Source organism: Odocoileus virginianus, chromosome 20, assembly GCF_023699985.2.
Source record: "Odocoileus virginianus isolate 20LAN1187 ecotype Illinois chromosome 20, Ovbor_1.2, whole genome shotgun sequence".
In the NCBI taxonomy this organism is placed as follows: Eukaryota; Metazoa; Chordata; class Mammalia; order Artiodactyla; family Cervidae; genus Odocoileus; species Odocoileus virginianus.
The window spans coordinates 1,444,249-1,566,144 of record NC_069693.1 but is presented as its reverse complement, the minus strand read 5'-3'; the positions used below and the strand labels follow the sequence as shown (position 1 = coordinate 1,566,144).

General features: G+C 41.8%; 4 protein-coding genes and 2 pseudogenes across 10 annotated transcripts; 2 read left to right on the top strand and 4 right to left on the bottom strand.

Annotated features, from left to right (window-relative positions):
- Positions 1 to 635: 635 nt before the first annotated feature.
- On the bottom strand, positions 636 to 22,422 carry LOC139029632 (zinc finger protein 211-like). The gene is made up of 3 exons (XM_020894476.2): positions 22,096 to 22,422; positions 20,884 to 21,010; positions 636 to 4,520 (listed from the first exon to the last, which is right to left on the bottom strand). The coding sequence occupies exons 1-3, from the start codon at positions 22,141 to 22,143 to the stop codon at positions 2,779 to 2,781; spliced, it is 1,917 nt and encodes a 638-aa protein (XP_020750135.2). The 5' UTR covers positions 22,144 to 22,422; the 3' UTR covers positions 636 to 2,778.
- A 3,238-nt stretch (positions 22,423 to 25,660) lies between these two features.
- LOC110137822 (zinc finger protein 211-like) lies at positions 25,661 to 78,710 on the bottom strand. Of its 5 annotated transcripts, none has more exons than XM_070450264.1 (5): positions 77,179 to 77,268; positions 67,261 to 68,489; positions 66,381 to 66,958; positions 66,028 to 66,154; positions 25,661 to 29,880 (listed from the first exon to the last, which is right to left on the bottom strand). In XM_070450264.1, exons 4-5 carry the CDS (start codon positions 66,125 to 66,127, stop codon positions 28,055 to 28,057), a joined length of 1,926 nt encoding a protein of 641 aa, XP_070306365.1. In that variant the 5' UTR covers positions 66,128 to 66,154; positions 66,381 to 66,958; positions 67,261 to 68,489; positions 77,179 to 77,268; the 3' UTR covers positions 25,661 to 28,054. The 5 variants fall into 5 exon arrangements, with proteins under 5 accessions (XP_070306365.1, XP_070306362.1, XP_070306364.1 ...); XM_070450261.1 differs by lacking the exon at positions 66,381 to 66,958 and having other exon boundaries at positions 67,261 to 67,379; positions 68,338 to 68,489; XM_070450262.1 differs by lacking the exons at positions 25,661 to 29,880; positions 66,381 to 66,958 and adding an exon at positions 37,779 to 41,276 and having other exon boundaries at positions 67,261 to 67,379; positions 68,338 to 68,489.
- Positions 49,025 to 53,175, bottom strand: LOC110137815 (zinc finger protein 420-like; annotated as a pseudogene).
- An 11,904-nt stretch (positions 78,711 to 90,614) lies between the features above and the next one.
- Positions 90,615 to 103,156, top strand: LOC110137825 (zinc finger protein 211-like). The gene is made up of 3 exons (XM_020894481.2): positions 90,615 to 90,864; positions 93,341 to 93,467; positions 101,444 to 103,156. Exons 1-3 carry the CDS (start codon positions 90,832 to 90,834, stop codon positions 103,063 to 103,065), a joined length of 1,782 nt encoding a protein of 593 aa, XP_020750140.2. The 5' UTR covers positions 90,615 to 90,831; the 3' UTR covers positions 103,066 to 103,156.
- Positions 103,157 to 109,607: 6,451 nt separating this feature from the next.
- LOC110137826 (zinc finger protein 211-like) lies at positions 109,608 to 117,481 on the bottom strand. Of its 3 annotated transcripts, XM_070450260.1 has the most exons (4): positions 117,236 to 117,481; positions 116,432 to 116,846; positions 115,220 to 115,346; positions 109,608 to 113,242 (listed from the first exon to the last, which is right to left on the bottom strand). In XM_070450260.1, the coding sequence occupies exons 2-4, from the start codon at positions 116,459 to 116,461 to the stop codon at positions 111,852 to 111,854; spliced, it is 1,548 nt and encodes a 515-aa protein (XP_070306361.1). In that variant the 5' UTR covers positions 116,462 to 116,846; positions 117,236 to 117,481; the 3' UTR covers positions 109,608 to 111,851. The 3 variants fall into 3 exon arrangements, with proteins under 3 accessions (XP_070306361.1, XP_020750142.2, XP_020750141.2); XM_020894483.2 differs by having other exon boundaries at positions 116,432 to 117,481; XM_020894482.2 differs by lacking the exon at positions 116,432 to 116,846.
- Positions 117,482 to 121,615: 4,134 nt separating this feature from the next.
- Positions 121,616 to 121,713, top strand: LOC139030135 (U6 spliceosomal RNA; annotated as a pseudogene).
- The last annotated feature ends 183 nt before the right edge of the window (positions 121,714 to 121,896 follow it).

Genomic DNA, 121,896 nt, shown 5'->3' with positions numbered 1-121,896 from the left:
TGACCCACCTCAACTACTGATCCACCTCAACTACTGATCCAGCAGTGCTCTGCTGACCCACCTCAACTACTGATCCACCTCAACTACTGACCCACCTCAACTACTGATCCACCTCAACTACTGACCCACCTCAACTACTGATCCACCTCAACTACTGAGCCACCTCACCTACTGATCCACCTCAACTACTGATCCACCTCAACTACTGACCCAGCAGTGCTCTGCTGACCCACCTCAACTACTGATCCACCTCAACTACTGATCCACCTCAACTACTGATCCACCTCAACTACTGACCCAGCAGTGCTCTGCTGATCCACCTCAACTACTGATCCACCTCAACTACTGATCCACCTCAACTACTGACCCAGCAGTGCTCTGCTGATCCACCTCAACTACTGATCCAGCAGTGCTCTGCTGATCCACCTCAACTACTGACCCAGCAGTGCTCTACTGATTCACCTCAACCTCTGATCCAGCCAGAGGGATGCACCGACTGAGCCTATTTGCAGCGACTCCTGAAGCCCAGGTGCCTAGAGCCTTGCTCCACAAGAGAAGCCTCCAAAAGGAGAAGCACCAGCACTGCAGCTAGAGTCTGCTCTCTGTGCCACAACTGAAAGAAGCCCGTGAGCAGCAAAAAAAGACCAACTACAGCCAAAAAATTTTTTAATGAAAGATGTATTCTGAGAAGTTATTTAATGACATATCTAGAATTATACATTACACAAATACAAAAAATGTTGTACACTTTAAATACATGCAATTTATTGTAAGTCAACTCCACATCCATGACGCCATTCTTAAATCAAATATACAAAACTTTTCTTTTTATAATCATTCTGCTATGGTTTATGAACTACATTCTTTCTCTTTTTTTTTTTTTCTACATTCTTAAAATTATTTGTGGCTACTATACCTGTAATGGTACATAAAAAAGACATTGGTGGGCTATTGACAATATTTCCCAGCTCCAGTGACATTATGCTGGCAACTTGATTTTGGCTATGGTGGGAATATTTACACCACAGAAATTGGCAGGCACTACAAACCAGAGACTAATCTACTATGTAACTGAAAGTCTGAACTTAAGACTGAGGTAGCATATGTTAATAATTCAGATTTATCCTAAACATGTATAATGTATATGGCCATTGCACTATGCAAAGTATAAAATTGAGAAAAATTGAGAACATATTCTTTCAGTATTCCAGATTACAATTACATTTAGAAAAGAAGTCACTGACTTTGGTCACCATTGGTGAATGGGTGGAATCTCACAGATGCCTTTGATGTTTGGCTGATCTCCTACTTGTCAAGAAAAAAAACACCCAAATCTAACAAAATAAAGGAAGACAAAATATACAAATAGAAATTCATCCAAACAAGATACACAAGTTAAAAAAAAATAGACACATGAAAAAGAAACAAAACTCCAATCAAGAATCCTGAGAGAAATGCAATTAAAATGATTTCACAGTGGGTTTTACAGTCTTCATTGGAAGTGTCTGCATGCATTCAGTCTTAGCTTTTAAGCTAGGTTGCTCAAGTGTAGGTCCCAAAGAGAGGTGGTTAAGTTCTTGTTAATTAAAATCATTAGCTGGTGACTTACATTTTTCAGGGAGTGGTGGTAGAAAGCAGTGAGGCAAGGGGTGAAGGGGTTAGGAAGAAGAGCCTTGTGCACCAGGCCATGTGAGGGCCACAATTAGCCTCTCAGAGTCCCTCACAACTCCCAGAACAGTTAAGTGGGTCAACTGCATAACAGGGCAACACGGACACCTGATGTGAGTGTATGAAAAGATGAACAGGATATCTGAAACCAATCACTGCATATAGTGGTGAAGCCAGGGCCAAGTCTGCGGTGACACCAACAACCCAGTCTGGAGTGCCTGCCTTAGTGCTGCTCTCCCAGTGAAGAACTTCCTGAACAGGAGTGTTTATAGGAAGGAGATGTGCACTAGGGGGCCCTGGTGGAAATAAAAATGTCAGGTGTGGGTAGTTCATGTGAGTAGTTCACAGCATATGGAGGCCCTGCTCTGAGAGCCAGAAGAGATGCCAGTTCACATGTGCAGTGTAGAGGAATTGCTCTCATGAAAGGTCTGGCAGTAGTGAGCTCTTGTGGAAGTTTCTCTGCCTCTCTAAGCTGGACACCCCTTCTTTCACAAGTGGCAAATAATAATAATAGAATCCCAGCATTAGTTTTGTTGGGTAGATAAATGTCATTCACATGAAAGGCATCAATGTTGGATGCCAGAGAAAAAGATACTCCTGTCCATCAGTATGGGGCTGAGGAATGAGCAGGACTCGGGGCAGGAGGATTAAGGAGGGAAGAAATATCAGGATAATCAAGGTGTTCTTTAGTCCCCAAACCTGAGGGTAGAGCGGGGCAGGGGGTAAGGAGTGAAGTGACCAGACTCTTCAAACCCTGAACCAGGCAACCTGACACTGAATCCCAGATCCCTGTTCATTGCTGGGAGATCACAAGCAAATGACACATTCTTTGTCTCAGTTTCCACAAAAGAGAGGATCCATTTGATGCACGGTAACTACATTATTTTTTCCCACCATTACCATTTCAAACAACTCCAACATCACTGCTGTCCACATTTGCTATATTCATAAGGCCCTTTCTCCCATGTGAACTCTGATATTTTCTCAAGTGGCACCTTTGGATAAGACTTATCACAATCTTAGCTCTCATAAAGTTTTTCTGCAATGTGAATTTTCCTTTGGATATGGAGAAGCTGTATTTTAGTAAATGATTCCCCAAATTCACTGTACTCAAAGAGGTCTTTCTCCAGTGTGAACTCTCTGATGACGACGAAGGCTTGACTTATCAATAAAAGATTTCCCACATTCACTGCACTCATAAGGTCTTTCTCCACTGTGAACTCTCCAATGATAATGAAGGCTGGAAATACCAGAAAATAATTTCCCACACTGACAGCACTCATAAGGCCTTTCTCCACTGTGAACTCTCTCATGATGACGAAGGCTGGAGCTACCAGTAAAAGATTTCCCACATTCACTGCATTCATAAGGCCTTTCTCCACTGTGAACTCTCTCATGATACCGGAGCCCAGTCCTAGCAGCAAAAGATCTCCCACATTCACTGCACTTGTAAGGCCTTTCTCCAGTGTGAACTCTCCGATGATAACGAAGGCTGGAGCTACCAGTAAAAGATTTCCAACATTTATTGCACTCATAAGGTCTTTCTCCAGTGTGAACTCTCCGATGATGTCGAAGACTGGAGCTACTAGTAAAAGATTTCTCACATTTATTGCACTCATAAGGCTTTTCTCCAGTGTGAACATTCTTATGGTCACTGAGTTGCTCATTTCGACTAAAGAATTTCCCACATTCGCTGCACTCAAAAGGTCTTTCTCCACTGTGTACTCTCTGATGATTACAAAGCATAGATCTAGTAGTAAAACATTTCCCACATTCATTGCACTCATAAGGCTTTTCTCCTGTGTGAAGTCTCAGATGATAAGAGAGGGATGACCTATTAGTAAGAGATTTCCCACATTCACTGCACTCATAAGGCCTTTCTCCAGTGTGAACTCTTTGATGTGCAAGGCAACTGGATTTATGGGCAAAAAATTTTCCACATTGGCTGCATTGATAAGGTTTTTCTCCAGTGTGAACTCTCTGATGTTCAATTAAGTTGAACTTTTGGGTGAAAGATTTATTACACTGTTTACATTCATAAGAGTTTTCACCACTGTGGATTTTCCTATGGGCAGTGAGGTTCTTCCTTCGGCTAAAGGATTTCCCACATTCACTGCAATCATAAAGCCTTGCTACACAGCGGACTCTCTGATGGGCAAGGAAACGGAATCTGTGGCTAAAAAATTTTCCACATTGGCTGCATTCATAAGGCCTCTCCTCAGTGTGAACTTTCTGGTGTTGAATAAGGTTAATTTTTTGAGTGCTGGCTTTCCTATGTTTGCTGAACTCACAAAACCCTTCACTAGCGAGGACTCCCTCATCCTCAACAAGTATGTCTGTGCGGCTGGAGGCTATCTTGCCTTCTTTCCAGCTCTGATGACTTTTCCCACTGTGAAAAACAGCTTCACACTCCTTACTGTTGCTTTGTTTCTCCCTGGTGCTAGTGTCCTGTTGCTGAAGTTCCGTGTTGGCCACAAAGTTGTTTGCTATCTCCATGTTGGGAGAGAGATTTTCTCTTGCATGTATCATGCAGCTCTTCAAAAATGTGGGGCTCCCCATACCAAACTGGAAGGATTTCTGTCCAATGTGCTGTATCTGGTACTGTTGAATGTTTGTAGTGAAAAAGAATCGTTTCCCGCATGCCCCACATGTGTATGCTTTCTGTCCACTATTATTAATATTTCTTTGCTCTTCAGTCAAATGTGAAATGTCTCTCAAAACTGGGGTACATATCTTACAGGGCTGGACATTCTCAGGAGATGAACCTGCCCTGGGAGTGCTAATCTGTGACACTCCTGCAGATTCGCTCTGTTCAGAAGGTGTCTCTCCATCCTGGGTTCCACACCAAAAACCTGAAAACACAGAAGTGATGGTGAAGTTCTTGTTGACTTTATTGGAGGGAATGACACACAATTGTACATGACATGTGAAAGCAGCAGTCCATAAAATTGTGTTCAGGATATGAAGCTGGAGTCAAATTGAGGAAGCAGCTCCTCTCACCATGTCCAGGACACAAAGACTGGATGTGACCCAAGGTGAAAGGGATGTCTACAAATCACTCCTCTATCAATAGCTTTTACCAGGACCACATCTGCTGGTGACCTGTGACTGTTCAGAAGTATACTATACACCCAGGCTCCAGGAAATCTGACTACAACAGGCAGCTGGTGTTTAAAAGATTAGTTGCCAGGGAGCAACTAAGCCCATCTACTACTACTACCAAGCCTGAGCTCTAGAGCCTGTGAGCCCCAACTACTGAGCCAATGTGCATGGAGCCTATGCTTTGCAACAAAATAATCCATAGCAATGAAAAGCACACACACCACAAGGAACAGTAGCTCCCACTCACTGCAACTAAGGAAACCCCATGCAAAGCAATGAAGATCCAGTGTACCCAAGAAATAAAAAATAAAAATGAAAACAAAATTATTTAAAAAAATAAGGTGTTCAGGGACTTCCCTGGCGACCCACTGGCTGAGATTCTACACTCCCAACATAGTGAGCCTGGGTTCGATCCCTGCTTGGGGAACTAGATACGACATGCTGCAAACTAAAGATCCTGCAAGCTTCAGTGAAGACTGAAGATTCCAAGTCCTGCAACTATGAACCAGCGCAGCCAAATATGCAAACTACCCAGGAAGCCATAGTGTTATATGGAATTAGACATCCATTAGTTGTAAATGCATAGTAAAAACTCTTACCTTCTTGCTCTAGCCCCAGCTAGTGATTGTTTTTCTAACTTCTAAACATTGACAGTACGTCAAAGAGGCTGGGAGTGGCGCGCTCTTCTGCTGGTTTCCATGAGAACCAATGAGTCAACCTCACATCAGTCCCCCCTAAAGCAGGTAACCTCCCTCTCATCCCCAGTAAAAAAAAAGAAAAGAAAAAAAAAAAGACTGCTGCCACATCCTGCCTGCTGTCTGTGGACCATGGTAGATGTATTTCTTCAGGACCTTGCTTTGGGTAAGATACCCTGTCCATTAAACCACTGTTGTCTCTGGGCTCTTTGGTCTGTAAGGTTTTTCAATCTGTGTGTGCACTCAGTTGCTTCAGTCGTGTCTGACTCTTTGCAACCCTATGGACTGTAGCCCGCCAGGCTCCTCTGCTCATGGAATTTTCCAGGAAAGAATACCGGAGTGAGTTGCCACTCCCTTCTCCAGGACATCTTCCTAACCCAGGGATCAAACCCGGGTCTCCTACATTGGTAGGCATATTCTTTACAGTCTGAGCCACCAGGGAAGCCCTATTCTTCAATATACACTGCAACTTCAAATGAATGAAATATGAAAATGGTGACTGTTAATAAAGGTGTACCTCAGTATACAAACTTGTGAAAAAGAATGTGAAAAGGCTCAGGAACAAAAACAAAGTTTGGGGCATTCCTGATGGCCCACTGGTTAAGAATCCACCTTGCAATACATGGAACACCCATTTGATCCCTGGTCTGAGAAGATGCTACATGCCCACACTCTAGAGACTGCAACCCACAAGTACTGAAACCCTCGAGCCCTACAGCCTGTGCTTGGCAACAAGAGAGCCACCATGAGAAGCCCTCACACTGCAATGAAGGGTAGACCCTGCTCCTCTCCTAGAGATAGCCCACGTGCAACAACAATGACCAACCAAAAAAATTAATAAATAAATCTTAAAAAGACAAACACAAAGCTTGCACCATGGTATATTTTTTCTTGTTTTTTAATTTTTATTGGAGTATAGTTGATTCATAAGTTAAACATATATCCACTCTTTTTATATTTTCATATAGGTTACTACAGAATACTGAATAAAGTTCCCTGTGTTATATAGTGAGTTATTAACTATCTATTTTACATTTAATACTGTGTATATGTTAATCCCAATCTCCCAATTTCTCCCCTGCTTCCCACCCTGTTTCTCCTTTGTAAATAAGCTCATCTGTACCAAGGCCTCACATAATTGGTATCATATACTTGTCTTTCTCTGACTTACTTCACTCAATATGACAACACATAATGCTGCCAATGGCATTATTTCATTATTTTTAATGCCTGAGTAATATTCCATTATATGTATACCACATGTTCTTTATCCACTCTTCTGTCGATGGGCATTTAGGTTGCTTCCACGTCCTGGCTATCGTAAATAGCTCTGCAATGAACAAAAGGGAATGGGGTGCAAGTATCTTTTCGAATTATGGTTTTCTCTGTAATGCATGCTGAGGAGTGGGGTTAGTGGATCACAGGGTAGCTGTAAACACAGTTCTGTAAGGAACCCCCATGCTGTTCCTCATAATGGTTACATCAATTTACACTCCCACCAACAGAGCAGGAGGCTTCCTGCAGCATGGTATGGTTTACTCTTTCTGCACACGGCTGCACCCCTCAACTAGACATATATATTCAGATACAAGGTGGTTTTTGTTTCATAAAAGTAAAATCATATTTGGTATACAGATGTGTGTGTGTGTGTGTATAAGACATCTATGTATCTTCATTTATCGAGCTGCCTTCTTCCTTTAGGGCCTGCTTTATTGTCCCTTGCCTATATGCACCACACAGTCTGGCTCTGGGCCACCACTGGCACCTCGGTCCCTGCAGGGTCCCTCCACCAGGGCAGAGAAACTGCCTGCAGGTCCCCAGGGAACTCTCGGTGCAAGTCAGGAGGCCCCTTTCTGTCCTCCTGCAAGCTGTCTCTGCCTCTGGACAGAGATCAAGTACCTAAAGGTGAGGAGAGGTGGGAGAGGGGCATGGTTCAAGACCATGGTGTCCCCAGGAATCCAGGAAGATGAAATCAGGGCCACCTGATTGGGTGGCTTCCTGTCCTGGGGGACCTTCCAGAGGATGTGTTGGCTACAATGCAGAGGGCACAGCCCTGAAGCTGGCTCCCCACACTGGGACTCTGGAGGCAGGGGAATCCCAGGGAGAACTGAGCCCCTCGAAAGTGGGCAAAGCTCCTTTTCTTTCTTGCTCTTCTTGGTGCAGCCTCTGGACCCGATTGGAGGGGGGGTACTCAATGCTGTGACCTGGGAGTGCACACCTGGGCAGGAGCCAGGGCCACAGTGGTGAAAAGGCAGGGCTCAGCTTAGGGCAAACATTCTGAATTTTGTGTCTAGGATCCAGTCACTACTCCACAGCCTGAGTGAGGGAGGGGGATACTGCCTATGGGATGAGAGAGGGGTCTCAGTCTAGGGGTCATTCCTAAATAGCCCTCCTGGGGAACCACCAATGCCAGGTATCTCCGGGAGTCTGCAGCGGCACCATTCCCCACTCTGTACCCCACCTGGTTCGCCTCAACTTTCTCATCGTCCCCTCTGAGGGGGAAGGGGGCCAGGGAGGAAAAGTCCTCATCAAGCTCCACGTGGAAGAGGGGAGCAGGAAGAGTTTCAGTGGACTAACCTTCATGGGATTCCCCCTACATCCCTGGGCTCTGGTCTACCTGAAAAGCCCAAACAAGAATCAAGTGATCCCGAACCCCTGTCCAGGTCTTCTCCCATTCAGGGGTGTCTGGAAAAGAAACCCCAAGAAGTGGGGAAAAACAAGGAGGTAAAGAGCTGTTGGAGACCAACAGTCAGCAGTTACAGAAAAGCAGATGAAAATCACTTGGGGGGACTTCCCTGGTGGTCCAGTGGTTAAGACCCCACACTTCCACTGCAGAGGGCATAGGTTCAATCCCTGGTGAGGGGACTAAGATCCCACTTTAAGGCCAAAATATAGAGGGGAAAGAAAGAAAATCACTTGTAAGAGAGTAGAGGGGGTCACAACCCCTTACAATGTAACTGGTGGGATCACTGCCACTTCCCTGGAAGAATCAACTCACAGGGAGACAGTCTGTGCTGCCTGGATAGGTGTGTGTATTGTGGGGGGTCTTTCCTAACCCTTTTTCTTGTTGACCTTGTTGAATTCAGGACACAGTACCTCAAAAATTGGCCCCTTGGCATACTGGATAACTCAAGCTCGAAGAGGTGAAAAAAACCCATTGAATTAGGGAAGTTCACTCTGACTTCCCCCCATTCCTACCTCCCATCACCCCCACATCTTGCTTCCCTAAAAGTAGATAAATTTCCCAGGTGAAAGTTCCTTCTCTGTACCAGCGGGCACATTCTAACCACTAGAGACAGAGAATTCACAGTGGAGAAAACTGTATTAACATACCTTGTTACTTTTTCACCAATTTACTACCTATAGCCAAAACCCCTAGTTTTTGTCATTTTTAAAAGTTAATTTTTTTGGTCTAAATGTATAAAACAAACCTTGCCACTCTTGTCAGTTCTTCAGGTTTTCATTCTCATGTGAAGGCGCTGATGTGTGTGTAAAAATTCAGTAACATTTATATGCTTTTCTCCTGTTTAATTTTAGTTTAATTTTTAGTTTTAGTTTAATTTTCAGACCTAACCATGTTCTGACCCATTTTTTTGTGTGTGTAAAACACATTCATACCATTTAACTCAAGCAAAAGGGAAGCTTTTTCCTTTTTTCCTCTTCAGAAAAAGAGGAAACTGGATTGGAGAGAACTTACCCAGTTTCTACTACAATCCCTCAGTTTGATCACCAGACACTCATTTATTATTTTACCTATATATTCAGCACTTTCTGCCCTTTTTACTGGGACACCTGTAAACCACCTCCACTCATTAGGTCTCAAGTTAAATGGTAGCCCCTCTGTTCTTAATCTATGCTGAGACAAGAAGTATGTAAACAAAATGATGTTATTTCTCACCATTCCTTCCTATATATAGCTACAGAATGGGACACAATGAAACAATGCCTACAGTAGAAAAGAAAATCACAAACTATAATTTCTATATACAGCAAACATGTCAACAAACTTGTCATTCAAGAATGGATGCAACAAAATGATTGGAAGTGAGAAAATTAATTCAAAATTAACACATATAAAGGAAAGCTGAGGTTCTATTTAAAGACAGTGGAAAAGGGACTATAATTCCAGTTCAAGAATCACTGGTGATAGAAAGGAATGATGATTTGAGAAATACATCTGAATCTTGACACACATGTCATTAACTGTGTAAGGTGTGAACAATATTTGCCTAGAGATTTAGAATGAAAGAATTCTTATGCATAGCTGGAAGAACATATATTCCTATGGAACAAATGAATTAATACTTGATACTCCTTGTAATGTCTAGAAGTATTTATAATTGTGCTGTAATGTGTTAAAATTTTTAGTTTAATAAACTAAATTTGAAATAATAAAATTTAAAATCATTTTAATGAGAAGATAAAAAACAAGGGGTAGGAAAAAAATCCACAAAAATAACAAGATGTATTTAAACCCAAATATATCAACTATTACAGTAACTGGTTTGAAATAAACATTCAAAGTAGTGGGTAAATACTTTTTGATAGCTGTAAACGTCCTTGGAAAAGGATTTGATTTTCATCAAGTGATGTTCAAGAGCATGTTTTGAATTTTTATTCAAATAACAACTAATGTTGCACAGGCGACTCAAACACCTACAGCTACAGATGCTACAAATACACATGACCGCCTGACAAGTCTTCCTGTAAAGTCTCATCTAATCTTGGCAGGCTGAAGGAAAACAAGGCCATGAAAAATTCAACTACCCAAATACCCATCATGGGGTCAGGAGCAGGCCTGCCTATTCTGTGTCTCAAAATTTAAATATAAGAAACTGAGATAAGACAGAGGTAGGATCCAACAGTTATTTCATTTATATATACATTTGAAAACAGTCATTACAAAAGTAGAATATGCTCTTGTATCATAATGTTGAGAATGAATTAAAACTGGCAGGAGGAAACCATTTTCAGAGGTATACACAAGTATCACAAAGTTAAAATGTACATTTTAAAATAGGTGCAGTTTATTGTAAGTCAACTCCACATTCATTAAATGATTTTTAAAACAAATATGCAAAACCTATCTCTTTAAAAAATCATCCTGGGGCTTCCCTGGTGGTCAAGTGGTTAAGAATCTGCCTGCCAATGCAGGAGACACAAGTTCAATTCCTAGTCCAGTAAGATCCCACATGCCATGGGGAAACTAAGCCCATGCACAAAAACTGCTGAGCCAGCCCTCTAGAGCACATGGGCCACAACTACTGAAACCCATGTGTTCTAGGCCCTGCAAGCTGCAACTACCAAAGGCCACACTCTCTAGAGACAGTGCTCCACAACAGAAGCCACTGCAATGAGAAGCCTGCACACAGCAACAAGGGTAGCTCCCACTGAATGCAACTAGAGAAAGCCTGTGGGCAAGAAAGATACAGCACAGACAAAAATAAATTTTTAAAAAATCATTCTACTATGGCTTTATTAGCTACATTCTTAAGTGGCTGTATCTGTATGATAGAAAAAAACACACACAATGGTGGGCTACTGGCAATGCTTCCCAACTCCATGTTCAGTGACATTATGTTCTCAGTGTGACTATTTGCTATGATGAGAGTATATACACCAGGAAAATTGGCAAACACTACAAATCATGGCTTAATTTACTATATGATTCAATGTCTGGACTTAAGATTGAGGTAGCATATGTTAACAAGGCAGATTTATTTAAGCCCTTTATAATGTATGGGGCCATTACATTATGCATAGTAAAAAAAAAAAGTGAGGAAAACAAAAAAACACTCTTTTAGTACTCTAAATTACAATTCCATGCAGAAGTCATTCACATTATTGGTGAATGAATGAAATATCACAAATGTCTTTGTTTCCCCAATCCCATATTTGTCAAGGAAAGAGAAAATGGCCAAATCATACGAAATAAAATACGCAAAAGAACAGAAATTTAACCAAACAAGAGATACAGGTACAAAATAGACACATGGAGAGAAAAAAAAAAAAAAAAGCTCAACATTAATAATTCTGAAGGAAATGCGATTTAAATTATAATTCTAAATGAGGTTTTACAGTCTTCATTAAAGGGTTTGGCCTGCATTCAGTCTTAGTTTTTAAGATAGGTAGGTCAAGTGTGGGTTCCAAGATGAGGGAGGGCAAGTTCTTGCTAATTAACAATCACCATTTTAGTGAGTTACATTTTTCTGGAGGGGTGGGAAGAGCAGTGAGATGATGGGTAAAGGGGTTAGGAAGAGGAGCCTTGGGGATCAGGCCTTGTGAGGCCCACAGAAGACATTCTTAGTCATTCAGTGTCCCTCACACTGTCCAGAAAGGTAAGCGGGTAAACCGCGTGATGGGGAAACAAGGACAATGATCCTTTCCAGGCTGGCTGGTTTCACGCTGCTGTCCCTGAGAAGAATTTATCTCAGGAGGACGTTTGCAGGAAGGAGATGTACACTGGGAGAGGAAGAGCTCAGAGCCCTGCCAGGTGTGGACAGTCCCTGCTGCTAGGGACAGAAGAGAAGCCAGTGGACATGTGCAGTGTAGAAGAATCACACGTATGAATGGCCTGGCAGTAGTGAGCTATTATGGAAGTCCCTCCACCTCTCCAAGTTAGACACCTCAAATGGCAATAATGTTGAATGCCACAGAATAGAAACTACTGTTCATCAGAAAGGGACTGGGGTATGAGCAGAGATATTCTGGTGGGGATGGAGCAGGGCAGAAGTATGAGGATGGATAATTTTGAGTTCTTTCAGTCCTCAAAATTGACGGGGTGGGTGGAAGAGGACTGAGGTGAACAGATGGCTCATGTCCTGAACAAGGTAGCCTGGCACTGAATCCATATCCATGTCCATTGCCGGGAGATCACAAATAGATGACATATAATCTCTATGCTCAGTTTCCTCCCTACAAAGGGGCCATTTGCTGCACAGTGACTGCACAAGTACTTCCCACCCTGTTACCACCTCAAACTCCGCCAACGTCAGTACCATATATATTTGATATACTCACGAGGCCCCTTACAGTATGAAACTTTTAGATGTTTAAACAAGTGGAATTTGTCGGTGAAAGATCTATTACATTCCTTCACTCAAAGGCTTTTCTTCAGTGAGGATTTTCACGTGGATATGCAGAAGCTGTCTCCGGCTAAAGGATTACCCAGATTTACTTCACTCAAAAGTCCTTTCAACAGTGTGACCTCTCTGATGATGACGAAGGCTTGATCTAGCAGGAAAAGATTTCCCACATTTACTACAGTCATATGGTTTTTCTCCACTGTGAACATTCATATGGGCACTGAGTTGTTCGTTTCGGCTGAAGAACTTCCCACATTCACTGCACTCGAAAGGTCTTTCTCCACTGTGTACTCTCTGATGGTTACAAAGGATCCACTTACTAGTAAAAGACTTCCCACATTCGGTGCACTCAAAAGGCCTTTCTCCAGTGTGAACTTTCAGATGAGAATAGAGGGCAGACCTAGTAAGAAAAGATTTCCCACATTCACTGCATTTATAAGGCCTTTCCCCACTATGAACTCTCTGATGTACAGACAAACTAGATTTGCTGACAAGAAACTTTCCACATTGGTTGCACTGATAAGGCTTTTCTCCAGTGTGAACTCTCTGATGTTCAATTAAGTTGCCTTTTCGGGTAAAAGATTTATCACATTTCTTGCACTCAAAAGGCTTTTCTCCAGTGTGGATTTTTCTATGGGCAAGGAGATATTTCCTTCGGCTAAAGGATTTCCCATACTCACTACAATCATAAAACTTCCTCCACAGTTAAATCTCTGATGTGCAAGGAAACCGGACTTGTGGGTAAAACATTTTCCACAATGGCTGCATTCAAAAGACCTTTCTCCAGTGCGAACTTTCTGGTGCTGAGTAACACTATTTCTTTGGGTGCCAGCATTCCTAACTTTGTTAGACTCACAAGACCCTTCAGTAGTAAGAATTCTCTCATTCTGAACAAGTATGTCTGTGTGGCTGGAGGCCATCTTGCCTTCTCCCCAGTTCTGATGGCTTCTGTCACTGTGAAAAATAGCTTCACACTCCTTACTGTTGTTCAGTTTCTTCCTGGTATTAGTGGCCTGTGGCTGAACTACCATGTTGGCCTTGAAGTCATTCCCAATCTCCATGTTGGTAGAGAGATTCCCTGTTGCATGGATTGTGCAGCTTTTCAAAAATGAGGATCTCACCATATCACACTGAAAGGGTTTCTCTCTAATGTATTGCTTCTGGTGCTGTTGAATGTTTGCAGTAAAATAGAATTCTTTCCCACATGCCCTACATGAGTATGCTTTCTGTGTCCTATTTGTTCCTTCCTCTGCAGCCAAATGCAAAATGTCTCTCAAGACTGGGACACATATCTTACAGGGCTGGGCCTTTTCAGGGGACAAAATGGCCCTTGGAGTCCTAATCTGTGAGACTCCTTCTGCAGATTCACTCTGTTCAGAAGGTGTCTCTTCATCCTGGGCTCCACGCCAAGAACCTGAAAACAAACAAGTGATGGTGAAGTTTTGGTTAACTTTCTTGAAGGGAATGACACCACCACAATTGTACATCTGCCACATGAAAGAAGTAGTCCATACAATCATGTTCAGGACATGAAGTTGAAGTCAAATTGAGAACGCAGCTCTTCTCATCAAGCACAGGACCTAAGGACTGGATTTGACCCAAGGTGAAAGGCGTGCTTTACAATTCACTCCTCTGTTAATGGCTTTTACCAAGACCATATCTGCCGGTGGCTGGGGACATTGTGCAGAAGTATACTGAACATGAGTGCCCCAGAATATCTGGCTGCAACAAGTGGCTGGTGTTCAAGAAATAGTAAAGCATGCATGCAAGTTTAAGGACATAAAAAATTCTGTCAATAAGTACCACAAGGAAAACAAGTGTGAAGCCCACATGAGATAAGTGGTTTATAGAGGAGAGAAGCAATGAAACCCAGGCTACAGTCAGACTAAAAATTGGGAAGTAGCAGAAATGACAAGCTTGCAGAATGTCAGGAATAGAAAAAGACGAGAGAAGTCATTTGTAGCCACTTGCTATAGCACTACAACGCTAGTCAAAGGATGGAAGTCATATCTTCCTGGTATGACTTGAATACAGACCTGATATCAAGCCCTTCCCCCCTTGCCATTCATCTTGGTCAGAGAATCTCCAAGCTCTTTTGCTGAGACCAGAGTCATGTCCAACTTGTGAAGCCCAAAGGACTCCCATTCCCAGTTGAATAACAACATGGGTTACAAATGATATAAGTCCTAACTGATACAAGTCCTAACTGCAATCTAGTTAACTACAACCACTATGCTGTACATTATATCCTCAGGACCTATTCACCTTAAAACTAGAAGCCTGTAACTTCCAACACCCTTCAGACATTTCACCTACCCTACTTCCCTCACTCTGGCAATCACTAATCCTTTGTCTATATCAGAGTTTGGTGGCGGTGTTATTTTAAAGATTCATTGTATATGTATAATCACATATAACAAATAAACACAGAACAACATGGATTACAAAAGATTGGGTACATGGCTCTCGTACATGGCTGTTTTTCAATAAATTTACACGGCATTACATGATCTGTAGTTAGATGAATCTACAAGTGTGAAAATTTCAGAATCAGTGGTTTCAGAATCCACAGATATGAGTATTAGCACATATGCTGGGACCAAAGATCTGAGGAAACAGGAAGAACTGTATCTGTCTTTCTCTGACTTATTTCACTCAGCATAATGCCCTCAAGGTCCTCCCATGCGGTTGCAAATGGCAATACTGCCTTCGTTTCCATCTCTTGGATAGGGTAAAATAATGCCACAATAAACATGGGGTACAGGTATCTTTTTGATAGGATGATTTCACTCCCTCTGGATAAATACGCAGAGTTGGAATTGCTGGATCATACTGTAGTTTCTTATTTAATATTGTAGGAATTCTCCATGCTCTGTTCTACAGTGCCTGCAACAATGTACATTCACCCCAAGTGTGCACAAGATGTCCCCTTACTTCACATCTTCCTCAGCATTATTTCTTTTCTTTTCCTAATAGACAATATAACAGGTGTGAGGTATCTCAATGCCATTTTAGTTTTGCATTTTCCTGGCCATTAGTGGCATTGAGCTTTTTTTACATACAAGGTTCCCATTTGCATGTCTTATTTGGAAAAATGTCTTCTCAGCTCTAACAGATACTAGCTTATTTGAACTGGTCCATAGCAGTGAAAGCCCAGAGTCCTATCCACTAGGCAACCACAGAACCTCAGTAAGGATATTTTTAAATTATGAGGTAGGAATTCCCTGGTGTTTCAGGGGCTAGGACCCCACACTCTCACTGCCAGGGACCCAGGTTCAACGCCTGGTCAGGGAACTAAGATCCCGCAAGACTGACAGAGCAGGGTGCGGGGGGTGGGGGCGGGATATACATATAAACTACCCACAAAGCCATACAGCATTATATGGGAGGAGTCTTAAATTCTTTCTAAACACATAATGCAAATTTTAGCATAACTAAATTTTAAAAAAGAAGCAAATAGGGCTGATAAGCTAATAAAGGTGACAAAATAAAATCATACAAAATGCTCAATTAACACCACGGAAAGAAAGAGTGGTAGACTAACAAATGAACAAAGAACAAGGGCAGGGCTTCCCCGGTGGCTCAGGGATAAAGCTTCAGCCTGCCAATGCAGAAGACTTGGGTTCAATCCTTGGTCTGGGAAGTTGCCACATGGGGTGAGGCAACTAAGCCTGTGAGTCACAACTAGGGAGCCTGTGCTCTAGAGCCCAGGAGCTGCAACTACTGAAGCCCAAATGTTCTAAAGCCTGCGCTCCTCAACAAGAGATGCCACCACAGTGAGAAGCCCAAGCACCTCAACTAGAGAGTAACTCCACTTGCCGCAACTAAAGAGAAGTATACACATCAATAAAGACCCAGCAAAATAAACAAATAGCCAACCAGATTTCACTGAAGCAAGGCTATCATGAGTAAAGAAAATGACACAGTGACAAAGGGGTCAACTTCCCCAAATCATCAATTGACAGGATATATGGACTTCTATAGACTACTAGTCTACTCCATCAAACAGCAGAATAGTCTTAATCTGACATGAAACAGTCACAAGACAGAGCACGTCATGGGCCAGAAAACACAGCCTAGCAAATTTCAAACAACAGAATTCATACAATGTCTATTCTCAGAGCATGGTGAAATTATACTAGAAACTATAACAAAAAGATAGCTGGAAAATCACACAATACTGAGAAATTAATCCAAATAAAACATGGGTCAAAGAAGAAATATCAAGATTAATTTTTAAGTATTTTAAAATAAACACAACACTTCTTGAAATATGTGTATGCAGTGAAGGCAGTGTTTTAGGGCAATATATAGCATTGAATGCATGTATTAGAAAAGAAGAAAGGTCTAACAGCAATCATCTTAGGAAACTAGAAAAGGAGAAAATTAAATCCAAAGGAAGAAGAAAAGAAATAACTTAAAAAATCAACAAAGAAAAACCAACAAAGTCAAAGCTGGTTCCTTAAAATGGACATTAAAGGATAATAATGAAATAAATGGGAATCTCCACGATCATAAATGTGATAACTTAAATGAAATGGACAGTTTCTTGAAAAATACAGTCTACCAAAACCAACAGAAGTATATACGCTCTAAATAGGTATACATCTGTTAAAGTAGCTGAATCAATAAGGAATAACCTTCCAAAACAGAATGCAACTGGCCCAGATTGGTTAACTGGTGAAATATGACAAACACTTCAGGAAGATACACAATTCTCTACAATGACTTTCAGAAGACAGAACAAAAGGACTGATTCTAACTAATTCTGTGAGGCTAACATTAACACTAAACCAAAGACACGAAGAATAAAGTATAGGTTTCAGGGGAAAAAAAAAGAATCAAGTATATATACACCAATATCTCTCATGAACACAGATGCAAAAATACAAAGTTATCACTGAATTGACTCAAAAACTACATAAAAAGAATTACACATCATGACCAAGTGGGATTAAGGAATGGTATGTAAGACATATTTCACACATTATTATGATAACTACAGCACATTAATAACATAAAGACAGATATATACTCCAGTGAAACAGAACAGAGACTTGAGGTTCTATATATCAACTCTCATGACGTGTGATCCAATAATTACTGACAAGACCAATACCATTCAATGAGGAGAGCCTTTTCAACAAATAGGTTGTTAGGTACTTCTCTGGTGGCTCAGGCAGTATAGCATCTGCCTACAATGCAGGAGACCCGGGTTCAATCCCTGGGTAGGGAAGATCTCCTGGAGAAGGAAATGGCAACCCACTCCAGCATTCTAGCCTGGAAAATCCGATGGACGGAGAAGCCTGGTAGGCTATATAGTCCATGGGGTCGCAAAGAGTCGGATACAACTGAGCAACTTCACTTTCACTTTCTTTTCAACAAATAAGAGTTGTTAAAACTGGATACCCACATGTACAAGAATGAAGTTAGTGTCTGGTAGCTCAGTTGGTAAAGAATCTGCCCATAATGTAGGAGACCCTGGTTCGACTCCTGGGTCAGGAGGATCCCCTGGAGAAGGGATAGACTACCCACTCCAGTATTCTTGGGCTTCCCTGGTGGCTCAGTCAGTAAGACCTGGGTTGGGAAGATCCCCTAGAGAAGGGAACAGCTGGCTACACACTCCAGTCTGGTCTGGAGAATTCCATGGACAGAGGAGCCTGGCAGGTGACAGTTCTTGGGGTTGCTAAAATTACAAAATTTTGAGGTGGGGGAAAAAAAGGGAAAACTTTTCAAAATGTTGGATTCAGCCATGATTCCTTGCCTATGACAATAAAGGCAAAATCAACAGAAGAAAAAACAGTCAAACTGGGCTTCAAAGCAATGAACAATTTCCATTTTATATGTTAACTTGTATCATGTGCCTGTGTGCCAAGTTGCTTCAGTCATGTCTGACTCTGTGTGACCCCATGGACTGTAGCCAGCCAGGCTCCTCTGTCCATGAAATTCTCCAGGAAAGAACACTAGACACTCAGTCGTGTCCGACTCTTTGTGACCCCATGGACTGGAGCCCACCAGGCTCCTTTGTTCATGGGATTCTCCAGGCAAGAATACTGGAGTGGGTTGCCATTTCCTTCTCCATTTTACCACTGAGCCACCAGGAAAGCCCAACTTATATTACATAATGTGGCAACTGTACCTCAAGAAAGCTGGAGCAAAAACAAAAAAACTGAAAAATTTGTACATTAACAGACACTATAAACATCGCAGAAAAAATCGGGAGAAAACATTTCAAAAACATGTATACCAAAAAGAATACATGTTGTAGAACACATGTTGTAGAATAATAGTCTACAACAACCAAAAAAAACCTGATTAAGAAATGGAAAAAGGAGTTGAATCAATATTTTTCTAAAGATAAACAAATGGCCAGTAAACACACTGTTAGGGGAAAAAAAATCAAAAAGTTACACAAAAGAGCAAATGCCAGTGCAGATATAGAGAAATCAGAACTTTGAAAAAGTTTTGCATAAACGTCTCAAGGTCTGTTTCAGTACTGACCACGTCAGTGACAACAGTCTGTTATACAGTCAGCAACAAAAACATGTCAGGTACAGGAATGGAGCAAAACATGCACACCATGCATTTAAACAGATACCCGGACAAAGAGAGGGCAAACAAGGAGACAGACAGACCTACAGACATAGTTGGACAGCATAAACTACTAACCCTGACAGTCTCCCAAGGAAACAGAAATAAAGGCAAAAATAAACAAATGGGACCTAATCAAACTTACAAGCATTTATTTGCACAACAAAGGAAACTGAAAACAAAATGAAGAGAACATACTAACTGGAAGAAAATGATGCAATTGATAAGGGCTTAATTTCCAAAATATATAAACAGCAATATAACTCAATAACAAGAAAACAACCAATGCACTAGGAAAAAGGGCAGAAGACCTAAACAGAATTTTGTCAAAAGAATACACACAGATGGCCAATACACACATGAAATGATGCTCGATCATTGCTAATTATCAGTGAAATGCAAATCAAAACTACAATTAGGTACTACCGGAAAACTGTCAGAATGGCCAAAATTAAAAAGTCTACAATTAACAAATGTTGATGATGGTGTGGAGAAAAGGGAAGTCTCTTACACTGTTTGTAGGAATGTAAATTAATGCAGCTATTATGGAAAAATGTATGGAGGTTCCTCAAAAAACAAACTAGTTGTCATATGACCCAGCAATTCCACTTCTGGTAATATACCCAGAAAAACTGTAATTTGAAAAGATACATTCACCCAAATGTCCACAGCAGCCCTATTCACATTAGCCAAGACATAGAAACAACCTAAATATCCTAAGACATGGAAATAACCTAAGGTAAGACATGGAAATAACCTAAGATAAATGGATAAAAATGTGGTACATGTACACAATGAAATATTACTGAGCCATAAAAAATGAATTAAATAATGCCATTTGCAGCATCATGCATGGATCTAGGCATTATCATTCTAAAAGTGAAATGGGCAAAAAGTAAAAACAAAAATACCATATGGTATCATTTATATGTGGAATCTAAAATATGACATAAATGAACACATCTAGGAAACAGACCTACAGACATAGAGAACAGACTTGTGATTTCCAAGTGGGAGGCAGGTGGGTGAGGGAAGTATTAGGAGTTTGAGATTAGCAAATGCAAACTAGTACGTACAGGATGGATAAAGCACAAGGTCCTACTCTATAACACAGGAAACTATAGTCAATATCTTGTGATATACCATAAGGAAAAAGAAAAAGAATATATACATATGTATGTATAACTGAGTCACTTTCCTGTACAGGAGAAATTAACACAAAATTAAAGATTGCATTGAACACAACATTTCAATAAACTTAAAAACAACAAAAGACTACTGACCTTGAATCCTTAGCAGCAACTTTGGAGCTACCAGTGTTGGGATGTACTCTGGCCTTGCCATAATAATCTCAACACATAACCAAACAATTTAGCAAAAAAGTAATGGGGACTCCCCTGGTGGTCCAGTAGTTCAGAATCCATCTTGCAATGCAGGGGACATGGGTTGAATTCTTAGTCTGGGAACTAGCTCCCACAGTGAAGGGAAAGTAAGCCAGAGAGCTCTGGAGTCTGTACACGCCACAATTAGAGAGAAGACGGCACGCCTCAAGGAAAGAACCCCCTTGCAACAATGAAGATACGACCTGCTGCAACTAAGACCCGAGGAAGAAGAAGCCAAATAAAGAAATAAATTAAAAACAGAGTTCACTGTCCAGCTGTCACAAGGACAGACCTGTCCCTGGGAAAAAGGAGAAAGGCAGAGCCTAGCTCAGAGGAGGGAGGTGAGTGTGCAGGCCTTACCCAGCATGCATACAAGTGCAAAGTTCTCCAGCATGACATCAAGGTACAGGTGTATCTGAACCTCATCAAGAAGACACCATTCCTCCCAGGAGAAGTACACGGCCACATCCTCAAAGGTCACACTACCCTGGTATAACAGGGACAAATAAAACCATCAACAGTCTCATTCTTGAAAAGCCACCATCCATCTTCCCACACATCTCCCCCACTGCCCAGTCAGATGCAGCCTCCAAAGACCTGGGTGCAAGAACCTTCCTCCTTTGATCTGAACCTTCAGAAAACAGAGGCAGTCCTTTGAAGCTGACATCCTGCTCTTGCCTGTTGTTCACCAACGCCAGAAAACAATGAGACCTGCACTGACCTAAACCACCTCAGACTCACCTCAAAGCCCTTCCGATTGAAGGAGAAACTTCCACACCGCCTCCAGAGAACCCAGTCTGCTCTCATGACCCCGAGAATATGGTTCTCCAAAGTCCCCAAACCGAAGAGTGGCAGAATAATAGCAGGTGAAGAGCCCCTTAAATGCACTTCAAATGCAGAGAATGTGGGGTTTGGGGCGGGCGGGGGGTGGTTTAGAATAAGTGAGGGGCTGGGAAAAGCTCCATTTACCAAAAGTGCTTCTGCAGGCTAGCAATCTGCGAAACTGGCCCGCCAAGGAGGAAAGTGACCCTGGAGGTGTTTCAGCGGTTCAGGTGTTCCCTGGCCCTCTGGCCGTACCAGAGCCAGGTGACTGGCTAACTTCTCCTCTGTGACACTGTCCCCAGTGATACCCCTTTTCACAGCTGTGCCCAAGGAAAACCCACGACTTCGCTCCGCGTCAAAGTCCTTATCTCCCCCTACACTCTGCTCTTCCAGTCAACGGGTTTCGGAGAATGTTTAAAAGCCTGACCCAGACCCTGTCCTTCCGGTGCTCAAAACTCTCCACCACGGCCAGGGCCCTAAGAAAAAAGGTACCAACCCTCATCTACCAATCCAGGTGCCGCCTGGGCTCGAACCTTGTCCCCCACAGAAACAGGATGGACTCCAGGTTCCCCAATGTTCCCGCTTCAGCTGCATCTCCAAGTCTCATTCACACCTCATAACACTGGTCATCAGAAACAGGGACACCACTCCTGAAGGTCTCACTGCCCTGGACCAGCAGCCTCTCACTCGGGGAGTTCATATTCGGATGGGGAATCTGCCAGGGAAGGAGCCGGAGCACGCGGCCTTTACCTCAGCTGGTTCCCTCAGCGTAGCAGAAGATACACTCCAAGGACTCATTTGGATTCTGCCGGGTTACTCCGGAAGCCGGCGGTGTGCCAGACCCTAAGACGCGCTACTGTCCAGTGAGCACAGAGCCTCCTCTTCCTCCTTGGCCCTTCACCTCGCTCCCAACACCGGACACCAGGACTTCTGACCGGTCACAGACTCTCCAGCAATCAAAATGTCCGCCGGGAATACACCAGAAGTCCCACTGGCGGATGTTCGGTCTCCAGGGAACGCCCCGCTTCTGCACGTTCACTGGACGACCGTAGCCTTAGCGCAAAGTCTTCTGGGTAATGTAGTGCCAAGGTCTCAAGCAAGGGACCCCCCCCCCCCGCCCCCCACACACCCCAACACACACAGGAAGACTGGGAAGAAAAGCGAAACCGCTGGGGGAGGATCGCCGAAATCCTACCTGTTGCGGGGGAGGTGTTTCATCCTTTTTAGGTGGGCGGAGGATCCACTGAGGGAGGAAGGGCTTAAGAGAATTTGTCCTGAATACTTCTGATCACTGAAGTGTTTCCACAGGGTCTCGGGTTACTTCCCCAGTGGCTCAGTGGTTTAAAAATGCAGAAGCTGTAGGAGACTCAGGTTCGATCCCTGGGTCCGGAAGACACCCTAGAGAAGGGAATGGCTCCCCACTCCAGTATTCTTGTCTGGAGAATCCCGTGGACAGAGGAGACCTGGAGGGCTACAGTCCACAGTGTCACAAAGAATTGGACAGGACTGAAGCGACTTAGCATACATACATAAAACTCCTTAAAGCCAACTCAAGCCGACATCCAGCGGAAACTGGAAGCAAATAAACTATCCTATTTCTGTTGAAAGCCATGCAGCCTTAAGTGTTATTTTAGGGAACTCCCTGGTGGTTCAGTGATTAGCACTTGGTATGTTCCCAGCCATGGGTCTGGGTTCAACCGCTCGTCCAAACGAAGATCCACTAAGCGCCTTTGTGCAGCCAGGGGAAAAGTCATTTTGTTAGCTTTGGTCAGGGAACCAAAGATGTCAGGCAGGACCCCTTAGGGAGCAAGTGGGGGAACCTGTTGCTCATTTTTTCTCCCTGATGTGAAGAAAAAAAGAAACACTGATGTATAATCAGGCCACCCAAACAGATCTCTGAATATCCCTTGGCCCAGTCAGTCTTATTCAACTAGTCCCTACTCACATGAAGGACCTTCCCACTCAATGCTAAGCCCTAATCAGTAATGACTACCCTCTTGATATGGCCCCAGTTTGTGATAGTTCTAATCTTTAGATCATAACTTGACATTGACAGTGTAACAAGGAGGCTGCGAAATGCATATTCTTTTGCTGGTTTCTCTAATTAACTCATGAACCAATTGTGTCACAATTCTCTCTAAATTCGGTAATCTACTCTGGAGTAACACAGACTGCTACCACATCCTGCTTGCTGTGTCTGGACCACCAGGCTGTCTCTCCTGGACCTTGCTTTGGCTGAGTTAAGATCCCCAAACCATTCAACCATTGACGTCTCTGGCCCCTTTCTTTGGTCTTTGGGATGCGCAATTATTCATATATTATCTTGCCCCTAAGACTAGACCACCTGGTCTCTCAGAGCTGATCAGCCTTGCCAGCCTCCTCACCCCCGCTGTGGTGTGGCACCACTGGACAGGGAGGAGGCGGGGCCAGGGTGGTCTCTGCAGGCATGCTGGGGTTGGGACTGCCCCAGATGCAGCAACATGCTGGGTCATGGAATTTGTGGAGCCAGAGCACTTCTCTATGGCTGGGGTGTCTAGTGAGCCTGCTCATCGGATACCAGCAGCTGCTGAAGCACTCATTCTGCATGGCCTCCCAGCCAGGAGGAAACATGCTCACTCCTACTAAACAGAGTCCAGGCTCCTCCAACCTATCCCACCGTGTCTCCAACCAGTCAAGGAGGCTTGCCTCCACCACTGGACCACCAGGGGAGTCCGTGAGGGTGTTTAGATGGAGAAGGAGACAGAAAGGTCACAGAGAGGAATGGGGTTGGAGGAGTGTGAGGTGGGAAGGTAGTAGGAGGCAAATGTCAGTCGTGCACAAAAGGGACCACTTCCAGTGTGGAACAGGCACAGCAAGTGACTGTCTGCTACTTGTGATCCCCCAGCAACAGAAGAGAATCTGGGAATCCATCTCAGGTTACTCGGTTTGGGCCATAGAGAATCTAATCACTGCACTCCTTGTCCTATCCAATTCACTCGGGAACTCAAAGAACATCTTGGGCATCCTTACACCCTGTCTCCCTCCCCCAAAGAGCCCTAGTCATACCACAACCCCACGCTGATGGACACCGCTTTCTTTTCACTGAGAACAAATACTGATGGCTGTCATGTGAATGACCCCATTTATCTACCTGAACTGCCCTGTGCTCAGAATTTATTGTTCTTCCAACTTGTGGAGGGAGGGGTTTGCCCCTCAGGTTCAGGAGTTTCCACAAGGGCACCCAGATGCCAGCCTCTAATGAGGGCGTCCTCTACACTGCACAGGTGCGCTGCTTCTCTTCTGCACTTCTCTGCATGGACTCCACGAGCTGTGGCACAGCCACACCGCTGTCTACATCTCCACCAGGGACTCCAGCTCCACTGCACCCAGTTTGCATTTCGTTGCAGACACCTTCCCTTTTCTGAAGTTGTTCAAAGGGACAGCAGCAACAAACATGCTAGCCCCACAAGGTCTTCAGTGTCCCCGGAGATTTGACACTGGCCACAGCCATATGCCGTAATTTGTTCTCAAGGTCCTGCCCATCTTCCTCAAGAACCTAATTCAAGATGTGCCTGTGTTCACTCTCCTGGTGACTAACCCAAGTGTCATGAGTGAGCCTGAAGGACTAGGAGTCACCACTGTGGCTCTCTCCCTTTCTCCAAAGCTCTTCTTTCTAACGCCCTCACCCATCACCCCATTGCCCCTCCTACCCAGTAGAAAAACATAACTCACCAAATGATTATTAATAACCAGCAGGAAGTGCCAACATCTTCTGGGGACCCATCCTTGACAAACTTTAGTCCAAATGCTAAGGGCTGAAGAATGACACTTCCCATAATGCCTGTAAAACCCAACCCCAAGTCCTTGTGAAACAAAGCTGCTCACAGCTGTGAATCTTCACCTGTAACACACTTGTGACCCAGTCCCTCAACTAAACAACATCAGTGCATCATCAAAATTGCAGTGATGTGGGAGAGTTTGTTCTTTCCAAGCCTGTCTGCACTCACCTTATCACACAGGATCCACAAGAACTGTGTGAGTGTGTGTGGCCCACACACCACAATGTGTGGGGCATCTGTATCACATGCATGGCCCCAAATCTCCCTGGAGTGTTTGTGAATTCCATACCTACATCTGCTGTGCAGGGTCAGCACGTCCCACTGTACTTCCCCAACAAGGTCTCACTTCTGTCACACATCCTTTGTGCTATGGCACATGAGTTAGTAGATCCAGGCTGCATCAAGGTGTGTAAGCATTCAAACTCAGTCACACTGTATCCCAGATTGTGCTGATATACACTGATATTTAGAATTCTTTCTTCTGTTAGTTACTGAAGTTATGAAAAGGCTTCTTTTATTTTAGAAATGCATTCTAACAAGTTATGAATTGAAAGACACGATACCTGGATTATAAAACTTAAAAACGACTAAGTAAATCATCATACACAAACACAAAAAAATGTGTATTAACAGGATAAATGATATAAGATACAGGAAGGGCCCAACACAGTCATTCCATTTGTACATATATATGAAAATAGTCATTACTAAACTGGAATATACTCTTGCACCAGTGATTACAATGTTGAAGATAAACTTTAAATGGCAGAAGGAAACTGGTTTGAAGGATGTACACAAGTATGTCTAAATGTACATTCTAAATATGTAAAACTTAAATCAAATATACATTCAGTAAACTATTTAAAAAACAATTTAGCAAAAACTATCCATAATCATTTTACTATGGTTTACTAGCTACATTCCTAAAATATTTTGTGGCTACTGGGACTGTAAGGGGGAAAAAACCATACAATGGTGGGCTACTGGCAGTGCTTCCCAACTCCATTTCAGTGATATTATGTTCACAATTTGACATTGGTAATTGTGTGAACATTTACACCAGGGAAATTAGCAAACACTGTGAAACAGGGCTTGATTTAATTACAGTGTAATTAAATGTCTGCACTTAAGAATAGGTTAACATATGTTAATAAAGCAGACTTATCAAAAACATATATGATGTATGTAGCAATTACATTACAAATAGTATAAACATTGAGAACACAAACTTCCAATATTCTGAACTAGAATTCCATGCAGGAAAAAAATCACTCATATTATTGGTGAAATTTAACAGATATCTTTGTTGTTTCTTTCCTTTCCTTCTTGTCAAATAAGATAAAATGGCCAAATCTCAGAAGACAAAGATGCGCAAATATGTGAATAGAAAGTTTACCGAACAGAACACACAGGTGAAAAACAGACATATGGAAAACAAAAATTGATCATCAAGAACCCAGAGTAGGGAATTTGCCAGCAGTCTAGTGGTGAGGATTCCACACATCCACATCACGGGGTACATTTTAGATTTCTGGACAGGGGGATTCCACAGGCACGTGGCACAGTCAAGAAAAAAATTCTTGGGAAAAATGCAATTAAATCATAATGATTTTTTTATACAGAGCTTTTAGTCTTCATGTGAAGTCAACCCTGATTTCACTGTTAGCTTTTAAGCTAGGTTGTTCAAGTGTGCACCCAGGGAGGGAGGGCAAGTTCCTACATATAATCATGAGTTACATTTCTCTGGAGGGGCGGGAGAAGAGAGGTGATGGTTAAAGGGGTAAAGGAAAACAGCCTTGGAGACCATGCCATATGAGGGCCACACTGGACATTCTCAGGCCTTCAATGTACCTCACACTGCCCAAAACAGTGAGCAGGTCAACCATAAAACAGGGCAACAGGGACATCTTGAGGTGGGTATATAAAGAAGATGGACAGGACCCTGGAAACCAATCACTGCATATAGCGGTGAAGTCAGTGTCAAACCTGGGGAAATAACGAGGCAGTCCAGAGGCCCTGGCTTACTGCTGCTGTCTTGGAGAACTTCCAAAGCGGGATGGTGTTAGTAGGGTATGTGCAAGGGTAGAAATGAAGCTGGGGCCCCTGATGTCAATGCACGCTTCAGGTGTGCCTAACTCACGGTCAGAACATAGATGGATGGAGTGCCTGCTCTGAGGGGAAGAAGAGAAGCCAGTGGACATGTGCAGTATAACCACTCTCATGAAAGATGTGGCGGTAGTGAGCTCCTATGGAAGTCCCCCCGCCTCTCAGAGCTGGACAGCCCTTCCTTATCAGAAGACAATGATAAAAACTGAATCACAGCATTGGTTCAGATGGGTAGATAAATGGAGTCATCCACAGAAAAGTAATCAATGCTGATTCCAGAGAAAATATAATCCTGTGCAATCAGCATGAGGCTGGGGTATAAGCAGGGCTCATGGGGTGGTGCACTGTGTGTGTGTGTGGCAGGGTGGCAGAAGGGTTAAGGATGGACAAGATGTTCTTCAAGTTCCCAAACCTGGGGTGAACGGTGAGCAGACTCACTGAAAACTATACCAGGCAACCTGGAATGAAATCCCAGATCCCTGTCCGTCCTAAGGAGATCACAAACAGGTGATTCAGTGTCTCTGTGCCTCACTTTCCTCTCTAAAAAGGGTCCATTTGCTCCAGAGGTTCTGCCCACTGTTACCACCTCAAACTTCTTCAGCATCACTGCCAGAAATATTTGCAATATTCATAAAACCATTTCTCCAGTGTGATCTCGCTGATATTTAATCATGCAGCACCTTCGGGTGAAAGATTTAACATATTCCTGGCACTCACAAAGCTTTTCTCTAGTATGAACTTTCCAATGGATGAAGCACTGTTTTTGCTAAACAGTTTTCCCACATTCACTGCACTCGTAGGCCTTTTCCAGTGTGAACTCTGTGATGATCATAGAGATGTGTTTGAGTAGTAAAAGATCGGCCACATTCAGTGCACTTATAAGGTCTTTCTCCAGTGTGAACTCTATGATGACGAAGAAGGCTCGAGCTATTAGAAAAATACTTTCCACATTCACTGCACTTATAAGGCCTTTCTCCAGTGTGAACTCTTTGATGATCACGAAGCGTCCACCGAGCAGTAAAATTTTTCCCACATTCACTGCATTCATAAGGTTTTTCTCCATTGTGAACTCTCTGATGATACCGGAGGCTACTCGAACCAACAAAAGATTTTCCACATTCACTGCACTCATATGGGTTTTCTCCATTGTGTACTCTCTGATGACAAAGAAGGCTTGAAGTACTAGTAAAACATTTCCCACATTCACTGCACTTAAAAGGCCTTTCTCCAATGTGAACTTTCCAATGAGTACAAAGTTTTGATCTACTTGTAAAAGATTTCCCACATTTATTGCACTCATAAGGCTTTTCTCCAGTGTGAACATTCATATGGGCACTAAGATGTACCTTTTGGCTAAAAAACTTGCCACATGCACTGCACTTAAAAGGTCTTTCTCCACTGTGAATTCTCTGATGATTAGAAAGGGTTGACTGAGTTGTGAATGATTTTGCACATTCACTGCACTCATAAGGCCTTTCTCCAGTGTGAACTCTCTGATGATAACGAAGGCCGGACCTACTGGTAAAAGATTTCCAACATTTATTGCAGTCATAAGACCTTTCTTCAGTGTGAACTCTCCGATGATGACGAAGACTGGAGCTACTAGTGAAAGATTTCTCACATTTATTGCACGCAAAAGGCTTTTCTCCAGAGTGCATGTTCTTATGGTCTCTGAGATGCTCATTCCGGCTAAACAATTTCCCACATTCACTGCACTCACAAGGCTTTTCTCCAGTGTGAACTCTCTGATGATGACAAAGGCTTGACCGAGCGGGAAAAGACTTCCCACATTCACTGCACTTATAAGGCTTTTCTCCAGTATGAAGTCTCAGGTGATAAGAGAGGGTCGACCTATTAGCAAGAGATTTCCCACATTCAGGGCACTCATAAGGCCTTTCTCCAGTGTGAACTCTCTGATGTGCAAGGCAACTGGATTTATAGGCAAAAAATTTTTCACACTGGCTGCATTTGTAAGCCTTTTCTCTAGTGTGAACTTGCACATGCTGAATAAGATTACTTCTTTGGGTGCCAGCTTTCTCACATTTGTTTACCTCACAAAATGCCTCACTAATGAGGACTCTCTCATCCTCTACAAGTATGTCTGTGTGGCTGGAAACTATCTTACCTGCTCCCAAACTGTGATGACTTTCTCCACTGTGAAAAACAACCTCACACTCCTTACTGTTGTTCAGTTTCTTTCCAGTATTAGTGGCCTGTGGCTGAACTCCCATGATGGCCATGAAGTCATTCCCAATCTCCAAGTAGGTAGAGAAATTTCCTGCTGGGTGAACTGTGCAGGTCTTCAAGAATGAGGGTCTCTCAGTATTACATAGGAAAGGATTCTCTCTAACGTGCTGCTTCTGGTGCTGTTGAATGTTTGCAGTAAAATAGAACTCTTTCCCACAGGCCGCACATGTGTATACTTTCTGCTCCCTGTTTGTTCCTTGCTCTTCAGCCAAGTGCAAAATGTCTCTCAAGACTGGGATGCACATCTTACAAGGTTGGGCCTTCTCAGGCGACAAACATGCCCTGGGAGTGCGAAACTGTGACACTCTTGCAGATGTGCTCTGTTCAGATGGTGTCTCTTCATCCTGGACTCCACGCCAAGAACCTGAAAACAAACAAGTGATGGTGAAGATCCGGTTGACTTTATTGGAGTGAATGACACCATCACAATTGTACGTTTGGCACATAAAAGAAGCAGTCCATGGAATCATGTTCAGGATATGAAGCTGGAGTCACACTGAGGAAGCAGCTGCTCTCACCAAGCACAGGACACGTGACTGGATGTGACCCAAGGTGAAAGGCATGCTGTATAATTCACTCCTCTGTCAATGGCTTTTACCAGGACCACATCCTCTGGTGACCTGTGCAGAAGTATACCGTATATCCTGTATATCTGAAAATCTGGGTGGAACAGGTAGCTGGCGTTCAAGAAATAGTAAAGCAAACACACATGCTGCAAATGGCAAAATGGCCTTCTTTTTTAGGGCTGAATAATATTCCATATATTCCACCTGTTTGTTATCTATTCATCCATCAATGAACACTCAGCTTGTTTCTATCACTTGGATAGTGTTAAAAATGCAACAATAAACATGGGGTACAGATACCTTTTTGATATGATGATTTCACTCCCTCTGGATAAATACACAGAGTTGGGATTGCTAGATCATACTGTAGTTCCTTATTTAATGTAAGGATTCTCCAAGACCTACTCCATGGTGGTGGCGACAATGTACATGCCTCCCAAGAGTGCACAAGGGGCTCCTTCTCTCCACATCTTACCCAGCAGCATTTCTTGTCTTTTTCATAACAGACATTAGAACAGGTGTGACATGGTATCTCACTGTCACTTTGATTGGCATTTTCTGACCATTTGTGATACTGAACTTTTTCTTTTTAACATACAAGGTTCCCATTTGCATGACTCATTCAGAAAAATATCTTTTCAGATCTAACAGATAATACCTTGTTCAAACTGGTCCATGGCAATGAAAGCCTGGGGTTCTATTCAACTAAGCAACCACGGAACTTCAGTTACGATTTTTTTAATTATGTAGGAATTCCCTGGTGGGCCAGCAGTTATGATACCACACTTTCACTACCAGGGGTCCAGGTTTGATCCCTGGTCAGGAACTAAGACATTACAAGATGGAAATATATATATATATATATATGTATATATCTCAAACTATCTATAATGTTATATAGAAGTGGTCTTAAATGAGTTCTGAAAACATAATACAAACTTTAGCACAACTAAATAAAAAATGAAGAGAAGCAAATGGTGGTTAAGTTAACAAAGGAGAGAAAACAAAATCATACAAAATGCTCTATAAATACCCAAAAAGGAAGAATGGTAGACTAACACAGGAACAAAGAACAAGGATAATTTTATACAATGATAACAAATACATTAGATATTTATCAAACTATATCAATATACTAAACATCGATAGTCTCAATGTACAAATTAAGAGAAAGATCATCAGGGTGGATCCAGAAACAGGATTCAGTGATATGCTGTCTCTGAGAAACACACTATAGGACTTCCCTGGTGCTCCAGTGTTTCACTGTTTGAAGTGCGACACAGGGGACACTGGTTCAATCCATGGTCAGGAACCCACATGCCACAGCAACGAAGCCTGCAGGCCAAAATTAATGACTCTGCACACTCCAGAGCCTGTGCACCACAATGAAGACCCAGCACGGGCTAAAAACATATCTAAATAAATAAAATTCTAAAACAACAAAACCCACTTTAAATAAAAACATGCATGTAACATTAAAGTAAAAGGATATAGAGAGATTAACAGAATTCAAAATAAAAATGTTAGTAACTATATTAGCATCTAACCAGAGGCTTCCCAGGTTGCTCAGTGGTAAAGAATCAGCCTGCCAATGCAGGACAAACAGGTTCAATCCTTGGTCCAGTAAGATCGCACATGCGGCAGGGCAACTAAGTCCACATGCCACAACTACTGAGACTGTGCTCTAGAGCCCAGGAGCCGCAACTACTGAAGACCAAATGCTTGAGAGCCTGTGCTCAAAAAAAAAAAGCCACCAAACCGGAAGTTTGTGTACCGTAACTGGCAAGTAGCCCCTAGTTGCTGCAACTAGAGAAAAGCCTGAACAGCAATAAAGACCCAGCATAGTCAACTGGGTATCTGGACACCTACAGACAAGTCTACTCCATCTAACAGCAGAGTAGTCTTAAGCTGACATGGAAAATTTATAAAACAGAGCACATCCTGGGCCAGAAAAAAACACCTTAACAAATTTGAAACAACAGAAATCAGACAATGTCTGTTCTCAGAGCATGGTGGAATCACACTAGAACCAGTAACAGCAAGATAGCTGAAAAATTGCAGAATATTGAGAAATCAAACAACCCAAATAAAACATGGAGCAAACAAGAAATCGCAAGGTAAATTTTTAAGTATCTTGAAATAAACACTTCTCAAAATATGTGCATGCAGTGAAAGCAATGGTTATACAGCAATTTATAGTACTGAATGCATATATTAGAAAAAATTAAGATCTAAAAGCAATCACCTTAGAAAACTAGAAAAAAGAGAAAATTAAATCCAAAGGAGGAAGAAAAGATATCATTTAAGAAATCAACAAAGAAAAATAATGAAGACAAAGTAAGCTGGTTCCTTAAAATGACCAATAAAATAAAAAATATTCTCATCAGGGTAATCACAAAAACAAGACAGAAAAAAACAAAGAAACAAGACAGGACACAAATTACTAATATCAAAAATAAAAGAGGACTTCCCCAGTATTTCAATGGTAAAGTCTTTGTAACTTTCACTGCAGGGGACAGTTTGATCTCTGGTTTGGAAAGAAAGATCTCACATGCCTGGAGGTACAGCCAAAAGAAAACAAAGAGAGACAAAGAGAGAAAGAATTAAAGAAAGAGGAAAAACCACTACACGGAATGGACATTAAATGGTATAGTGAAATATACAGGCATCTCCAAGACCATAAATGTTATAACCTAAATGAAATGGATCAGTTTTTTGAAAGATACAGTCTACCAAAACCCACACAACAATACACAATCTAAATACGTATACATCTGTTAAAGTAACTGAATCAATAAGGAGTAATCTTCCAAAACAGAATGCAACTTGCCTAGACTGGTTAACTGGTGAAATATGACAAACATTTCAGGAAGATATACAATTGTCTACAATTCCATTCAGAAGACAGAAACAGAAGGACTGCTTCCTAACTAATTCTGTGAGGCCAACGTTACTCTAATACCAAACCAAAAAGATGCAAAAAAATATATACACCAATATCTCTCATGAACATAAAGGCAAAATCACAAAGCATCAGTAAACTGATTCAAAAACTACATAAACAGAATTACATATCATGACCATGTGGGATTCATGAAAGGCACCTAAGGTTTATTTCACACCATATTAAAAGTTACAGGAATCAAAACAGCATGCTAATAGCATAAAGACAGATATCTACTCCAGTGAAATGGACTTCAGATTATAAAGACTGACCCTCATAATATATGATCCAATAATTACTGACAAGAAGACCATTACTATTCAATAGAGTCTTCAACAAATAGTGTTGTAAAAACTGGATAGCCACATGTACAAGAATGAAGTTAGAGTCCTACCTAATACCATATACAAAAAAGCATTCAAAATATATCAAAGGCCAAAATGTAAGAGCTGAAGTTACACAATTCCTAGGGGAAAAAACAGGGAAAACTTTAAAAATGTTAGATTCAGCCATGAATTCTGACAAATGATCTCACCAAGAGCAGGACAGAACTGGAGGTGGCTGAAGGTGAAAGGCGGCTTCTACAGTTCACGCCTCTGTCAATGGTTTTTTTTTACCAGGAACACACTTCCTGGACCTGTGAAAAGGTAAGGAAGTATACTTCCAGAACTCAGAAACTCTGACTGCAATTTTTGTGTGTGTGGGACGAGAACTTTTAAGATCTACTACTTTGGCAATTTCTTTTTTCTTTATTTATGGCTTTTCCTGGTTGTTGTTGCTGGTCTCAGGCTTTCTCTAGTTTTGGCAGCAGGGGCTACTCTCTAGTTGCAATGCACGGGCTTCTTACTGCAGTGTCTTCTCTTGTTGCACAGCACAGACTCTAAGGCAGGAATGCTTCAGCAGTTCCAACAGGCAGACTCCGAAGTTGCAGCACATGAACTTAGGTGCTCCACAGCATATAGGATCTGCTTGCACCAGGGATCGAACCCTGTTCCTGCATTGGCAGGCAGATTCATAACCAGACCACCAGGAATGCTCTCAGGAAATTTCTAACTATAAAACAGAGTCTTGTTAACTAAAGTCACTAGGCTGTGCACATCCTCAGGATTTACCTTATAAACTAGAAGTGTGTAACTTCTGACATCCTTCACTCATTTCATCTACCCTCCTTACCCTGATCTGGCAATCACTAATCCTTTGTATATGATTGGTGGTGGTGGTGTTGATTTAAAGATTCAACATGTAGCGTAATCATTCAGTACAGGTAAACCTGGAACACGGGTTCTAAAATGCTTGGGTCCACTTATACATTTATACTTTTCAATAAAAAACCACAGAATCAAATGTACATACATATGCATATATGTGTATCTGTGTATTATATAGAAATATATATATATTTTCAAACTACCCATGAAACCATATAGCATAAGGAAGCACTCTTAAATCATTTCTAAATACATAATGCAAATTTTAGCACAATTAAATAAAAAATGGAAGCAAATAAAGCTGATAAGCTAACAAAGGAGAGAAAATAAAATCATACAACCACTTGATTAACACCACAAAAAATAGAATGGTACACTAACAAAGGAACAGAGAACGAGGACAGGGTTTTTTCCCTGGTGGCTCAGTGGTAAAGAATCTGCCGGTCAATGAAGGAGACATGGGTTCAATCCTTGATCCCAGAAGATCCCACATGAAACAGAGCAACTAAGTCAGTGCCCCACAACTACTGAGCCTGTGCTTTAAAGCCCCAAAGCAGCAACTACTGAAGTCAGTGCACTGTAGAACCCAAGCTTCACAACAGGGGAAGCCATGCCAATGAGAAGCCAGCACAACTAGAGAGTAGTCTGTTCTCTCTGCAAGCAGAGAAAGTCCAGGCAGCAACCAAGACCCAGCACAGCCAAAAAATGAAAATGAAAAAAAAATTAAAAGAAAGAAAATGAACAAGGGCAATTTTAGAAAATAGTAACAAATATGTTAGATATTAATCCAAGTATACATCAATATACTAAACATGGATATTCTCAGTACATCAATTAAAAGAGAGATTTCAGGATGGATCCAGAAGCAGAACTTAACCATATGTTGTCTTCAAGAAACCCACCTTGGGACTTGCCTGGTGGCCCACTGGTTAAGAATCTGTCTTACAATACAGGGGACATTGGTTCAATCCATGATCACGGAACTAACCCCACATGCTGTGGAGCAACTTAGTCATGTATGGTTTTTCCAGTAGTCATGGATGGATGTGAGAGTTGGACCATAAAGAAGGCTGAGTATCAAAGAACTGATGCTTTTGAGCTGTGGTGTTGGAGAAGACTCTTGAGAGTCCCTTGGACTGCACAGAGATTCAACCATTCAATCCTAAATATTCATTAGAAGGACTGATGTTGAAGCTCCAATACTTTGGCCACCTGATGCGAAGAACTGACTAATTAGAAAAGATCCTGATGCTGAGAAAGATTGAAGGAAGGAGGAAAAGGGGACAAGAGGATGAGATGGTTGGCTGGCATCACTGACTCTATGGATGTGACTCTGAGCAAGCTCCGGGAGATGATGAAGGACAGAGAAGCCTGGAGTGCTGCATTCCATGGGGTTACAAAGAGTTGGACATGACTGAGCGACTGAACAACAATGGAAAAAGGAAAACCGCTGAAGTAGGAGAGCTGAAAAACTACCTGTTGTGACAGAGGTGCTCAATCCTTAGGCAGGCAGAGGATCCAGGGCAGGAGGAAGGCTTAAGAACATTTGTCTTTAATGACACCGATTACTGAAGTGTTTGCAAATGGTCTCAGACACCTAAAAGTCAACCCAAGTTGACATCCAGTGCAAACTGGAAGCAAATAAATATTATCCTAATGCTTCTGAAAGGCATGCAGCCTGAAGTGTTAAAGCTATTTTGGGGAATTCCCTGGTGGTTCAGTAATTAGGACTTGGTGTTTCCTGCCATGGGTCTGGGTTCAAGCACTGGTCCAAAAAATAACATTCAGTAAGTGCCTTTGCACAGCCAGGGGAATAAGTCATTTTGTAACCTTTGGCCAGGGACACTAAAAATGTCAGACAGGGCCCCTCAAAGAGCCAGCAAGGGAACCTGTTATTCGTTTTTCTTTCTGGTCTGGGGTGGGGGGGGGGGCGGGAGGGGAGTCAGCCAGGACCCTGACTGTGAATATAGAAGAGATACTGAACAGGCCTGAGCGCGTGGACAAGGTGGAAAGCACTACTTTTGGTCTCCCCCAGAAAGGGCTTTCTTGCCCGTGGTTTTTTATTGCGCCCAACTTGCTGAAGAATACCGATGTATAATCAGGCCATTCAAATAAGCTGTTCTTTAGCTCTCTGAACAACCCCTGGCCCAACCAGTCTTAATCAACTATATCTACACACAGGACTGGCCTTCCCTCTTAATCCTAAGACCTTCTTGTTCTGCGCCAGCTGTTCTTCCTAACCACTTCACTCATCACTCCACTGCTCCTCCTACCCAGCAGAAAAATGTAAATCACCAAATGATTATTAATTATCAAGATAACCAGAAGGAAAGTGCCAATATCTTCTGGGGACCCATCCGTGACAAACTTTAGACCAAATGCTAAGGGCTGAAGAATGACACCTCCCATAACGTCTGTAAAACCCAATCCCAAGTCCTTGTGAAACAAAGCTGCTCACAGCTGTGAATCTTCACCTGTAACACACTTGTGACCCAGTCCCTCAACTAAACAACATCAGTGCATCATCAAACTTGTGGTGATGTCAAAACTTGTTCTTTCCAAGCCTGTCTGCACTCACCTTATCACACAGGATCCACAAGAACTGTGTGAGTGTGTGTGGCCCACACACCACAATGTGTGGGGCATCTGTATCACATGCCTGGCCCCAAATCTCCCTGGAGTGTTTATGAATTCTGTACCCACACCTGCTGTGCGGGGTCAGCATGTCCCACTGTATTTCTTCAACAAGGTCTCACTTCTGTCATACCTCCTTCATTCTACGCTACACGAGTTTGTGCATCGAGGCTGCATCAAAGGGTGTGAGCATTCAAACTCTGTCACACTGTGTCCCAGTCTGTGCTGATACACACTGATATTTAGAATCCTTTCTTGTGTTAGTTACTGGAGTTATGAAAAAGCTTCATTTCAGAAATGCATTCCAAGAAGTTACGCATTGAAAAACATGATACCTGAGATTATAAAACTTAAGAACGACTAGGTAAATCATGATACACAAACACAGAAAGTGATCATGTGTATAAATATGATAAATGGTGTAAGATATAAGAGTCCATCAGTCATTCCATTTATATATATATATTTGAAAACAGTTATTACTAAAGTAGACTATACTCTTGCATCAGTAATGGTAATGTTGAAGGTAAATTTAAAATGGTAAGAGGAAACTGGTTTGAAGGATGTACACAAGTATGTCCAATGTAGATCTTAAATATGTAAAATTTAAATGAACTTTACATCCAGTAAATGATTTTTAAAACAATTTAGCAAAATCTATCAATAATCATTCTAGTATTATTTACTAGCTACATTCCTACAATATTTTCCAGATACTGGACCTGTAAGGGGGAAAAAGCATACATGGTGGGCTACTGGCAATTCTCAACTCTATTCCAGTGATATTATATTCACAATTTGACACTGGCAAGGATGGGAATATTAACACCAAAGAAACGGGCAAACACTACAAAACAGGGCTTGATTTACTGTGCAATTAAGTGTCTGTCCTTAAGACTAAGGTAACAAATGTGAATAAAGCAGATTTATTGAAAACATGTATAATGCATGTGGCCATTACATTACCCATAGTATAAACTTTTAGAACATAAACTTTCAGTATTATGAATTACGATTCCATGCAGAAAAAGTCACTCACATTACTGGTGAATGAGTGACATCTAACAGATGTCTTTGATCTTTCTTTGCTTTCCTTCTTGTCAAAAAAAAGAGAAAATATAAATATCAGAAAACAAAAGTAGGCCAAAATATGAATAGAAATTTTCCCAAATAGAACACACAGGTGAAAAACAGACACATGAAAAACAAAAATTAACACTAAGAATCCAGTGAAAGGGAACTCCCCAGCAGTCTAGTGGCTAGGATTTCACATGTCCATATCATGGGGCACATTTTAGATTCCTGGGCAGGAGAACTAAGATCCCAGAGCCACATGGCACAGTGAAGGGGGGGAAAAATCCTGAGAAAAAAGGCAATTAAAATCATAATGATTTTTTTATACAGAGGTTTTAGTCTTCATGGGAGAGGTCAGTCTGCATTCAGGGCTAGTTTTTAAGTTAGGCTGATCATGGAGGGAGGGCAAGTTCATACTAATAAACAACCATTATTCTTCTGAGCTACATTTTTCTGGAGGGGTGGGAGGATAAGTGAGAAGATGGGTAAAGTGGTAAACAAAGACTAATCTTGGAGACCACGCCATGTGAGGGACACACTGGACATTCTCAGGCCTTCAGTGTCTTTCCCACTGCCCAGAAGAATGAGTGGTCAACCATATAACAGGACAACAAGGACATCTTGAGGTGGCTATATAAAGAAGGTAGACAGGACCTTGGAAACCAATCACTGCTTATGGTGGTGGAGCCAGTTCCAAACCTAGGGCAATACCAATGAGCCAGTCTAGAGTCCCTGGCTTAAGGCTGCTGTCCCTGAGAACCTTCCAAGTGGGAGGTTGTTAGTGAAAGATGTGCATAGGTGGAAATGAAGCTGGGGTCCCTGGGGTTAATCCAGGTTTCAGGTCTGTGTCGATTACGGTCAGGACGCAGGAAATGGAGTTCCTGCTCTAAGGGGCAGAAGAGAAGCACTTGCTGTGTAGAGCAACCACTCTCATGAAAGGTGTGGCAGGAGTGAGCTCCCGTGTAAGTCCTTCTAAATCTCTGAACTGGACACCCCTTCTTTCACAAATGGCAATAATAGTAATTGAACCAAAGCACTGGTTTAGTTGGGGAGATAATGTGGTCATTCACATGAAAGGCATCAATGCTGGATGGCAGAGAAAAGATAATCCTGTCCAATCAGCATGAAGCTGTGTTTAAGCTGGGCTCCTAGGGTAGGGGTCCAACAACAAGGTGTTCTTTCAGTCTTCAAACGTGGTGTGTTACAGGGAGGAGGAGAGGAGAGCAGGAGAGAAGTGACCAGACTCCCTAAACCCTAAGCCTGGCAACCTGGCATTGAATCCCAGATGCCTATTCATTCCAAGGAGATCACAAACAGATGATACAGTCTCTGTGCCTCAGTTCACTCTGCAGAAAGAGTCCATTTGCTGCACAGGTTCTTCACGCTCTGTTACCACCTCAAACTTCTTCAACATCACTGTCAGCAATATTTGCAATATTCATAAAGCCCTTACTCTAGTGTGAACACTGTTGTTTAATCAAGTGGCACAAACAGGTGAAAGATTTAATACATTCCTTGCACTCAATTTTATCCAATGTGGATTTTCCAAAGGAGGAGGAGGAACTGTCTTTTCTTAAAGGTTTTCCCGACATTCACTGCACTCATAGGCCTTTTCCAATGTGAACTCTGTGATGATCATAGAGGTATGTTTGAGTAGTAAAAGATCGCCCACATTGACTGCACTCATAAGGCCTTTCTTCCGTGTGAACTCTCTGATGACGAAGAAGGCTCGACCTACTAGTAAAATACTTTCCACATTCACTGCACTTGTAAGGCCTTTCTCCAGTGTGAACTCTTTGATGATCACGAAGGGTCGACCTAGCAGTAAAATTTTTCCCACATTCACTGCACTCATATGGTCTCTCTCCATTGTGAACTCTCTGATGATACCGGAGGCCACTTGAAGCAACAAAAGATTTTCCACATTCACTGCACTCGTAGGGCCTTTCTCCAGTGTGAACCCGCTGATGACGAAGAAAGCTTGAGCTACTAGTAAAACATTTCCCACATTCACTGCACTTAAAAGGCCTTTCTCCAATGTGAACTCTCCAATGATTACAAAGGTTTGACCTACTTGTAAAAGATTTCCCACATTTATTGCACTCATAAGGCTTTTCTCCAGTGTGAACATTCATATGGGCACTGAGATGTTCCTTTCGGCTAAAGAATTTTTCACATTCACTACACTTAAAAGGTCTTTCTCCACTGTGAACTCTGTGATGATTAGAAAGAGTTGACAAAGTAGTAAAAGATTTCCCACATTCATTGCACTCATAAGGCCGTTCTCCTGTGTGAACTCTCAGATGATAATAGAAACTAGAGATAGTAGTAAGAGCTTTCCCACATTTGTTGCACTCATAAGGGTTTTCTCCAGTGTGAATTCTCTCATGTGCAAGGAAAATGGATTTGCGGGCGAAAAATTTTCCACACTGTTTGCACTGATAAGGTTTTTCTCTAGTGTGAACTCTCTGATGTTCAATTAAGTTCCCCTTTCGTCTGAAGGATTTATTACACTCCTTGCACTCATAAGGCTTTTCTCCAGTGTGGATTCTCCTATGGGAAATGAGGTATTTCCTTCGGCTAAAGGACTTCCCACATTCACTGCAGTCATAAAGCGCTCCTCCACAATTAAAGCTCTGATGTGAAAGGAACTGGGATTTGTGGCTAAAAGATTCTTCACATTGGCTGCATTTGTAAGACTTTTCTCCAGTGTGAACTTGCACATGCTGAATAAGATTATTTCTTTGGGTGCCAGCTTTCTCACATTTGTTTACCTCACAAAATGCCTCACTAATGAGGACTCTCTCATCCTCTACAAGTATGTCTGTGTGGCTGGAAACTATCTTACCTGCTCCCAAACTGTGATGACTTTCTCCACTGTGAAAAACAACCTCACACTCCTTACTGTTGTTCAGTTTCTTTCCAGTATTAGTGGCCTGTGGCTGAACTCCCATGATGGCCATGAAGTCATTCCCAATCTCCAAGTAGGTAGAGAAATTTCCTGCTGGGTGAACTGTGCAGGTCTTCAAGAATGAGGGTCTCTCAGTATTACATAGGAAAGGATTCTCTCTAACGTGCTGCTTCTGGTGCTGTTGAATGTTAGCAGTAAAATAGAATTCTTTCCCACAGGCCGCACATGTGTATACTTTCTGCTCCCCATTTGTTCCTTGCTCTTCAGCCAAGTGCAAAATGTCTCTCAAGACTGGGATACATATCGCACAGGGGTGGGTCTTCTCAGGAGACAAACCTGCCCTAGGAGTGCAAAACTGTAACACCCCTGCAGGTTTGATTTCTTCAGATGGTGTCTCTTTATCCTGGACTCCACGCCAAGAACCTGAAAACAAACAAGTGATGGTGAAGTTCCGGTTGACTTTATTGGAGGGAATGATATCATGACAATTGTATATTTGCCACATGAAAGAAGCAGTGGGGACAAATGGGGAGCAGAAAGCATACACAGGTCCATGGAATCGTGTTCAGGATATGAAGTTGGGGTCAAACTGAGGAAGCAGGTGCTCTCTCTCCATGTCCAGGACACAAGGATTGGATGTGACCCAAGGCGAAAGGCATGTTCTACAAATCACTCCTCTCTCAATGGATTTACCAGGACTACATCCTCTGTTGACCTGTGACACTGTGGAGAAGTATATTGTACATCCATGCCACTGAAAATCTAGCTGCAACATGTAGCTGGAGTTCAACAAACAGTAAAGCACACATGCACGTTTGAGGACATAAACAATTTTGCCACCAAGTAACACGGAAAACAATGTGAAGACCACATGAGGTTTACAGAGGTGGTGGGAGATGAATCCCAGGCTGGAGTCAGACTAAGAATGTAAAGCAGTAGAAATGACAAGTTGGCAGAATAGAGAAAGACAAGAGAAGTCATTTGTAGCCACTGGCAATGGCACCACACTTGTCAAAGGATAGAAGTCATACGTTCCTGGTATGACGAACAAAGACCTGATAACAAGCCCCTCCCCACTTGACACTCATCTTGGCCAGAGAATCTCCAAGCATTTTTGCAGAGACCAGAGTCATGTCATCCCACAAGGCCCAAGGACTCTCCATTCCCAGTTACCTGAGTCAAAATGATGCAAGTCCTAACAGAGTTAGGACAAAAGAACAGTAAGAGTGGCTCAGAGGAACTCAGCACACAATACATGACATCAAATACTACAAAGAAAACATTTAAATAATCTTTAAGTACTATAAAAAGTGTCCTGAAACTAACACAACATTGTAAACCAACCAAACTATAATATAAAATAAGAAGTTAAAATGAATAAATGAATAAGTAATCTCTATTGGAGCCAGAGGAAAGGATGTACTGTGGATGGAGTATAAACTTTTTAAGACTTCATCTCCCCACATAAACATAACTGCTTTGGCAGAATCTGATTGATATAACTCTTTTGCAACTATTGAGCCTACTGAAGTTCTACAGTGTAGACCTACAAAGTCTACAGAGTTTGAAGAAACAAAGCTTCAAAACTACAATCAAATACTACAGATATACTGGAATGAAATTGGTAATTTTAAAACAATTATGATTAATAAGCTAATTAATGTCTACTAATGGATAGGGCAGACAGCACTGAAACTAGAAGAGAGATTGGAATTTTAACAAAGGATCAAAATGAAATGCAAAGGGGGTTCCTTTCCACCACATCTTTACCAACATTATTTCTTGTGTTTTTCATAACAGAAGTTATAATGTGTGATGCAGTATCGTCATTTTGACTTGCATTTTCCCTACCATTTGTAATAGTGAGCATTTTTTTATGTACAAGGTTCCCATTAGCATGTCTCCTTTGGAAAAATATCTTTTCATATCTAACAGATAACAGCTGGTGTGAACTGGTCCACAGCAGTGAAAAAACACCTATCCACTAGGCAACCATGGAACCTCACCTCAGTTAGGATATTTTTTAATTACGTAGGGATTCCCTGGTGGCCCAGTGGTTACAGTCCCACATTTTTCACTGCCAGAAGCCCAGGTTCGATCCCTGGCAAGGGAACTAAGATCCCCCAAGACACAAATATATATTTATTCAAACTACCCATGAAGTCATATAGGATTATATGGAAATGGTCTCAAATCAGTTGTTAATACATAACACAAATTTAGAACCACTAAATAAAAAAATGGAGAGAAGCAAATATAGTTGGTAAGCTAACAAAGGAGAGAAAATAAAATCATACAAAATGCTCAATTAATACCAAAAAAGAAGGCGTGGTAGACTAACACAGGAATGCAAAACAAGGGCAATTTTAGAAAATGGTAACAAACACGATAGGTATTGATCAAACTGGATCAATGTACTAAACATCGATAGTCTCAGTGTACCAATTAAGAGAGAGATTATCAGGGTGGATTCAGAAACAGGACTCAACCATATGTTGTCTAACCCCTTAGGGGGTTAGGACTCCCCTGGTGGTCCAGTGATAAAGAATCAGCACTGCAATTCAGGGGCCACTGGTTCAATCCATGGTCAGGAACCTAAAATCCCACATGCCACTGAGCAACTAAGCCCACATTCTGCAACTACTGACCCTGCACACTCCAGAGCCTGTGCGCCACAAAGAAGACCAAACACAGCCAAAACAAATCTTTAAGTAAATGAAATTTAAAACAACAAAATGTACTTTAAATAAAACCTGAATACACATTAAAGTAAAATGATAGATAGTAATAGAATTCAAGAAAATAAAGTGTTATTAACTATATTAATATCTAACCAGAGGCTTCCCTGGTGGCTCAGTGGTAAAGAATCCATCTGCCAACGCAGGAGACACAGGTTCAATCCCAGGTCTGGGAAGATCCCACGTGCGACAGTGCAACTAAGTCTGTGTGCCACAACTACACAGCCTCTGTTCTAGAGCTTAGGAGCCACAACCACTGAAGCCTGAGTGCTTGAGAGCCTGTACTCTGAACAAGAAAAGCCACCACAATGAGAAGTCTGTGCATCACAACTAGAGAGTACCCCTTCCTGCTGCAACTAGAGGAAAGCCTGCACAGCAATGAAGACCCAGCACAGCCAACTGGATATATGGACTTCTACAGACTACTAGTCTACTCCATCTAACAGCAGAATAATCTTAAACTGACATGGAAAATTTATAAGACAGAGAACACCATGGGCCAAAAAAACACACCTTAACAAATCTGAAACAACAGAAATCAGACAATGTCTGTTCTCAGAGTATGGTGGAATTACACTAGAACCAGTTACAGAAAGATAGCTGGCAAATAGCACAGCAATAAGAAACTAAACAACTCAAAGAAAACATGGGTTAAAGAAGAAATCTCAAGGTAAATTTTTAAGTATCTTGAAATAAACACAACACTTCTCAAAATAATGTGCATGTGGTGAAAGCAGTGGTTACAGGGCAATTTATAGCACTGAATGCATATATTAGAAAGAATTAAGATCTAAAAGCAATCACCTTAGGAAACTAGAAAAAGAGAAAATAAAATCCAAAGGAAGAAGAAATATTTTTTAAAAATCAAGATAAAAATCAACAAAGCCAAAGTTGGTTCCTTAAAACGATCAACAAAATTAAAAATATTCTAGTCCAGTTAATCACAAAAATGAGACAGGGCATAAATTATTAGTATCAAAAATAAAAGAGGACTTCCTCAATGTTCCAGTATCTGTACTTCCACTGCAGGGGACGGTTTGATCCCTGGTTTGGAAATGAAGATTTCACATGCCTTGAAGCATAGCCAAAAAAAAAGAAGAAAGAATTAAAGAAAGAGGAAAAACCACTGCAGAGACAATGCACATTAAACACATAATGAAATATATGGGCATTTCCAAGACCATAAATGTGATAATCTAAATGAAATGGATTAATTTTTTGAAATATACAGTCTATCACAACCCACACAACAATGCACAATCTAAATATGTATATATCTGTTAAAGTAACTGAATCAATAAGGAATAACCTTCCAAAACAGAATGTAATTGGCCCAGATTGGTTAACTGGTGAAATATGATAAACATTTCAAGAAGATATGCAATTCTCTACAACTCCTTTCAGAAGACAGAAACAGAGGGACTGCTTCCTATCTAATTCTGTGAGGCCACCATTACTCTAATACCAAACCAAAAATGTAAAGAAAAAGAATATACTAATATCTCTGATGAACATAAATGCAAAAGCACAAAGCATCAGTAAATTGATTCAAAAACTATATAAACATAATTATACATCATGACCAAGTGGGATTCATGAAAGGCATCTAAGGTTTATTTCACACCATATTACAAAATTATAGTAATCAAAACAGCATGCTAATAGCATAAAGACATATATCCACTCCAGTGAAATAGAATGGAGACTTCAGATTGTAAGTATCAACCCTCATATATATGATCCAATAATTACTGACAAGAAGACCATTACCATTCAATAAAGAGAGGCTTTTTACCAAATAATGCTGGAAAAACTGGATGTACAAGAATGAAGTTCAGAGTCTTATACCATATACAAAAAGGCATTCTAAATACATCAAAGGCAAAAATATAAGAGCTAAAATTACAAAATTCTTAGGGGAAAAAAAAGGGAAAACTTTCAAAATGTTGGATTCAGCCATAAATTCTTGCCTATGACAATAAAGACAAAATCAACAAAAGAAAAAATAGACAAACTGGACTTAAAAAAACAGAACAATTACCACTTTATACCTTAAATTACATCATATCATATCATGTGTCAACTCAACCTCAAGAAAAGTTGGAGGAAAAAAAGAAAAAACTGAAAAACTTCTGTACATCAATAAGACATTATAGAACTACAGAAAAAATAGGAAGAAAAAAATTTCAAAGCCAAGACATGGAAATAACCTAAACATCTACTAACAGATGAATGCATAAAGACAATAGGGTGCATGTATACCAAAGAACATTATTGAGTCATAAAAAAATAATTACATAATGTCATTTGCTGCAACATGCAAGGACTTAAGACATCATCATCCTAAGTGAAGCAAGTCAAAAATAGAAAGAAAAACACCATTCATCATTTATATATGGAATCTAAAATATCACATAAATGAATACATCTAAGAAACAGACTCACAGACACAGAGAACAGACTTAGGATTTCCAAGTGGGAGGCAGCTAAGTGAGGGAAGGATTGGGAGTGAAAACTAGTATATACAGGATGAATAAAGTACAAGGTCCTAGTCTACAGCACAGAGAACTATATTATGTATCTTGTGATTTACCATAAGGGAAAAGAAAAGGAAAAAGGATATATATATACATGTAACTGAGTCACTTTACAGCAGATATGAATGTGACAGGCACAAACATGAGACACAAAGACTTACAACCAGTTTCACAATCTCTACAGCAATCAAAACGCCTGCCAAGAAGAGATCAGAAGTCTACTGCCGGATGCTTGGCCTCCAAGGAATGTCTGGATTCTGTATTTTCATTGGTTGAATGCCATCATAACGCATGGTCTTCTGGGAAATGGAGTGTCAAGGCCTCAAGAAATGGCACCCCACACTACAGACCAACAAAAAAACCTAAACCACTGAGGGGAGGAGCACTGATAAACTCCCTGTGTTGGGGAAGGGCTTCATCCTTCTTAGGTGGGTGGAAGATTCTGGACCAGAGGAAGGGCTTAAGACCATTTGTCTTTAATGCTACTGACCACTGAAGTGTCTGCACATGGCCTCAATCCTTAAAGCCAACCCAAGCTGATATCCACTGCTGGTAACTGGAAGCAAATAAACATTATCCTATTGATCTTGAAATTAACCCTGAATATTCATTGGAAGGACTGATGCTGAAGCTGAAGCTCCAATACTTTGGCCACCTGATGCGAAAAGTCAACTCACTGGAAAAGATTCCTGATGCTGGGAAAGATTGAAAGCAGGAGAAGGGGATGACAAAGGATGAGATGGTTGGATGGCATCACCAACTCGATGGACATGAGTCTGAGCAAGCTCCGGGAGCTGGTGATGGACAGGAAGGCCTGGCATGCTGCAGTCCATGGGGTCAAAAACTCCTGACACCACTTAAGAGACTGAACAATTGCTCTTGAAATGCATACAGCCTGAAGTGTTAGCGATTTGGTGGGAATTCCCTGGTGGTTCAGTGATTAGGATTTACTATGTTCGCTGCTGCCAGGCAGGTGGGTTCAATCGGTATTCCAGGAAGTAAGATGCAGCAAGCCCCTTGTCCCAGTCAAAAAAAAAAAAGAAGAAAAAAAAAGTTTGAATTTATTTTGCAAGCTTTGCTCAAGGACAATAAAAATGTCAGAAAGGGCCCCTCTGAGACCAAGGAAGGGAACCTGTTACACGTTTTTGCTCTCTGCAGCTGCAGCTCAAGTCTCAATAAAGCCTTGCCTTAAAAAAAAAAAAAAAAGACAGCATGCTGACTGGGAATCTAGGCATGCCTAATTCAGGTGGACAAGAGGGAAAGCACTGCTTTTGTACATCCAGAAAAGGCTCTCTTGTCTGCAGAATCTGTGCCCAACTCACTGAGAAACACCAATGTATAAACCGGGCACATAGAATGGCTCTTCTCTTGCTCTCTGAACATCGCCTGCCCAACCAGTCGGATTCAACTATACCCTACTCACATGGCTGATTTTTCATCTTTATCATAAGGCCTAATCAGTCAATGACTACCTTCTTGCCCTGGCCTCAGCTAGTGACTGTTCTAATCTTTTGATCATAATTTCTTCACATTTACTGAAGTCTTGTCACTGTACCCCATGTCCACCCTATCCAGCTGGAGACTCAAAAGATCACCATGTACATGTCCTGACACCCTGTCTCCCTCCCCACAACAGCCCTAGTCATACCATAGCCCCATGCTAATGGACACACCTTTCTTTTCAGTGGGAACAAACATTCATCATTTTAATGTGAATGATCCCATTTACCTATGCAAACTTCCCTGGGCTCAGAATCTATAATTACTCTTCGAATTTGTGGAGGGAGGGGTCTGCATCTCAGCTGAATAGCTTCCACAAGGACACACAGCTGCCAGGCCTTTGACGAGTGCTTACACTACACGAAACAGATGCACTGGCTTCTCTTCTGCACTTCCCAACATGCACACCATCAACTGTCACACAACCATGAACTACCTACTCTAGTGTCTACAACTTCACTGGGCCTCCAGCTCCACCTTCCCCAGTTCACATCTCCTTGCAAACGCATTCCCTTTTGTGACGTGGTGCAGTGACAGCGGCACCAAACCACAAGCCACACATGGTCACCCCAGAGGGGACACTGGCCTCCACCACATGCCATATGCAGTGATTTGTTCCCAAGGTTCTGCCCATCTTTTTCATGAACCCACTTCAGGATACACTCTGCCCAAACTACCCCAGTCACTATCCTGAGCACCGTGAGGGACCCTAAGGACTAGGAATCTCCAGAGTGGACCTCTCCCTGTCTCCAAGGCTCTTCCTCCTAATCCCCTCACCCATCACCCCACTGCTCCTCCTACCCACCAGAAAAATATAAATCGTCAAATGATTGCTACTTAGCAAGATAATCAGCAAGAATCTGCCCACATCTTCTGGGGACTGAACCTTGACAAACTTTAGTTCAAATGCTAAGGGCTCAAGGAATGACGACACCTCCCATAAAGCTTCAAGAACCCAACCCGAAGTCCTCTGCTGAACAAAGCTGCTCACAGATGTGAATCTCCAGCTTGTAACACAATTGTGACTCAGTCCCTGATCTGAACACAATCAGTGTATCAAACTTGAAGTAACGTGGGCGATTGTCTTTCTAATCCCGTCTGCACTTACCTGATCATACAGGATCTATGAGAACTGTGTGACTGTGTCTGGACCACACATCACAATTTTGGGCATCCATATCACATGCCTGGCCCCCCAAAAAGTCACTGTTTGTGAATTCTGTGCTGGGTCAGCACGTCCCGCTGTATTTCCCCAACAAGGTCTCACTTCTGTCACACACCTTTGTGCTATGGTACATGAGTTAGCAGATCCAGGCTGCATCGAAGGGTGTGAGCATTCACCCTTTTGTAACACTGCCCCCAGGTTGTGCAGATAAACACTGATATTTAGAATACATTCTTGTGTAATAAACTGCTGGCATTACGAAAAGGTTTATTTTTGAAGAGCATTCTAAGCAGTTATGTACTGAAAGATGTGAAACCTGTGATTACAAAACTTAAGTAAATCATGATTACAACAAACAAAAAATGTGTATAATTATGACAAATGATATACAGGAAGGGTCCAACACAAGACATTTCATTTATATATATATTTGAAAATAGTTATTACTAAAGTAGACTAGGCCCTTGTATCACTAATTATAATGTTGAAGATGAATTTAAAATGGCAGAAGGAAACTGATTTTAAGGAGGTACACAAAAATGTTTAAATGTACATACACAAAGTCAATTATACAACCAGTAAACGATTTTTCAAACACATTAGAAAAATCTATTCATAATCACTGTGCTATGGTTTACTAGGTACATTCCTAAAACATTTTGCAGCTACTGGGCTTGTAAGGGGGAAAAAGAATTCAATGGTGGGTTATAAGCAATGCTTCCCAACTCCATTTCAGCGACATTATGTTCGCAATTTGACACTGGTAATGGTGTGAATATTTTCACCAGGGAAATTGGCAAACACTACAAAACAGGGATTGATTTACTGTGTAATTACATCTGAAGGTAACATATATTAATAAAGCAGACTTATCAAAAACATGTATAATGTATGTGGCCATTACATTATGCATTGTATAAAAATTGAGAACACAAACTTTCAGCATTCCGAATTACAATTCCATGCAGGAAAAAAAGTCACTCACATTCATGAATGAGTGAAATCTAACACGTCTTTGTTATTTCCTTGCTTTCCTAATGTCAAAATAAGAGAAAATAGCCTAATCTCACAAAACAGAAGTTGGCAAAAGTACAAATAGAAATCTAACAAAACAAGAGACACAGGTAAAAAACACATGAAAAACAAAAATTTAACATCAAGAATCCTGAGAAAGAGAATCACCAGTGTTCCAGTGGCTAGGATTCCCCATGTCCACATCACAGGACATGGTTTAGATCGCTGCTTGGGGGAACTAAGATCCCACAAGCCACATGGCACAGTTAAGTAAATAATGTGAGAAAAATGTAATTAAAATCATAATGATTTTTTAATACAGAGGTTTTGGTCTTCATGGGAGGGGCCACCTTGCATTCCTGTTAGTTTTAAAGCTAGGTTGATCAAGTGTGGGTCTCAGAAAGTGAGGACAAATTCATACTAATAATCATTATTTTACTAAGCAACATTTTTCTGGAAGGGTAGGAGGAAAAGTGAGGAGATGAGTAAAGGGGTAAAGGAAGAAGAGCTTTAGAGACTACACCATGTGAGGGCCACACTGGACATTCGCAGGCCTTCAGTGTCCCTCACACGGCCCAAAGCTGTGAGCAGGTCAACCACATAACAGGGGAACAGGGACATCTTGAGGTGGGTATGTAAAGAAGATGAACAAGACTTGGGAAACCAATCACTGCAGAGTGGTGAGGCCAGTGTCAAATCTGGAGAAATGCCAATGAGTCAGTCCAGAGCCCCTAGCTTGGCGCTGTTGTTCTATAAAGAACTTCCCAAGTGGGAGGGTGTTAGTGGGAGATGTGCACACAGGGAAATGAGGCTGGATCCCCTTGTGGTGATGGAGCGGTCAGTGTGCACAGCTCACGGTCAGGATACAGGAACTGGAGCCCCTGCTCTGAGGGGCAAAAGGAAAGCCAGTGGACACGTGCAGTGTAACCACTCTCATGAAAGGTCTGGCAGCAGTGAGCTCCTCTGGAAGTCCCTCTAACTCTCTGAGTTGGACAGCCCTTCTTTCTAAAATGGCAATGATAGGGATGGGATCACAGCAGTGGTTTGGCTGGGTAGATGAATGGAGTCATCCACAGCAAAGTCATCAATGTTGGTTCTCAGAGAAAAGACAATCCTGACCATCAGCATGGGTTGGGATGTAAGCACGGCTCATGGGGTGCGGGCAGAGGGAGCAGCAGTGTCAGGATGGACAAGGTGTTCTTTCAGTCCTCAAACCTGGTGGGCGTAGAGCAGGGGATTCTCCAAATGCCTGAACCAGGCAATGTGGCATTCAATCTCAGATCCTTAGCCCTTCAACAGGGATCATAAAACAGATGACACAGCATCTCTGTGCCTCAGTTTCTGCTCTAGAAAGGGTCCATTTGCTTCATAGGTTCTGCCCACTCTGTCACCACCTCAAACTTCTTTGACATCATTGCCAGCCATACTTGCAATATTTATAAAGCCCTTTCTTCAGTGTGACCGTGCTGATGTTTAATCAAGCAGCAACTTCAGGTGAAAGATTTACCATATTCCTTGCACTCATAAGGCTTTTCTCCAGGGTGGATTTTCCAATGTGTGTGGAGGAGCTGTCTTTGCTTAAAGGCTTTCCCACATTCACTGCACGCAAAAGGCCTTTCTCCAGTATGAAGTCTGTGATGATCATAGAGACTGGTTTGACTAGTAAGACTGGCCACATCCACTGCAGTTATAAGGCCTTTCTTAAGTGTGAACTTGGTGATGATGAAGAAGGCTCGAGCAACTAATAAAATGCTTCCCACATTCACTGCACTCATAAGGCCTTTCTCCAGTGTGAACTCTTTGATGATCACGAAGGTTCCACCCAGCAGTAAAAGATTTCCCACATTCACTGCACTCATAAGGTTTTTCTCCACTGTGAACTCTCTGATGATACCGGAGGCCACTCATAGCAACAAAAGATTTCCCACATTCACTGCACTCATAAGGCCTTTCTCTGCTGTGAACTCTCTGATGACGAAGAAGGCTCGAACTACTAGTAAAACATTTTCCACATTCACTGCACTTATAAGACCTTTCTCCAGTGTGAACTCTCTGATGATCATGAAGGCTCAATCTAGCAATAAAAGATTTCCCACATTCACTGCATTCATAAGGCCTTTCTCCACTGTGAACTCTCCGATGACGAAGAAGGCTCGAGCTACTAGTAAAACATTTTCCACATTCACTGCAATTAAAAGGCCTTTCTCCAGTGTCAACTCTCTGGGGACACTGGTGGTTCAGCCTAGCAGTTAACGATTTCTCACATTTATTACACTCATAAGCCTGTTCTCTAGCATGAAACTTCTTATGGGCATTGAGATGTGCCTTTTGGCGAAAGAATTCCCCACATTCACTGCATTCAAAATCCCTTACTTCATTGTGAACTCTCCAGTGATTACAAAGGTTTGACCTACTTGTAAAAGATTTCCCACATTTATTGCACTCATAAGGCTTTTCTCCAGTGTGAACATTCATATGTGCACTTAGTTGTTCATTTCAGCAAAAGAATTTCCCACAGGAACTGCACTCAAAAGGTCTTTCTCCACTGTGGATTCTCTGATGATTAGAAAGGATGGACCAAGTAGTGAATGACTTTCCACATTCACTGCACTCATAAGGCCTTTCTCCAGTGTGAACTCTCAGATAATAGAGACCAGAGCTAGTAGTAAGAGCTTTCCCACACTTGCTGCACTCGTAAGGGTTTTCTCCAGTGTGAAGTCTTTCATGTGCAAGGAAATTAGATTTGCGGGCAAAAAATTTTCCACATTGGTTGCACTGATATGGCTTTTCTCCAGTGTGAATTCTCTGATGTTCCATTAAGTTCCACTTTTGAATGAAGGATTTATTACACTCCTTGCACTCATAAGGCTTTTCTCCAGTGTGGATTCTTCTATGGGCAATGAGGTATTTCCTTTGGCTAAAGGATTTTCCACATTCACAGCAGTCATAAAGCATCCCTCCACAGTTAAATACCTGATATGCAAGGAAATGGGATTTGTGGCTAAATAATTTTCCACAATGGGTGCATTCATAACATCTTTCTCTAGCATGACCTTTTTGATGCTGAATGAGGCTATTTCTTTGGGTGCTGGCTTTCTCACATGTATTGAACTTACAAAACCCTTCACTAGTGAGGACTCGCCCATCCTGAACAAGTATGTCTGTGTGGCTGGAGACTATCTTGCCTTCTCCCCAGCTCTGATGACTTTTTCCACTGTGAAAAACAGCTTCACATTCCTTACTATTGTTAAGTTTCTTCCTAGTGAGCTTCCATATTTGCCATGAAGTCATTCCCAAGTTCCATGAAGGTAGAGAGATTCCCTGATGCAAGAACTGTGCAATTCTTCAAAAATGAGGGTCTCTCCATGATACATTGTAAGGGATTCTCTCCAATGTGCTGCTTCTGGTGCTGCTGAATATTTGCAGTGAAATAGAACTGTTTCCCACATGACTCACATGTGTATGCTTTCTGCCCGCTATTTGTTCCTTGCTCTTCAGGCAAATACAAAATGTCTCTCAAAACTGGGATGCACATCTTACAAAGCTGGACCTTCTCAGGAGACAAACCTGCCCTGGGAGTCCTAATCTGTGACACTCCTTCTACAGATTCGCTCTGTTCAGAAGGTGTCTCCTCATCCTGAACTCCACGCCAAGTACCTGAAAACAAAGAAGTTGACAGTGAAGTTCACGTTGACTTTACTGGAGGAAGGGAAAGCCATCATAATCCTATATCTGACACATGAAAGAATTACTCCACTGGACTGTGTTCAGGAAATGGAGTTGGGATAAAACTGAGAAGCAGATGCTCTCACCAAGTGCAGGATTGAAGGACTGGATGTGGCCCAAGGAGAAAGGCGTCTTCTACAATTCACTCCTCTGTCAATGGCTTTTACCAGGAACACATCTCCTCAACCTGTGACACTGTAAGGAAGTAAATCTCCAAGCCTCAGAAAATCTGTGTGATTTTTTTTCTTGTGATGACCACTTTTAAGATCTACTCTTTTAGAATTTTCTTTTTTCTTTTTATTCATTTACTCATTTATGACTTCGCTTGGTGGTTGTTGCTGGTCTCAGGCTTTCTCTAGCTTCGGCAAGCGGGGGCTAGTCTCCAGTTGTGTTGGATGGGCTTCTTATTGCAACAGCGTCTTCTGTGGCAGAGCACAAGCTCTAAGGCAGGAATGCTTCAGCAGTCGCAACAGGCAGACTCAGTAACTGCTGCACTCGGGCTTCGCTGCCCCACAGCATGTGTGCAGCAATGCTGTACCCGGGATCAAACCCCTGGCTCCTGCATTACCAGGTGGATTCTCAACCAGGAGACCACCAGGGACGCCCTCCCTGGGAAATTTCTAAATATTCAACACAGTCATGTTAACTAGAGTCACTATGCTGTGCCTTACATCCCCAGGGCTTACTCACCTTATAATTAGAAGTGTGTAACTTCTGACATCCTTCATTCATTTCATCTGCCCACCTTGCTCTGGTCTGGCAGTCACTAATCCTTTGTATTTGTTTGGTGTTGGTGTTATTGTTTTAAAGATTCAACATGTAAGCATAACCATCCAGTACAGGTAAATGTGGAACAACCTGAGTTCTGAATGCTTGGGTCCACTTTTACAGGAACACTTTTCAATAAATATACATAGAATCACATGCTCTGTGTAGCTGAATGAATCCACAAATGGGAAAACTTCAAAAATCAGAGGACTGACTATGGGCCTCTAGACTTCAGTATATTTAGAGGATCCTGGATCCAATCCTCAGTGGACACAGTGGGACAACTGGATTTGTCTTTCCCTGATTTACTTCACTTAGCATAATGCTCTCCAGGTCAATTTATGCAACTGCAAATGGCAATACAGCCATCTTTTTTATGATTATATAATACTTAATAATATTCCATATATATTTTATTTCTGTTATCCACTCATCCATCAATGGACACTTAGGTTGCTTCCATCTGTTGAATATTATAAATAAGCTACAACAGACATAAGGCACAGATACCATTTTGAAATGATGATTTTACTCCCTCTGCATAAATACACAAAGGTGGAATTGATGGACCATATATAAGTTCCTTTTTTAATTCTGTAAGCAGTCTCCATAATCTTTACTATAGTGGCTGCAATAATATATACTCCTACCCACAGACAGTAAAGAATCTGCCCGCGATGCAGGAGACACAGGTTTAACTCCAGGGTTGGGAAGATCCTCTGGAGAAGGGAAAGGCTACCCACTCCAGCATTCGGGCCTGGAGAATTCCATGGGCAGAGGAGCCATGAGGGCTACAGTCCATGGTGTTGCAAAGAGTCAGACCTGACTGAGCGACTAACAATTTTGCTTTCACCAACAGTGCACAAGGGGTCTGTTTTCTCTACAAGTTTACCAACATTTATATTTTTGTCCTTTTTATAACAGACATTGTAACGTGTATGAGGTGGTATCTCATTGTGTTTCTGATGTGCATTTTCCCAACCATTCATGATACTGAGCATCTTTTCATGTAACTACTTCCCATACATATATGTATTCTAAAGAACAAGAGCAACTGTGTACCCCATTATGCATTTTTAAAACACCCATATATGTATGTTTATATAACATTAAAACAAATGAGAACAATTATAAAATGGAGCAGAGAAAGAAATTAGGAATTTTTTTAAAGTATTCAAACTACCAAGGAAGCCATACAGCGTCATATCAAAGTGGACTACAATCAGATGTAAATACATAGTGCAAACTCCAGTGCAATTACATTAAAGAAAAATGAAAGGAAAAAAGTATACGTGATATGCTAACAAAGAAGAGAAAAGGCAATCATACAAAATTCTCAATTAACAAATGAAAGAGTGGACAACAAACATAGGAAAAAGAATAAAGGCAAAGGTAAAAAATGGTAACAAATTCATTAGATATTTATTCAACTATATGACTATATTAAACATCGATAGTCTCAATACACCAATGAAAAAAGACATTATCAGAGTGAATTCAGAAAGAGGAGTCAAGTACATATTTCCTCCAAAAAACCCACTTTAAATATGAACATGCAGGAATTCCCTAGCAGTCTAGTGCTTAGGACTCAGCACTATCACTGCTTCAGCTGTGGTTCAATCCCCAGTCAGGGAACTAAGACAATGAAAGCTGCGGCATGTCCAAAAAACAAACAAAAGCACCCACCAATACATGATCTTATCAAGATATGCACAAAAAAAAAAACCAGAAGGATCTGGCCAAATCCAATACCCATTCATGATAAAAATCTCCCTCTCCTAGCTATCTAAAAATAGAAAAATTCTTTAACTTGACAATCAAAATAAAACCCTACTGGTATCATCATACTTCCTAGACAAAAACTAGAAACTTTACCACTAAGATGAAGAATGCAAGGATGTTCCCTTTTACAACTCCCTTTCAACTTTGTAAGTCATAACTAACGCAATGAGAAAAGAAAGTTATATAAAAGTTATACTGATAGGGAGTGAAAGAATAAAACTGCCTTCATTCTCAGATGGCATAACCAGCTATATAACAACAAAATATACATCAAAAAAAAAAAAAAAATCCTGGAATTCAGAAGCAATTACAGCAAGGTTTCAGGATACAAGAATACTCTACAAAAGTCAATTATTACTTTCCTAGACATCAACAATAAACAAGTGAAGTTTGAAATTAAAAACACAATGTGCTACATTACTTCAGTCATGTCTGACTCTTCGTTACCCTATGGACCATAAACTACCAAGCTGGTCTGTCCATGGGATTCTCCAGGCAAAAATATTGGAGTGGGTTGCTATTTCCTTCTCCAGGGGATTGTCCCAGAATCCCTAACATCTCCTGCACTGGCAGGCAGGTTCTTTACCGCTAGCACCACCTGAGAAGTCCCCCCAAAACACAATACCACGTATATTAACACCCCCTGAAAGAATGGAGAGAGAAAGGAAGAAATAGTTATATATCTACCAAGACATGTACAAGATCTACATGAGGGAAATGATAAAAACTCTGATGAAGAAATCAAAGAACTAAATAAATGAAAAGATATTTCACATTCCTAAAGTGTCAAAGATATTTCACATTCCACTTTTGTCAAGATGTCAGTTATGCCCACCTTCACCTATGAATTCAATGTAATCCAAATCAGATCCCCAGGAAGTTATTAAGAGGATATAAATAAACTGATTTAGGTCATACCTGAATGGTCTAGTGGTTTGCCCTATTTTCTGCAATTTAAGTCTGAATTTGGCAATAAGGAGTTCATGATCTGAGCCACAGTCAGCTCCCAGTCTTGTCTTTGCTGACTGTACAGAGCTTCTCCATCTCTGGCTGCAGAGAATAGAATCAATCTGATTTCAGTTTTGACCATCTGGTGATGCCCATGCGTAGAGTTTTCTCTTGTGTTGTTGCGACAGGGTGTTTGCTATGACTAGTGCATTCTCTTGGCAAAACCATGTTAGCCTTTGCCCTGCTTCATTTTGTACTCCAAAGCCAAATTTGCCTGTTACTGCAGGTATCTCTTGACTTCCTACTTTTGCATTCCAGTCCCCTATAATGAACAGGACATCTTTTTTGGGTGTCAGTTCTAGAAGATCTTGTAGGTCTTCATAGAACCGTTCAACTTCAGTTTCTTCAGCATTACTAATTGGGGCATAGACTTGGATGACTGTGATATTGAATGGTTTTCCTTGGAAACGAACCACTAGACCATTCAGGTATGACCTAAATCAAATCCCTTACGATTATATAGTGGAAGTGACAAACAGATTCAAGGGATTAGATCTGATAGACAGAATGCCTGAAGAACTATGGACAGAGGTTTGTGACATTGTACAGGAGGCAGTGATCAAGACCATCCCCAAGAAAAAGAAATGCACAAAGGCAAAATGGTTGTCTGAAGAGGCCTTGCAAATAGCTGAAAAAAAGAAGAGAAGCTAAAGGCAAAGGAGAAAAGGAAAGACAAAACTATTTGAATGCAGAGTTCCAAAGAATAGCAAGGAGAGATAAGAAAGCCTTCCTAAGTGATCAATGCAAGGAAACAGAGGAAAACAACCGAATGGGAAAGACTTTAGAGATCTCTTCAAGAAAATCAGATACACCAAGGGAACATTTCATGCAAAGATGGGCGCAATAAAGGACAGAAATGGTATGAACCTAAAAGAAGCAGAAGATATTACGAAGAGGTGGCAAGAATACACAGAAGAACTGTACAAAAAAGATGTTCATGACCCAGATTAACCATGATGGTGTGATCACTCACCTAGAGCCAGACATCCTCGTATGTGAAGTCAAGTGGGCCTTAGGAAGCATCACTATGAACAAAGCTAGTAGAGGTGACAGAATTCTAGCTGAGCTATTTCAAATCCTGAAAGATGATGCTGTGAAAGCACTGCACTCAATATGCCAGCAAATTTGGAAAACTCAGCAGTGGCCACAGGACTGGAAAAGGTCAGTTTTCATTCCAATCCCAAAGAAAGGCAATGCCAAAGAACGTTCAAACTACCACACAAATGCACTCATCTCAACTCTAGCAAGTAATGTTCAAAATTCTCCAAGCCAGGCTTCAACAGTACGTAAACCATGAACTTTCAGATATTCAAGTTAGATTTAGAAAAGGGAGAAGAACCAGAGATCAAATTGCCAACATCCTTGGATCATCGAAGAAGCAAGAGAGTTCCAGAAAAACATCTATTTCTGCTTTAGTGACTACACCAAAGCCTCTGACTGTGTGGATCACAACAAACTGTGCAAAATTCTTCAAGAGATGGGAATACCAGACCACCTGACCTGCCTCCTGAGAAATCTGTATGCAGGTCAAGAAGCAACAGTCAAAACTGCACATGGAACAACAAACTGGTTCCAAATAGGGCAAGGAGTACATCAAGGCTGTATATTGTCACCCTGCTAATTTAAGTTATATGTAGACTATGTCATGCAAAATGCCAGGCTGGATGAAGCACAAGCTGGAATCAAGACTGTCAGGAGAAATATCAATAACCTCAGATATGCAGATGACACCACCCTTATGGCAGAAAGTGAAGAACTAGAGAGCTTCTTGATGAAAGTGAAAGAGGAGCAAGAAAACGTTGGCTTAAAGCTCAATATTCAGAAAACTAAGATCATGGCATCTGGTCCCAACACTTCACGGCAAACAGATGGGGAAAACAGTGGAAACAGTGACAGACTTTATTTTTCTGGGCTCCATAATCACTGCAGATGGTGACTGCAGCCATGAAATTAAAAGATACTTGCTCCTTGGAAGAAAAGCTATGACCAACCTAGACAGCATTTAAAAAGCAGAGACATTACTTTGCCAACAAAAGTCCGTCTAGTCAAAGCTATGGTTTTTCCAGTAGTCACATATGGATGTGAGAGTTGGACTATAAAGAAAGCTGAGCACCAAAGAATTGATGCTTTTGAACTGTGGTGTTGGAGAAGACTCTTGAGAGTCCCTTAGACTGCAAAAAGATCTAACCTGTCCATCCTAAAGGAAATCAGTCCTGAATATTCATTAGAAGGACTGATGCTGAAGCTGAAACTCCAATACTTTGGCCACCTGATGGGAAGAACTGACTCACTGGAAAAGACCCTGATGCTGGGCAAGGTTGGGGGCAGGAGAGGGGATGACAGAGGAAGAGATGGTTGGATGGTGTCACCGACTCGATTTACATGAATTTGAGCAAGCTCACTAGACACCTCATTAAAGGCAAAGATATACAGACAACAAGTTAGTGTGTACATAGATGAAAGAAACTGCAAATTAAATGCAAAAGGCTATGCCAAAACATTAATATATCTATAAAACAGCCAAAATCCAAACACTGACAACAGCAAATGCTGGTAAAGGTGTGGAGCAACAGGAATTTTACTCAATGCCAACTGGAATGCTTAGTGGTAGAGACCACTTTGTATATCCACACAAACACCTTGACACAGAAACTTACAGTAGCTTTATCCATAACTTTCAAAGTTTGGAAGTAGTCAAGAAGTCCTTCCTTCACTACTGAAGGAAGTGGCTTGACTACTGACTACTTGACTACTATCCTTGACTACTGAATGGATAAACATGATACACCCAGAGAAGAGAAATATTATTCAGAGTTAAACTGCAACAAACTACTCAAATCATGAAAAGACAGGCAAAAAGCTTAAAATACTTACCATTATGAGAAAGCCAATATGAAAAGGCTACATACTGCATGATTCCAAGGGTATGACATTAGTGAAAAGGGGAAACTAATGAGACAGTAAAATAACAATCAGGGGATACCAAGGAGTAAGGGGGAAGAAGGAACGGACAGGTGGAGGCCAGAGAATTTTTAGTTGAAAATTGAAAACACTCTGTATGATACTATAATGGTGAATACCTGTTATTAAGCATTTATCAAAACCCATAGAATGGAAAATATCAAGAGTGGACCCTAACACAAACTCAGATTTTGAGTGATAACGATGTGTTCATGTAGGTTCATCAATTTTAACACTCAGATGGGGACTTCCTTAGTGGTACAGTACTAAGATTTCACATGCCCTGGAACAACTAAGCCCAAAAGCCACAACTACTGAACCTGTGATCCACAAGTAAAGAGCCCATACGCTCCAACAAAAGATTCCACATGATGCAAAAATCCCACATGATACAACTAAGACCCAATGCAGCTGAAATAAATACACAGTTAAACAAATAAACATTTTATTTAAAAAGAAAGTTTAAGGACCCACAACACATGAATGTGAAATTCTTACAAAGCTAGAGAAAGCAAAACAGTGTGCTACTGACACAAAAACATATATATTCTAATGGAATAAAACAGAGACTAACGAATCTAAACATTAACCCTCAAATACGTAATCCAATACTTACTAACAAGAGGACCATTACCATTCAATACAGTCTTCTCAACAAATGGTGCTAGGAAAACTGGATACCCACATGTACAACAATGAAAATAGAACCTTATCTAATACCATAAACAAAAATTCACTCAAAGTATACCAAAGATCTAACCTTAAGAGATAAAATTAAAAATTCATAGGAAAAACATACAAGACAAACTGGGCCTCATAAAAAGGAACAATTTCGGTTGCATACCTTTAACTTATACAGTATCATGTGTCAATAATACCTCAAGAAAGCTGTGGGGAAAAGAGAAAAAAATGAAAAGTTTCGTACATCAAAGGACACTATAAACAGTAAAAAAAGAAACCATAGGTTGGGAGAAAGCATTTCCAAAACACAAATAGAAAAATGGATTAATATCAGACTTCTCTGATAGTACAGTGGCTAAGAATCCACCTGCCAATGCAGGGGACGCAGGTTCACTCCTTGGTCTGGGAAGACTGCACATGCAAGTAAATAAGCCTGTGCGCCACAACTACTGAAGCCCACACATCCAAAAGCCCCCACACGGCAACTCCTGCGCCCTGGTGCTGCAACTACCGAGAGAGCCTCTTTCACGTGGCAAAGGAGAAGCCACCCTAAAGAGAAGCCTGTGCACAGCAACGAAGACCCAGCGCAGCCAAATAAATAAATAAATTGTAAAGGACTGATATTCAGAATCTATGGATAAATTTGTAATTCAAAAACAACTCAAAAGCCAACCAGATTAATAAATTAAAAAAAGACTTGAGTAGATATTTTTTAAAGATATACAAATGACCAATAAGCACACCATGAGGGATGTAACCAAAATGGGAAAAGACACCACTTCACATCCATTAGGATGGCAATGATTAAAAGAAAAGAAAACAACAAGGACTTCCCTGGTGGTCCAGTTGCTGAAACTCCAGGCTCCCAAGGCAGGGGCCCCAGTTTCCATCCCAGGTCAGGGAACTAGATTCTACATGCCACAACTATGAGTTCACATGCTGTAATTAAAGATGGCACATGCTGCAACAAAGACTGCAGATCAACGATCTGAAGTGCCACAAGTAAGACCCAGGGCAGCCAAAAGAATAAATAAATACTATAAATAAAAAACAAAACACAAAAAAGAAAAACCTTGCACTCATATCTTCAATTCCCTAATATTAAAAAAAAAGATTGCATACTGCCAATACAGGTGGCAGATATTCAATCCCTGGTCATCACTTGTCAGGGAAATAACATCCTGCATGCCCCTTGGGGAGACCAAAACAAAAAAACAGAAAATAACAGATGTTGGCATGGATACAAACAAATTGGAACCTTGAAAAAAGATCTTGCAGAAACATCTCATGGTCTGTTTCAGTAGTAACCATGTCAGTGACAACACTGTTGCAGAGTCAGGCACAAAAAGAATGTCAGGTATAGGAATGGAGTAAAACTTGGGTACCATTCACTGGGAAAGTCACTTGGCCAAAAAGAGGGCAAACAAGGAGAAATAATAGGCTGATGGAAGACTACTGACCCTGACAGTTTCTCAAGGCAAGAGAAGTAAAAGCAAAAACAAATAAATGGGACCTAATCAAACATAGTCATGTACAGATGTTCCCACAGTCATGTACGGATGTGAGACTTGGACCATAAAAAAGGCTGAGAGCTTAAGAATTGATGCTTTCACAGCCCTCTGATTGGGAGAAAATAATAGCAAATGGAGCAACAGACAAAGGATTAATCTCAAAAATATACAAGCAACTCCTCCAGCTCAACTCCAGAAAAATAAATGACCCAATCAAAAAATGGGCCAAAGAACTAAACAGACATTTCTCCAAGGAAGACATACAGATGGCTAACAAACACATGAAAAGATGCTCAACATCACTCATTATCAGAGAAATGCAAATCAAAACCACAATGAGGTACCATTATACGCCAGTCAGGATGGCTGCTATCCAAAAGTCTACAAGCAATAAATGCTGGAGAGGGTGTGGAGAAAAGGGAACCCTCTTACACTGTTGGTGGGAATGCAAATTAGTACAGCCACTATGGAAAACAGTGTGGAGATTTCTTAAAAAGCTGGAAATAGAACTGCCATATGACCCAGCAATCCCACTTCTGGGCATACACACCGAGGAAACCAGATCTGAAAGAGACATGTGCACCCCAATGTTCATCGCAGCACTGTTTATAATAGCCAGGACATGGAAGCAACCTAGATGCCCATCAGCAGACGAATGGATGAGGAAGCTGTGGTACATATACACCATGAAATATTACTCAGCCATTAAAAAGAATCAGTTCTAATGAGATGGATGAAACTGGAGCCCATTATACAGAGCGAAGTAAGCCAGAAAGATAAAGACCATTACAGTATACTAACACATATATATGGAATTTAGAAAGATGGTAACGATAACCCTATAGGCAAAACAGAAAAAGAGACTCAGATGTATAGGACAAACTTGTGGACTCTGGGAGAAGGCGAGGGTGGGATGTTTCAAGAGAACAGCATCGAAACATGTATATTATCTAGGGTGAAACAGATCACCAGCCCAGGTTGGGTGCATGAGACAAGTGCTCGGGCCTGGTGCACTGGGAAGACCCAGAGGGATCGGGTGGAGAGGGAGGTGGGAGGGGGGACCGGGATGGGGAATACATGTAAACCCATGGCTAATTCATTTCAATGTATGACAAAAACCACTGCAATGATGTAAAGTAATTAGCCTCCAACTAATAAAAATAAATGGAAAAAAAAAAAGAATTGATGCTTTCAAACTCTAGCACTGGAGAATACTCTTGAGAGTCCCTTAGACAGCAAAAAGATCAAACTAGTCAATCCTAAAAGGAATCAATCCTGAATATTCACTGGAAGGACTGATGCTGAAGCTGAAGCGCCAATGCTTTGGCCACCTGATGTGAAGAGCCAACTCAATGGAAAAGACCCTGATCCTGGGAAAGAATGAGGGCAGAAGGAGAAGAGGGCAACAGAGGATGAGATGGTTGGATGGTACCATTAAGTCACCGGACATAAGCCAACTCCAGGAGATGGTGAAGGACAGGGAAGCCTAGCATGCAGTTCATGTGGTCGCAAAGAATTGGACACAACTGACTGAGTGATCAACAACAAAATCAAAGAAAAGCTTTTGCAGAGCAAAGGAAACCATAAACAAAACAAAAAGACAAACTACTGCAAATAATGTAACTGACAAGGGCTTAATTTCCAGAATATATAGAGAGGAGTACAACTGATAACAAAGAAACCCAATCCAGAAGAGCTAACTAGACATCTCTCCAAAGAAAAAATACAGATGGCCAACAGGCACATGAAAAGGTGCTCATCATCACTAATTATCAAAGAAATGCAAATCAAAACTACTATACAATGAGGTACCACGTCACACTGAACAGAATGGCCATCAGTAAAATGTCCACAAATATGGTCTTTCCTTACAGTCCAGTGGTTAAGAATCCACCTTGCAATGCAAGGGATACTGGTTCAATCCATGATCCGGGAAAATCCCATGTGCCGCGGAGCAACTAGGCCTGTGCACCACAACTCTATAGAGCCCACAAGCCACAACTACTGAAGCCTGTGGGGCTACAGCCCATGCTCCGCAACAAGAGAAGACACCTCAATTAGAGAGGAGACCCCTCTCTCCGCTGAGAAAAGACCCAGCAAAGCAACAAAGACCCAGTGTGGCCAAAATTAAAATAAGTAAATTAATTAATTTTTTAAAAGTCTACAAATAACAAATTTGGGAGAGGGTGTGGAGAAAAAGGAAACCTCTTACACTGCTGGTAAGAATGTAAATTGGTACAGTCACTATGGAAAACACTATGGAGGTTCCTTAAAACAAGAAAAATAAGAGTTACCTTAAGATCCACCAATCCCATTCCTGGGCTTGTATCCAGAGAAAAACATAGTTTGAAAGAATACATGCACCCCAATATTCCTTGCAGTAATGTTTACAATAGCCAAAGAAATGAAAACAACCTAAATGTCTGTCGACAGACCAATAGATGAAGAAGATGTGGTGCTTATATACCATGGAATAGTACTCAGCCACTAAAACAAATGAAATAATGCTATTTGCAACAACATGGATGGACCTAGAGATTGTCAATACTGAGAAAAGTTAAGTCAGAAAGAGAAGGAGAAATAGTTATGACATCCCTTATACGCAGAATCTAAAAAGAAATGATACAAATGAAGTTGCAAAACAGAAAGAGTCAGATTTAGAGAATGGCTGTGAGAAGGAAGGACTGCAAGAAGGGATAGTTAAGGAGTTTGGGGTGGACATGTGCACACTCTTGTATTTAAAATGAAAAACCAACAAGAGCTTACTATACAGCACAGGAAACTCTGCTCAATGTCATGTGGCAGCCTGTATGGGAGGGGAGTTTGGGAGATGACAGATACCTGTACATGGATGGCCCAGTCCTTTCCCTGTTCACCAGAAACTATCACAACATTGTTAATCGGCTATAACCTGTTACAAAATAAAAACTTAGGAAAACCAGAATAGATTCAAACCAACCAAAACTGAAAGTATTCTGTGGGAAGAAACAACATATTTCTATCTGTTCACTGGAAAAGCGACTCAACCAGTTAATGTGCCAGATTACATTGAGCACCTACTATACAGTAGGCACTCTTCCAGGCTATGAACACAGCTGTGAAGCAGGTATAAAAGCACTCTCGGATACTAGCATTCTAAGTGGGGAAGGCAGATCATAAACAAGTAAGCAAACAACCAGGATACCTCAAAGGTGCTTTTAGGAACAGGATAACGTCCCAGAGAGTGACTAATGTGTGTATGTGTTGGGGAAGGGCTTCTTTAAACCAGGTCATTTTGAAAGGACCTCAGGCAAGAAAGACAAATATCATATAATATCACTCAAATGAAATTTAAAAAAGAAAAAAAAAACTGATACATACAGACTTATTTACGAAACAGAACCAGACTCAAGGATTTAGACAATGAACTTGCTGTTGCCAGAGGGGAAAGGAGAAGGGCATGGATAGTCAGAGTTTGTGACTGACATGTACTGCTGTATTTAAAACGGATAACCAGCAGAACCTAATGTAAAACAGGAATTAAAACAAAATTTTAAATCAACTATAATTCAATAAAATTAAATACAAAACAAAGACTGTTGACCCTGAATCCTCAGCTGCAATTTGGGCTACAGGTGTTCAGGCACTAAGGAGTAGGGATGCACTCTCCATAGACATACTAACCACAGCACATAACTCAGCACTTTAAGAAAGCGGCGATGTGAGGAGTAAAGAGCTGTCCTCAGGGGCAAGGAGAAAGACAGAGCCTGGCTCAGAGGAGGGAGGTGAGTGTGCAGGCCTTACCCAGCATGCATACAAGTGCAAAGTTCTCCAGCATGACATCGAGGTACAGCTGTATCTGAGCCTCATCAAGAAGACACCATTCCTCCCAGGAGAAGTACATGGCCACATCCTCAAAGGTCACACTGCCCTGGTATAACACGAACAAATAAAACCATCAACAGTCTCACTCCTGAAAAGCCACCATCTGTTTTCCCATGTATCTCCCCACAGCCCAGTAGATGTAACCCCCTGGAAACCTCCTCTAATCTGAACCTTCCATTGCCTCCAGAATACACAGGCAGTCATTTGAAGCTGAAATCCTGCTCTTCCCTGCTGCTTATTCCCACCAGAAAAAATAGGAGACCTGCACTTACCTAAACCAGCTCAGCTTCACCTCAAAGCACCTCCATGGACTGACACGGGTTCCAGGAGTCATGTTCCATACTTCCTCCACAGAGCAGGCCTGCACTCAATAACCCAAGCATGGCGTTCCCAAGGCCACCAAACCAAAAAACTGGTAGGATGGCAGGTGAAGAGCCCCAAGACCTTACTCAAATACAGAGGATTTGCGCCTAGGGGTGATAACAAGTGAGGGACTGGAACAACTTCCACTTACTAAAAGTGCTTCTGCAGCCCTGGGAGTCTGCGGGAACACGAAGGCCACGGAGGAGAGTGACCAGGGCGGTGCTCCAAGGACTCAGGACATGCCAGGGCCGCTGCCTGGTACCAGGGCCAGGGCGCCTCAGCTGACTGGCTAACCTCTCCTCTGTGACTCCATCGTCAGTGCTGCCCTTTACCATATGCTACCGTGGAAAAGCCACAACTTCCCTCTGCTCAAAGTACTCATCACTCCCTACAGACTTTTCTTCCACTGAACAGTCTTTGGAGAACTTTAAAAAGCTCGACGAGATCGTGTCCTTCCTTTGTTCAAAACTCCACGGCTCCCAAGGCCCTAAAAAGAAAGGTACAATACAACCTCTCATCTAGTAATCGAGCTGCAGCCTGACCTCAAGACTTTGCTCCTCACCGAAACAGGATGGACTATAGATTCCCCAACGATCCTGCTTCAGCTGCATCCAAGCCTCACCCACACATTACACTTGTCTTCAGAAATAAGGACACCACCTCCGAAGGCCTCCATGTTGTGAACCAGGGGCCTAAGATAAAGCGACCTGAGCAGTCCCTTCTAACTCTGAGCATCAGTATTTCAGTGAGGAAATGTGCAGGGGAGAACCCGGAGCACGAAGGGTTTACCTGATGTAGAGCCGACAGCGCAGCCGCCGCCATAGTAGCCTGTGGGCGGAGCGACAACACTCGAACAACCGAGTCGGACTCGGCACGGTTATTCTCGGCCGACGGCGACGCCTGCAACCCTGCGCAGTAGGGACAAAGCGTCCAACTTCGCCTTAGCCCGTCACCTCCCTCTCCAACAACACACTCCGGAGCTTCTGACCAGCTCCACACTCCCAGCAGCGACCAAAATGTCAGCCACCGAAACACCGGAAGTCCCACCACCGGATGTTCCGCCTCTAGGAAATGCACCGGCTTTGGAATTTCATTGGCTGAAGGTGGCTTTAGCGCAAAATCTCCTGGATAATGTAGTGCCGCAGCCTCGAGCAATTGCGCCCCACTCTGGAAGCCCCAAGAAAAAAAGCGCAGCGGCACCGCGAGGATCGCAGAGAAATCACCTGAGGTGGAGGAGGGTAGTTCCACAATTCTAAAGAGGATGGGGACCCCATGAGGGAACGAAAATAGGGTGCTACACAGCAGCCTATCCTTTAATACTTTACTTTTAATTATTTAATGCTACTGATCACTTAAGTGTTATAATCTCAGACTCCTTGAAACCAAACCTACTTGGCATCCGTTGGTAACTGGAAGTAAACATACATTATCCTATTGCTCTTGAAATGTATGCACCGAAGTGTTTAAGTCATTTAAGAAAAAAGTCTACAATACCCTGAATGGGAATGCAGAAAGTTGATATCTAACAGGCTTGATGAAACCTAACAAGAGATAAAGCAACTTAGCAAGTATAACTCCCACATTGATATCTAGTCAAACACCTGTTTCCTACGCTTAATATCGGATTTCTATGGCAAGAGTCTTAAGTTGGCTTGCAAAGAACAGCCCTTACGGTGTTTCATGCCAGTGTTTTTCCATCCACTGTCCCCTAACATTTCTTCTTGGCTATAAATTCTCAGCTGTCTTTACTGTAACATTGAACTCAATCTTTCACTCCTATTGTAACAAGCCCAGAACTTTGGTCATCCATCTCACACGCCTATCCCAACATCTCTCTGGAGTATTTGTGTGTTTCTCTGGCCAAACCTGCTGTGCTGGGTCTGAAATTCCCACTGTTATCTTCCAACAAGATCTCATATCTCATTCCCCTTTGTGCCGTGGTACATGAGTTTGTAGATCCAGCCGCAATGGAAGGGTGGTCAGCATTCAAACTCTGTCACACTGTGTCCCCTGTTGGGCTAACATGCAGCAATATTTAGAATACTTTCATGTGCAATAAAGTTACTGGAGTTACATTAAGGGCTCTCTTAGTTTACAAATGCATTCTAAGATGTATGCAATGACATGATACCTGGGATTATAAATTTAAAAAACACAAAAGTACATGATGCTACAAAAACACAAAAAACTTGCATGATAAGATAGATGATGTAACATAGGGCAAGGACCCAATAATCATTCCATTTATATAAACATTTGAAAACAGTCTCACAAAAGTGGTGGGCTGCACTCAAGGCTCAGTGGTAAAGAACCCACATGCCAATGCAAGAGACGCAGGTTTGATTGATCCCTGGTCTAGAAGGATCCCACAGGCCCCCGGAGCAGCTAAGCCCACGCACCACAACTAGTGAGCCTGTGCTTTAGAGCCTGGGAACCATGACTGAGGCCCATGATCTAGAGCCGGTAGTGTGCAACAAGAGAAGCCACCGCTCTCCACAACTAGAGAAAAGGCTGCACAGGAATAAAGATATAGCACAGTCAAAAATAAGTAAGTAAATACAATTATATATATATATATTTATATATATATTACAATTATATATTTTTAAAAGTAGAATATGCTCTTGCATCAGTAATTTTAACGCTGAGGATAAGTTAAAAATGGCAGGAGGACACTGCTTCAAGGTGTGTACACAAGTATCAAAACATACATCTTAAATAAGTAAGATTTATTTTAAGTCAACTATACATCCATGAAATGTTTAAAACAAATATCCAAAACCTGTCATTTTATAAACATTCAAGTAATGTAAAATTCTTAAAATTATATATAGAGATACTGAACTTGTAAAAGGTGAAGTTACACAATGGTGGCCTACTGGCAAAGGTTCCCAACTCCAGGTTAAGTGACATTATGCTGGCAATCTGACACTAACTATGGGAGTATTTACACCCACAGAAATTGGCAAACATTATAAAATAGGACTTACTTTGTAACTTAATGTCTATGCTTAAGACTGAAATAACCTATGTTAAAAATTCAGATTTATCTTAAATGTGTATAATGTATCTGCTCATTACATCATGCATACTAAAGAAATTGACGAGAACATTTTCTTTCAGTATTCCAAATTCTGTGCAGGCATCATTGACATTACTGGCTAATGGGTAAACTCTCACAGATGTCTTTCTTGTTTACCTGCTCTCCTATTCATCAAAAAAAAAAAAAAAAAAGAAAGAAAGAAAATGGGGACATAAAAGAATGCAAAAGATAAGAATAGGAAGATCTCCAAACAAGACACATAGGTAAAGAGATATTAAGAAACAACACTTAACCTCAAGAATCCTGACGAATGCAATTAAAATCATGATTTCACACTGCTGTTACATGGTCTTCATTGGAGGTATCAGCATGCATCCAGTCTTAGATTTTAACATAGGTTGAATTTCTGGGTCCTATGGTAGCTTTATTCCTACATTTAAGAAATCTCCATACTGCCCTCCCTAATGTTTATATCAATTTCCACTCTCACTATATACCCTGAGAAAACCATAATTCAAAAATACACGTGTTCCAATGTTCACTGCAGCAATATTAAAATAGCTAGGACATGGGAGGAACCAAGATATTCACTAACAGATGAATGGATAAAGAAGTTGTGGTATATATATATAGTATTACTCAGCCATAAAAAATAATCAATGTGTCAGTTCTAGTGAGGTGGATGAACTTAAAAGCCCATTATACAAAGTCCAAAAAAGGACAACAAATATAGCTTACTTATGCACACATATGGAATCTAGAAACATGGTACTGATGAACTTATTTGCAAGGAGAAAGCAGAAATATAGACAGATTTATGGACACAGCAGGTGAAGGAGAGGGTGAGAGGAATCCAGAGTTATCATTGAAATATATAATTACCTTGTGTAAAATAGCTAGTGAGAAGTTGCTCTATAACACAGGGAGCTCAACTCAGTGCTCTCCGACATCCTAGAGGTGGGATGGAGTGGGGGGCACGGTCAAGAGGGAGGGTACATATGTATACTTATGGCTGATTCATGTCATTGTATGAAAGGAGCCAAAGTACTGTAAAGAAAGTTTCCAAACAAACATTTTTTTTAAGAAATGTTCATCAACTGTGCTTCCTAATGATGGGGGGGGGGGGGCGGGGGAGGGCAAGTTCTTACTGATTAGCAATCATTACTGGGCAACTTCCATTTTTTGGAGTGGGGGTAGGAGGAGCAGTGACAGGACATGCAGAGGTTAACAGGAAGAATGTTGGAGACCAGGCTATGTGAGGACCACAGAGGATACTCTTAGTTCTTCAGTATTCCTCACACTGCCTAGAACATGAGTGGGTCAACTGCATAACGGGACAACAGGCACATCCCAAAGTGGTGAAGCCAGTGTAAAATGTAGAGTGACCCAACGAGCGAGTCTGGAGTCCCTGGCTTAGTGTTGCTGTCCCTTTGAAGAACTTGCAAGCGGAGAGTGTTTGCAAGAATGGTGCAAAGGTGGAAATGAAGCTGGAACCCCTGGTGGTAATGCATCAGGTGTGCATAGTTCATGGTCAGAACACAGGAAATAAAGAGTCCCTGCTCTGAGCAGCAGCAAAGCCACCAGCGTATATGCGCAGTGTAGAAGAATCCGTCTCACGAAAGGTCTGGCAATAGAGAGCCCTTATGAAAAGCCCTCTACCTCTCTGAGATGGATGCCCCTTCTTTCTCAGATAGCAATAATAAAAACTGAATCACAGCCCTGGTTTTGTTGAGTAGCTAAATGGAAGAATCTGCAGGAAAGTCATCAATGTTGGTTTTCAGAAAAAAGATAATCAGTGTGAGGCTAGGGTATAAGCAGGGCTCATCAGGCAGGAGATGAGGGGTGCAGAAGTGTCAGGATGGACAAGGTGTTCTTTCAGTCTCCAAACCTGGAGGGAGCAGGAAGAGGTAAAATGACCAGACTCCCTAAATCTTGAAACAGGTTACCTGGAATTAAATCCCAGATCCGTATCCATTTCGAAGAGATCACAAACATGATACAGCATCTCTGTGCTTCAGTTTCCTCTCTAGAAAGTGTCCATTTGCTGCATAGGTACGTCCCACTTTCTTACTACCTCAAATCCCTCAATGTCACTGCCAGTCATATTGCAATATTCATAAAGCCCTTTCTCCAGTGTGAGCTACTTGACGGCTAATCAAGTGGCACTTTCAGGAAAATGATTGACCACATTCCTTGCACTCGTAAGGGTTTTCTCTAGCGTGGTTTATCCTAAAGGAACTCAGTTGGTGGGTTTCGTTAAAGGATGTTCTATATTCACTGCGCATATACAGTGTTTCTCCTCTGTGACTGCCCTGATGATAATGGAAGCCAGACAGACTATATAAGACTTATCACATATATTACACTAATAAGGCCTTTCTAAAGTATGAATTCTCTGATGTCCAATGAAAGTTACTTACAGGTAAAAGATTTATCACATTCTTTGTACTGATAAAGCTTTTCTCCACTATGAATTTTGCTATGGGTACTGAGGTTCTTCCTTCAGCTAAAGGATTTCCAACATTCAGTGCAGGCATAAGGCCTTTCTCCACTGTGAACTCTGTGATGTACAATTATGTTCCAGTTTTGGAAAAAAGATGTATTATATTCATTGCACTCGTAAGACTTTTCTCCAGTGTGGATTTTCCTATGGATATGTAGAAGCTGTCTCTGGCTAAAGTGTTACCAATATTTAAGCCCTTTCAGAAGTGTGAACTCTCTGATGCCGATGAAGGCCTGACCTATCAGTAAAACATTTCCCACATTCTCTGCACTCATAAGGCTTTTCTCCACTGTGAACTCTCTGATGCCGATGAAGACGTGACCTATCAATAAAACATTTTCCACATTCAATGCACTCATAAGGTCTTTCTCCACTGTGAACACTCTGATGATTCTGGAGGCCTCTCTTAACAATAAAAGATTTCCCACATTCACTGCACTGATAGGGCCTTTCTCCGCTGTGAACTCTCTGATGATACCGGAGACCACTTGAAAAAATAAAACATTTCCCACATTCACGGCACTCATAGGGCCTTTCTCCGCTGTGAACTCTCTGATGATACTGAAGACCTCTCTTATCAATATAACATTTCCCACATTCACTGCACTCATAAGGCCTTTCTCCAGAATGAACTCGCTGATGATAATGGAGGTCAGATTTAGCGATAAAAGATTTCCCACATTCACTGCACCCATAGGGCCTCTCACCACTGTGAACTCTCTGATGATACTGGAGGCCACGCAGGGCAACAAAAGACTTTCCACATTCACTGCACTCATAAGGCCGTTCACCAGTGTGAACTCTCTGATGGTCAATTAACCTCCCCTTCTGGATGAAAGATTTACCACATTCCTTGCATTTATAAGGCTTTTCTCCAGTGTGGATTTTTCTATGGATTCTGAGGTACCTCCTTTGGCTAAATGACTTTCCACATTCAGGACAGGCATATAGCATTCCTCCAGAGTTAAATCTCTGACCTGCAAGGAAGCCAGATTTGTGGGTAAAAAATTTTCCAGAATGGCTGCATTCATAAGACCTTTCTCTGGCACGAACTTCCTGGTGCTGAATAAGGCTATTTCTTTGGGTGCAGGCTTCCCTACATTTGCTGAACTCACAAAATCCTTCACCAGTGAGGGCTTCTTCATCCTGAACAAGTATGTCTGTGGGGTTGGAGACTATCTTGCCTCCTCCCCAGCTCTGATGACTTTTTCCACTGTGAAAAACAGCATCATACTCCTTACTGTTGTTTTGTGGCATCCTGGTATTAGTGGTTCGTTTCTGAACTCCCATGTAGGCCACTAAGTCATTCCCAATCTCTGTGTTGGTAGACAGATTCCTTGCTGCATGGATTGTACAGCTTTTCAAATATGCAGGTCTTCCCATACGACACTGGCAGAATTTCACTCCAATGCGGTGCCGAACATTGGCAGTAAAATAAAATTGTTTCCCACATGCCCCACATATGTATTCTTTTTGCTCCCTATTTGTTCCTTGCTCTTCAGCTAAATGTAAAATGTCTCTCAAGACTGGGACACATATCTTACAGGGCTGGGTATTCTCAGGAGACAATTCTGCCCTGGGAGCCCTAATCTGTGATGCTCCCTCTGCAGATACATTCTGTTCAGAACATGTCTCTGCATCCTGGACTCCACGACAAGAACCTGAAAACAAACAGGTTGACTTTATTGGAGGGAATGACATCATCACAACTGTACATCTGATACATGAAAGAGGCACTCCATGGAATCCTGTTCAGGACATGAACTGGGATTAATCTGAAGAAGTAGCTGCTCTCACCACATCCAGGACACAAGGACTGGATGTGGCTCTCACAACCAAGTGGTTAAGACACCGCACTGCCAATGCAGGGAGTGCAAGATCAATCCCTGGCCATGGAACTTAGATCCCACATGTCTCACAATCAAAAAAAAGAGGAAAAGATAAAAAAAAAAGAAATAGTTACTATATTAATATCAAAGCTGACTTAATACAAGCAAAGTCATCAGGGATAAAGAGAATAACACAATGATAAAGGGGTCAGTTTTTCAGATTTCAAAATAATCCTTCAAATCACTTATGTGCCTAACAACAGGATATTTAAATGTGAGGCAAAACAGACCTACAAGTAGAAACAGATGTAATAGTTGGAGACTATAATAGTTGGAGACTTCATTCAACATTCCTCTACCAGAAATGAACAGATTCAGGAAACAGAAATTCCGTAAGGATGCTGTTGAACTGAAAAGTACCATCATCAATCAACTTTAAGGACACCTAAAGACTACTAGTATACTCCATCCAAAATCAGCACAATAGTCTATTCATGCTGATATATAACATTCACAAGATAGACCACATCCTAGGTCAGAAAACATACCTTAACAAATTTGAAACAACTGAAATCATACAATGTCTTTTCTCAGAGCACAATGGAATTATAACAAAAATCAGTAACACAGTTGGGAAGAACCCCTGGAAAAGAGAAAGGCTACCCACTCCAGTATTCAGGCCTGGAGAATTCCATGGACTGTATAGTCCATGGGGTCACAAAGAGTTGGACATGACTGAGCAACTTTCAAAAAAAAAATAAGCAACACAAAGATAGCTGAAAAAAATCCCAAAATTTTAAGAATTAAACTATATACTTTCAAATAAAACATGGGTCAAAGAAGTAGTCCCAAAAAAGAAATGTTAAGAAAACTCTTAGAACTGGACATGGAACAACAGACTGATTCCAAATAGGAAAAGGAGTACATCAAGGCTGTATACTGTCACCCTACTTCTTTGACTTATATGCAGAGTACCTCATGAGAAATACTGGGCTGGAAGAAGCACAAGCCAGAATCAAGACTGCCAGAAAAAATATCAATAACCTCAGATATGCAAATGACACCACCTTTATGGCAGAAAGCGAAGAACTACTAAAGAGCCTCTTGATGAAAGTGAAAGAAGAGAGAGAAAAAGTTGGCTTAAAGCTCAACATTCAGAAAACCAAGATCATGGCATCTGGTCCCATCACTTCATGGCAAATAGATGGGAAAACAGTGGCAACAGTGACTGACTTTATTTTGGGGGGCTCCAAAATCACTGCAGATGGTGACTGCAGCCATGAAATTAAAAGACACTTACTCCTTGTAAGGAAAGTTATGACCAACCTAGACAGCATTTAAAAAGCAGAGACATTAAAAAAAAAATTAAATTAAAAAAAAAAAAAAGCAGAGACATTACTTTGTCAACAAAGGTCCACCTAGTCAAGGCTATGGTTTTTCCAGCAGTCACGTATGCATGTGAGAGTTGGACTGTAAGGAAAGCTGAATGCCAAAGAATTAATGCTTTTGAACTGTAGTGTTGGAGAAGACTCTTAAGAGTCCCTTGAACTGCAAGGAGATCCAACCAGTCCATCCTAAAGGAGATCAGTCCTGAATATTCATTGGAAGGACTGATGCTGAAGCTGAAACTCCAATACTTTGGCCACCTGCTGCGAAGAGCTGGCTGGTTTGAAAAGACCCTGATGCTGGGAAAGACTGAGGGCAGGAGGAGAAGGGGACGACAGAGGATGAGCTGGTTGGGTGGCATCACCAACTCAATGGACCTGAGTTTGGGTAAACTCTAGGAGTTGGTGATGGACAGGGAGGCCTGGCGTGCTGAGGTTCATGGGGTCACAAAGAGTCAGACACAACTGAGTGACTCAACTGAAATGAAGAAACTTTTTAAGTATTTTCAAATAAACATAACACTTCTCAAAGTAAGTGAAAGCAGTGTTTATAAGGCAATTTATAACACTGAATGAACATATTACAAAAGGAGACCTAAAATCAATTATCTGTGCTTTTACCTTTTAAAACTACTATATAGAAAAATCAACAAAGCTCAAAAAAACCTTGTTATTTAAAATGACTAATAATATAAAAAGGATTCTAGTCAGTCTAACTGTGAATATGAGGCAGTACACAAATTAATAATATCAAAAATGAAAGAAAAGGGAAAAAAATGAAAGAAGTGGGATATCCCTGGTGGTCCATTGGCTAAGACTCCTAACTCTCAAAGCAAGGGGCCCAGATTCCATCCCTGGTCGGGGAGCTAGATACCACATGCTGCATCTAAGAGTTCACATGCCTCAACTAAAAGATCCACATGCTACGAAGTATCAGTAAATTCAATCAAAAACTGTAAAAAAAAAGAAAAATTATATACCATGACCAACTGGGATTATTGCAAGGTACACAAGGATAATGTAACATTCAAAAATCAATAAACGAAATCAATGTCCAGAATCCCCTGGCTGTCCAGTGGCTAAGAATCTATCTGCAGGGGATATGGATAAGATCCCTGGTCCAGGAAGATTCCACATGCCACAGGGCAACTAAACCCTCAGGTCACAAGTACTGAAACCAACCTGTAAACCTTGCTCACCACAACTAGAGAAAATCCTCCCAGCAACAAAGACCCAATGCAACAACAAAAAAAATTTTTTAAGTATTCTAAAAACAAAAGCAACCAAAAACTGGGAGAAAATATTTTCAAATGATGTAAGTCAGAAAGAGAAAGACAAATACCATTTGATATGACTTCTTGATGGAATCTGAAATATGACACAACATATCTACATATAAACATGCCTAGGAAACAGAACAGACTCAGGAATAGAGAACAAACCTGTGTCTGCCACGTGGGAGGGAGGTAAGTGAGGGAAGGATTGGGAACATAGGGTTAGCGATGCAAACTAGTAAACATAGCACGGATAAACAAGGTCCTGATGTCATATCACAGGAAGCTAGATTCAATATCTGTGACGAACCGTAAGGGAAACGAATAAGGAATATATATATATGTCTGTGTGTATGTGTGTGTATAAAAAAAAAACAGTAGCTATGCTGTGCAGCAAAAATTAACATAAAGTTTAGAACTGAACAGAATATTTTAATAAAATTATAAAAACAAAAAAACTACTGACCCTGAATACTGAGCTGCAAATTTGGGGATACAGGTGTTCTGGCACTGAGGTTGCACTCTTCCTAGCTATACTAACCACAGGACATAACTCAGAATTTTGAGAAAGTAGTGCCCATGGTCCATATGTGAGAAGGACATAACTGCCCCAGGGGAAAAGGAGAAAGGCAGAGCCTAGCTCAGAGGAAGGAGGTGGGTGTGCAGGCCTTACCCAGCATGCACACAAGTGCAAAGTTCTCCAGCATGACATCAAGGTACAGGTGTATCTGAACCTCATCAAGAAGACACCATTCCTCCCAGGAGAAGTACACGGCCACATCCTCAAAGGTCACACTGCCCTGGTACAATAGGGACAAATAAAACAATGAACAAACTCACTGCCAAAAAACCACCATCCAACTTCTTTGCACATCTCCCCCACTTCCCAGTCAGATGGGGCCTCTTGAAACCTGGGGTTAAAAAAAAAAACCTCCCTCCTTTGATCTGACCCTCCCATTGGCTCCAGAAAACACAGGAGGTTGTTTCAAGCCAAAATCCTGCTCTTCCCTACTGCTTATTCCCACCAGGAAAAAAAAATACCTGCACTTACCTAAACCAGTTAGGCCTAACATTAAAAATGACCAATTCCACACTTCCTTCCATTGATGATGGAAAATAAAAATCACCTCAACAAACCCCAGCCTGCATTCAGGACCCTGAACGTGGGGTTCTCCAGGGTTCCCAAACCAAGGGTCTGGGTAAATGGCAGGTGAAGAGCCTCAAGACCCTTCTCAAATACAAACAATGCGTGCATCAGCTTGAAAATAATTGAGGGACAGGGACAACCTCCATTTACCAAAAATGCTTCTGCAGTCCTGGGAATCTGTGGGAACGGGCAGGCCATGGAGGAAGGTGACCTTGGTGACGCTCCACGGGCTCAAACCTTCCCAGTACTTGTGCCTGGGACCAGAGCCCTGGTAATGGCATGGTGGCTGGCTAAGGTCTTCTTCATGACTCCATCCTCAGTACTACCTCTTACGAGTTGTAAGCAGGGAAAAGCCAGAAATTCCCTCTGCCTCAAATTAATCATCACCTACCAACAGACTTTTCTTTCACTCAACAGTTTTGGAGCCTAATTTTAAAAACCTAAATTCAGATGACGTTCCTCCTGTGCTCAAAACCCTTCACCGATTCCAGAGGGTCTATGCAGGAAATTAGAGTCTCTCATTTGCCACTCCAGGTGAAGCCTGCCCGCAAACTTTGATCCTCACAGAAGTTGGGCGGACCTGTGGTTCCCCAACATTCCTGCTTCAGTTGCATCTCAAAGCCTCACTCACACATTATACAGGTCCTCGGAAATAAGGACATTACCCGTGAAGGCCTGCAAGAGGCTTTCAGGCCTGTCGTGGAAGAGGGCCCTGATATAAAGCGACCTGAGCAGGCGCTCTCACACGGGGCATTCATATTTTGACGGCAAAGGGGGCAGGGCAGAGCGTTTACCTGACGCACCGGCAGCGAAGCCGCCGCCATCCGAGCCTGTAGGCGGAACGGAGCTTCCAAAGTGGAACGACCAGGTCGGTTTCGGTACGATAACTCCCCGCAGAAGGTGACCTCCCCGACCCTAAGAACAGACCCTGTGCAGTGTGCACGAAGGCTCCGCTTCCGCCTTACGCCCCTCACTTCCCAGCAAACTCCTCACTTCTAAGCTTATCACCAGCCCCACTGTCTCAACAACAAACAAAACGTCTAAATAAACGCGCCGGAAGTCACACTGCCAGATGTTCGGCCTCCAGGAAATGCGCAGCTTCTGAATTTTTCAAGGGCTCTACCTCTCTAGCGCAAGCTCTTCTGGGAAATGTAGTGCCAAGGCCTCAAGGGATGGCGCCACACTGGGAGCCCAAGGAGGAAAGCCAAGAAGCACTGGGAGGAGCGCTGGGAAATCACGTGTCGGGGGCCTCCGTCCTCATTAAAGACTTGGGAGTCGATGACGAAATAGGGGGAGGGTGCTTCAGAGAATTTAAATCTTTAATGATACTGATCACTGAAGTGTAGGGATAATCTAGCTGACATCCATTGGGTAACTGGAAGTAAGAAAACATTATCTGATTGCTCTTGAAATGCATGCAGCCTGAAGTGCTAAGTCATCTGTAAATTATGGTCAGGGAAAAGAAAAAAAGACTACAGGATTCTGACTGGGAATGTGGAAAGTTGATACTGGGCAGGCCTGCTACAGCTGAACAAGAGAGAAAACACTTAGAAAAGGCTGTCTTGCCTGCATAGTCAGTGATGGTTTGCAACTAAGTGAGAAACAATGATGGATAATCAGGACACCCAAAATGGCTGTATTCTTCCTCTTTGTATATTCCGTGCCCCGCCAGTCCGATTCGCCTATACCCTACTCACCTGCCTGACTTTCACTTAACAGTAAAGCCTCATCTGTCAATACCTACCTTCTTGCTCTAGCCCCAGATAGTCCTTGTTTTTGTCATTAGATAGTAATTACTTCACATTGAGTTTCTCAGAGACTGTGAGTGGCCTGTTTTTTTCCTGGTTTCCTTGTCAACTGATGAGCCAACCTCACCTCAATTCCCTCTAAAGCAAGTAACCTCCCTATCCTCCCCAGTAAAATAAAAAGCCTACCGCCACATCCTGCCTGCTGTGTCTGACCACAGTGGTGTGTCTCTCCTGGACCTTGTGATGTCTTTGTCTTTGTCTCTGGGCTCTTTCTTTGGTATTCAGGCTGAGCGATTATTAATATGTTACCCCGACTCTAAGACTAGACCCCTTTGTCTCTCACAGCTGATCAGTGTCTCCAGTTTCTGCCACTCCTGCCCTGCCTGGCACAGTTCCACAGGGAGGAGGCAGGGCCAGGGTGGCTTCTCAGTAGGTATGCTGGGGTGGGTAAACTGTGGCTAAGCAGCTCTCAAAAATACGGGCTGCTCCTCATGAATCCATGGAGTAACTGCCAATAATGGCCACCACAGCCCAGCCTGGGCTCTTCCCTGGAACTTGCCTTTGCTCCCCAAAATCAAGTCCTTACCCTGGTCTTGACTGCACCAGATCCAGCAACATGTTGGGGCATGGAGTCAGTGGAGCCAGAGCATGTCTTCTCCTTGGCTGGGGTATATGTGAACCTGCTCACTGGAAACCAGCTGCTGATAAAGCCGACCTCACTCTGCCAGGCTCTAGGGCCAGGAGCGAGCAAGCAAACTCCAACTAAACAGGGTTCAGGCTCCTGCAACTTTTCTATCTGTCCTACTGTGCCTCCAACCAGTCCACCACATAGAACCTAGAACTGGGACATTCTGTTTCTTGAACTACTCACACTCCAGATGACATGATGTTACAAAAACACACACACACACAAATGCATGATATTGTTAGGTAGTTAGAATAGGGAAAAGGAGTCCCGAATGGCAGTGGCTAAAAGACCTGGACAATAGAACAAAGGAAAGTCTGAGGACCGGAGTGAGAACCTCAGGTGAAACAAACAGCACTCCTGGCTGTCCCAATTTACACAGGACAGGCCCAGGGAGAGAAAAACACACAAAAAGAGGAGCCAAAGCTAGTTCTCTCTCTCTCTCTCTCTCTCTCTCTCTCTCTCTCTCTCCTGCACACTGGGGCTCTCTTCTCTTCGCGTCTTTGGATCAATGTGCCCTGGTGCCTCGAAGATGGATTTTCCTGCTATCTTCTAAATAAAATAGAGCTGTAACACTGATTTATCTAAGAGCTATAACACAGTCCGTTCGAGACCTTAGAGCTGTAACAGTCTGTCCAAGACCTGAGAGCTGTGACACGCCGAGGGGGCTTTAATGTCCATCACTCCAAATCTTTGTTGTGACGAGACATAAACCAAGGAGCATACACTCGCCTGATAATATGATAAATGATCTCACAAAGGGGTACGACCCAATAGTCATTCCATTTATATAAACATTTGAAAATAGTCATCACAAAAGTAGTGGGCTTCCCTCGTGGCTCAGTGGTCAAGACTGCATCTGCCAATGCAGGAGACAAGGGTTCAATCCTTGGTCCAGGAAATACCACAGGTCACAACTACTGAGCCTATGGTCTAGAGCCTGGGAACCAAAACCACGAAGCGCATATGCAAAACCTACTGAAGCCCGAGTGCCCTAGAGCCCTGCTCTAGCATGCTGCAATGAGATGCCCGCGCTTCACAACTAGAAACTAGAAAAAAGCCTGTGCAACAATGAAGACCCAGCACCATCAAAAATAAATAAAATTATATATTTTTAAAAGTGGAATATAAAAAAAATACATAAATAAAAAGTGGAATATGCTCTTACATCAGTAATTTTAATGTTGAGGATGAATTAAAATGGCAGGTAGAAACTGGTTTGAGGGGTATACACAAAGTATCAGAATATTGAAATTTACATTTTAAATATGTAAAATTTAAGTCTACTACACAACCAAAAAACGATTTTTAAAATTTGCAAAACCTGTCACCATATGATCATTCAACTATGATAGCATTCTTGAAAGTTATTTTTGGCTACCGAACCTGTAAGGGGGGAAAGTATACAGTGGTGCACTACTGGCAATGCTTCCCAACTCCATGTTCAGTAACATTATGTTTGCAATCCGACATTGGCCGTGGAAGTATTTACACTCACGGAAATTGGCAAACACTATGATATAAAGCTAAATATAATATAAAGCTAAATGTCAAAAAAGGATTTACTTTGTAACTGAATGCACTTAAGATTGAGGTAGCTTATGTTAGTAGTATACATTTATCTTAAATGTGTATAATGTATTTGATCATTACATTATGTGTAGCAAAGAAATTGAGGAAAACATGAGAACATGTTCTCTCAGTATTCCAAATTCAAATTCCATGCAGGAGACACTCAAATTATTGAAGAATATGTGAAATATCACAGATATCTTTGTTGTTTCCCTGCTCTTCTATTTGTCACAGAAAGGGAAAATGGGGAAATCCCACAAAATAAAAGTAGGCAAAAAGATAGGAACAGAAAGATATCCAAACAAGACACGCAGGAAAAGAGACGTTAAAAACCAACAACACTCAACATCAAAAATCCTGAGAAATGAAATTAAAATCATAATGATTTCATACTGCTATATTACAGTCTTCATTGGAGGTGTCAGCATGCATTCAGTCTTAGAGTTTAAGGTAGGCTGGATTTCTGGGTGATGTGGTAGTTTTTAGCTTTTTAAGAAATCTCCATTCTGTTCTGCATAATGGCGGTATCAATGCACGTTCCCACCATAGACCCTGAGAAAACCATAATTCAAAAAGAAACACGAACCCCAGTGTTCATTGCATACTATTTACAATAGCTAGGACATGGATGCAAACTATATGTCCACTGACAGATGAATGGGTAAAGAAGTTGTGGTATATGTATACAATGGAATATTACTCAGCCATAATAAGGAATCAGTTTGAGTCAGTTCTAGTGAGGTGGATGAACCTAGAGCCCATTATGCAGAGTGAAGTAAGCCAGAAAGATAAATACCAATACAGTATACTAATGCATATATATGGAATTTTAAAAGATGGTAACACTCCAACTAATAAAAATTTAAAAATTTTAAAAAAAATTAAAAAAAAAAAAAAAAAAAAAGATGGTAACAATAACCCTATATGCAAGACAGAAAAGGAGACACAGATGTATAGAACAGACTTTTGAACTCTATGGGAGAAGGCAAGGGTGGGATTATCTGAGAGAATAGCATTGAAACAAGTATATTAGCAAGTGTGAAACAGATCACCAGCCCAGGTTGGATGTATGAGACAAGTGCTCAGGGCTGGTGCACTGGGAAGACCCAGAGGGATGGGATGGGGAGGGAGGGGGGATCAGGATGGGGAACACATGTAACTCCATGGCTGATTCATGTCAATGTATGGCAAAAACCACTACAATATTGTAAAGTAATTAGCCTCCAACTAATAAAAATAAATGAAAAAAAAAAAAAAAAGAAACATGGACCCCAGTGTTCATTGCATACTATTTACAATAGCTAGGACATGGATGCAAATTATATGTCCACTGACAGATGAATGGGTAAAGAAGTTGTGGTACATGTATACAATGAAATATTACTCAGCCATAATAAGGAATCAATTTGAGTCAGTTCTACTGAGGTGGATGAACCTAGAGCCCATTATACAGAGTGAAGTAAGAAAAAAAAGTCATATATTAATGCATATACATGGAATCTAGAAAAATGGTACTGATGAACCTATTTATAGGGCAGGAATAGAGACACAGACAGAAATTTATGGAAACACTGGAGGAAGGAGAGGATATGAAAAATGGAGAGAATAGGACTGAAATATCCTCTACCATACATAAAACAGATAGCTATTGGGAAGGTGCTGTATAGAACTGGGGGCTCAACTCCGTGCTTTGTGACAACTTAGAGGAGTGGAACTGGGTGTAGGGATGGGATGCAGATTCAAGAGGGAAGGGGCATATTTATACTTGTGGATGACTCACATTGTTGTATGGCAGAACAAGCAAAACATTGTAAAGTGATTATCCTCCAATTAAAAGTAAATATTAAAAATAAAGAAAAAAGATAGCTTAGCCTAGTGTGGGACCCAAAAATGGGTAGGCAAGTAAGTACTTGTTGCTTAACAATCATTTGGTGACTTACATTCTTACATTTATGGAAGGGTGTGGGGATGGAAGGAGCAGTGAGAAGATCAGTAAAGAGGACAAGAGGAAGAACCTGGGAACCAGGCCATGTGAGGACTACAGTGGACGCTCTTATTCCTTCAGTGTCCCTCACTTTGACTAGAACCATCTGTGGGTCAACTACATAATGGAGTAATAGGAACATGCTGATCAAACCAGCCAATCTTAAAAGAATCAGTCCTGAATATTCATTGGAACAACTGATGCTGAACCTTAAGTTCTAATACTCTGGCCAACTGATGTGAAGAGCCAAATCATTAGAAAAGACCCTGATGCTGGGAAAGACTGAAGGCAGGAGAAGGGGATGACAGAACACAAGATGATTGGATGCCATCACCGACTCAATGGACATGAGTTTGAGCAAGCTCAAGGAGATGGTGAAGGACAGGGAAGCCTGGTGTGCTGCAGTCCATGGGGTCACAAAGAGTTGGACATGACTGAGCGACTAATCATCAACAACAAGATGCTGAAGTTTGTATATGAAGACGGAAAGGACCTTGGAAACCAAACATTGCATATGGTGGTGAAGAAGTCTGGGGTGATACCAATGACCCAGTCTGGAATGCCTGGCTGTCCCTGTGAGGAACTTCCCAAGCAGGAGGGTGACATGAAGGGTGGAAATGAAGCTGGAGTCCCTGGTGGTAAGGCAAGATGTGTGTAGTTCATGGTCAGGACACAGGAGACAGAGTCCTTGCACTGAGGGGTAGAAGTCAGTGTACACATGGAGTGTAGAGGAACCACTCTCATGAAAGGTCTGGCAGTAGTGGGCACTTGTGTAAGTCCCTCACAGCATTGGTTTGGCTAAGGTATAGGCAGGGCTTATGGGGTGGGGGTGGGAGTGCTGAAGTGTTAGGATGGAGGTGTTCTTTCAGTCCCCAAACTTGGCGGTGGGGAGGGGCAGCAGAGGAGTGAAATGACCAGACTCCCCAAATCCTGAACCAGGCAACATTGAATCCCAGATCCATATCCATTGTGCCAAGATCGCCGAGATCACAAACAGATGATATTGTGTCTCTGGCCTTCCTCTCTAGAAAGGGTCCATTTGATGCAGAGATTCTTTGCACCTTCTAACAACCAGTCCATCCTGAATGAGATTAGTCCTGGATGTTCATTAGAAGGACTGATGTTGAAGCTGAAACTCCAATACTTTGGCCACCTGATGCGAAGAGCTGACTCATTTGAAAAGACCCTGATGCTGGGAAAGATTGAGGGCAGGAGGAAAAGGGGACGACAGAGGATGAGATGGTTGGGTGGCATCACCGACTCAATGGACATGGGTTTGGGTGGACTCTGGGAGTTGGTGATGGACAGGGAGGCCTGGCATGCTGAGGTTCACGGGGTCGCAAAGAGTCAGACACAACTGAACGACTGAACTGAACTGAAGAACGTTAAACTCCTTCAAAGTCATAGCCAGCCACATTTTGGCTATTCATAAGGTTCTTTCTCCAATGTGAACTCTGATGAACAAAGAGACTGGATTTACTAATAAAAGACTTCCTGCATTAACTGCATACATAATGCCTTTCTCCAGTGTAAACTCTCTGATGACAATGAAGACTTGAACTATCAATAAAACATTTCCCACATTCACTGCACTCATAAATTTCTCCAAGATGGATTTTCCTATGGGAACTGAGGTGGTGGATTTGGTTAAAGGATGTCTTACATTCTCCAGGCTTATATAGCCTTTCTCCTCTGTAAATGCCCTGATGATAATGAAAGCCACATACTTTACACTCATAACGCCTTTCTCTAGTATGAGTTCTTTGATGTTCAATGAGAGTACCTACAGGTAAAAGATGTATCACATTCCTTGCACTGATATGGCTTTTCTGCAGTGTGGATTTTTCTATGGTTACTGATCTCCCAGCTTTGGTAAAATGTGCTGCAACTAAAAGATACTAAGTGTCACAACTAAGACTCAGCACAGCCAAATAAATAAATAAAATTTTTTAACGTGGGTCTGCCCATATCATATTGGCAGGATTTCTCCCCAACATGCTGCTTCTGGTGGTGTTGAATGTTGGCAGTGAAACAGAATTATTTTCCACATGACCCACATACACATGTTTTCTGCCTGCTGTTTGTTCCTTGTTCTTCAGCCAAATGTAAAATGTCTCTCAAGACTAGATGCACATCTTACACAGCTGGACCTTCTCAGGAGACAAACCTGTGCTGGATGTCCTCATCTGTGAGACTCCTTCTGCAATTGACTCTGTTCCAAAAGTGTCTCCTTATCCTGGACTCCATGCCAAGAATCTGAAAACAAATAAGTGGTAGAGAAGTCCTTGTTGACTTTTTTGGAGGAAGGGATGACATCAGAAGTCCATGTCAGACACGTGAAAGAACAACTGCCCAGGAGTATGTTCAGAAATAGGCTTGGAGTCAAATTGAGGAAGCAGTTGCAGGAATCGTGGGCTGCAGTGAGGTTAAGACTGGGAAGCAGTAGAAATGACAAATTGACAAAAGGTCAAGAATAGACAAAGATGAGAGAAGTGATTTGTAGCCACTGACAATGGCACCATGACACTTGTCCGAAGGAAGAAAGTCATTCTTTCTGGTATGACTTGAACACAGACCTGATATCAAGCCCTCACCCAGCTGCCGTTCATTTCCCCAGGGTACCTCTGAGCACTTTATGTTGAGACCAGAGTGATGTCCATACCATAAAGCCCCAAGGATTCTCCATTGCAAGCTGAAAGACTACATGGGACACAAACTATACAACTTCTAACTGAGTCAGGATGGGTGAATGGTAACAGTGGCCCAGAGGAACTCAGTACATAATATATGACATTTAAATATTACATTTAAAAAATCCAGTGGATCCAGGGAAAAGGATGGACAGTGGATAGAATTTAGGAATTTTAGGACTCTATCTTCACCAAAACGTAGTAATAACTGTACCTACAGAGTCTAATTTATCTAACACTTTTGCAACTATGGAGCCTACTGAATAACTGCAGTGTCCCACGAAACAGAGTTTGAAGAGATAAAGATTCACAACCAGAATCAGATATCACATGGATGTTAAAATGATCACATTGGAAATATAAAATAATTATGAATAAGCTAATTAACCTCTGCTAAAGAATAAAGAAAACAGCATACAATACCAGAAGGACAATGTAAGTTGAGAAATGAGAATTCTAACAGAGGACCAAAAAACAAAGCTACAGTCAAGTACACTGTAACTGAAATGAAGAATGACTGTGATGCACATATTATTCACAGGCTGAACACAACTGAGAAAAGGATGTTTAAGCTTGATGTTCTCTTAATATAAACTTCCAAAACTAAAAAGCAAACAAGAAATGACATAAAATAAAATGGAAAACACCGGAACATTCAAGACCTGTGGGAAAACTGCAAAAGGTTTAACATACACATATGGAAACATGACAAAGAGAAAAAGAAAAAAGAACAGAAGAAATCCTTGAGGCAATAATGATGGAGAAACTTCAATCAAATTAATGTTAGATACCAACCCATAGATCCACAAATCTCACAAACCATCAGACAGATTGAATTAAAAAAAAACCTACAGGTAGGTATATCACATTCAAATGCAGGAAATAAAAAAGAATCCTCAAAGAAGCCACAGGAATAAGTGCCTTATTCATAGAGAAGCAACAAAAACAATTATATTTGAATTCTCCTCAGAAATCAGGCAAATAAGAATGGAGTGGAGTTAAAATATTTAAAGTGCAGTGGGTGTGGTGATTATGAAGGGATTTGGGGAGGGTGGACATCCCCAATCTAGAGTTTAATATCCGTAACATTAATCTATTTTTTTTGTAGCATTAATCTTTAAGAGTGATGGTGAAATACTTTCTTAGATACAGAAAAATTGTGGGAACATAGTGAAGGAAATTCTTTAGACAGATGAAAAATGACATCAATTAAAAATCTGGGTTTCAGAATTCCCTGATGGTCCAGTGGCTAAGACTCCATGCTCCCAAAGCAGGGGGCCTGGGGTCAATCCCTGGTCAGGGAACTAGATCCCACATATTGCAACTAAGACCCTGTGCAGACAAAATAAATAAAAATAAATACTTAAAAAAAAATCTGGGTTTCATAGAGAAAGTAATAGCATCAGAGAATTTAAAAATTTCACTGACATATAACTGCAGTGGAACACTCTATTTCTTTAAACTGTATAACATGATCTGATATTGGCTTCCCTGGTGGCTCATATGGTAAAGAATCTGCCTGCAATGCAAGAGACCCGGGTTCAATCCCTGAGTCAGGAAGATCTACTGGAGAAGGGAATGGCTACCCACTCCAGTATTCTTGCCTGGAGAATTCCATGGACAGAGGAGCCTGGCAGGTTACTGTCCTTCGGGTCACAGATTTCGATACAACTGAGCTACTAAGTACCACATATACACTGCACTAACTAACAAATTAAGTTTAGTTAACAGAGTTACAATTTTTTTCTGATGATGAGCATTTTTAAGAACCACTCTCTTAGAAACTTCTGAATATACAGTATAGTTTTTGGACTTTCTTGGGGGTCCAGTGGTTAGGACACTACACTTACACTACAGAGGATGAGGATTCTATCCTTTGTCAGGGAACTAGATCCCACAAGCGACTCATCTAAATAAATAAATAATTAATTAATTAAATATAAGATACAGTTTTGTTAATGAGTCATCATGCTGTGCATTACATTAAAAAATTCAATCATCTTATAAGTAGAAATCTATCACTTCTGACACCCTTCACTTATTTTATCAATGGACCTCCCCCCTCTTTGGCAAGCATCAATTGTTAGTCTGTATCTGAGTTTGGCGTTGTTGATATTATTTTAAATATTCAACATGTTAGAATAATCATACAGTACAATTAATCCTGGATCTAATAATGGGTTAGAACAGCTTGGGTTCACTCATATATGGATTTTTTTTAACATGGATATTTTTCAATAAACACAGATGACTATAGGATCTATACTTGGAAGAATCATAAATGCAAAAACTTCAGAATCAGAGAGCTGACTATGGGACTTTAGCATCCAATGATTTCAGTATAGGCAGGGGCTCCTGGAACCAATCCTCTGTGGAGGCAGAGGGACAATTGAGAAAAATAATAAAAAGGAAGAGAGAAAGCAATTAGGAGTTTTAAAAATTATAAGGTGTTAGGTAGTTAGAATAGGAAACAGGAGTCCAAAATGGCGGTGGCTAAAAGACAAGGAAGGGAAAAGCCCGTGAAAATAGAACAAAGGAAGGTCAAAGGAAGGCCCGAGAGTGAAGACCTCAGGTAGAAGAAACAGCACTCCTGCCTAAGCCCATTTTGCATAGGGCAGGCCCAGGGGGAAGGAAAAACCTGTAAAAGGAGGATCCAAAGAGCTTTCTTTCTCCCTCTCCCCTGCAGGCATGCGCCCCGCCCCCTCACCACCCCACCCTGCGCTGGCTGGCGCGCTCCTCCACTCTCTTCTTTAGGTTAGCTTGCCCTCACACTTCGAGGATGGATTCTCCTGCTATCTTGTAAATAAAATAGAGCTGTAACACTGCCTTCTCTAAGAGCCATAACTCAGTCTGTTTGAGACCTGAGAGCTATAACACGGTCTGTCCAAGACCCAAGAGCTGTAATGCGTCAAGGGCTTTGATGTCCTTCGCTCCAAATCTTTGTTGTGATGAGACAGAACCGAGGAGCATACACTCACCTGACATAAGGTATTCAAATCACCCAGGAAGCCACAGAGTGTTATATGAAAATGGACTTCAGTTCAGTTGCTCAGTCGTATTTGATATAACTGGATATATGGACACCTATAGACTACTAGTTTACTCCATCCAAAAATAACACATAGTCTTCTCGTGCTGAGATATATTGTTGTAGCCACGAGTTCCGGGAAACAAACTCACTCAGAAGGACAATGCAGATAGTAGAGTGCAGTTTATTACACCAGCGGGCCCACGGCAGAGTCTCTGTTTAGCCAAGGACCCTGACCAATTTTTCTGAAAACCTTATATAGCCTAAGTGCCCAAACCCACCTCCCCAAATTCCCTGAAACTAGTCTGAACAAAGGAAAAGAAAGATGTAATCAAAGTTAACCCGTCATTCATATGCCTTAAGCCTAGGTAGTTAACAATGGGCAATTATCAATAGACTTGTGGTCATACTGCAATAAGCATAATAGAATTTATGATTCTATTCAGTTACACAGATAATTAGGGTATTCTTTTAGGCAATAGAGAGTCCCAAAATGCATCTTATGGATGAGGGACCTCATGCCATCCTGAGTTTTAAGACATTCCTTTCTTTTAATTAACAGACTGCTAGTGACTATATAACATCCAGCTGAACACTAGCAAGGGGGTACTCTTTCTGCCCCCTTCTGACGCCTATGTCAGAAGCTTTCTCTATCTCCTTCATACTTTAATAAAATTTTATTACACAAAAGCTCTGAGCGATCTAGCCTCGTATCTGGCCCCGGATTGAATACGTCTCTTCCAGAGGCCAAGAATCCCAGCGTCTTATCGTTCGGCAGCAACCTTTCACAGGGACCTGAGTGGCGACAACAGGGCGACCAGGTCGGATTCCGCATGGTTATTCCCCACCAATGCCAAAGTCTAAGACCTTGTGCAGTATGAACAAAACCTCCACTTCCGCCTTTGGCCCCTCACCTCCCTCCCAGATCTCACTGCAGAGTTTCTGACCAGATCCACAGTCTGAACAACAATCAAATCTGTGCCTAACGACAAAAAGGCTACATGTTCTAATGGTTCTCCCTCTCCCTTAGGAAGGATGAATTCCTTCTCCAGCCCTAGAGGTCACTTCTCAGCTCTCCTGGCAATTCAGCTTGGCTTTTTCTGCCCCAATGTTTCAGGTGTGGACCATTCTTCCTTGAGGACTTAGAACTACATTACCCAGAAATGTTGCGCTATGGAGGAGCGACGTTTATCCAATGAAAATACAGAAAGGGAGCGTTTCCGGGGAGGGGCTCCCGGTGTCTTCCTGGCGGACATTTTGATTGCTCGCAAGTCTGTGGAGCTGGACGGAGGGTCTGAGCGTGGGTGTTGGGAGGCCTGTTACAAGCCGAGAGAGCGCAGGGGGCGTCTTCGAAGGCTCTGCATAGGGGACGACGTAAGAGCTGGGGACACTGCCGCCTGCAGGTTGTGTCCGCGCCAAGTCCGACCTGACCAGTGGACGGTCGCCGCACCACTCTGTGGCAAGAAGCTCTGATGGCGGTGCCTGCCCTGAAGGACCCCGGTCAGGTAAGTGCAGTGAGTTCCCGGTTCTCCGCTGCCCGTTTCCCCACCAGAATGGGAACTCCCCAGGTGAGCAGGTTCCCGCTCATGTTGTTTGTGGCCTTAAAAAAAGTACAACTCAGAAGTTGAGTTATGTTTTATTCCGTGGGGATTTTTAGAATTTCCAGCCCAAGAAATATCTCAAGGAACCCTGGGAGGTGAGGGGAGAAGCTGTTGCAGGAAGGGGGACTCCCTCCAGGGCCTGAAAGTGGGCTCTGTCTAACACTGGGAAGTGAATTGTTCGAGGAGACACTTGTGCTGGCGAAGCAAGAGGTTTTATTGGGGAGGGCCTCTGGGTCAGAGAGCAGTAGGGTAAGGGAACCCGGGAGAACTGCTCTGCCATGTGCATTGCAGTCTGGAGTTTTATGGTGAGGGGATTAGCTATGGTTGTCTTTATCCAATCATTCTGACTCAGAGTCCTTCCTGGTGGTGCAGACCTTGTTCAGCCAAGATGGATGCCAGTGAGGAGGATTCTGGGAGGTGGTTGGACACCTGGTGTCACTTTTTTACATTTCCTGAACTCTCCCTGTTGGTGGTGGCTTATTGGTTCCAGTGTTCCTTACCAGGACCTCCTGTTGTAAAACAGCTCATGCAAATAGTTACTGTGGTACCTGGCCAGGGCAGGTGGTTTCAGTGTTCTTCCCCTAACAAAGCCAGCTTATATATAAGTTTTGCAACAAAGGGCAAGTGTTTGAACATCAAAAGATTATTGTTAAGGAAAGTCAGATAACCCAGGTTAAGGAATTAAGCACTTTTCTGTGTATGGAAAGATGTGAGAGTCTGGGCTCACTGAAATCATTTCTGTCTTGGCAGTCTGAGCTCTAGTTGAAAAAGAATTTCCAGACACACAGCATTTTTGACTAGAGCGAATTTATTGAGAACAAAGGGGAGAGGTAGAGAGGGGCGCTGCAAAGACAGAGGGCGGACTTCCTAACTGACCAGGGAGAGCCGCCAGGAGACTGTCAGAACAGTGGGTGGCTCAAGGGCTTGCGGACTGTTTATAACCTCAATGAAAAGAAAATTCCTGTGGAGAGGGGTATGTTAGGTCATTAGTCAGGATTCTGTTTGTTATGTCATATGGAGGCTGGAGCTGGCTAGTTAGGAACAGAACAGCTCATAACAAAAATGACAATGGTTGCCCTCGAGCTTCGCTAATTTTGGAGATATTGTCTTATCATCTCAGTAAAGGGCTCCACAACTCCTTTGATATGCACCTCGGCTAGCTGGGGCGAGTATCCTGTGTTTTCATATCCTGAGTTTCTCGGGACTCAGCATAAGAGTGACTAGTCTGCTGGCTGTTAAATGGCAGGTATTCTCCTTCCTGAATTCCCTTAGGGCTCACTGACTCACACTAGAGGGCTGCAATCGCTGATCACTGTGACATCTTTTTTGTTTACCGATATGGCAAGAAATGTCCCGTTTTTCACACTTTATCTCATGCGCCTGGCCCAGTGCAGTGAGGCCTTCAGGGGTGGTGTACCTCTTTCTGACCACAGGTGTAGTGTGGTGTGGGTGAGGCTTGGAGATGCAACTGAACCAGGAACATTGGGGAACCTTGAGTCCATCCTGTTTTTTCAAAAAACAAAGTTCGAGGCCAGGCTGCACCTGGAGTGGCAGATGGGAGGTTGTACCTTTCTTCTTAGGGTGCTGGGAGTACTGGAGAGTTTTGAGTAAAGGAAGCACATGATCTCTGGGCTTTTAAAAGTTCTCCAAGGCCTGTTCAGTGGAAGAAAAGTCTGTAGCTGTTGATGAAGACTTGAGCAATGGAAAATGTGGCTTCTCAAAGCTCACAGCTGATAAAAGGTAGTACTGAGGATGGAGTCACACAGGAGATGTTAGCCAGTCAGACTGAGGTTATCTGGCTATGGTACCAGGCAGCTGCCCTGGCAAGTGCTGAGCCTCTGGAGCACTGCCCTGGTCACTTTCCTCTGTGGTCTGCATGTTCCCACAGATTCCCACAGCTGCAGAAGAACATTTAGTAAATGGAGGCTGTCCCAGTCCCTTACTTGTTCACACTGTCCCGCACACATTTTCTGTATTTGAGGAGGGTCTTGGGGCTCTTAACCTGCCATTCTCCCAACACTTCGGTTTGGGGACCTTGGCAACCCTGTGCCTGAGGTAGTGAGTGCACACTGGTTCTTGGAGGAAGTATGGAACAGTGAAACCCATACTAGTATATCAAAGTGCTTTGAGGTGAGGCTAAGCTGGTTAAGGTAAGTGCGGGTCTTTTTTTTCTGGTGGAAATAAACAACAGGGAAGAGCAGAATTTCAACTTGAAATTAAATGCCTGTGTGTTCCCGAGGCAACAGGAAGTTCAGATCAGGGGAGGGAGTTTTTCTTTCCCAAGTCAGGAGAATCCATCAGGTTGGACAGTAGGGGAGATGTGTGAGAAGATGGAAGGTGTGAGACTATTCATGATTTTTATTTGTCTCTATTATACCAGAGCCGTGTGACCTTTGAGGATGTAGCCGTGTACTTCTCCCAGGAAGAATGGTGTCTTCTTGATGAGGCTCAGATACAACTGTACCTTGATGTCATGTTGGAGAACTTTGCACTTGTATGCATGCTGGGTAAGGCGCGCACTCCCTCCTCTATCCTCTTGAGCTAGGCTCTGCCTTTCTTCTTTTCCCCAGGGACAGCTCTGTCTTTCTTACATGTGGACCATGGTCACCATGTATCTGACATTTATTTGTGCCTGTCTGTACAGAAGAGTGTTGTCACTGACATGGGCACTGCTAAACAGATGGTGAGCTATTCTTCCCACAACCTTTTCCAAGGTTCCAGTTTCCCTACATACATGCCTGCAGCTTTATTTTCTGTCTTTTGATGATTACCATCTAATGGATGTGTAGTGGTATATCTTTATTGTTTCCATTGCATTTCCATTATGGTCTGCTTATTGGCCATTTGTATATTTTTTGTTGTTGTTGTTCAAACCACATTAACTTCTGGGATCTTAGTTCTCCAACCAGGGATTGAACCTGGGCCTATGTTTGTGAATGTGTAGAGTCTCAACCACTCTAATGTCAGGGAATTCCTGTGTATATCTTTTAAAAATATCTATTCAGGTCCCTTTCCCATTTTTTTTCATCAGCTCAGTTTTTTAGTTGTTGAGTTCTAGACTTCCTCCATATATTCTAGATATAAATTCCTTGTTGTACTCTGTGGTTGCCTTTTTACTATGATTATAGTTCCCTGTGATGTACAATAGGTCAGTTTTTTCCTTTTTCCCTATACCTTTCTTGAGGTATAACTGACAGATGACATTAAGTTAAAGGTATGAAACCAACAAAAAAAAAGTGTTCATTTTTTTGAGGTCCAGTATCGTTTATTATTTTGTTGCTTGTGCTTTTGTTGTCATAGACAAGAAATCATGCCCAAATTCAACATTTTGAAGCTTTTGCCCTTTGTACATATCTTGGTAGATTTATAACTAAGTATCACTTTCTTTCTCTCTTTTTTAGTACTAATGTACATGGTATTGAGTTTTTAGCCTCAAATTTCAGTTTTTTGTGGGGCTGGTATGTAGGTCATTGATTGGTTTTTATAGTGTAACTTTGTATCCTGAAAACTTTGTTGTTCTTTAGTGAAAGCAGGCTTATTTAGAGAGATACACACAGAATGTGGGCCATCTCAGAAGGGGAGAATGGCCTGTAATTACTTCTTAGTTCTAGGATATTTTTGGCAGGATGTCTATATTGGGGGTTTTTGATGTACCTGATCATGTCATCTGAGAGTGAAGACAATTTTCCTTCCTTCCCAATCAGTACACCTTTTCCTAATTAAACTAAAAAGCTTCTAAACAGCAAAAGAAACTATCAACAAAATCAAAGGATAACGTACCTAATGGGAGAAAATATTTGCAAGCCATATATTTAAAGGGTAAATATTCCAAAATACAAGAACTTATATAACTTGATACCAATCAATATACCTTTTTTATAAACTTCTTGTCTCATTGTATTAGTTGTCTTCCAATAAAAATTTGAAAAGGAGTGGTAAGAGAGAACACCCTTCCTTCTTATTCATCTTAGTGGGAAAGCTAGTTTTTCTCTAATAAGCATAATGATAGCTAGAGGGTTTTATTGAGGTTATCAATTTGAAGTTTTTCCTCTAAGTTTACTAGTAGATGTATTTTTTTAATATATCATAAATGCAGGTTGGATTTTGTAAAGTCCTTTTTCTGCATCAATTGATGAGATTGTGTTTTTAAGTATTGATAGGTATTATGTTAACTGACTTTCAAATGTTAAACCAGTTTGACTTGCTCAGTTGATCATGGTATATAATTCTTTTTATACAGTGTTTTAATCGATTTTTAAAAGTTGTTAAATTTTTTGTGTGTATGTTCATGAGAGATATTATTCTATAGTTTTCTTTTAATGTTTTTGGTTTGGTATTAAAGTAATACTAGCCTCACAGAATGAGTTGGGAGGTATCCCTTTGTTTCTATCTTCTGAAAGAGATTGTAGATAATTGTATAATACATTCTCTAATTACATGTTTGGAAGAATTCAGCAGTGAAACACTCTGAGCCAGTTAGATTCTTTTTTGGGAGGTTATTAATTATTGATTCATTTTTTCTTTTTGGCCACAATGCATAGCATGGAGGATCTTAGTCCCTGACCAGGAATTGAATGCATGCCCCATGCAGTGGAAGCACAGAGCTTAACCATTGGAACCCCAGTGAGCCCCCTTGATTCATTTTCTTTTTTTTGACTCATTTTCTTTAATGTATCAATTAAAGAACCTATTCAGATTATCTATTGTGTGGGTTTTGGTAGACTGTCTTTCAGGGAATTGATCTTGCATCTAGGTGATCAAATTCATGGGGTTAGAGATTGCTCGCATTTTTCATTATTCTTTTACTCTCCATGGTATCTACAGTTATGTTTTATTTTGAAGTTTTTATGTTATTAATTTGTGTTCTCTGTTTTTATCTTCATGAGCCTGACTAGACTGCTGTGAACATGAGTCTATCTCTTTTTGAATTATAATTTTTGGCTGGATATATGCCCAGGAATTAGATTGATGGATCATAATGGCAACATTACTTTTAACTTTTTGAGAAACATCTATGCTGTTTTTCATAATGGCTACACCAACAGCATTTGTTATTTGTAGACTTTTGTTTTTAATATGTGTGTATGTAAGTATTTATTTGGCTCTTCTGGGTCTTACTTGGGATACCTGGGAGCTTTTAGGTGCTACATGCAAACTCTTATCTGGAGCTTGTGAAATCTTAATTCCCTGACCAGGGATGGAATCTGGGCCCCCTGCATTGGGAGCATGAAGGTTTCTTTTTTTCTTTTTTCTTTTTTTTTTTGGTAAGCAAGGGAGCATGGAGTCTTAGCCATTGGACCAGCAGGGAAGCCCCTGTAGACTTCTTAATAAATGGCCATTCTGCCTGGTGTGAGGTGGTACCTCATTGTAGTTTTGATTTGCATTTCTTTCTTTCGTTTTTCTCTTTGCTTTTCAGTTTTGGAAATTTCTACAAAGAGAACATCAAGCACAGAGATTCTTTCCTCAGCTGTGTCCAGTGTATCAATAAGCCCATCATATTCATTCTTCATGTCTTTTATAGTCTTGACTTCTAGAATTTTGAATTCTTTCTTTGAATTTCCATTTCTCAAATGTCCAACTCTTTGCGACCCTGTGGACTGCAACATGTGGCCAGACTTCCTGTCCATCACAAACTCCCAACTCTACCAAACATTAATCAGCATATATATCATACTTGTTTTGTATTTCCAGTCTGGTAATTACAACATCCTTGTGATAGCTGATTCTGGTTTTGAAGTTTCCTTTGTTCATATTGCTTTTCGCCATTTAGTATGCTGTGTAATTTTTTCTTGATAACTGGCATGATGTATGGGGTAAAAGGAACTGCTATAAATAGGCCTTTATTCATGTGTTGGTAAGATGTGGAGAAGGGAAGCCTGCACAGTACTGGAAGCATTCATAGCATGTTTACTTATCAGTCTTTTAATGAGCTTGTGTGTCTGGACTATGAACTTCACAAGTTACTTTCAATTTATTTTCCTTCCATTGGGTGGGACAGCAATGTGTAGAGAGGGCTGGAATTGAGCACTTGTTTTTCTTGTCAGTTGGGCTTCCCTGGTGACTCAGAGGTTAAAGTGTCTGCCTCCAATGTAGGAGACCCGGGTTTGAAACCTGGGTCAGGAAGATCCCCTGGAGAAGGAAATGGCAACCCACTCCAGTATTCTTGCCTGGAGAATCCCATGGATGGAGGAGCCTGGTGGGCTACAGTCCACGGGGTCACAAAGAGTCGGACACAACTGAGCGACTTCACTTTCTTTCACTTTCTTTTCTTGTCAATTAACCTTAAGGAGGACAGAATGTTCTGGCTATTGTATTTGTCTGATCTTTATCATTTCCTTTTTCAGAATGCTTTGTCTATTTAATTTGGGGGTTTTTTTTTTTTGGTAGTTTATCAAGTTGTCAAGATAGATTATGATTTTTTAAATATATGTATATTTTCATTTATTTTTATTAGTTGGAGGCTAATTACTTTATACTATTGTAGTGGTTTTTGCCATACATTGACATGAATCAGCCATGGATTTACATGTGTTCCCCATCGTGATCCCCCCTCCCACCCGATATTTCTTTTTTTAATATAAGCATTTTTTGCTGTAAATGTTCTCCTTAGTACTGCCTTTGCTGCATCCTGTAGTTTTAGTATGTGGTGTTTTGTTTTCATTAGTCTATTAAATATTCTCTGATTTCCCTTGTGATTATTTTCTTGAACCTATTTATTTCCAGAAATTTGTAGATATTTCAGTTTTCCATGTTATGTTATGGATCTTCATTCTGTTGTGGTTAGAGAGGCTAGTTGGTATAAACTTTATGTAATTAAATCTATTGTTCCTATCCATTACTGAGAATAGAGTATTGAAGTTTCCAAATATTAGTGTAGAACTGTCTGTTTCTCCTTTTGATTGTTAGTTTTTGCTTCATGTATTTCAGTGATCTGCTATTGAGCGTGTGAATATTTATACTTATTGCCTCATGTTACATTGAATCTTCTCAAAATAAATGTCCTTCATAGTCTTTTTAGATTTAAAACCTTTATTGTTTGGTATGATTTATAGCTACTCCTGTGTGCTTTTTGTTACTATTTGCATGAAATGTCTTTATCTACATTTCAGTTTCAACTTGTGTTTTGTCAACAGCATACAGTTGTTGTTGTTGTCTTGGATTGTGCCACTCAGCCTGTGAATTCTTCCTTCTGTGGCTAGGGATTGAACCCATGCCCTCAGCAGTGAAAGTGCAGAATCCTAACTACTGGAGCCAGGGAGTTTGCTAGATCGTTTTTTTAAATCTGTTTCTACCAGTCTGTGTTTTGCTCTGAGAGGTTAATCTATTTACTTTAAAACAGTTATTGATGAGAGGTTTTTTTTTTTTCGTCTTGCTCTTTGTTTTCTATATACGCTTTGAAGCTTTGTCAGTCCTTACTTTTTGTTATTTTCTCCTTTTGTATTTAGTTGATTTTTTTTTTTTGTAGTGAAGTATCTTAATTCCCTTTTCATTTCCTTTGTGTACATTATAAAACTTTTTTTTTGCTATTTACCATGGGGATTACATTTAATATCCTAAAGCTAGAGCCTATTAATTTTAATTTATACCAGCTTACCATCAATAACATTAAAAAAATTCTGGGAATTCCCTGGTGGTCCAGTGGTTAGGACTCTGCAGTCTCACTGCCATGGGCCTGGGTTCAATCCATGGTCTGGAACTAAAATACTGAGAGCCTTGCTGGCAGGCCAAAAAAAATTTTTTTTCTGCTTCTATACAGCTTTGTCTATATCATTTTACTCGTTAGTGTCTTTTCAGTTCAACTTGAAGGACTCCCTTTAGCATTTCTTGAACTTCCTCATCTTTTGTTTACCTGGGAATATGCTAATTTCTCCTTCATTTTTGAAGGAATCTTGGTTGGCAGGTTTTTTTCACTTCAGCCATCTCTGAACATATCAGCCCACTGTCTTCTGGCCTTCCCAGGTTTCCCATGAGAAATCTGCTAATGATATTGTTTGGGACCCTTTGTCTGTGATGAGTCACTTCTCTCACTGATTTCAAGATTCTCTGAGATTCTCTGAGTTTCAGCAGTTTGATTATAATGTGCCACAATGTGGGTCTTTTTGTTTATTCTGCACAGACAATAAATGAATAATAAAAAAAAAATCATAAAAGACAGCCACTTCTTTGTATGCCTTGTGAGTTTTTATCGTTGAAAACTGAACATTGGCATTTTATGGTTGTAAGTCTGGAGATACTGTGCTTGCTATTAACCAGGGTTTGCTGGGTGGGGGGTTCTCCTTGTTTTTGATGTTTTTAGAGTGTCTCTTTCCTGTATATTGACATGAGATGTAAACTGACAGGCCTCTCAGTGTGCTTTTCCTTGGGGGTGCACCATGACTTAAATTTCCACAATATAAGTGATTGTCTTTTATGATTTTTTCTTATTATTCATTTATTGTCTATGCCAGGTCTTCATTGATACATAGGCTTTTCTCTAGTTGTTGTGAGCAGGGGCTGCGCTCTAGTAGTGCGTGGGCTTCTCATTGCTGTGGCTTCTCGTTGCAGAGCACGGGCTCAAGGGTGTGTGGCCTTCAGTAATTGCGGCATGTAGGCTCAGCAGTTGCGGCTGCCAGGCTCTAGAGAACAGGCTCAGTAGTTGTGGCACATGCACATAGTTGCTCCACAGCATGTGGGATCTTCCCAGGCAGGAGATTGAACCTGTGTCTCCTGCATTGACAGGCGGATTCTTCATCACTGAGCCACCAGGGAAGCCCAGTGTTTGCTCTTGATTGCCTTAGTCCTCAAATGTGTCACTCTCAAAAGGGAAAAAACAGAAAAATGAAGAGGAGGCGGTGAGACACTGGCTCTTAAAATCTTCAGTCAGAGGGAGAGGAGATTTATGTATCAGTGGTACCATTTAACAGCAATGAGTGTCCATCTCTGTATTACTCACATGCATTCAGGAGCAGCAGCCAGCAGTCAGACTATATTAGATCACTGACATCTGGAGGACTAACTAGGTCCTTCCTTATTTTCCACGCTGGCTCATAAAAAGCATGTACAGTCTGCTCTAGAAACATGTACACAGTAGCCTGCCATGGGACTTTGGGTTGGGGAATGGGCAGCTCCAGAGCCTTAGAGCTGAACTTGACTGAAATAAATTTAACTTGGGAAACTGCAGATCTTCAATAGATTTGAGTTCCGAGAGCTACATTTATTGGATTCTGTCAGCACAGTTATTGTTAAGGCAAGGAGATGGAATCTTAACATTTTGTATTCCATCTGCTGCACATCCTTTCATCTGGTTCCATCAGAGCTTCTTTTTGCAGTATTTAAATATTGTCCCTTTTTGTGTGCTGAGTTCTTCTGGGCTGGTGTTGGCCACTCACCTGACCTGCTGTTCTATTAAGAGTTGTATCATTTGCCTTCCATGTAGTTGTTGAACTGAGAGTGGACAGTCCTTCATGCTTCAAAGGATGGACATGACTCTGGTCTCAGCACAAAGCACTTGCAGTTAGCCTGGCCAAGTTGAATGGCAGCTGGTATAGCTTAATATCTGGTCTGTGTTCAAGTCATTCCAGGAACCTGTCCTGTTTGACTAGTGCTTTTAGTGTGATTACCAGTGGCCGCAAGTCATTTCTATAGTCTTCTCTCCATTCTTGACACTACCAACTTGCAATTTCTTCTACTTCTCATTATTTATTTATCCATTTATTTTATTTTTGGCTGGATCCTCATTGCTTTGCAAGTGCTTTCTATAGTTGTGGCAAGTGGGGGCTACTCTTTGTTGTGGTTCGCGGGCTTCTCATTGTGGTAGCTTCTCTCATTGCAGAGCATGGGCTCTAGGCCTGCAAGTTTCAGTAGTTGTAGCACACAGGCTCAGTAGCTGTGATGGTATTAGTTGCTCCACAGCATGTGGAATCGTTGCAGACCCAGCCTCAAATCCATGTCCCCTCCATTGGCAGGTGGATTCTTACCCACTGTGCCACGAGGGAAGTCCTACCTGTCATTTTCATTCTGACTCCAGCCTGGGATTATTTCCCTACCACCTCTCTAAACTGTTTATTTCATTGGTCTTCACAGTGTTTTCTCCAGAGTATTTTTCTGACACTGTTTATGTCCTGAAACAAGGGACTATCCCTTAATATTCCTTAAACACCAGGTACCTGTTCCAGTTAGATTTTCTGAGACCTGGACATACAGTTCTGCAGAGAAAAGGTCACCAGCTATTGTGGTCTAGGCAGAAGCTATTGATAAGAGTGAACTATAGAAAAGGCCTTTCACCCTTTCTCCATACCCAGTCCTTGCATCCTATGTTTTGAGACCTCATCTATTCTGTGACCTTAAAGCCCTGTAACACAGACCAGCTGCTTCCTCAGTCTGACCCTAACTCCATTTCCTGAACACAGTCTTGTGGACTCATTCTTTCAAGTGTCAGATGTACAGTTGTGACGGTGTCATTTCCCTATACTAAACTCAATATGGACTTCACTATTGTTTTCAGGTTCTTGGCCTGGAGCTGGGGATGAAGAGACACCTTTTGAACAGAGCAGATCTGTAGGAGTGTCCCAGATTGGGACTCCCAGGGCAGATTCGTCTGCTGAGAAGGTCCAGCCCTGTAAGATATGCATCCTGGTCTTGAGAAACATTTTGCACTTGACTGAAGAGCAGGGAACAAATAGTGGACAGAAAGCATACTCATGTGGGACACATGGAAAACAGTTCTGTTTCACTGCAGACATTCAGCAGCACCAGAAGCAGCACACGAGAGAGAATCTTTTACAATATATTAAGGGGAAACTCTCAGTTTTGAAGAGCTGCACAATCCATGCATCAGGAAGTCTCTCCCCATACAGTGAGATTGGGAAGGAATTCGTGGCCAACATGGGAGTTCAGCCGCAGACCAAAACCACCAGGAGTCAAAACAACAGTAAGGCGTGTGAAGCTGTTTTTCACAGTGGAAAAAGTCATCAGAGCTGGGGAGAAGGCAAGAAAGCCTCCAGCTGCACAGACATACTTGTTCAAGATGAGAGAATCCTCACTAGTGAACGGTCTTCTGAGTTCACAGGCGGCACTCACAAAAGTAACCATGTTCAGCACCAGAAAGGTCACATTAGACAAAGGTCTTCCGAGTGCACTGAATGTGGGAAATCCTTTGGCCAAAGAAAGTATCTCAGGATCCATAGGCGAATCCACACTGGAGAAAGGCCTTATCAGTGCAAGGAATGTGATAAATCTTTTACCTATAAGAACCGTTTCATTGGACATCAGAGAATTCATACTGGAGAAAGGCCATATGAATGCACTCAATGTGGAAAATGTTTTACTCATCAATCCTCTTTCTATGTACATCAAAGAATTCACACTGGAGAAAGGCCTTATAAGTGCAATGAATGTGGGAAGTCTTTTATCAACAACTCCAATTTCCATAGACATCAGAGAATTCACAAAGGAGAAAGGCCTTATACATGTAATGTATGTGGGAAATCTTTTATAACTCTGGCTGGCATCCGATACCATCAGAAAGTTCACAACGGGGAAGTGCTGTATAAGGGCAGTGACTCTGGGACATCCTTTAATCAAATGCACCAACTCAGTTCCAGTAGGAAAATCCACACTGGAGAAAAGCCTTATGAGTGCAGTGAATGTGGGAAATCTTTTACTGCTAGCTCTAGCCTTTGGTATCATCAGAGAATTCACAGTGGAGAAAGGCCTCATGAGTGCAGTGAATGTGGGAAATCTTTCATTGTTAGGTTGAGCCTTCGCAATCATCAGAGAGTTCACACTGAAGAAAGGCCTTATAAGTGCAATGAGTGTGGAAAATGTTTTACTAGCAGTTCGAGCCTTCTTCGTCATCAGAGAGTTCACAATGGAAAAAGGCCTTATGAGTGCAGTGAATGTGGGAAATCTTTTACTGCTAGCTATGGCCTTCGGTATCATCAGAGAGTTCACAGTGGAGAAAAACCTTATGAGTGTAGTGAATGTGGGAAATCTTTTACTGCTAACTCTAGCCTTCGGTATCACCAGAGAGTTCACAGTGGAGAAAAACCTTATGAGTGCAGTAAATGTGGGAAGTCTTTTACTGCTAGCTATGGCCTTCGGTATCATCAGAGAGTTCACCATTGAGAAAAACCTTATGAGTTCAGTGAATATGGGAAATCTTCTGCTAGCTCTGGCCTTCGGTATCATCAGAGTTCACAGTGGAGAAAGGACTTATGAGTGCAGTGAATGCAGGAAATCTTTTATTAATAAGTCCAGTCTTTTTGATCATCAGAGAATTCACACTGGAGAAAGGCCTTTTGGTGCAGTGAATATGGGAAATCTTAACAGTGGATCAGGTCTATTTGGTTATCAGAGAGTTCACACTGGAGAAGGGGACTTATGAATGCAGCTGATGAGGACAGCACTAGCGTTGGAGTTGGGGGTGGGTAACAGCCTGGGAGGCCGCAAGTGCAGTCATCAGGCAGCAAATGGACTATTTCTAGGGAGGAATTTGAGGCACAGAGAGGCTGTGTTTTCTAATTATTACCTCCCAGCAATGGACGGATATTCAGGATTCAGTGTCAGGTTGCCTATTTTCAGAACAAGAGGAGTCTGGTCACTGTAATCTTCTTTCCCTTCCAACCCAGCTTTGGGAACTCAAAGAAGACCTAATCCATCCTCTGTCCCTGCCCCCCTCCTCAAGAGTCCTGCTCATACACTGCGCTCCATGCTCAGTGGTCATGACTATCCACTGAAAAGCAACATTCATGGCTTTCCTGTGAATGAATGATCCCATTATCTACCTAGTAATGCTCTGTTCCCAGCACCTCCGTCCCACAGCATTGCACTGGGTTTAGCACAGCCAGGAGTGAAGAAGAGACTTGTATGATACTGTATGATATCTCATGTGCAATTTTAAAACAATACAAAATAATACACATGCAAAACAGAAACAAACTCAGGTTTAGGGGCCTCACTGGTGGCTCACTGATAAAGAACCTGCCTGCCAATGCAGGAGATGTGGGTTCAATCCTGGGTCAGGATGATCCTCTGGAGAGGAAATGGCAACCCACTCCAGTATTCTTGCCTGGAGAATCCCGTGGACAGGGAAGCCTGGCAGGCTACAGTCCATGGGGTCTCAAAAAGTTAGACATGACTTAGCAACTACACAGATATAGAAAACAAACTAATGGTTATCAAAGGACAGAAGTGTGATAGGACAAATGATGTGTATGGGATTAAGAGATTAAAAACTATTTATAAAACAGCAACAAGTTTATATTGTATCAGATAAAGAATTATAACCATTATTGTATAATAACATTTGGTGGAGTATAATCTGTAAAATACTGAATCACTGTGCTGTACACCTGAAACTAGTATAATAATATAAATCTGCAATTAAAAATAAAAAAATTTAAAAATTAAAAAAAATTTAAAAATAAACAGGTGAATTTTCCAGAGAGAATTGTTAACATTGTATTTTCTGGATGGTACAGACCACCAGACATTTAATAAAGGGAGTTTCTATGAAAGTGATTTGTATTGTTTTTGAGATGATCAGTCAGGTGTGGCTATAAGAAAAAAACAACTGGAAAACATTGATGCTCACAGATCCTGGAAACACATGGGAAAGTTATCAGGGTAGTCATGAGACATAAGGCAGGAGTGGGAAGTGTTCAGACCACTGTCTGCTAAGGTTCTATGGGAAGGGCCTGGCAGAGTGGGGTAAACACCTTAGGATTGCTTGCTTTGAATAACTTTGGACTTCATGCTATAGGAGTGGCCTCTAGTTGCCTGGTGCCGTGATGATGAAGGAAGAGAAACATTGCCTCCAGGGGTGTTCAGCCATGTGGAGGATGTGTGGCCCTTGATTGTTTAAGTTTGTTTTCACAGAGAAGCAGGACAAATTTGAGTATCACATGAGGAGCTAGTATATTTTGCTATGAGAAAGAAATAGTCACTTGGCTGCTTAACCACATGTGCCATGTCACTTTGGCCATGACCTTTCTGGCTACTGATATGGCCATGGGGACTAAAAATAAAAATGCCAGTCAGGGCTTGCAGCTATTTGAGTCAGTGGCCTACCTGAGGTGAATTTCCTTCATTTCATAAACATTCCTGAATGGGAGGTGTCTGGTGGGGGAGCAAAGTGGATCCTATCCCTGTGGTGTAAACAAGCACATGGTAACAAATTGTATCTCCCAGTTTGATGTTTCTTTCCGTTTTCCCAGGGCACCCTACTAGATAATGAAGCCTAATTAGGTTAATTAATTACCATATAACTTAAGTTTTTCACTCTTAGCAATAGAAGGCAGGAATATACTCCTTAACCATTTTACCCCAGGATGTAGCAGAAAAGAATAAAAATTAATTTAAAAAAATGAATAATTGATCCAAATGCCAAAATGAGAGAAAACTTACAGATGTTTAACAAGAGTAGGAAAAGCATTTGTCTCTGGTGCAGAAGGCAAAGAACTTAGAGAAACAAGTATCACTGCTGATAAGCACAGAGGAGCGGGAAGCTGGGAAACGTGAAGGAAGCTAGCAGCACAGTGTCCATCAGTCACTCGCATGGATTTAGAATCATAGCCACAGAAAGTCGAAATGGAAGAGAGTAGAAACAGTTGAGAAAGCTCACCAGGATCAGGATGGCGTGTGTGGCTCTGGCATCATGGGAAGGTCTGGGGAAATTCTGTTGCTGTGAATGTGTTGGACCTGCTGCTTGTCTTTGAAGGACAGAGATCATGTACCCTCTAGTCCAGATCATGACGCCCAAACAGTAGCATCCAGTTAAGAAAAGCCAAATACATCTGCATCTAACATCTGAGAGAGTATCTGTCAGACATGACAGGAACTGTATCCAAATTTTTCTGAATGGAGCCCTCCAGAAAGCTCCATCACATGTATACATGTACTGGTGGCATTACTGTAAATTGTGTGATCTCCCATTGTTAACTTGTTGTTCAGTGACCAAGTCATTTCCCACTCTTTGCCACCCCATGCCAGCTTCCTCTGTCCTCCACAATCTCCCGGAGTTTGCTCAAATTCGTATTCATTGAGTTGGTGATGCTATCTAACCATCTCATCCTCTGCACCCTCCCCCCATTCTCCTCTTGCCTTCAGTCTTTCCCAGAATGAGGGTCTTTTCCAGTGAGTCAGCTCTTTGCATCCAATGTCCAAAGTATTGGAGCTTCAGCTTCAGCATCAATCCTTCCAGTGAATATTCAGGGTTCATTTCCTTTAGGATTGACTGGTTTGATCTTGCAGTCCAAAGGACTCCCTCCCAAGAGTCTTCTGATTGATCCCAAGTGTATGCCCAAGTACCCAAGCATCAAGGAGAGGAGTGCTGTCCTTGAGTACTGTGACTTTGGCAAGAGACAGGACCAAGGCCACCTCTTCCTGCAAGTGTTCCCACTCTGTCATGTATCAAGGCCTTGCTGTTGCACTGTTTACTGGGTATTGTGTTGCTTAATAACCGAGAAAATAAGGTAACTGGGTACAGAGTGTCACAGGTTCAGGTCCTGTGAAAGCCTTCCTTTATGAGAGGGTTGAGTAAGCATCCAGCAGTTGTTGCTCACATGGCATGTCGTGACATTGAAACAGACAACACTTGGTACCAGAAGACCCTGGGTAGCTTACTGCCATCATGGGCCCAGAGACTGCAGAGCATAGTAGGTGTGTGCAGAGCTTTGACCAAGGAGTCTCCAGGAGGTAGCAAAATAAGTGCCTGTTAGGGACTTTCCTCACGGTCCAATGGTTAAGACTCCATGTACCCAATGCAGGAAGTGCAGGTTTGATCCCTCGTCGAAGGAACGAAGATCCTGCATGCTGTGTGGCACAGCCAGAAAAAAGTATCTGTTGAATGGCTGGCCATCTGAACTGACTAGGATTTTTTCTTATAAAGGCCCCAAAGTGGGATGATCTTTGAGTGACTGCATAAATAAGCCTTAGTCATCAATGCAGAATATCTTGCCTCTAAAAGTCAGAAAGATCCAATAGGTTTGGCCCCTCTGAAACTGATGGAAGCTGACAAAATCAGAAGTTGCCCTTTAACCACATCAGCAATAGAGTAGCCCATACAAATACTGGATGGAGCTAAGAAACTTACTGTGCTGGCATGACACTGAAATGTGTGGGGCCATAGCCCATCAGTTGTCTGTAAGCACAACGATGAATGTATGTCTTGGAAAAGTGTCTTGCAAATCCCCTCACAAGGGTATGTCATCAATGAAGCTCCATAATTGGGTGCCTGAGCACAGATGGGTCCAATAATGTTCTTGTTCAGTGAGGTTGTATGTGATACCTGAACCTTTGAGGTATCCCATGGGAAACTAAGTAAAGGTGTATTGTACTGAGTTCCTGTGTAGGTGAAGAAGAGGGTCTTGAAATAGGCATATGAAGATTGAATAGCACGTTCATTTCAATTATGAGTGAGCTATAGGGATCTCAGTGGATGGAACCAGGATATCAATAAGTCACCATGAGATGCTGTTCCTCCTAGGACACTTAATATCTATGATAGTGTCTCAGATGTAAAAATTGGTTACTTATCACTTCAAGTTAATGAACATGATTTGTATGTTAAACATATATTTTTTAAAAAATGCAATCTTGGCTCTGTTGGGTCCTGTTGTGGCACACAGGATCTTCCTTGGGGCATTCAGGCTCCAGAGCACATGTGGGCTCTAGTTTGCAGCACTATAGTTGAGGTGGGCAGGGGTGTAGTTTCGCCATGGCATGTAGGATCTTAGTTCCCCTCCCATGAATTGAACCTACATCCTCTACATTGAAGGCAGTTTCTAACCATAGGCCACCAGGAAAGTCCCAACATATCTTTTTGATACATCTTCAAAATTATTTCTGGCCTGTTTTCTCATTTAATTAATTATTACTATTTTGCAGACTAGTTATTTCCTGTTCATGTACATACATGTGAAAGTGTTACGTCACTCAGTTCTGTCCAACTCTGTGACCCTATGGACTATAGCCTGCCAAGCTTCTCTATCCATGGAATTCTCCAGGCAAGAATAGATATGAAGATAAATTTAACACAAACAGTTTCCAATCCACTTGTATAAATCTGGAAGGAAACATTTATGGCTGTAGATCCTTCCAGAAACATTCAGATTCACTTAATTACATACATCTTTTCTTTTACATATATCTTTTCTCACTCTATCGATCTGACCTCCTGGTTATCAGATCAAACTCCTGTTTGATTCATTCCCATACTGCTGTTTTAGCCCCTACCAGATGCCTGCAAAAATTGGTGGTTTGGTGATTAAGACTCCATGTTCCCAAAGCAGGGGTCACAGTGTGGTCAGGAAAAAAAGTCTAACCCTGTAACTGAATAATGGGCAGCTCTTTTCCCAAAACTTTAGTGGACATGTTGTTATAGAATGTATGAAATATGGAACCTGAAATGTGACAGAAAAACAGTCCTAGTTTAATTGTACTGGATAACTACAAATTAGGGGATAAAATTTGCTTCTCTTAAATACAGATGATAATACTGAGAATGCTAGAGCATAACAAACTGTAAGTATGCTCCGTTTTCAAATTTATTGAAATTCCCAAACACAGAGCTCTAATCATTATAAATTATGATTTACTCATGAATTTTCTGTCAACAAAGAGCAAAGACACAAACTTCCAGAGCATTCACACTGAAGAGTATAGTTTTGACTCCAAAATAAACTGCCAGAAACTGCATCTCAATTTTTTTAATTAATTAATTTTATTTGGTGGTGCTTGGTCTTAGTTGTGGCATATGGGATCTAGTTCCCTGTTCAGGGATTGAATCTGGGTCCCCTACATTGGAAGCATGGCATCCCAGCCCCTGGACCACCAGGGAAATCCCTGCATTTCGATTTTTAATTAATGTGCATTCTTTTGATCTTTTCTGAGGAAAACATCCTCAAAGTTCAGTTGTTGCCCCCCCCCCCAAGAATTGCCTTTATTTTAAATATCTTTCTTGCTCTGTTTATTTTTTAAAGCACTGAAGTATTTAAATTGACTGAGTAAGGGCATTATAGATTATCTTTTGTTTCCAATGAAAATATTGATTTTCTGGGTAAAAGTTATGTATTAAAACATAAAAAGGTACATCCTAAATACATGCATTCTGTATGTTCAGTCAGGTATACCTTATGTGTGTGTTCAGTTGTATCTAACTGTTTACAAGCCCCCGGATGGTAGCCTGCCAGGCTTCTCTGCCCATGGGATTTTTCAGGCAAGAGTACTGGAGTGGGTTGCCATTTCCTCCACCCAGGGGTTACACCTTACACAAATGTTCAGAACTTGTACCTTCATAGTAAGTTTACTATGTTTTTTGGGGAGGGATGGTTAAAATATTTAAGTTGAAGGATAATTGCTTTATGGTGTTGTGTTAGATTCTGCTGTGACCAAGTTTCATTATCATTTGTTGCTACTGGATCAGTATGATTGAGTTGGAATGATGTACCTCTATCAACTTTTCCCAACTCCATGTTCAGTGACACCATGTTGTTAGTTTGAAAATGGCCATGCTAAGAATATTTGTATTCGGAAAACTGGAAAACACTACAGACCTGGGCTTTGTTATATTATTGAAAGTATAGATTTTAAAATATGTGGATAGTGCAGATTAAATTTAAACTACATGGTATATGGGGTAATTACACTGTATATAGCACACACAAAAATTGAGGATAAAAAGGAGCTATTTATTTGTTAATGAAAAGAAAAATAGGTGAAAGATATGAACAGATATTTTACCAAGACATACAGATGGCAAATAAACCATGTGGAAAAAGAAAGATCAACATTATGATTCCTTAGGGAGATGTAATTAAAACAACTACTTCCTTAAATTCAAAATTTAAGGAAATTCAAAAGACTGACCATACCAAGTATTGGCCAGAATGTGGAAGCATTTTACATGCTCCTGGTGGGTATGTAAAAACAATCTATAAATGTAGATCATAGTTTGTCAGTTTTACAAGTCAAACATTTACCTATTCTATGACTCAGGCTTGATACTTTGAATTACTAACACAGTATAAGTGAAAATCCATCCATACATACAGAATTACATATAAATGTTCTAGCACCTTTATTTACAATAACCCACAATAGAAATAACCCAAGTGACCATAACCAGATGAATGGGTGAACAAACAATGTAACTATAGAAAAGATACTACTCAGCAATAAAGAATGAACTACTTATATATTATCACTTAAGAATCTCAAAATATTTAGATTCTGCACTTCAAATAGGTACACTATATCATATGTCAAGTACACCTGAATAAAAATTTACAAAATGACTCAAAAGAAAAATCTAGGTCTGTCACAGTTTTTAGGAAATCAGATCTTGAGAAATCCCTAGTGGTCCAGTGGCTAGGAATTGGCACTTTCACTGCCATGGCCCAGGGTTCAGTCATTGGTGAGGGAACTATGATCCTGGAAGCCTCAAAGAACAACCAAAACCAAAATGAAAAATCCTCAGGTCTCGCAATCCTATATTGCCTCTCTTTTCTGATGACCTTGGAGAAGCACCCTTGTCTTAGTGGCAGCAAATACTGATGAGAATAGATCTCTTCCCACCTGAGTTAACAGGAATGCTGGCTGATCACAGAGCCACAGTGTGGATGAAGGGATCTTTCTGTTTGTTTCTCTGCTTCTGTGGCAATGGCCTTTGGCTGAACATTCTAGATGTTCAGGCATCTGTGCACACTGATACTGCACAGTCACAGTCACTGGAGCATCTGCTGATGCGATGTTAGGACACAGTTCACCTACTTCACTGCAATCTCCTCCGCTCCAGGGTTACTTGATGAACATGGTTCGCTCTAGCCCTGCAGTCTTACAGTGGAACTATCTAGTGAATTCTGGGGATCAGGGCATGTGGTTCTTTCATAGGTTCTTTCATTCTTTCATAATGCTGAGCAGTGAATGATTATTCACTGTGAAAAACAATTCATGTCTCCAGAAGCACTGGAGGTTGTCACAACTTCATGGCTCCTCAGATGTTTTCTGAGCCCACAAAAAAACCTGATACACAGTCCACAAATCAGGACCCCAAAGCCTTGCAGTCTTTCTGAGGAGACCTTGAACAACAATGTATTTACATTAGGCCAAAATCACAGAGTTACATTCTTCAATCATACTGATGTGAGGCACACAAAGGACAGGACCCCCATGAAAGCTGTGCCATCATTAATGCTGGTAGAGCCCAATTTTCTTCCTATCACCTCATATAAAGTGAATAGAACCCCCAGACCAAAGAGGGCTGGAACATTAACGCCTTTATCATTGCAAAGTGCAAAGGAATACAAGGCATGCAGTTCTCAGCTTGGTGAATTGGAGGCTGGGAAAATCAGAGGTGTCACCAGAAACTAACATGTCCCTGAAAGTACAGTCCCTGCTGGCAAGTCACCAACAGAACTGAAACTGGGTCCACTGGGCCCAAATTGAGTGAGGTCCATGCCCTACTTTCGAAATGAGAAAGGAATGAGGATGCCATAAGAGCTAAGACTACTCATTACTTCCCTCCACATAAAGGGATGGGACAGAAGTCAGCTTCCCTGAGCATGTTGGGAGGTAACTTCCACACTGTGTGAACCTGCCAGGTGATAGAAATGAAACTGGCCGTGACATAAAGCTGGAAAGGGCCTGGCAGGTAATTGAGCCACAAGGGAAGCCCCTAATAAAGTAAAGCACAGCTTCTTAAAGATTCCTACATACCTGGAACTTACGGGGAATCTCACCAGTGTAGATTTTCAGATGCATTAGATGGCTCAGTCACAACTTCTCCAGTGTAAATATACTGGAAGGAAACTGCACATCCCAGCATATCTAAGGCCTTTCACTGGTGTGACACTTGTGGGGTTGACTGAGGTCATATTTGTAGCTGAAAAGTTTTTTTCCAACATTCACGGTACTCAGGACCTTTTCCCAGTGTGAACTCTCTGGTGCTGAATGAGGCTGGAACTTTGGCTAAATGATTTCCCACATTCCCCACACTCATAAGGCCTTTCTCCAGTGTGAACTCTCAGGTGTTTAACAAGGTTAGATTTACAGCTAAATGATTTCCCACATTCACTGCACTCAACAGGCCTTTCTCCAGTGTGAACCCTCCAGTGATTCTTGAGGTTGGAGCTATGGCTAAATGATTTTCCGCAGTCCCCACACTCATAAGGCCTTTCTCCTGTGTGGACTTTCCGATGTGAGCTAAAGCTAGAGCTTTGCTTAAAGGATTTTCCGCATTTACTGCACTCATAAGGCCTCTCTCCAGTATGAAGTCTTCTGTGGTGAATGAGGCTAGAGCTTCGGCTAAATGATTTTCCACATTCACTGCACTGATGAGGCCGCTCTCCAGTGTGAACTCTACGGTGGTAAATGAGGCTAAAGTTTTGGCTAAAAGATTTCCCACATTCACTGCACTCATAAGGCCTTTCTCCAGTGTGAACTCTCTGATGCTGAATGAGATTAGATCTTTGACTAAAAGACTTCCCACATTCCCTGCACTCATAAGGTTTTTCTCCTGTGTGAACTTTCCTATGGCTGTTGAGGCTATAGCTTTGGCTAAAGGATTTCCCACATTCGCTGCATTCATAAGGCCTTTCTCCACTGTGAACTCTCTGGTGTATAATGAAGCTGGAGAGGTAGGTAAACAATTTTCCACATTCATGGCATTCATAAGGCCTTTCTCCACTGTGGACTTTCTGGTGCTGAATGAGGTTACATCTTCGAGTACAGGCTTTTCCACATTTGCTGCACTCATAAAGCCCTTCTCTAGTGAGGACTCGTTGGTCCTCAACAAGTGTGTCTGTGCAGTTGAGGGCTTTGTTGCCTTCTCCCCAGTTCTTATGCTTTTTTCCATTGTAAGAGGTGGCTTCACATTCATTACTATTGTTTGGCTTCTCCTCAGTGTGAATGACATGTTGATGGAAAAATCCTACATTGACTAAGAAATCACTCCCAATCTCCCCATAGACAGTGGGTTTCCCTGACACATGGGTTGTGCAGCTCTTTATAATCAAGGCTGTGTCCACAGAACTTCTGATGGGTATCTCTCCAATGTGTTGCCCCTGGTATTGCTGAAGGTTGGCAGAGATACAGAATCGATTTCCACACATGTATGGTTTCTGCCCAAGATTTGTTTCCTGGTGCTCAGGAAAGTGCAAAATATCTCTCAAGACTGGGCCATACATCTCAAAGGGCTGGCCCTTCTGGAGAGATGAATCTGCCTTGAGAGTCCTGATTTGTGACACTCCTATACAAATGCTTTGTTCAGAAGGTGCTTCCTTATCTTCTACTCCATGCCAACAGCCTGAAATTAAAGAAGTGATGGTGAAGTGCATGTTAACCTTATTGAAAAGAGGCAAAACCATCACAAATGTAACTCAACACATCAAGGGATCAGTTCATGAAATTGCTTTCGGGAAAAGTCACCTTGAGGAAGCAACTGCTGTGCACCACTGGGTCCCTAAGGTCAGGGGATGGTGCAGGTCTCACTAGACACAGGACATGAGGAAAGGCCCAGGGGGAAGGTTTGTGCTATAACCGATTTTTCTGTCAGCGGCTTTTCTTTTTTGTGGCCATGCCACCTGGCATGTGGGATGACAGTTCCCCAAACAGGGGTTGAATCAGCGCCCTCTGCAGTGCAACCATGGAGTCTTAACTACTGGACCACTGAGAAAGATCTGTCAATAGATTTTAGCAGGATTTTATCTGCTGATGACAGGTGATGCTGTGTAAAAGTCCAGTCCACTCCCAGAAAAATCCAACTGGAACAAAGGTAACAGTATTTAAGGATTATTAGATACCTGCACACTTTAGAACACTACAAAGTCTGAGTAGAGAACAGTGTGAGGAATGAGTGAGGTAAGCAGTGTAGAGAGGTAGAGAGTAGCTCTCAGCTGGAATCAGAATAGAAATGGTGAGTCAGCAAAGTGTCAAGACTTGAGAAGGGAAAGGAGTGAGGTGTGGCTACTGGCAGTGGAACCAATACAGAAGTAAAACAGGATAGATTCCTGGTATGATTTCAACCAAGACCTGAAGTCATGTCCTCTGTCAACTTCTATTGATCTGGGTCAGGCCTGCTCTGAGCCCATCTTGTTGAGAATGGAGTCATGTCCATCCTGTGAAGCTCAGAGGACTTTTTCATAGCCCCACCTGAAGATCTGCATGTACCCAAGAGAACTAAAATCATAAGGGAATGACAGGACAAGTCAGTAGTCAAAACAGGCCCAGACAACGCAGCACACAGGAGACCACCAGAAAGCTATTTAAATATTACCAAAAAATTCCTAAGGCCATTCCTGAAGAGAAGATACACAGTAGTAAGAACCAGGAATCTGACTTTCCTTCTGGAAAACTACACCAGTAAAATTAGTCTAATGCAACTCTTTTGCAATGCTCAACTGCTTTAATTTTGTCCCTTTCAGCTCTTAGCATGGTAATAGTATTCATCCTTCCACTCGCTACCTCTGAGCCCTTGGGGTGGGGACCTTGTACATGTTCCAAGTATAGCTTCTAGGAGTCAGGATGGGCAATAAGGAGTCTGTCCTCAAAGTGTCAGAAATACTCCAAGACCAGAAACAAGAAAATGATGCGAGCTTCTACCACTAGTATTCATCGTAGTATTGGAAGTTCTACATGGAGCCTTAAGAAAACAGACAAAAGGCATCCACAGCTCATGAAATTGTAAAGACTGCACGACAAAACTTCTAGAATAAATGAATTAAGCAAATGAAGAGGATACAAATTAAATAACTGTGGGAATTCCCTGGTGGTCCAGTGGTAGAGACATGGGTTCATGCTGCGGTTGGGGAACTAAGATGTTAAAGGCAGCAGTGTGACCAAAAAAAAGAAACTGGTAAATGTTTTGTATACATGCCACAAGTGAAATAAAGCAAAAAGAACCCTAATTAAGGGTCTGTCAATAACATTTGTCTAAGCAGTGACTATGTAAGTGACTACACTTCCAGCACAGTCAGAAACAAATGTGAGCTATAAGAAAGAAGGGTGCTATACTAGGGTGCTATGGTGCTGAGAGTCACCCAGCGAGGCAGAGGGCAAGACATGGGGGTCCATTAGGCTGACAAAACAACAGTGATACCAAACCCTTCCCTAGGAGGCTTTGGGGCAGTAGGTGCTGTGGTGAAGCAGATGAGAAGGAGGCGAGCACTCAGCCCAGCCCTTGTAAACACAGCAGAAATCCAGGCAACTAGGGACACACCTGCCCCTGGAGAAAAGAGATGCACAGAGCTTGGCCCAGGGCACAGGGGCAGGTGGAAGAGCTTACCCAGTGAGGATGTAAGTGCAAAGTTCTCCAGCATCACATCGTGGTACAGGCATCTCTGAGCCTCATCAAGGAGAGCCCATTCCTCCCAGGAGAAGTACACAGCCACATCCTCAAAGGTCACACTGCCCTGCCAGGATACAGACAGAAGAGACCATCAACTGCCTCACTCCTGAAGACCCACAATCCACCTCCTCGCACATCTACCCCATCTCCATCTTCCTCCTAAGAGCTCAGAAAAGATTCTGGACCTTGGTACCATAGCTGTCTGCTCTCTCCTCACTCTCCCACTAACCGCTCTGTTCACGCTGCTGTCCACTCTGCAACCAGTGGAGCCTGTAAAGACCCAGAAGAAATCACCTCCCTCATCTGATCCACACCTCCCAATGCCTCCAGAATAGATGTCCGACTTCACAGGCAGTCACTCCAGGTCTGACTGCTGCTCCCCACACCCAGTTTATTCTTGCCAGGACGGAAGGAGACCTGCAATTCCCTGAACCAGCTTAGTCTCACCTCCAAGCACTTCCTGTTTTTGTGACAAGCTTCCACATCTCTTTCCATTGGTGGCCTGAAATGGGAACCCTTTCATATAACACTTAAGACTGGACTCAGGACTGAGCTAGGATTCTCCAAGGTCTGCACACCCAAGGTCTGGGAAAATGCCAGGTGACAAGTTTCAATAACAACCCTAATTTGGAGAAAATTAGAAGGCTTCCCTGGTGGCTCAGATAGTAAAGGATCTCCCTCAGATGCAGGAGACCTGGGTTCGATCTCCAGGTCAGGAAGATCCCCTACAGAAGGGAATGGCATCCACTCCAGTATTCTTGCCTGGAGAATCCATGGACAGAGGAGCCTAGCGTGCTATAGCCCATGGGGTCGCAAACACGACTGAGCGACTAACACAGGGTTGCGACTAGTGAGGGTAATCTCCCTGCCAGATTAGATTCCAAAAGCACCTCTGCAGCCATAGAAACCTGTGAGAAGTGGTAAGTCTTAGAGGGATGTGATCCTGGCAATTTTCCAGGGACTGAGACCTTCCCTGCACACCTGGGGGCATCTGAACCAGGTTCCCCGAGTGTCTAACCTCTATTGACTCTCAGCAGTTGTGTGTCCCTGGAAGAAAAACCCAAACTACGTCTGCTTCAGTGTCCTCAGCATCCCTACAATTAGTTCTTTCATTGAACAGACTTTGGTGATTTTGCAAACCTAACTTACGTCACGTTTCTTTGCCTCAAAATTTTCCATGGCTCCAAATTTGCTGTATGGCTCAGGAAACTCAAACAGGGGCTCTGTATCAACGTGGAGGGGTGGGATGGGGAGGGAGGTTCAAAGGGAACCAGATATATGTATCAGTTCAATTCAGTTCAGTCGCTCCGTCGTATGACTCTTTGTGACCCCATGGACTGCAGCACGCCAGGTTTCCCTGTCCATCACCAACTCCCGGAGTTTACTCAAACTCATGTCCATTGAGCCGGTGATGCCATCCAACCATCTCATCCTCTGTCGTCCCCTTCTCCTCCCGCCTCCGATCTTTCCCAGCATCAGGGTCTTTTCAAATGAGTCAGTTCTTCACATCAGGTGTATACCTATGGCTGATTCATGTTGAGGTTTGACAGAAAACAGCAAAATTCTGTAAAGCAGTTATCCTCCAATTAAAAAAATAATTAAAAAAAAATTTCCATGGCTTCAAAGGCCTCAAGAAGGAAGGCACAACTCCTCAGTCCGCCACTGCAGGTGCGACAGCATACACACACTGTTCCCAGCAGCCATCAGATGGACCCCAGGTTTCCCGAATTCTCTCGCCTCACTCCGACAGCCACATCGCTGCGCCTGCGCATCCCTCCGCCCATCATCCACTACCAGGCGCCACCATACTGTCTGTCAAACAGAAGGCCCCACCCACCACCGCATCCTGGATACCCGGGCCTGGGCTGCGGGCACGTGAGCAGGCGCCCGGCACTCGGGGCTTTAGCGTCTGTTAGGATGAAGCCTATGAGGGCTGGACGGATCAGCGTTTACCTGAGGCGTGTCCCTCAGAGCCGCCGCCGCCATGGGACTCGGTGAGCGGAGAGGGGCCAGCCGAGCGTCCCGGAAGGACCCGGCACCAACGTCTCGAGGCCGCCCTGCAGGCAACGATGTGCCCGACTGTAGGACCGCCTCTAGTCCCTGGGGACAAAGCCTCTTCTCGCGCCTTCTCTGTCACCTCAACCCCGATCCTTCGGACCTGGAGAACCGCTCGAAGAACCGCTATGAAAACACAGGAAGTCCCGCCTTCACCCAGTGAGCCCACCCCCCCCCCGGAAATGTCGAAATTCTGGGTGTTCATTGGGTGTTCTCCGCTGCCGCTCAACGCTTAGCTTTCTGGATAATGGAGTTCGAATAGGCACAAGCCTGCAGCCTGAGAGCTTCTGCTTGAATCTACCAGGGTCAGGCAATCCTCTAGGCTGCTCAAAATTGACTTCCCTGTTCTTCCAGGTAGGCTAGAAGCTTCGTTTCCTCTTCGAGGGGCTTAGGACAATTTCTGGGGAATTCGAAGAGCATTTAGAAAGCCTTCAAACCTATTGATCTCCGAAGTGTTTGGATAATAATTTAGATTCCATGCAGCTGTCTCTAGTGAACATGCCCTGATAGATGACACTATCATACTGTCCTTTAAATGTACTCAGACTGAGGCGTTTAATTCATTTTTGTGAACTTTAGTGAGTTTTGTCTGGGACTTTAAAGGAAAAAAAATCACCTGTACCATAGGAGACAAGATAAAGGAGGCATATTGGGCAGCTCTGACAAAGATGGACGTGGTGGGATCTGGGCCTCGCCTTCCTCTTAGTCAGTGATTGTGCTGAACTCAGAAACATCGTTTTATCCATAAAACATGAAATTATTGTATCTTAAGAAACGCAAATATTTTATACATGCACGTTCTTTTTTTTAATATACAGTTGCCAGTTTCTCATGAAATAGCACCTTTGCTATTATTAAGGAGTACTACTCTCTGTACATCTATAAAATAGAAAATTGTTAAAAAACAAAATTAACTGAATATGAGTTAAAAATCTAAATGATTTGGACTTCCCTCGTGGTGCAGTGGTCAAGAATCCGCCTCCCAGGGCAAGGGACATGGGTTCCATTGCTGGTCTGATAAGATTCCACATGCCTGGGGCAACTGAGCCCCTGTGCAGTAGCTATTGAAGACTTCCAGCCTAGGGCCTGTGCACCACAACAAAAGAAGCCACTAGGATAAGCAGCCCTCGCCCCACAGCTAGAATGTTACACCACTCCCCACCCCACTGCTGTCCCACAGCAACTAAACTAAAGAAAGCCTAGGCACAGCAAGGAAGAATCAGTGGACCCAAAAATAAGTAATTAAAATTTCTAAATGGCTTTACTGAATGATTCATGAATCTGACAGTGTCGATCAAGCAAGTTCAGAGGAGCTCCAAAGTGCCACAGAAAGAGAAAGGTTTTTTTAAGGCAGCACAAAAAACTTGTGGACAAGGGAAGAGGGGAGGAGATGGTGAGATGGATGAAAGGAATAACAAGGAAACACATTACCATATGTAAAATAGATAGCCAAGGGGAATTTGCTGTTTGGCTAAGAAACAAATGGGCTCCGCACCTGCCTAGAGGGCTGGGATGGGGAAGGAGATGGGAGGGAAGTTCAAAAGGGAGGGGATATATGTATACCTTTGACTGATTCAGGTTGAGGTTTGACAGAAAGCAACAAGATTCTGTAAAGCAATTATCCTTCAATAAAAAAATAAATTTTAAAAAGTCATAAAAAGAAAAAAACAGTCATAAAAAGGAAAAGGAACTATTTCACATATTATCTCCCTTTGGAGAAAAGTTCTTTTTAGATCGGTTACCACATCTTCCTTTGAGGAATGGAGAGGGTCCACGTGACAGATGGTCCCATTGGTACTGACCAGAAAATATCTTGCTAACACTTTACGATTACATTTCTGGGGAAAGTTGTAACTGCAGTTATGGTACAGACCAAGTCTTGGTTTTAACACGAATGACTCTGCTTAGAGCCTGTTGTTTCTTGTTTAAGAAAGTGAAAAATCTGATTATTCATCTTGTGGGAAAAACCAATGTTTATGCAATGGTAACTTTTTAAAACTTCTGTCTACACATAGATGCATCTATCTGGGTTTGCCTGTGTGTACGTATACACACATACATAATATATATATGTTATGTGTTTGTTTCTTAAAAAGTAATTTGTAATTTGGGTATAGAGTTGTTGTTTGCTCACTTAACGAGAGTTTTTTAATTTACCATTATATCAGTAATTCTGTCAGAGTAATTTGCACGGGTAATTATCTAATTTAAAAAGTTAAAAATACAAATTGATAATTGACCTAACAGAAGAAATTAGTATAGTTACAGCTGGTAAGCTAGATTAGGGAATTTTTTTTCCCCTCATGCAGAGAACAAGGAAGAACTTAGAGACACGAGTGTCACTGCTAATGAACACAAAGGTGCTGAAAGCAGGGAAACATGATGCTGTTAGCACAGTAGTGTCCATCAGCCACTGCTTTGGATTCACAATCAGTGTATTGCAAAGAGTCAAAATGGAAGAGAGACAATAAAGAAGACAAAGATGCTTACTAGGATCAGGATAGTACCTGCTGCTCTGGCCTCATGGGAAAATCTGGGTGAGAGTCTGTTGCTTGTGCCTGTGTAAGGTAAGGACCATGTGCCTACTAGTCCAGCTAATGCAGCCCAAACATACAACATCAATGGAAGATAATATAACTGCATGTAAGAAGCTGATAAATTTGTCTGGTGTGAGTGAGGAACAATATCCATAATCATTTTTACACTTATTGTTTTGCTGTTTCTTGGGCCACCTACTCTAATAGGAATGCAGATGTATACCAAGAGCTATAGTATCCAGAAAAGGAAACTACAGAAATCAGTGCACTTTGGAGACTGAATTCCGAAGTCCACCCACAAAGCAGTTCTGGGGCAAAATTTCATGGCCTGGAAGCCACTCAGAAGACAGGGAGTGCTGAGAGAAACCCCTTTGACCACTCTGTGAAAATAGAAGAAAAGTTTACATCCACCATCATCAAGTAAAGATTTCCATCCAAAAGCTGTCGTCGTCTGGGGAACCCCTCTGGAAAAGAGAGCCAAGTTGTTGCCTAAGGCTTGTTGGTTGACAGTCTGATCTGTGAGTCTCAACTTGTGTCCAGTCAACAAAGTGAAGTTATAAAGACAGAGGAGAGAGGAGTTCCCCAGGATCCCAGCTACAGTCTGAGTGAGGAAGATAATTTCCATATCCTGCTTGGCATGTCCTTCACTTTCACATCTGAAATATCTAGGAGATATTGATTTTAATTTGAGGCAGAAATAAATGAAGGAATCCTAGAAAGATAAATGAGGTCAAATGTGTCACTTCCTTCTGCTTGGCTGTATCTACTGCTGAACAGAGCACAAAACTCTTTTGGTAGCACATTTTCTTACTTTAGTCACTGTCATGTCTGATTCTTTTGGGACCCCATGGACTGTAGCCCGCCAGGCTTCTCTGGCCATGGGATTTCCCAGGCAAGAATACTGGAGCAGGTTCCAGTTCATTCTCCAGGGGATCTTCCTGACCCAGGGATCGAACCCGAATCTCTTGTGTCTCCTGATTTGGCAGGCAGAATCTTTACCCCTGAGCCACCATGGAAGCCCTATAATAATGCCCCTATTCAAGTCAGAGTATTTTACTTTAAATGGATTTTAAAGAGTAAGTGGTTATTAATGAAGGTCTTCTGGTGGACTCCATCCAAATGTTCATATAAGGGAGTATTTGAATAAACAATGTACCATTCACACAACATTTCTTCCTACAGCCATGAATTGAATGAAGATCATTTCATCGATGTATAAAGTCACCTTCAGTATATGTATATATATTTTTGGCCACTCCATGTGGCCTTCAGGATCTTAGTTCCCCAACTAGGTATCAAACTCCTACCCCTGTACTGGAAGCACAGAGTCTTAACCACTGGACCAGAGGGAAGTCATCTTTAAAAAAATACATAGTTATTCTAAACACTCAAAGATAGAAGGAACTATGAGTAGTTTCTCCTGTGCTTCCAGTACAGACCACCTCAGGGTAATCAAATTGAGGAGACGGAAATTTTTTTTTAATTAAAAATATTTTTTAATAAGTACCAAATAGAATAGTTCCTAAACTTTTCACTGAGAACCTCTTCATTACTGAAAGAATGTCTGAAACATAAGCAGTTAAGTCAGGCTTTTAGTCAAGAAATCTCAAGCTGCCAATTGGCTTCTCTGGTGGCCCAGATGGTAAAGAATCCACCTGCAATGCAGGCATACAGGTTTGATTCCTGGGTTGGGAAGATCCCCTGGAGGAAGGAATGGCTACCCACTCCAGTGTTTTTGCCTGGAGTATTCCATATACTAAAATTGGAACGATACAGAGAAGATTAGCATGGCCCCTGCGCAAGGATGACACGCAAATTCTTGAAGCGTTCCATATTTTTTCAATGTATGACAAAAACTACTGTAATGATGTAAAGTAATTAGCCTCCAACTAATAAAAATAAATGGAAAAAAATAAAAAAATTTAAAAAAAGAAAAGAAAATGAAGCTAGATCTTGCACTGTGTCTGTCTAAATATGTTTTGGTATGTCTTTGTCTCTGGGTAATATTTTTTAGGTAAATTT

Coding starts and splice junctions, on each gene's coding strand:
- LOC110137825 (XM_020894481.2), top strand. CDS start 90,832: ATGGCGGTGCCTGCCCTGAAGGACCCCGGTCAG. Junction 90,865..93,340: donor CCCTGAAGGACCCCGGTCAG/GTAAGTGCAGTG, acceptor CTATTATACCAG/AGCCGTGTGACCTTTGAGGA. Junction 93,468..101,443: donor TGCACTTGTATGCATGCTGG/GTAAGGCGCGCA, acceptor TATTGTTTTCAG/GTTCTTGGCCTGGAGCTGGG.
- LOC110137826 (XM_020894482.2), bottom strand. CDS start 117,268: ATGGCGGCGGCGGCTCTGAGGGACACGCCTCAG. Junction 115,347..117,235: donor CTCTGAGGGACACGCCTCAG/GTAAACGCTGAT, acceptor GTATCCTGGCAG/GGCAGTGTGACCTTTGAGGA. Junction 113,243..115,219: donor TGCACTTACATCCTCACTGG/GTAAGCTCTTCC, acceptor CTTTAATTTCAG/GCTGTTGGCATGGAGTAGAA.
- LOC110137822 (XM_070450261.1), bottom strand. CDS start 68,395: ATGAGATATGAGATCTTGTTGGAAGATAACAGTGGGAATTTCAGACCC. Junction 66,155..67,260: donor CGCTGTCGGCTCTACATCAG/GTAAACCCTTCG, acceptor GTGTTATACCAG/GGCAGTGTGACCTTTGAGGA. Junction 29,881..66,027: donor TGCACTTGTATGCATGCTGG/GTAAGGCCTGCA, acceptor GTTTGTTTTCAG/GTTCTTGGCGTGGAGTCCAG.
- LOC139029632 (XM_020894476.2), bottom strand. CDS start 22,143: ATGAGTCCTTGGAGTGTATCTTCTGCTACGCTGAGGGAACCAGCTGAG. Junction 21,011..22,095: donor CGCTGAGGGAACCAGCTGAG/GTAAAGGCCGCG, acceptor CTGTTATACCAG/GGTAGTGTGACCTTTGAGGA. Junction 4,521..20,883: donor TGCACTTGTATGCATGCTGG/GTAAGGCCTGCA, acceptor CTGTGTTTTCAG/GTTTTTGGTGTGGAACCCAG.